This window comes from Lutjanus erythropterus, chromosome 9, assembly GCF_056507025.1.
Source record: "Lutjanus erythropterus isolate fLutEry1 chromosome 9, fLutEry1.hap2, whole genome shotgun sequence".
NCBI lineage: Eukaryota > Metazoa > Chordata > Actinopteri > Lutjaniformes > Lutjanidae > Lutjanus > Lutjanus erythropterus.
In genome coordinates this window covers 37,516,725-37,660,903 of record NC_139325.1, presented here as the reverse complement: position 1 = coordinate 37,660,903, position 144,179 = coordinate 37,516,725, and the positions used below count along the sequence as shown (strand labels likewise).

General features: G+C 39.8%; 4 protein-coding genes across 9 annotated transcripts; 2 read left to right on the top strand and 2 right to left on the bottom strand.

Annotated features, from left to right (window-relative positions):
• Window positions 1–55,599: 55,599 nt before the first annotated feature.
• Window positions 55,600–56,864, bottom strand: LOC146322118 (protein S100-A1-like). Its single transcript, XM_084725773.1, has 3 exons — window positions 56,814–56,864; window positions 55,982–56,140; window positions 55,600–55,905 (listed from the first exon to the last, which is right to left on the bottom strand). The coding sequence occupies exons 2-3, from the start codon at window positions 56,117–56,119 to the stop codon at window positions 55,738–55,740; spliced, it is 306 nt and encodes a 101-aa protein (XP_084581899.1). The 5' UTR covers window positions 56,120–56,140; window positions 56,814–56,864; the 3' UTR covers window positions 55,600–55,737.
• Window positions 56,865–60,137: 3,273 nt separating this feature from the next.
• Window positions 60,138–66,438, bottom strand: LOC146322117 (uncharacterized). Of its 2 annotated transcripts, none has more exons than XM_084727514.1 (5): window positions 66,319–66,438; window positions 65,056–65,183; window positions 62,675–62,909; window positions 61,942–62,117; window positions 60,138–61,839 (listed from the first exon to the last, which is right to left on the bottom strand). In XM_084727514.1, exons 3-5 carry the CDS (start codon window positions 62,876–62,878, stop codon window positions 61,338–61,340), a joined length of 882 nt encoding a protein of 293 aa, XP_084583640.1. In that variant the 5' UTR covers window positions 62,879–62,909; window positions 65,056–65,183; window positions 66,319–66,438; the 3' UTR covers window positions 60,138–61,337. The 2 variants fall into 2 exon arrangements, with proteins under 2 accessions (XP_084583640.1, XP_084583641.1); XM_084727515.1 differs by having other exon boundaries at window positions 62,675–62,893.
• A 65-nt stretch (window positions 66,439–66,503) lies between these two features.
• On the top strand, window positions 66,504–78,322 carry LOC146322116 (uncharacterized). 5 transcript variants are annotated; one of them, XM_084727517.1, is made up of 17 exons: window positions 66,504–66,600; window positions 66,717–66,782; window positions 66,981–67,160; window positions 67,495–67,653; window positions 67,904–68,001; window positions 68,180–68,329; window positions 68,744–68,992; window positions 69,082–69,189; window positions 69,341–69,875; window positions 73,071–73,104; window positions 73,189–73,238; window positions 73,404–73,529; window positions 75,343–75,435; window positions 76,376–76,600; window positions 77,169–77,320; window positions 77,520–77,638; window positions 77,844–78,322. In XM_084727517.1, the coding sequence occupies exons 12-17, from the start codon at window positions 73,457–73,459 to the stop codon at window positions 77,989–77,991; spliced, it is 810 nt and encodes a 269-aa protein (XP_084583643.1). In that variant the 5' UTR covers window positions 66,504–66,600; window positions 66,717–66,782; window positions 66,981–67,160; window positions 67,495–67,653; window positions 67,904–68,001; window positions 68,180–68,329; window positions 68,744–68,992; window positions 69,082–69,189; window positions 69,341–69,875; window positions 73,071–73,104; window positions 73,189–73,238; window positions 73,404–73,456; the 3' UTR covers window positions 77,992–78,322. The 5 variants fall into 5 exon arrangements, with proteins under 5 accessions (XP_084583643.1, XP_084583644.1, XP_084583642.1 ...); XM_084727518.1 differs by lacking the exon at window positions 73,189–73,238; XM_084727516.1 differs by lacking the exon at window positions 68,744–68,992 and having other exon boundaries at window positions 73,071–73,529.
• Window positions 78,323–88,626: 10,304 nt separating this feature from the next.
• On the top strand, window positions 88,627–142,628 carry sh3bp5b (SH3-domain binding protein 5b (BTK-associated)). Its single transcript, XM_084727513.1, has 9 exons — window positions 88,627–88,985; window positions 91,246–91,308; window positions 103,809–103,937; window positions 132,263–132,427; window positions 133,069–133,199; window positions 136,479–136,521; window positions 137,638–137,857; window positions 139,367–139,735; window positions 141,747–142,628. The coding sequence occupies exons 1-9, from the start codon at window positions 88,908–88,910 to the stop codon at window positions 141,968–141,970; spliced, it is 1,422 nt and encodes a 473-aa protein (XP_084583639.1). The 5' UTR covers window positions 88,627–88,907; the 3' UTR covers window positions 141,971–142,628.
• The last annotated feature ends 1,551 nt before the right edge of the window (window positions 142,629–144,179 follow it).

Genomic DNA, 144,179 nt, shown 5'->3' with positions numbered 1-144,179 from the left:
GACCCACTGTCAGTTTGGGCATATTTTTGACACCAGATAAATATTGCAGGGAAAGTTTTATTTTATTTATATATTTTTAAAATCTATTTTAACCACAGATTCCTTCAAATTAAGGCACTGTGTAATTCTGAAACAGGGGGTTTCCCTCTGCGGAGTGAGGCAGACTGTCTGTACATGATTCATACAACAGGTCTGGACCACTGGTGAATTTTGTTAGTGTTTAAAAGAAACTGCAAGCAGCATGCTGAGTGAAAAGGGTAAAATAAATATAGCATGAAGAAACAATTAATTAATATATTACAAAAGAAAAAAAGATGTAAGGAACCGAGTAAGAAGCGAGACAAAGAGACACCAGAAAGACATCAGACAGACAGACAGACAGACAGACAGACAGACAGACAGACAGGCTGTCAGGTTGGATGGGGGGGGGGGGATCAGTGCTGGGACTTTGTTTCCATGTGCCGTCGGTCCCGAGAGAGAAAAAACCCCTCTGTCTTGTTGTCTTTTATTTCAAACATGTTCACAAACAATAGAGGTCTGTCCGTCCACGAGGCCTGTTTTCATTCTCGGCTCATTCTGGACAAGAGCTGCACTTCAGAGAAGAGACAGAACTTCAGGAAGGAGGAAGAGACGAGTTGCAGGATCTCATTTATCCTCATGTGTGTCTCACATTATACAATACACACATTAAACGGAGGGCCACTTTGCGTTTTAGCGGTGCCCTCACTCCTCTGCTGCCACCTCAAATAAGCACAAGGACAGATAACTTTGCTTTTGTTTGCATTTTTCAGAACTCAATAATTCCAAAAAGCTTGGTAAGAGATTTTTTTTGTTTAGTTTTACAATTTCATGTTATGTGCATGTAATGATGTATTTGCATATCTTTTCAGCAATTTAGTGTCTTTGTCTGTGTGTGTGTGTTCATGTGTAGGTAAACTATCCGTGTCAGCTATGCAGGACTGTATATACAGTGAATATACACGACTATAGTCTCTGTATGTCTCTAAACTATATGTACTGTATGTGTATGTATATATGGGTGTATGTGGGTAGATGACAGAGTTTTGTGTTCACCACATCAGTGTCAGCAGTGTGTGTGTGTGGTTTCCTCCACTTCACCGCTGCCTCCTCCACTCAGCCTCACTGCTCCTCTGTTTTCTCTCCCTCTCACTGACATCGTTAACGTCGTTAAAGCTCTTTTTACAGGATGGATTTAATCACGTCGACTGATCACTTAAGTCTGAAGATGTTTCAGTCAAAACAGAGCTGTTAGAGCCTCAGGCAGCACATGAGTAGTAGCGTGTATGTACATGTATGTGTTGGTGTAGGGACATATTCAACCTCGACAGGTACGTCTTGATACACCTTTACTATTCTATCAATATTATGGATTCTGGGTGTGCTACAGACATTGATTGATAGACACTATGATGTTTGACTGTATTATTTTTATTTTTCTAGGGCGCCAGCCAGCGAGGGTGCCAAAAGTTATGAAGTTATTGAAGTGATGCCATGCCATTGTTCTGAATGCCTGTTTTCCCAAAACCCAAACTGTCTGAAAAATGGACTGAAAGCCCATTTTTTCAGTGGCCCGTTACCCTAAAGAGAAACACCCATTTCTCCAAAAGCTCACTGCTTTGAAAATATACACTTATGTTGCATTTGCTAATCCAAACTCAAACCCATGTAATCATGTGGGAGACGTGGGCGCACACCAACTGACAGGGCTTTAATTTACTAATCTATTTAACTGAATCGATAATTCCTTTGTCACCATCAAACTCTTTAAAGTTTATGCTGGCCACAGAACAGATGCATCCAGACACACACTTATACTGAGTCATCTCACAGGTACCTCTCACTGCAAAAACTGTTTTTTTTTTACGGTGGCCAACAAGGGCAAATGCGCAGCATATACAGAAATGCGCCGCAAATACAGAAGTGTGCTGCATAAGGGAAAACAAATGCAAAATGAAAAAGCTGCAAATAAGAAAACAAATACAAAAGGAAAATGCTGCATATCCAGTCATACAGCGGAAGTGCTCCAGGCCTCTAGGGGCAGTGCTGAGCTTCCACCCGAGAGACGGATGACGGCGGATCAATTTATGGTACGGTATACCATAAAAAGGTACGTATTGTTTTTTTTCTTTTTCTTTCTTTCTTTTTTTACATTTGGCCTTAATCTTTTACAGTATTATGAAATAGCAAAAAAAAGAAAAAAGAAAAAAGAAAGAAATGCCTGTTTCGGTCAATACCCCTGTTGTATCAGCACCATGGACAGGGCTGGCAGTCACTGAACTACTGCATATTTGGAGCAATGGGTGTGGTTTTTTTCCCCCAGGATAACAGTTTGTTGGACAATTGGGTTTGCAATCCAATGGGACATTTTTCAGATCAGGGTCTCAGAATAATGGCATGTTGGAATAATGGGCAATCCCCATTTAATTAATGGTCAACGGGCACAAAGAATTCGGTATTACGTCACTCATATGTCTAATAATTTATCAAATTAGAGAGAAAAAAAAAAAGCAAATCCAATTCTATTATTTGAACAGGGAAATTCACAATGTCAAAAATATGTATTAGGTGTAATATCTAGGTGGTGCTAAGATGCATTAAAATGGACAATCAGAGTTTTGACTTTTATTATGTGTCAACATGTGTGTTGACACATAACATCCCTTTACACGAGGGGATGGACCCGGTTTGTTTTGTTAACCAGTGACTAGTGAACCCACTTCTTTCCTTCCCCCACAGCTATATAGATTAGAAAATGTTGTGGATCCAAGACGAAACTGACCGAAAGGCGGGATTCAGTGAAAAGTTGCAATTACAAACGCGTCTGCTACTTCAGCACCACGGACAGGGTCATGCATTTATCAATACACAGCACATTCGGTTACTGATGTTTCAGAGCCAGGGTTGGGCACTAGGTCATTACTTGCACAAACCACATTCAGACAAAGGATCAATGAATCAGACTAGAGAAACAAATTCAACTAAACAAGCCCTCTGCCCTGCACTCCCTCTGACACTGATTTCAAATCGCCTACTGGTTTTACACGTTTGTTGTCGTCATTATAGTTCTTGTGTTTTGTGCTTAAAGGATAATACCTTGTTCCAGGCACTAACTATGAGAAGTAGCAAGGGAAAAAAGAAGAAAGGAAGTTTTGGCAAAAAGAAGGAAAAGAAAGATTGACGATGGAGAATGACTATCAATATCTACAGACTCAGGGGTACGTCTGAAACTGTCGATTTCTCAGGGGAATTCAAGGAAAAGCAGGGAACTGAACAAATGAGTCACAAAACAGGAATAAGGCGGAATGTGTTTAATAAACTTTTTTCATGCATTCATTTGGTTTGATTGTTTCCAGACGGAAAAAAATCAACACTGACTAACTTGAAAGAAATGATATTTTTAGACAATAAAAGCATGTCATGGAAAACTCTCAGCCTTCATCTCTATCTGTTAACACCTTCTTCTCCGAACTTTCCTCTCACTCTTTCCTAACTGACAGAAAAAACAGAAATACTGTTTTTGGGAGGAAAGGAGGAAGGAGTGAGGAGGAAGAGCAGAGGTGGAAAGTCCCTTCGTGGATTCAGGTCAGTTACTTCCACATGTCCATCTGTCTGACCGACTGACTCATATGGCTATCATACAGATGAGACAAAAGTCAGGTGATACACATGGCCAGTCAAATATATAAGTGAACAATAGATTTGAACTGAGAAAGGTTTGCATGTATTTACTAGAAATGGCTGAACAAGAATGAACGGACATCACGCTGAAATTTTTCATGATTCAACATGATCCAATGTGGATGATCCCGCTCACATGCATGTCTTTCCCTGGCGGATATCTGGACGCGTATGGCTCCTGTGATGCATGCAGTGTTCAAGAACTTTCTCTGCATGGGGTTGTGTGTGTTTTGGAAGCAGACATTGATATTCAGAGAAATCTGTGCTGCCAGTTTTCCACCTCAAGACCTAGTAACACAAAGGGAAAATACCGGCACAGCTGTGTTGCGAAGGAAAGCTGTAACACTGCAGAGACAAGCATGTAGAGAGTTACATCGCATCAAACCTTGCCCCTTCTTCTTTTTCTGTTGAGTTTTATAGTGGTTGGCATCCATAAGCGTTGCATTACTGCCAAGTGCTGGATTGCCCCATTTATTCCAGCATTGCCACAGAATGTGTGAAAAGGTGTAAGACGAAAATGTTCCTGAATGTAGCTGCATGTGTGAATAAACCAAATCACTAGCGGTGCCTGACAGGAACTATGTGAAAGAGGCTTATGTCAAGGCAGGTACATAAAGCTCAAGTTGGATGGATGCCTGTGCTGAGAGCTGTCCATCACAACTGATTACTGTTGATGCTGTTCCAAGCAACGAGTAGCTCGCTCCATAGGTTCCTTCTGTCCATCATCAGGACTATTTCGCTTGGGCGCTCATCCAGGCAACTGGTATCTCTGATATGGACAACTGCAACTCTCTCCTTGCTGGTGTCAGTGCATTTACCACCAGACTTCTGCAGCTAGTTTCTGTACCACTCTGCCTCTCCAGTGACTGCAAGCTCCATGTTGCAACTCACATCCAGTTCAAAACTCTGGTGCTGATCTACAGAGCAGTGACAGGAACTACAACTTCTTATTACCGCAAAAGAAATGAGACGCTTCTTTACAGTGCTCCCGGTTTGTTTTAGAATGGATCTCAAGACTTTATTGATGACTTTTAATGGTCTTCATGGCCTTGCTCCATCATATGTCACTGAAAATGAAGAGGGACAGAACTTTTGCAGTCAGGGCCCCGAGACACTGAGACAATCTGTCCAAGGAAATCAGGTCAGCAGAGTGAGTAATCTTTTTTAAATCCCTTTTGAAAACATACTTTTATCAGAGAGATTTTTATCAGAGAGTTTTAGCTGTTTTGAATGTTTTTATTTTCCCGTTCTTGCCTTGTTCATGTATGGTTTTTATGTACCGCATTGTTTTGTCTGTTTTATTTTAAAACCTGATGATTTTGCAACTTTTATTTTGCTGTCCACATGAAGCACATGATAACATGATATTTTATTTAGCTGTACTCTGTAGCGAGGATTTCAAAAAGTGCTCTATAAATAAAGATTATTATAAATAAAAGATTATTATTGCTTCAAAAACATGGTCAAACCCTAAGCCAGGACAGCTGTGTCACCGGGCATGAAAATCAGACCACATCTTGACACCACATGGTAGCACTTACATATCACTTCTCAATAAATTAATGAATTGTTGCACTGTAGCACTGAATTATTTTTTTGAATTTTGAATGCACTTCTTAGCACTAACTTTGGATTACAGCATCATTTCAGGTCACTGAAATACAAGCATATAATGCATATAATAATTTAATATAATGGCCTTGCAGCTATCAAAAGTGCCATTATGATTTAGGCAACAGATTCTTAAATATGGTTATAAACTCAAACACCTTGTTAGCTGGGTTTAGTTAAAATAGTCTGAAACTAAACCATTCTCTGCAGCTCTGCAAGAAAGCAGTGAAAAGCAGCAGAAGTAAGCTTTAGCTTTTTTTTTCCTCACAAATTTCTCCTTGAGGTAAGTTTTCAAGGTATTTTCAGGTAAGAAAAAATGACAGATACGTTCCAAATCAGTGTTTGATAGTTATGTGAAGTGGAAAAGATGATTCACTGCTGCTGTGACACATTTGGTTTGTTCACAACACGCCCACTGTGTGAAAAGGTGCAGAAGTTGTGATTGTATTGGCATTTATAGCCTGGGCCAATTTGTAATTCTCGTCTAGATGAGCTCTACAAAGATTTCCAGCTCTAGTAATGAAGAAGATGTTCCTGTTTGAAACTGTAGAAACATTTAGTGAAACAGGACCTCCTCCTGTAATATAACGTTTACCTGTAAGCAGAATAAACATTTTTACCGCTAACTGACTGAAACATCGGGTAGAAGTGATCAGCTGTGGTTTGGGGTTTTTCAGATTTCTTGTAAGTTGTGAGTTGTGTGTCAGTCGCACCCACACATTGTACTGTCTGAACTGTATGTTCAGTGCATATGTGCAGACTTGTTTTGTGATTATAGATACGTTATGTATGAGTTTCTGTGTGTAGATCAGGTTATGGGTGTGTTTCTCTGCTTCTGAGTGTGTGTGTGTGTGTGTGTGTGTGTGTGTGTGTGTGTGTGTGTGTGTGTGTGTGTGTGTGTGCAGACATGTGTTTGTCTGTGGTTTTCCTGACTGTGTGGGCTTCACTCTGCTGCAAGTGATTGTTGCACATGATCTATGACGGCAACTTCAACCTCGCCTCTCTCTCTTTCTCCCCCGTCCTCTTTCTCTCTCTCTCTCATTAAGGGTGCGTTTGTTTCAGGTAGTCTTTAATTTTGGTCACGCTTTTACTTACCAGCTCCGATCCGACCAGAATCTTTTCTCCTGTTTTCTCAACAATCTGCAATGAAAGTGTTTAATTCTGCCTTCATTGCTCCCAATACGCAGAAAAAAATGTGAGAATCAAAGATGGTGTAAAGAACATATTGTTTATTATTTTCTTCATTTTTCTTTTATTATAATCAAACTAACACAATACAGTCTGAATCAAGAAAGCTAACCAAATGAAAGTGGTCATGGAGATGAAAGAAGAGTCCATGACAACCAAAGACATGGTGGGACAAGAGATCATTATTAAAGACATGTAGACAGAAGAGGATGCGTCTGATCCTGATGGACAGAAGTGTGTGTGATAGAAGAGGAGAGACATGTGCATGTTAGTCCCACCATCATGTGGACATCTGTTGTGATTATTGTGACCCAGAATTAATTTGCATCAGCAAAAATGGAGAAATAAATCGTGTAAAGAACTTGCAATTGCTTCAACTGATCTTTACGTTTGATTTATCTATTTGTTGGATGAAGACACTGATCTCTTTAATCTCTTAAATCTTATTCTTCTAGGTGGTGTTTTCAAGATAAATAAGTACATTTTCCAGGTCAAAATATATCACACGTGTCAGAATCATTGGCACTGGTTGGTGATTCACTGCTGGTTTTTCTCCATAACCACAGCTCCTGTTGGAGTTCTGACCATATTAGTCATCTCTGTGAGTTTCCACCATTTTTAGGAACATATTAAACGAAGCTCCCAAAATAATAAAGTAGATCCACAGTGTTATAGTATCTGCATTTTATACTTATTTATGCCTCAAAAGAAAGAAAAAAAGACATCTTCATATTGACTGCTAAGTTTTTCTTTTGTAGATATTTGCATTTTAAATTGTTATTTTCCTCTTCATTTTTATCTCCACAGCTCTCTCAGGAGTTTATAAAACTGATTTTATGTAATCTATTAATTGTTTTGTGTGTAAGACATAATAATTTAATGTGAAGTCGCCCTCTGCTATTTGCCTTTGTGCTGCTGCAGCCTTTTTGTTAAAAGGTTAACGGCGTTTAGTTCAGATCATGTTGGAAGTGTTGCAGAGATGTTAGTAGATCTAGCAGGCAACTTTCATTGAAATTAATGAGGCATCACACCCAGTTCTCTTTGTAAATCCGTTGTGGCTTTCTTTCAGTTTGTGTTCCACTCCTAAACGAATTAAGTTCAATCAAGTGAGCATTTAGGAAGAGGTGGTTCAGTTTGGCGAGGTGGGAACTGGTGGAGATTCCTGACTACTGTACAGCCTGGGAAGACAACTTTGAGGGTAAGACAGACCCACAGGCATGAAGGTATTTGTTGGGTTCAGGCTACAAACTATCAACCTGATGGTACGTGACAGATGTAAGGTGTTTCATACACGTGTGCGGCTTGGCTTGAGTCTGTTTTGACCACATTTCCATTATGACAGGGATACCTTCTTGAAGGTGTGTCTTTTAACTGAAGATGAGTTTAGCTTGACATTAGGGTCATATTGTATATGTGAACGCAGCCTCCCACTGAAATTACTGGGTACAGTTTATTGCTGTATATTATTCTTGTCAGACATTTCAGCTGGGTTGTCTCATTTTATTTTATCTTCATCTGATATTGTTGTTATCATACATAGCACATTCTTATACCCCATATGGATGTGAACTCGGGGAAATGTGTCATTTCGTATAAATTCTCACAATAAAAGTCTTATCAGCAACACAGGAGAAAAATAACTGTCAAACCACAGAGATTCAGTTAGAAGCTACTAAAGAACTGAGAACTGAACACACAGACACAGACAGGTACGCACAAGTAAAGTCTCACAACACACGCTTGTTTGAGTGGACAAAATAGATACGTCAGAATTTTTTTTTCCGTCCCCAACAAATTCAGTGATATGTTGCAAATGTGGGCCGCTAGCATAGAACAGAGGATGTACTGTTACCTGTGTGTGTCAGCCTGTCTGTCTTTCAGCCTGTATCTGTTTTTCTCTCTGGTGTTTGTAACAGCAACACACACCTACTCAGGGTGTGTTACTGTGTGTGTTGTACTCTGTCTGTTCTTGCTCATTCCATTTCTATCTACTGTACGTGTGTGTTTCCCTGTAAGTGTGTGTGGAGGCTGGAGAGCAGGTTATTAGTGCTGAAATCCCTCTTGCTTTCGATTGTGTCTGTCTGAGCGTGACTCATCCTGCGGCTCTATACGTGGCTAATCACTGTGGCATTAACAGTGATTAGTCCCCATTGTTGCTCAGGTTGGGTAACAGACGGTGGTTTTGATAGGGAAAGGAGAGGCAGTGAGCCAGACAGTCGCTTAAGTCACAAAAAAATGCAATTTCTAACCTTGTCTGACTTGCATCTTAATGTTTCCAAATAAGACCGCAGACTCACTCTGTTGCCAAAATGTCACTGTGGTGATGGGTGTTGTTAATACAGCAAAGCAGGTGAAAAACTCAAAACCTAGCCCTAATGGAGAAATCTATTTTTACAGCCACAGTTACTCTTAATTGTTTTCTCTGCCTTCTACGTCTATCATCTTTCTTCCTGTGGTTATGTTTTGATGGAAGTTTAAAATATACCAAGCTTCTTGTCCCTCAGATCCTTTCAAGAGTTGATGTTTTGCACTGGCATTCATCATTTGGGTGAAATCCATCTTAGAAGATGCAGAGAGAGCAATGTTTGTATCCACAGTAGTAAAAAAAAAAAAATGTAGATTGCAATATATTTCAGCTTCAAGAAATCTGACCTTTTCCTCAGCCTTAAAAACTCTAATTCGCTCTAACTTTGTCTATAATAGGTGTTTGAAACTCAAGTCAAAGTGTCAAAAGCGTCAAAATCGATGTTTCATGTCAGGTTGGGCTTTGATTGGCTATTTGCAACACCGCAATGCACTCAAGGACATGAAAATGCAGTAAACAAGACACATAAATTCAACTCAAAATGGCTGATATTTTTAGAAATAAAATTTAAAAAATCAGTGACAATAAGAGGTTAACTTTTCCCTGCAGTTACGTACATCTTCAGACTCATCAAACAGGCTTAGAGGGCAGAGAAGTCAGACAGTATTGAAAAGATCGTGTTGCTTTTTCATGGAATTATAACAAAAAATATAGAATATAGTCAGGCTTATCTTTTAAATGTGAGAGTCAGATCTGTATTTGACATTGCAGAACAGTGGTTTCCTTCTGTGGGGAACACAGCATGTGGCCAGTTGCATTTCAGAAAAGAAAAATCAGCAACAGCTGACTTCAAAGCTGTGCTTCACCTAAAAGTAAGGAGCAACAACAACCTTCCTAGAAATGTGGTGGAGTCAAAAGTACAATATCTGTCTTTGAAATGTAGTGAAAGTCAGAAGTTTCCAAAAATCAAATACTCATAGAAAGTACAGACACTTTTTTTTAAACAAACATTTTCTCAAGTACAGTACTGAAGTAAAGGAACTTCATTACTGTCCACCAGTGGTAAACCATATGGTAAACTTTTAGAAGGAATTCTTTTGGTGACTTTAGTGATCAAAATGTGGGATTTTCCCCCCACTATGATTTTGAGATGATGGGCAGGATTTTAACCCGTGATCCCCCTGAGGAGCCAAGATCGCAGCCATTCATATGAAACTCCTGTATGAAAATGAGCAGTGATGCATGAGTTGCTCAGAGGTTTGTTTGTGTTCTCAGATGGATGCTGTTTAGTATCTTATAGCAACAGCAGGGATTTCGTTGTGCGGATGACGAAGGGAAAATCTACTTGTGAGGGAAGCCCGCAGCGTAGTCGGTGCCTCCAGAGGATTAACTCAACGGAGAAACTTCCACACCCAAATACAGAGCAGGGTCACCTTGACATTGCTCAGGATTGTGTGGAGGCGTGTTTCTGTCTGGTCTGTCTTTTTTTAAACTATGTCTGTTTGAATTATAAGTTAAATTGTCAGTCATACTACAGATCCATCTGTTTATTTTTTCATCTGTGTGTTACATCTCTAAGATTTTAACAAAAATTTACTCTAATGCAACAGGGTATTGAATGATTAGGACATGGGTGAAACATTACAGGTCACAACTAGATCTTAATCAATACTTAATAACAGACATAACTGCAGATTTGTACTTCACAACACAAAAAAATTCCAAGCTCAAAAATCTCAATAAAGACTAAAAATTATGAACCATCAATGGATTAATCCAGCGTTTCCCAGTCCTGGTTCTCCTGACTGATAAAGACCTGATCATTTGAACCAGGTGTGTTGGGGCAGGGAAACATCTAAAACATGCAGTGGGCCCTGAGGACCAGGATTGGGAAATGCTGGATTAACCCAACACATCCTCATCCTCATCACGTACTGATGATTATTCGCCCTCAGTGTCTGATACTGAAGCACAAAGTACCCTTTAGCGGTTGTATCTGACACCATGCGACATGAAAGTCACAAGGCTTTTATGCCTTTAATTGTGGCGGACTGCCGAAGATATGGCAGGAAAGGGGGAGAGAGATTGGGGGAATTGCATGCCACAAAGGGCCACAGGCAGGTGTCGAGCCCACGGCCGCTGCAGAGGACTCACGGCGAACGCTCTGCCAAATGAGCTACCAGAACACCACCTACCTTACAACTTGTAAGAACGTTTTGATTTCACATGGGACATGAACAGCGGCCTCCTGGGTGAAAGTTCTGTATTCGTTTGATTCATCCATCCATCCCACCTCCTACACGTGCAGACTTCTCCCTCTTTATACTACAAACAACAGATCAGGGTGTCTCATGCAGCTGCGGATGAGTTTACACTGACGTCACCTAAAAAGCCAAGTGCGTCGAATGGACACGTCCACATCAGTCTGAGTTGCTGAGGGAGTGAGTTGAGAGTCAGACCATACTGATAGTTCAGTTTAGTTTAGATTAGTTTCATGTTGCACAATTAAAAAAGGCAAAGATGACAAATATTTTATAGTGCAGGGAGAGGCAAAAAACCTAAAGGGCTTATTTGAACCGCCCACTTATATAAAAAGTTATTAACTAGTTAACTACACAATAACAGAGAAAATAATACAAGTGATGGCAAACTAGTAATAATAAAATATGTTTGATAGTAACAACAAAAAAACAACAGTGATAATATACATTTAAAAGCAGAAAATGTGAGTATATGAAGTGGAAGAGGGTGATATTTGTTCATACTGTATTGACCCCTGAGTAAAAGTAAAAATGCATCACAATGAGTAAAACAAATAAAACATGAGCAATCATACATGAGGGAAAAGCAGTTACAAACCAGCAGTTATCAGTACCAAATAATGTGAACTCAACATCCACTTACATGCTCCTTCTTTTTCTCTTCTTTTTCGTCTTTTATTTCTTTTAGGATTTATCTTTCAGTCTTCAGTGCTAAATGGAACCAGCTTGAGCAGATGTCACCGTAACTGTGGAACGCTGGGTCAACAAACAAAAATGATGCATGTGCTATTTCCCACGCAATAAACTGCTATTCACTCATCCCTAAGCCTATAGGTGATGGTGGGAAAACTGTGAAAACTGGTCACAGACAGAGTCTGATAATAGCTTGTTTGCCAAATTCATTTTATTTCCTTTCCCGTTGGATGTCCTTTATTTTTCTTTGTTTATGATATTTTCCTTTCTTGCTTGAAAACACTCGCACCAATTCGAAACACATTTACAGCGTAATAAAAGATATAATATATATAATACAAAAATACAACTGTACCAAATACAGACCATACAAATACAAATGTTTTCTGATACAAAATATTTGTTGCTCCTTTTAATTGATGGGTCTAAAGTGTGATATGCAAAATGTAGTTTAAAGCTGAAGTTCAGGAACTAGACCTCACCACCCCCAGCTGAACACTCTCACCTGCTTCACTAATTCAGAACACCTGAATCTCCCACAAATCCAGCCACCTGCGACACCTGCACCTTTTCGTTCCAATCACCTGTGCACACCTATACAAGCACATCCTACCCTCTCCTGTCCGTCTCAGTTCTCACGACCCTCCTCCCGAACCCTTTTTCTGTCTCAGCAGGTAACACACAGTTTGACAGCTAGTATGGTGTTCCTCTAATCAGTCAAGGGCAAGTTCAGCTCTCCCCAGATGATGATTGGCTACCATGAGCTGTGGTTCAAACCTCAGAAAAAGCTAGTTAAGTGGACTGAATTGAGATTATTTTGTCAAATGTCTTTTTCTTTCATTATTTATTCTTCAATTTGAACATACTTCGCCATTCACTTGCATTATTTCTATCCACCTGCAAGCACCTACTGCTTTGCCTTCTGTCCTAATGCTGTATTTCCTTTTTCTGTCCTCCCTCTCGTTTCTTTCGTTCCCAGCCCCCGATCCACTTCCCCCTCTCTCTGTCTGTCTGTCTGTGTTGTGTCTTCCTGGTTCGTCCTTTCATCCGTCAGAGGACGAGGAGGAGGAAGAGGACGAAGGCCTGTTTGAAGTTGGCGTCTGTCCCAAAATCAGTGGGCACACCTGGAGGCCAAATTGGTGGTGTTGTCCTCCGGTGACACGAACACACACTCTAATACACAGACATGCACACACACACACACACACACACACACACACACACAGAAAGTCCCCCACTCATTTTCTCACACACACACACACGCACACACATTTCCATCCTCACATCAAAGCGCCATGACTACAGGGCTCGGAAAGACTAAATACCGTTTACTTTCAACTATACTGACTGATCGGCTTCCTCTGCGCGCACACACACACACACACACACACACACACACACACACACACACACACACACAGTCAGCAGACAGATACTTCAACTTTTTTAAACTGACTGACCCCCTTCCAGCTATGAGAACCAGTTGCATCTTGTGTGTGTGTGTGGGAGTGTGTTTGTGTGTTTACACTCGTCTCTGCGTCATCTTAAACATATTCACAGTGAGGTGTCCAGTTCCTCTGGTTGGGGTCAGAAGTCACTGTGTAGGTGTTGTGTACTGCTATACCATGACTCCCCTAACTGTGCTCACCTTTCCTGTGTGGACATCTGTGTGTCTGTGTGTGTAATCCTCCTTTTTGCAAACAGAAACAGTGAGACACAGCAGCAAGACACAAATACAAATTTCCATCAAATGAGGACTTTTCAAAAGTTTGCAAAGTTTTCAAAAGTTTAAAATAGTAGAACGCAACACAGTAAGAGAGAAAACTAAATGTTTTCACTTTGATCACTTTCAAATAACTTTATAGCATTTCTGTTGTGTTATTCCTGTAATTCAAAGTACATCCATTATCTGCAATTTTTTTCTTAGAACTCAATATTAAATCTTTGGGCCTGGGAAGAAAGTTAACCAAAGGCCTAGTGCTGTTTTTTAAGTGCTTAAAAGTACCCATAAAGAAGACAGCTGGCTTGACAAAACTTAAAACCCTGATCAGAGATAACAGGCATCACAACCTTGTTGTCAACTTTCTTTGTTAACCCAGACTTTCTTCTTCAGACTCAGTGTGTCATTTGACTCTTCTTCCACATTCTTCAGTCAAAATGAACATATAATTTTAAAAAATATATATATAAAAAATTGTTACAATAAAAAGCAACACTGTTGCTACAAGTAAGACAAGAGGAACGTGAATAAATGATTGACTTAATGAGGTCTTAATGGTGCTGTTTAATTCTAATCTGACACCTTCACAAGGAATTAAGGAGGAGTTCAGCATAAGTTGCCATCATGATCTAACCAGGTTAAAAGAGAGCCACCTTTGTGATGTTGAAAACTCTGGCTTTAAACTCAGCAGACCTCACTAGCACATTATCTCACTTCATAGTATACCCCTCTGATTGTCTGTAATTATAGTGTTCACAGCTGCTGGAAGCGAGGCAGGGTGCAGATGGGTGCAGATGAAATGGATCTCTGGTTGGGCGTCACATGTCCGCCGGCACCTTTGTGTGGATGTCTGGATGGATCGCGCAGCCTCTGGCGTTTCGCAGCCGGGAGTTCTCTGACCTGTGCGCCAAACTTTAAGCAAGACTAGAATCAAAGTACACAGCCTAACGTGACAACGACTCGCTGTTAAGCAGTGACTATAAGTGGCTGGAGAAGTATAAAGACTGAGAAGGTGAGAGGCGTTCATGTCACACTGACTCATTTAAAGTTGAGTTATGTACATGACAGATCTCCTGACTTGTCACATGACTTACATAACGTATTTTAAGTCCAGTGCACCTCACTGGTACTCTCTACTAGTCTTTTTTTTTTCTGCAAGTCATTTGAAATCGACCTGCTCTGCTGGTTAGGTGTGAGGACGTGTTGACGATAACATACATAATCTAAGTTTAGGTTGCACATGTGATAACCACAGTTATTGTTGCTGCAGTGCAGGAACAATAGTCAGTCTGTAAATATTCACTATGTTTGTGTTTATGTCTGCTGTCATACAGTGAAGTCCTGTCTGCTCTTCTGTGTAGGAGAGATCCTGTTACAGTCCATCCTGCATCTACTGTATCAGCTCTCTTTTGTGTCACTCTTGAAATGTGTCAGCATGTCAGTCAGCTGTGTCACATGACATGGACCCAATGAACCTGCAGAAAGACTCTAGTTCAGGAATATATTTTTTAAACCTGAAAATGCGATAATAATAATGACAACAAATGACGCTGGGGAGGAAATGAAGTGGATAGAGCAGCTAGTGGCGTTCAGTGACTCAGCTGACAGCTGTCATTAGTGGGTTCTCAGGCTTTCACCACAACATCACAAGTTCAAAGTTAACTCATGACCTCTGTCACATGTCATCCCTCGCTCCGTTTCCCATCATCCCATTTCTCTCCACCATATAAAGACATGTTGCATGTACTAAAAAAACTACATCATAAACACCATCTGCCTCTTGTACTGGTAACCAGAATAATAATTATAACTTCATTTATCTGGCACGATTCAAAAACAATTTGCAATATTCTTTTTGTGAAAATTATGACTGTGTAGATCAGATGTAAATAATTCAAACATAATTTGTTTTTACATGGTAATATTCTGTATTTTTCTTACTGTCAGCATATACTCTAAAAACAGTTTTGTGTGTCTATCCAAGGCCTGATATGTTATTCTATTAGAGCTACATCAGTTATTGTCCAAAAATCCATTATAGACACATCAGTGAGCCGCACTGTTGCACTGGCTGACATGTTCATTTAGCACCATGAAGGTAAATACTTGCTGTAGCAGAAGTTCCTCAGCCCTCGTGTTTGACTGCCTGATCAGATTTGCAGAAGTATCCCTTGACGACACTCAGATGTGTTCATGTTAAAGCTTAGGCTTGTCTCTTTGATTACCTCTTTTTTTTTTTTTTTAAGGTTTGTAATTACAGTGGCAGAAGCTTGATATTTGATTATTTCGACTACTAAGTCATTTTCATGCATTTTCCAATGCAGTGCATGATGTTGAGGTGTTTTAAATGACTTGTGTTGATGGGTGGAATGTCCTCTACTCATTGCAGCTCCTATTTTGGGAGGAACTGAGCTACTTCACAATATTACCATGTACCTCCTGGCAACTGTAAAGGTGCCCTCTAAGCTGTGCATGTAATGTTGGTGTGCAACTTCTCAAAAAAGGGGTTTACAAGTAACCATGTGATAATGGCTCTAAAGCTCCATGAGTGCAGGTTATCAGGAGATATTCATCTGAATGTCCAGGTCCAGGTAGAAAGTAAATAATAAGAAGATAAAAACGTAACCATTTTAACCATAAACAAAAGACAATGAAATTAACAAGTGCTATAGCTATTAAACACAATAAAAACATGCAGTTAAAACACAACACAACATAAAAGTATGCACAAAATATACAAAGCAAATATAAACAGAATTCTGCTGTGCCACATACATCGAGTGTCAGTAATCACTAGAGCACCAAATGTATATTAATCCGCAGCAGAAAATAGTCCTCAGCAAACTCTCTATTTACTCTTATCTGAGAGCTGTGTGCTAAAAAATCTATGCCAAGCTTTTAATTAAAAAGTTCCCAACTCTTTCTTAAAAGTATGAAATTACTGAGCCTTTTCTGAAGAAATGAAACTGTATATTTGTGACCTTTATTTAAATATTTGTGATTAGTTTAGAATGAATAAGACGTTGTAGGGAAAGTACACAAACCAATTCAGTTGATGAGCAATTAAATGATTAGTTCAGTCAAAGCAGACAGATACTGACATCCAGCAAGGCTGCCAGAGGGGATGTTACCTCACAAGAAAGGAAAAAAGTAAAGTACTACTCTATTTTCTTTTTCGTGAAAAAATATCACGTGACAAAACTTGAGGTTTTGGTTCAAGTATCAGAGTGTGAATCCCAAACGGTGTCATGAGACAAACTGCTCTGACCTTACATGAGATGTTTGTGTCTGTCAGGTGTTTTCACTCACACACGCACGCACACACACGCAGACACACACACATGCAGACACAGAGCAGACAGAGCTTTAGGAAATGGTTGGCTAACTGCTTTTTGTTTTGTAAACATGTTGACATTCCACCAGCCAATCAGAGGACAGGTCTATCACACACAGACAAGTTGTTGCGTGCTGCAGACACACACACACACACACACGTGCACACACACACACACACACACACACACACACAGATGCACATAAAATACAGACACAAAAACTGCACATACAAGCTCAGCTGACCCAGACATTAATGCTTCCAACTCTCTCTCTTTCACACACACACACACACACACACACACACACACACACACACACACACACACACACACACACACACACTAATTTAAACAGTTAGTTACTGGTTGTTCCCAGAAATCAGATCCAATCACAAAGAGATGACAGGAGAGGCCCTCGGGACCCACAACAAATAATTGCTATAACTGTACCCACACAACAGACAAACTACTAGTTTCAGTGATACAACATAATTCATTTTACTGTAAATACATGTGTGTCACAGTTTGCCCTCACATGACTTTCTCAGGCTGCTAATTATCACATTTGATCGCTCTATTTTCCCTTTTTTCCATTAATCACTACAGTAATGTTCTTTTGCTGTCAGTGAAAAGACAAAAAAAGTTCAGAGCAGAAGAGAACTTCTAATAATTACCAATAACATCAGCTCCAGAGTTTTACTCATCTTTTTCAAATAGGTTTCAAAAACACCAAAACACAGCCGTGCACATCAAAACAGCCGCGCCTTTTTACCCACACACTGGTGGTGACACATGGCTGTATGGGTGAAAATGGAACACAGTCCTATTTTCCAGATACGCAACTAATTTTTCCAGTGCATGCCCTCATTTGACTTGAAAGCAAAACATGCAAGCTTCCAGTTTTTACCAGTTATTTAGTCTATACATTGAAAGGACCGGAAAAGAAATACAGTGGAGTGGAAAATGTTCAAACTTCTGCATTCAGAGACTTTAAAGACACAACTAAGCATCAGGCATGTACTAAAAGTGATGCATCCCAAACACTGTACTCACTCACAATTTTTTCTCTCACAGTGCAGGACAAAAAAAGGTAAAATAACCCTCATACAATCAAATAAATGATCAGACAAGCCCTCCATCAACTGTCAACCTGTGTCTGTGTGTGTGTGTTTGTGTGTATCCAACCACAACAAGGGATCGCCTACCTGTATTACCAGGAGCAGTGTGTGTCTCTGTCATAACAAACAGTACTTTGGTGTGTCATGTGACCTGCAATATATTATGTAAGTGTCTGGTGTTGTTGGCTCATGGCATCCTGAGCTCAGATCATCAGTGTCGTGCATGAATGCTGTAAAAGAGCAGCGTTCATTGAACATGCTCATATTTTTTATTCCAACAGTGAGCATCCTGACTGGAAATGTCAGATACTGCCTTGGGATGTGCACAGACCAGGAAACCGCCTAGAGCATCAGTGATATCGGGGAGAGAAAGTAACTGAGTAACTGAGCAGAGCCCAGAGGATACTAAGAGACAATACCCACAGCCACAGCTTGCTCAACCTGCTGCTGTTTGGCAGGAGATACAGAAGTATCTGCTGCTGTACTGCCACACTGAAGAGCAGCTTCTTCCCTCAGACTATGAGCGCGTGTGGATTATTTAACATGACATGTGTGTATGACTGTGTGTGTGCGAAATGTTGAGCTGTGTAGCAGCAGTGAGTTATGTCCATCTCTGCCGTGTGGTGTGTCAGCGTGTGTCCTTGGCAGGAGATGAGTTGTGTGAAAAGGGGGGATTTCAGCCCAATCCCGCTCCTGACTGGCAACCCTTAAATCACTCAGCACTTTTGGCCCCGGGGTCATGGCAAAATCAGCGCTGCCAGATTAGATGAAAACCCACTCTCTCTATCCGTCTCCCTTTATTAACGTCTGATTGGACACAGAGGGGTGAGTGAGGGACAGAGGGGTGGAAAATTAGAGAGAGAACAGAAAGAATAGAGAAAAAAGGGAAAGAAAGTAGAAGAAAGACAGAGAGAGAAAGAGTTAATGAAAGAGTGAGTGGAGAAAATAAAGGAGAGTGGGATGAGGAGGAAAAAATTGAAAACAAGTAAAGAAAGGGAGGTTGGTGAAGGGAAAAGGTGAGAGGATGATGGAGGAGGGAAGGGAGGAGAGAATAAATAAGAAACAGGGATGCTGAAAACATGACAGGGGTGAGGAGGGGAGAGGGAGTAATTTAAAAAAAAGGAAAAGGATGGAGTAAGGGAGGAAGAGGAGGTCTAAAGAAATATTGGAAGACTGATTATAGAACATACGTCTTATTCAATACCCGTCATCTCTGTTCATCTTTCTTCATATAGAGAGTAGGTTAAGTGTACAGAGATTTCGGCTCAGGGAAGTGAAGCCACTGCAGAAGTGCCTGCGTTCCTTATAAAGGCCTGCAGGGGGCGACTCCACTGGCTGCAATAAAAAGAAGTCAGATGCTTGGAGTCTTATGAGAAGATGAACCCACTTCTCATTCAATTTATAACCTCAGTGAACAGTTTCCTAATGAGGTTATGGTCTCAGTCACTACTATCAAGTCTTCTTACATATAGAATTATGCTAATTTTGTGCATTTTGATCCAATTTATAGCAATATAGATGATAAAACTAAATAATATTACTGAATTTTGTTGTATATTTAATATTTTTGGCCATTCTAGCCATGTGGCGTCGTCAGTCTGTTGGTCAGTTGGTTCACCATTTTGTTCTAGACTGAAATAAATCAACAACTGCTGGGTGAATTGCCCAGAGGACGAAGTCTGTTGATAAAGCAGGGTATTCTTTAGGGTGTGGCTACGTTGAGATTGAAGAAGTCATTCTCAGTGAGCCCTTCCAGTGCAACACGCAGGGCTCACCAAGCTCAGATCAAACTGTTAAACTAGTCAGTGCCGGATCAGAATTCTGTTACTTCACTGCCTTTTTGAAGCGTTTTTAGAAATATATTTTAGTGTACTGTTTAGTTGTGATGCAAGAAACCTTGTGGCACTAACAACAAAGTTCAGCTAAGAGGGACTAGAACGTCGCTGGGCTGGGTGGATATCTGAACTCACAGTCTTGACCAAAGTGGTGAACCAACTGACTGACAGACTGACAATGCCTTCCCTGTAGCCACATGGCTAGCAAGTACAATATTAACTAAGACTGGTCCTGCAGGACTTGTCAATCTTATGGCCTTGTAGAGAGGTTTTTTGTGGCCTGTTGGCTACAGAGATTCTGGTATCCACTATTCAAGGTGGTTTAAATAAATATATGGTCTCCTTATTTACTCCAGCCCTGTTTACTATGTGATAGCACCTCTTTTAATCTTCCTCTGATTCATATTTTTATGTTACTGGTGAATAGAATGATTAGCTCACATATATGCTGCAGTTCTACAGAAATCTTTAGCCTCTTTTACCTCATTGTTTTGATTTTATAAGATCTCATTTACCTCATTCCCTTCTCAGCATCAAACAGCAGACAGGCACAGAATATCCACTGTAGCTAAAGAGACAGATATGTTTTCAGGGTTAGATTTAGTCAGTTGTGTTTAGCTTCCACAGAAACAAGAGTAAATAAAGACGCTTTACTTTCTGTTTCATCTAATCAATGGTGTGTTGTCTTGACTTTCAGTCCTCCTGCTGGTGGCCTGCCTACATCTTTCCTCCCTGTGTCTCCAGGTGTGGCTATCAGGGAAAGCCCTGTTAATGCCAGTAGCCCATGGCTCTCCGAATCAGCTGTCAGACTGAGTGACTCACTCGATGCATGTCTGGCTATTAATGACTCACACAGACACACACACACATACACACACACAGAGGGATGTACAGTGCACACATAGCTGCACCCACACATGGGGAAATTATTTGCTAATTGCTGTAGGCCGGAGGACTCAAACACACACACACACACACACACACACAAACACACAAACACAGATCGAGGGCATTCCCATGTGTTGGTGACTCAGCGTCTGCGCACGACAGACACAGACTGAGGAATGTAAACAGCGGTGGTTGCTGGTTCAAATCCCTGCAAAGTTCGAGAGAACATGGCGTGGCTCTGTGGCTTTCACCCTGCATGCACACAACTGATACAGCTGCTGTTTACTGTTCAGGCTTTATTTACCAGTGGACGCCTTTACACATCGTCTTGCACTTCGACACCACCCTGCTGCACATTCTTCTTGTGCAATCTCGGTGTTTTAAGGATAGGACAGTTAAGGATAAGGATAGTTTGGGTTCACCAAAGTCACACAATAACACAAACAAGTTAACTAATTGAGGCAATAGTAGACCAGCATCTCCTGGGTTCTGCAAGGTAAAATCACTGATTTCATCAGTGGGGTCTGGTTGGTTTGGAGAAAGTGATATTCAACTTATATAACAGTGACTTTCCATCAGGAAAAGGCTGTCTGACGGCGAAGTAAAGAGGTGAAACTATTCTGAACATTACAAACCCAGTTCCAAAAAAGTTGGGATGTTGTGTAAAACGTAAGTAAAAACAGAATGCAAAGATTTGCAAATCCTTTTCAGCTGATATTCGATTGGATTCAGTGCACAGACAAGATGTGATAAACTATTCTTTTTTGTAGATGTACACTTATTCTTAATTTGATTCCTGCAACATGTTTCAAAAAACACAAGGGCAACACAGGACTGGGAAAGCTGTAGCATGCCCAAAAAACATCCTTGAAAGGTTCAGTCGTTCCCAAGCATGGATGGGGTCAGGTTCATTACTTTGTGAAAAACTGCGTGGGCAAGTAGTCCAAAGTTTTAAGAACAAGGTTTCTCTGTACGCAATTGCAAAGAATTCAGGGTTCACATCCATAATATCATTAAAAGATTCAGAGAAATCTCTGTATGTAAAAGGCAAAAGGTATTGAATGCCTGTAAACTCGCATTAAAAACCAAGTTAAGACTACCATGCAAAGCAAAAGCCACATATCAACAACATGTAGAAACACTGCAGACTTCTGTGAGACCTGAGGTCATCTGAGACGGAGAGGTGACAAGAGGGAGAGTGTGCTGTTGCCTGACGAGCCCACATTTCAGATTGTTTGTGGAAACCATGGACGCTGTGTACTCCAATCTAAAGAGGAAAAGGACCATCCAGTTTGTTAACAGTGCAAAGTTGAAAAGCCATTATCTGCGATCTGTGAAGGCACCATTAATGCTGAAAGGTACACTCAGTTTCTGGAGCGACACGTGTTGCCGTCCAGACGTCTTTTTCGGAGACATCCTTGCTTATTTCAACAAGACAATGCTGGGACACATTCTGCACGTCTTCACGCACTGGACCTGTCTCCCATTGAAAATGTGTGGTGCATAATGAAGTGCAAAATACAACAAGTGAAAATCCCCGGAGTGTTGAGCACCTGAAGTCGCATATCAAGAAAGAATTTCACCTTTCAAGCTTGAAAAGTTGGTGTGTTCATTTCACAAATGCTTACCGGGTGTTTTTAAAAGAAAAGTCAATGTGTCACAGTGGTAAACATGCTCCTGTTGCAGGTATTAAATTCAGAATGAGTGTATATTTACAAGAAACAATACAGTAGCTACTGAGAGCAATGGTTGTCATGTAGGGGGGAGTGTGTGAGAGTCAGGTTGATTTTCCAAGTTCCTGTGTGTGTGTGTTTGTATGTCCAAACACCTGTGTGTGTGTGTGTGTGTGTGTGTGTGTGTGTGTGCATGTGTGTATTCCCACTCATTCATTCATTCCCAGTCCTGCTGCTGCTGCTGCTGCAGGTGCCTCATTCAGCTCAGCGCTTCATTCATAAATACAGGCTGCAGCGGTGGAAAAACAAAAGGAAGGATGTTACACTTCAGCGGAGAGAAGAATGGACGCATTGTGTCGCCACAACGCCACATCCACCGCACATTTCTCACACTTTTCATTTTAAAGTGGACTTGAGGCTCAAGTTCACAATGTTGGGAAACGATTACCGAGTTCATTTCCACAGCCCACTCTGTTTCTGTTTCAGAAAGACACAAGTCCTGACCCACAGTTTGTCATCAGTCAGCAGCAGCTGGAAACATGTGGCACAGAGAGCTGAGTGTCTGCACGTTTTCACTCCCATACACTGACCTGTTGTTGTTGTTGTGGTGTCGTAGCTGTTGATCAATGACTTTCATCCAGGAGGTCATTTTGAGAACACTGGCATTGTTAGTCCTATTATGAGTAGGGGAATACTGATTTATCATGGTCTGACGTATTATTTATTTATTATCATTAATTAAATACTTATTATAATAAAGTGATATATGAAAATAAAGCAGAAAAATGCATCACAATATCAAGTAAATCCTATTATTTGGCTCCCAAACAGAGTACATGAATAGTGCGGCGTGAAAGATGAGCATCTTTTTGGAAAGTCAGAGGGTCGATGTTGCACTCAGTGTCTTTTGGTCACAAACAGCCAATGGACAAACACCGCAAGTGATGAATGTTTGCTGTGACAACAAGCAGCGACTGCCTTCCGCTCAGCTCAGACAGAATGGTTTCCAAACACCAGTTATACAATTACTTACATTTTCAAGTGAAGTTGGCGCACATACACTTAAGGTTATGAAACCAACAGTTGTGCAAATTCCTCAAGGCCCTTAATGCAATTTAATGGCACAATTGCTTCAGAAATCAAGTTCAGACAAGGATCATTATTTTCTAATCTAATTTGTATTTTTACATTGTTATTATCAGCTCAGTAAAATGAGCGCTGCAAAGCTTTGTTGCCTTCTCTTGTTGCCTTACTTTTAGCTTATTTGATGTGTTGCCACTGTCTTTGAGAACCCAGTTTAAAATCTTTCTTTTAACACAAAAGGCTTTACAGTGTCAGAGAACATCAGTGAACTTCTAACTCCCCACTGTCCTGAAATCCCTCTTAGGGCTTGTGTCCATATAGTGTTTTTTTCTGAGTTCTTGTTTCCAATGAAGAGAGAGAATAAGTGGCAGCATGCAGCCATCTGCAAAAGCATCATGCCCAGAATATATTTTCCTGATTGCTTAGACTTTTTTGTGCAGCTGCTCTTTTTTTTTTTTTTTTTTTTTTTTTTTTTTTACAGGGCAATCAGTCATATATCAGAACTTGTCACCCTGGTAACCGAGGAAATGGAGGAGAAGCTTGTCTCTATGCCAGACAGAAACTCACAACAGAGGCAGAAAAGCTCACTGCTGTGCTCCCTGTGTGGGAGCAGATCGGCTGGACTGACTGTTGGGCTTTTATCACCCAGCCGTCCGCTGCTGACGTAGCATTAAGTGAGCTACCTTGCTAATACAGCTGGCATTTCTCTGCCAGAAGAAAAGGTATAGACATGTGTCCTGAGAGCTGCTGGCAAACACCCTGTAGCTGCTCCTGAGCTCAGGTAAAAATCAAAGATGTTGTCGAGTTGCTTGTTGCTTTGGAACCAAAGTCTCAATGTTATTTCCTACATACACTTTATTCCAACTTCAGTATACCCCTATCAAATAAATGGTGAAACTTTTTGTATTGTTTTTTTTTTTTACACACATTTTACTAAGAAGCAACAAATCTTTATGGTCAAACTTTGTTGAAAACTAAGCTCTGACCTAAAAAACAAAAATCAAAGCTGCTGCTCGTGTTGGTCATGGTGGAGACCATTATGTAACCAGAAAGTCTCTGTGCTGTGTTCATCCACAGTCAGCTGTGTTTTAGAACATGTTCATAAAGTGCAGAGCCATGTGAAAGGCTGATGGGTAAACAGCTCCATGGATTTAAGTGCTGTAATGTGTCAATAATGACTCCGCATTGAGCCACACAGAGGCCATGACTGACTCACAGACAAACACGCATGAACAGTTACCTAACATCACCTGGACGTATATTTATTTTTGCCCCTCCATTCTGCAGAAGTGACTCATCGGTGTCCCAATCACAGCCCAGGTGACTTTGGCTAATCCCCCCGGTCTCCCTTTCTCCACGCCCTATGACACTCGCAACCACACTGCCTGCCCTTCAACCCCAGCCTGAAGTCACCTCACCCTGCGCCAACCGCAGCTGCAGCCCCCGGCTCAGCGGCCTCGGCCCACAGGACTGCCATTCCTTCAGCCGTGGGCATGCGAGCTTAAGCTACGCTAAGCTAACAATAGTCTTGAGGATTACCCTCTGATGAAACTGTGGTTTGGAGAGGTATTAGGGTATTTCTAATGTATTTGCACCACCTTTCTTTTTGATCCACGAGGATTGTTTCTGAAGGGTTTCAACTTGCTGACGTGCAGGCTGACTCGTGTGCGGTCAGACTCCACGGATAGCAACGCCACAAATTAACTAACCGGGGTTTTGTTGTCGCTGCATTGTTGATGGAGGTATGATTTCTCTTTAAGCAACTAGTGGACTGTCTCATGCACAAACACACAGACTGACTAACACCAACACACACAGATAAATAGAGAAACTGATTCATGGGGTAGGCCTAAAGCACCAGCTGCATGGAATCCCAAGACATCTGGTATAAGGTTTCAAAGATATTTGTTATTGGTTGCATTATCACGAATACCTTAACTGAAGACCATTTCAACCATCTCAAGAATGAAGATGTTGTTTTCACAGTGACCACAAGTTGCATAATATCAGCTGAAGAATTAATTCTTTCTCAATAGCTTCCTTGAGGCCTCTCCACAGGGCTGTAGTCGGCCAAAGGATATTTGAGTTGACTGAAACTCTACCTACTCTTCAACCAACGGACAGCAGGTAAACGGGGGGTCGGGGGGTCGGCACTATATCTCTAGATTAACTAAATCACTGAGGGCACTCGTCTGTCCCTTGCACTGAATAAAAACAGGATGCAATTTGTCTCTTATTTTCATGCACAGTCTATTTTACTTAGGTCTCAGGCAGGTTATCTGTCACTCATTGTTACAGAGACACTCTGGTTACAGAGACAAAGACACACTTCTTTTCTGCTTTTTTTATTGCTGACAAAAAACTTTAGCTCAAGTCCACTTGTAAAAAGAAAGAAACTGTCCAAATACAGATCTAAATGACCGGCGGGCCGCCAGTAGATCAGTCCTGTCAGTGCAAGTTCAACTGTCCAGTTTGTCATAAAGTATTTTCTGTCGCCTATTGGACCAACCCGGGACAAGAACAAGGACAGAGACCCAGAGAGGAGTTACAGTCCAAATATTTTGCCCAGTATCTATAATCTGATGTTTGAATCCTTAATATAACTGATGCCGCTGTGCTTTACTCTCATTGACTCTTTATTTCCTTTACAATCATGTTCAGATTTGCAGAAGACGTTAATTAAATTAAAATTACAAATTGGTGCATAGAAATTCACCAGAATACAGGACTGATGTGAAGTTATACCAGTTTTAATATCAGAAAATTGTTTACAGATACGGCCAAATGCAAATATAATGTGACTATGAGAGAAACCATGACTCAGACTTGTTTTTAAAATACTTCAAAAACATAGTGACTTGATTACTCCTGTATAGTTGCATTAGAATGAACCTAAATGCATGTCTACACCTTTTCTTCTGGCAGAGAAATGCCAGCTGTATTAGCAAGGTAGCTCACTTAATGCGTCACACTATTGTAACTGCCACAATCCAGCAACTGCCCGAATAGCGAAAACCAGACCTGATTTAGACAGAAGATTTACTTTGAAGGCTGTTTTTTAGGGTATGGTAGTTTCCTCTGTATTTGGAAATGAGTGTGTACAGTGTGTTAATATACTTAATTAAAAATTCATCCATAACTTTTTGGACTTGCTTAACAGCACACCAGTATGCCTCACCACACCGTTTGGGAACCACCGTTGCAGTGGCTAAATACCTTCAGTGCACGGATAATAAAAATCAGGGTGCATTCTGGGAGATGCAGTTCATGTAGACCGTATTTCCGTAATGCAAACTCTCCACAAGCTCTCGCTGGCCACATAAAAGGTGCCAGGCCAGATTTGGCCTAACTTCACAAGCGTTTTCACAAATACACACATCACACACTTGAGCCATTTGACCTAAGATGAAATATATCAAACAAGAACACAACCAGATGCATGACAGGATGGTAACAATAAACACACATGAACACACACACACACACACACACACACACACACACGAACACACACATACAAGCTGTGGGTCTGAGTCAAAGCTCAGGATGAAGGAGGACGCCTGGACAGAACGGATCCTGCCAACCGACCACTCTGTCATTACATTACCATAGATCTGATGAGTGTGTGTATGTGTGTGTTTCTGTCTTTTTTTTTTTTTTGAGGACCAGATTAAGTTTTGTAATGACATTTTTAGAAAGTGATGACATTTTGTCCGGTCCTGACTCCTTCAAAGAGCCGTTTGACTTGGTTATAGGGTTAAGGTTCGGTTTAGGTTAAGGTTTTTGTCAGTCAGTTTCCCCACAACTATAGAAGTACAGACGTGTTTCTGTGTGTGTGTGGTAGGATGTCTGAATATCCCTTTCTACTTTTTGCTTTGAAGTTTCAGCAAAATCATCCCACTTCTCTGCTGCACACAAACACAAATACAAACACACACGCACAGATGTTGTGAACATACTCATTCATCAGGCCGATCAAAAGACACACACACATGTGAACCCACACATGCACAAAATACATCCATCATGCAGCGGAAAGTGCACACAGACACACACAACAGAAACTGTGTGTGTGTGTGTGTGTGTGTGTGTGTGTGTGTGTGTGTGTGTGTGTGTGTGTGTGTGTGTGTGTCTAATAAACAGGCCTATAAATAACATGAGAGGAGGAGACACACAGCGTTTCTGTTGTGGTTTGATGTTTTGTCGCTGGAGGATCCTGCAGACACACAAACATCCCCAACAGTAATTACCGTCTCTGCGGACACTGACGACTGATGAGGCCCCTTCTCGGCCTGTGATTGGCCGAGAAGGGGCCTCATCAGGACGGTGACTTTCTGGCTCCTCCCTCTGGCTGTGAGTGTTCGTCACGCCATCCTGAACGGTCCGTGAGCCGGCAGCGAAAACAGGTGAAAGTGAGAAAGCAGGCCAAAATAATATGTTAATTTTTGTCAGCACACATAGAGATGCACAGTCATGAATGCATATCTGTGTCACATTACATCTGAAAAGTACTTTTATCACTTTTATCAGCCTAAAACTGTTGCTTCTTGTTGTCTCCAATGGCAAGTTCCAATCAGAGTTATTATAGTTTGTATTTTTATTATATTATATTATTTATTTTATTTTTAATTCAATTCAGTTTAGTTTCACTTGATTTCCAGAGTGGTTTCGCTCTTTTCAGTTCAAATTTTTTGTTTCTAAATGTTTTCAATATTTAAGAAGGTCAGAAATGGCTTACAATACAAACACAAAAGTCTCAATAAATATATATATTTATTTATTTATTTTAATATTTCCTTGTGATCAAATGTAGTTAGTTTTGTGAGTGCATAATATTGTTTCAGTTATTTTTATTTTTATTTCAGTGAACTAATATGTTTTTCACACCTAGTTTTAGCTTTTGGTTTAGTTTTAGTTAACTATAATAACCTTGATTCCACTCCCAGAGGTCTTTTCCAGTACAAATACTGAAAAATTACATTACAAACCCACTTAGCGGATCTCTCAATGAGAACTCCTTGCCATGGATTTTCTGTGTAAACTTCTCTCAGATTATCTCAACTGATCTATTATTTCATGTGTGTTTTTCCAGACCTCGGGTCTTCAGAGACCTGTTCAAAGAATAACAGACTGAACTAAAACAATAAAATAATATACAAAGTATTACGGTATTTTACTTTTGCTTTGGCTCAGTTTTTATAAATGATTCGACTTGTAAAACACAACACACAGTGGTATAACCAAGCAATATGTTTATCAGAGCATCATCATTGGACTTGGTTGCATTTAAAAATAAAATGGTTTTCATCAAATGATGCTTTCAGAAAGTAACTGAGACACTTTTGCTTATTGTTTTGCTTTAAATATATAGAATGTAGTCTTGAGTCTGACTTTAAACTGTTCTTACAAAATTAAAAAACAACTTCACTGCCTCACTTTACTTTTTCTGATCCGTATCAACCAAAAAGTTTGTTTTATTCAAGACACCAATTGTAAGTTTAACCATCTAAAATAATCAGCTGATGTGTCAGCAACATCTTGTTAGCAATCAAATGGAAAATTACATTTCTTTTTCCATATAATTCACATGTGTGGCAGGAGTTGTAAAGTAATGAGCAATTATGTAGCGACGCATGCGAGCTAGTTCAGGCAGTCAACTCGAGCTGCATCGCAATCGCACGTGACTCGCCTCACATTTTTTGGTACATACCAAACGCACCCTTCCGATCTGGCGGTCGATTTAAACCACTAAAACCTCCCATCTCTTCCTCTGTCCATCAAGACCATCGCTGCCCTGCATCAGCGTCTCTGCCTGCTCATTCAGCCCCACCACCACCCCAGCATCCACCTGCAGGCTCCGACAGGGGGTCCAAGATATTTGTTCATCACTCCTCAGTATCTCTGTGTAAACATAATCTGCAAGGAGTGATGAGGTCGGAGCCACATGTTGCATTGATTTAGCAATCTGTGCAGGAGTTTTTTTTTTACTTTAGATATAAGTTTAGCATTTTGTGTTAAAAGGTATGAATTTAGCAAGCCAGATGTATGCTAAGTGCTAAGGAAATAAGATTTTCATCTATATGATCCTTAAGAAATCAGCTGTTACAAGGCTGACAGTAATCTATAATAACCCCTTTCATATAAGAGACGCATACGATGCAGATCTACAAACACATGTTCATTTACTTAGAACCACTCAATAACACTACATAATTAACGAATAAAGTTTCAGTTTCATATCTCTCTTTTTCTCGCTCCTGCCCAGTTGCCCAAACTATTTCTCTCTTCCTCTATCTCTCTCTTTTTGGGGATGGTTAAATTCTGTTATCATTAAATGTACAGGGCACCTCATAGTACGACCAGTCAGGTTCCTAAATGGCTGACCACTTCAAGGAACCCGTTCATGTGAAACCTGACTAACATCAGGCCGGCATCCAACTCTGGTGGGCATAAAGGAGACCTGGCTGATGCAGACCGCCAACGCATTACTGTGTCGGTCTGAATGAGGTATGAGTAAGCTTAATGGAAGAGAGAGTGACGAGGGGATACGGTGACCTGAGGGAGCGGGACTTCTTTGTTTATGAAGGTAAACAGGAAACACACGCACACACACAATGAAAAGGATTCATTCCTTTGATTGTCAAGGCTGTGAGAAAAACTGGTCTTCACATTGTAGTAAGTGCTTCTGTTTGTGTTTGTGTATCTTTCAACTCAAAGAGACTTTTGAAGGGGGCATTAAAAGAGAGGAAAAACAGCAGGTGCCTCACAGCAACAATATCACACAAACACGTGGATGTCCGTACACATGTGCACATTAAGTATTGCAAAAGTAGCTGGGATAGTTTGTTCTGTAGCAATAATGTCCAATCATCCTCGCTGTCAGATTGAAATGTATTTGGGATCTTTGAAAGTGGATGCTGCTTGTTCTTATTGTCAGATAAAAACAGTATCTCACATATTTTACTGACGAGTTGTATTTCAGCTCAGCACAGTCATTCTTACCATCGTCACCACAGGTTTCTGTGTTTTGTTGACATTTTGTGCAGCAGTTTTCTTAAAATGCTCCACCGGCAACAAATGCAGAATAAAATTAAAGCTTGGCATCATTGGTCAGAAGTTTTATAATAACCGCTACACATAATAAAGTGGTCTGAAGAGATGACCGCAACCACACAAGGACAAAAGTGTTCTTACTAAATTGTTAAAGTGAAAGATATTTTGGGAATTCTGCTAAATCGTCAGATGAGAAGAGGGATGGTAGTTGCATCTCCGTGCATCCAGTGCAGAGATGTATTTAGCCTAGCTTAGCATTAAGACAGGCAGCAGGGGAAAACTGCTAGCCTACCACCATGAAAAACGATAACACCTGTCTTTCAACAAACTCAAAATTGTTGGATTTACACGTTGAATCTTGTTTGTTTACTATATGTATGATGAGAAAATATGGCATCCGATTCACGGTGCAAACATGAGGTACTGTTTATTATTTTCATTAAATTTGATGACATTTCCAACACATATAAACACACACATGTGCTCAAAACCCACTGACAGGCAACATTTATGAATATGGATGTATCAGCATAGACATATGAATGTACATATGTGTGTGTTTGTGTGTCAGTGTGTGTGCTCTGAGAATAGCTCTGAGCAGGAAATCTAAATCTAGCCTGGACCAGGAAGAAAAGTGTGTGAGAGGAACAAACAAATCAGGAAATCCTACCCCCCTACCCCCCACACACACATACACACACACACATCGTCTCATGGATGCAGTGAAGGGTAAAGCCACCTCCACTCACTTTTCATTTGAAAACTGGATACGTCCTGACATTAAATCTGTATTTAATCTATTTATTTATTTATAATTTTCTTGAGAAGGACACTAAACATGTGCAGAAGTACAACAAACATGACAAACACATAAGCAGAGCGTGTGTTACGCATCTGGCTGCATTACAGTTGTGTTGCACAGCTCAATGATGTGAAACAATAGGCTGCACCATGAAAAGTCTAGGTGGGTGAAAGGTGTTTATAGCTATTTTTTTTTTAGCTTTATTTTCCCTACTGTCAAGGACATGTTTAGCTCAAGGGAGTTTTTTTTTTCTTTAATCCATGGGCCTACAGGTGTGCTCAGACAGGCGAGGCAAAGTCTAGATGCAGTACAATTACATATAGTCGACAGAGAGATGCAATGGGTGCAATTAGACTTTGGGTTTGACCATAATCTCTCGAGTTAAAAATGTTTGAAGTGGAGTTAGGGTTAAGAAATCCTAGTGAATTCTGAGATCAGTCAGAGCCTGAGCTGTCACATAAATACACACGTGTGCACACGGTCGAGTGTTTAGGGAAAATCAGACTGAAATAATAGACTGTGCAAATTTGTGCAAATGACTTCAAGAGAAAAATTAGATCTACTCTCTGTCTGAATGCACCTTGAGGATGGGGGTGTAAGGAAAATGTGTGATTTGTAATTTCCAGTCAGCCTTTGGTTTCCTTTAACTTTCGTATGGGCAGGACATTAAATGACTGACTCTTGAAACATACTTGTGTTATTTAAGACGTTGTTCAGGCCAAATCCTGGACAGCAAATCACTCGCAATGTGACATAACAACACCACCATGCCCCAAGTGACGGAAGTGCATCAAGCATCACAGGGTGTACCAGTGTTCTGCACGGCGACTTCACATGATTGCTTGGATGGCGAGATGATGGATCTCCATTTCTCAAGCTTCCACATTGGAAAGCCGTGTCACCAACAGACAGAAAAAATGCATCCAGACATTTCAAACAAAATATATCATAATTAACAAAACTGTCAGATGTATATGTGATTTGTAATAAAAAGAATTAAATATGCAGTATAATAAAATAATGACCTGGTGAATGGGTTCATTCTGTGTATTTAAAAAAAACAAAACTATTTTCATAATGCAGAGGGCGGACCTACTTGCCAAGCAAGCTGATTGGTTGATTCACTTCCAGTCAGGAGTTCGAAATGGAAAAAAAAAAAAAAAAACATCTACACATGCACACAAAGTCTGTTAAGAATAAAAAAGAAACAACTTCAGAGGAGTCTGGAGAAGTGTGTTCTATTCTCCACTGATTTGTTTACATGTAAAAATGTTCACTTACATCCTGATACAGGTATGTTATGTAATGTTTTACACGTGTGAAAAAACTGCAATTATTATCCTTAACTGAGCCAAACTGTTAGCACACACCTGCCAACACACACACACACACACACACACACACACACACACACACACACACAGGAGGAAGTAGGATTCGTTTTTTTCCCTGAGGAAGTCTGCATGTGAGTGTGTGTGTGTGTGTGTGTGTGGGAGACAGGTTCTCAGGCTGGCCAGTACTTCCTCCTCCTCATCCTCCCCTCCTCTTCTTCTTCTTTTGTCGTTTGTTCCTCCTCCAGCTGGACTCCAGACAGGAAACAGATGCTCTCTCCCCCTCTCTTCCCTCTTTCTCCCTTTTCTCTTCCTCCTCTCCTTTTAAATCCCCCTTCCTCCCTTTCTCTCGCTCTTTCCCTCCGACTTCACTGCCATTTCTTTTTTCCTTCTCTCTTTCACTTGTGCCTCCCATCCCTACATCTTTTTCCTGTGTTTCATGTTGTCTCACCCTCTTCATCCCTACTTCTCCCTTACCCCCTCTCTTTCTTTTCCCCCTGTGCCTCTGCCTCTTGTTTTTTTCCTCATTTCAAAATAAAATCAGAGGGCTTAAAAGAAATTGTATGGTTTAAAGCAGGGTTTCCTCGAGTGGGGTACATGCACACCTTGGGGTGCACCAGCTGCCTCTGGAGTGTGTGAGAGGAAAAATGTTATGGTGGTATAATGGTGTAATGTTGGTATTCTTATTATCTCTGTATATTACTGGGCATACTCAGGTATCTCTCTGTCTGTCCTCAGTCAGTGGGAGAGTAAGCTGTATTTGATTTTGAGCTGATGTGTCAGTCTTTTTGCTTTTTATGTGGCAGATGCAAATTGATTCAAACTGTTGCAGTACCTTTAATACCATCTGAAATAAGCTATGTAGCGTTTTTCTTTGACGGTGAGGTACCTGGTCAGGATGTCGTAGGAGGTGCATGTCCTTAAAAGTTCAGGAAGCACTGGTTTAAAGAAATTTAAAAGATGCAGTGGACAGGAAAGATCTAAGTCTAAAGTCTGGGGGCAATGATGGACAATCCTTAATCACTAACTGTACACATATGCACTATATTATGAAATAATTTAGTGTAAGTTCCTACAATATTGTAGCTAATTACACTCATGATAATTAAGGAAATGTTTAATTTGATGAAGAGAAGACTGATAAGAATGAGCTGTATGAATAAAAAATGTCACTTAACTCGACCAATTTCAAATTCACCACAGGTTACTTTAGTTTTAATGTATTTGAGGGGCTTTATTGACTGTTTTTATTTTGCATCATTGCATACCACCTTTCCAAAATCAAGATGGATTTCAGTCTAAACGGACGGGAGGATAAAACAATGAAAAGACAATTCCTTGGTGTGTCAGTGAGGGAAGAGAAATCAGACGTAACAAAACACAAACCACATAAAAGAAGTAAGATGAAAAAGAAAAGAAGGGGAGACGCGACAGACAAGTTGAAGATCAGTAACTGCACAGAAACAGGAGAACAGAGGAAATGGCAACGTTTTACTTTAAAACTGTGAGTATATTTCAGAGATTGAACCATTTTACTTTTACTTGAGTAAAGAAGTTGAATGAGTACTTTTACTTCTACCAGTCTTTTTTTACACAAGTATCTGTATTTCTACTAGAATAATTAATGTGTGTACTTTTGATACCTCTGGTGACTGCAGAGGAAGCCTATCAGTGTGTGTGTGTGCGTTCGTGTGTGTTAGTGTGTGTGAACGAGAGAGGGGCTGTTTTTACGGCAGTGTGTGTCGCCACCTAGTGTTCATGCTGAGATTGCTCTGGTGTCCACTCTCTCTGTTTCAACTGTACTTTTTTCTTTAATGACCTATTTCACTGCAGACATTTTAGTTTTTTATAGCCGTAAAGCACAGGTGTAAATGACGAATGGTGTTGGTTTGGTCCCATTAGTGTCCAAATGGACCGTTTTAACAGCAAAACATTTGAAATAGTGGGTTAAATACAGCTGTTAGCAATGGTGCTAATTATGGTCTCATTCTATTTAGTGATGAAAAGAATTTCCTGTAAGCCAACATGCATAATAGCAGCACCCTGACTCTGTTTGACCTGAATGGAATGGAACCTTAATTATTATCATTGGTAGCACCTGTGTTTACTGTACTATTTTCATGCTAAAGTGGCTGAAAAAAAGGCCTATAAGTAGGTGAACTTGCATGTGCAATATCTGGACTCTGGATCTGTCGTCATAATTAGTGATGTTATTGTGAATTAATTTGTGTTGCCAAAGCATAAAAAGAAAATGGAAGAGAATATAGTAAATATAACAAAAATGCAAATGTTATTGGTTATGAAAGGAATTCTGAATACTGAACTTTGAAGGTAATGTTAATATATCTTTGTTACATTTCAAGTCAAAACTCCATATGTGCTGAATCCGTAAGAAATGATATTTTAGACACACGCAGATCAAGTTTGGTGTTACTGTAGTAGTGGTTACAGATGCATGACCCTCTGAGCTGACAGCATGCAGCAGGTTGTATTGACCTTCTTGTATTTGGTTTCTTTTTGTCATGTCATGACTTTACTGCCTGTAGAGAGCATCCAAACCAATGAAACTTCACTTAAACGCTAAGCTCTAAGATCTCAGATCATGTGAATAAGAGAGAGAGTGAAAAAGTTAACGAGCAAAAAGCAAACTCAGTTTCTATTTGGCTCTAAATGAAAATCGCACGCTGCTGCTTTCTGCTGCGTCAAAATGGCCAGAAAAACAAACTGTAATGACACGTGTCATTTATGCTGAAACAAGACAGAAAACTGCATGTAGAAAACTCGTACTTCAGTAAAGTTCAAGTATACTTAATGTAGTAAGTATACTACACGTACTACAAGTATACACACCTTTTCACCATTTTTACACTCTCAAGTTCACTCTCAGTACACTACTAGTTTAATAGTCTTTATACTGCAAGTACAATTGTAAGTTTTCTGTAAGTGAACTTCACATCATATAGTTTACTGTTTATATATTATTTTTGCACTTTCAAGTATACTATTTATCTATTATTTTTTATGCTTGAAGTATAACTTTAACTAAAGAGAGTGGATGTTCAGACGTGGGGGGGGGGGGATCAGTAACATGAATAAACAGAGTGTGTAAAATACACAGAATCTATTTAGGCTCTTTTTCAGAGTTTAGTAAGTACTACTGATGTGATTATTGTCACAGATCTGAATCCTCAGGCCATCAACTTCAGTCTGCTTGCTGACTTTTTCAGTTTTGCTTTGCGCTGGGTAGGGAGGCATCGGTTGCCTAACTAGCTGTAATCAGTGCCAGTGGACCTGTGACCTCCATCTGTGAGGATCTTCCTGCATTTGCTAATCTGGTCCAACACTGGCTTGAGATACAGCTTCCCTCACTGTCTTGCACAGCTGTGGTTAAGATTAGGAATCTATGTTGGTTGATCTGAAACTACAGACTCAGTTCAGTGAGTACTAGCTCTGTGCATGGAGCTAAAGGTTTTGCGCTTAGATAACTTTTCAAGTGTTGTCACGATCAAATTTTTTTGACGATTTCTTTGACGCAAAATTCGCTTGTGTTGGGATATTTTTCAGACTACTGGACTGTCAAAATAATTGCATAGCATAGACACCACATAAGACCATGCCTGCTAACTGTTACCGGTGGTGCTGCTCAGGCTATATCACTAAATGACACCAGCTGGCTAGCTCGCCATGACTTGCTAGCCTCATTTCCTCTAACTGTCCCAGGTTTTTGTCATCAGTCTGGAGGAGGATGCATGTAGCCCAGAACAGCCTGTCATAAGACTGGTATTAGATCCAGCTAACCACAGTTTTCTCACTCCTCACAACAGGCACAGTGAGTCTACTCTGCTCATTAGTGCCTGCACTTTTTAGACGAAATAATTATTTTCCTCGTTAATGATTTTTTTTCATCAACCCAAACCCACCCACCAATAACCAAATATATTAATTTTGTATGATCCGCCCCACCCAGTCTGCAGTTTATCCATGTGTTCACGGATCTAACTGCAGCCCATGCAACCCATACTTTACTTTACTTTACTTACTCAAAAAAACCTGGAACAGTGTTTCTTGCACACCCTGTACCAAGCAGTATTGAAACTCCTCCAGTCAACTGACACCTACATTCAAACCTTTTAGTACTTACTTCTAGAAAAACACGAGTATTTATATGGTTTTGCAAATTAAAGTAGTGTTCTTCATAAAGAAGTACCTTCAAAAAAAGGTGACAAATGAAGCACTCCATCAGAATTGGCATCACTTTAAGGTTACTGATATTGACAGTGGTAACATAATTTTTTAAATGACACCCAGCCATATTTACACAGACTTTGCAGTGGTCTAACAGTGTGCATGAATGTGTTTGCCAGTCTATAAGGTCAGTTAACTCAATGAATAGAACAGCTATTTAAGGATTTACACAAACTCTTTGATGCTAAAAGAAATTTAAAAGCAGTCACATGACATATATTTTTGATGTCAGTAGATTTCCTTGAAGTAAATTTTTGCCTCATGTTTGCAGCACAAATTTGACCGTTGCAGTTTTTGCAGCTTGTGTATATGCACCCCAAACAGCAATACTGACTGCAGATGTTAGCTTAAGCAAGCAAGTGATGGCTTTTAACTAGTGTCTACCAGGAACATCCTCCAGATCCCTTTCCTTTTTTTGTCTCTGTACATATTCAGCTCGTTCAGATGAGTCTTCACCTCAATATGAGCCTTCCAGTGCAAATAGGTTCTCACTCCCATCTTGGCATTGTCCTTAAAGTCCCGCTGGTTAGGTTTAGATATTGCCACAGATTTTAATAACTGATTTACATGCAAGACATTTTTGCAAATTTTATTGGTTATTGGTAACCCAATGTCAGTATAAAGTATATAGAAAGACTGAAGACTGAATTGTAGCAACATGTGCGAGTCATGAGTTTTTGCACTGTTATCAAAATTTGAATCTTCCAGATCCCGGTCTGCAGCGATGTGCTTTCCAGTCAAGCCTCTCTCTCTGACTCTGTGTTTGTTTACTGCTGTATGTTCCCTAAAGTGAACGTGGAACACAGAGTTCAGTGCTGTGAGTTGTGGGGGGTGTTTTCTAGTTTTATGATGCCGCGTAATCCTTCCAGTAAAACCAGTCCGGTGTAACAACTACAGCTAAACTCAATCTGAATGAATCAGAGTTTCCAAGTATCCCGCTCAAATGACCCCCCTCCTCTGCACACACACACACACACACACACACACACACACACACACACACACACACACACACACACACGTCCTCTCCTGAAGCCACCGCAGCAGTCAGAGGAAGCAGCCCGGAGCTCAAGGCTGCAGTGAATTATCATCCAGTGGTGGCTGCTCTCTGCTGGATGTTCTGCCGGGATGCTGCTCCACTTCTGTCTCTCCTTTAATTAACATTCTGCCTTCATTTCTATTTTTCTTCCCATCCTGTTATTCTTCATATCCTCTTCACCATACTATTTTCCATCTCCTTCTATCTTATTAAGTCATAATCACAGTATGAAAATGCTCACATCCAAGCAAACCCTCAGGCATAGAACTGCAACTGAACCTTTGTTGCATCAAAACTAATTTAAAAATATTCCGGTTTCCAGTTGGAAGTAAGTGTTCACTGTTAATGTTTTGTATGTTGCTTTCTCTCTCAGCCAAAAAAAGCAATTCTGCTGAACGACCTTGGATTGTCATATGGTCGGCAGACCATATCTGAGTGCAGCTAGTTTTCTTTGACAAAAGCATGGCACCGAGCTTTGCTCAGAAATGTCCTGGTGATCTGTCAACTCTGCTATGTTACTATAGTCACATTGTTATGTAGCCTAAAGCTGGATATACACTGTGTGATTTTGGGGTGTCCCAGATGAAAAATTAAAGAAACATGGCAAAAATCTTTGGCCATGGCTCCAAAACAGTGGCCCTGTGTCGCACTGTGAGAGAGATTTAAACGGATGTTCTCACAATCTTTCAACCAAAGATCATTTGGGCCAGAATTCTGACTGTGCCAGAAATACAGGATCTCACAATGTGACTGCTGCTGTCACCTATGTCCACTAAACAACCAACAGGAATGCACAAAGATACACGTATGCATGCTATTTTAGCATACTTAGCATACTACAGATACTTAACGTTACCTCAAGCTCTCTTTGCAAAATTGGCATCCCATTTAGGCCCCTTTTCCCTCACCACATTTGCCTCCTTCCCTCTTTGGATTTAAATACCATTATTCCAATAGCGTGGTTCTTGCTTTGTTTCATTGTTTACTGCTATGGCGGTGCAGATTGATGATGCGGGCTGATTATGTTTTCCTGTATGATGACTTGTGTCATAGCCTGATTCAGTAGATGTCGTCATCATATAGTCCACATTAATTAAGCTTGATGTCTTACCCAAATGTATTAGATCCATGTTGCATGGCAGGGCTGCAATAAACTCAGAAGCTCAATTCTCACAGTGTGTAGCGCCATAACACAAAACACTGTTGCAGATACAGAATCTCCCTGAGTATAAGAAGATTCCTGCTAAGAGCTCTGACACTTCAAAGTGTGAATCTTTACTAATGTGAAATGAAATCCTTTTAAGTCTCTCACTTTTTGCAAACTGAAGTTTTCATTAACTCTTTTTTCACTCACATTTTAGAAAAGGTTTCAATCTGCACGTCACCAGTTTTTGAGCATTTTTCTAAGATCTATTTAACTTTTATTTAATTTATTGCTAATCGATAAATTTGGCTTGAGTGGTGATGAGAATATAAAGGTTTTCTTTCTCTCTCTCCTCCTGGTGTCGGGGGTTACCTGCTGGTCATCTCAGGGGCCTATCACAGCACTCATACATCATGTCTTTATTAGGAGGAAGTCATTAGGTTTCTGCGGCGACCCAGCCTTGACCCTGCCGAAGCTGCATTAAAAACCCCGACCTGGGGGTCAGAGCACGGGGTGGAGCTTATGCCGGGCTTCAGCCAATCACAGATGACCTGGCCGCCCAGTCATCATGTATGCCTGTGTGTGTTCTTCTTGCTGCCCTGCTGTCTTAAAAGTTTAACTGTTTGCAGTTTTTCCACACACAAAGCTCTGCCACCAAAACCTGCCCATCACAACAGTCAGTCAGGGCGGCCAGAGCACAAAACCCAGTGACAGGAAATCTTCCCCAACCAGTACTTATTCTTTCCCTTTCTCTGCCCACAGCTCTGCTTTAACCACACAGTAAAACTCCCTGTGTTGAAATCTCTCTGCATGCATTCACTCTGTCACCCTTTGGCCCTTAACAGGATGTAAAAGAAACAAAAGGAAACATATATTAGCTGTTTTTCTGATTCACAAAGTGGAGTTGGTCAAACAAAAGTTTTGCACAGAACTAGTGTAACCTAGAAACCTCTTTCTAGTCATATGAGGTCCACTGGTAATAGTAGGTAATACTGTGTGAACAGGGCTTAGCAATCAGCATTTCAAGTGGAGTGTTTTCTAGCCTCATTATGTTAACTTGCTCAGGTTTTGAATATTTGGTCATTTACAGTTAAAATGCTAAGACGTTTATCTTGATCATTGTTTCATTTTAGCATGTTAACATGCTAACATTTGCTACATAGTCCTAAACACAAAGTGCAGCTGTGGCTGTTTGTGTATATTTTAAAGATACTATAAAGCAACAATAAACGTATGTTCTGACTTTGTCACACCATAAAAACATATGTTATTAATCACCCAGTCAAATTTGAATTGTTAAAAGTATAGAAATTTAGGTCTCAAATTCTGAAAAAAATAGTAGTTTTGGGGGCGTGTCCACTGCACTGTCTCAGCGTCAAACACTACAATGACCGGAAAATGACCTGAAACATGGACACTCTATTGAGCAGCTCCAGAGCCTCCAGAGCCAAAGGACGGTGACAGGATGGTATTCCTTTTTCTTCTGTGTCGGGTTGTTGGAACTGAAGCAAGCTGAAGTGAACTGCTGGGGAGAGACGTTGAAAGGAGGGAGAGGCGGTGTTGTTTGTGCGTTGGTTCATGGGTCTTATGTAGTGTCGGAGGACTATGATCACATCACTGAGCCATGTCTCAGGTCCGACCAAAAAAATCCTGAACAAAGAAATTGTGAAACAACAGTTTAACCTTCTAACTTCACAAGTCAGTAATACATAGTTCTGAGAGTTTTCACATGTATGATGTGTTCAGAAGAAAACCTCCCCTTTTTCTGTTACACAGACTTAAAGTGAATTGTGTTGAGGTGAACTGTGTTAAATCAGCTTTGTTACATACACAGTTTTACACAGAATAATGTACAGTGAGATGCTTTCTCTGCATTTGACCCATCATAAGTATTGAGAGCAAGAGCAAGTTCCCAATGTGCTCTGATATGTAGTGCTCTGTATTCATTGGTTATTTTTAGAAAGAAAATTAGACTTTTGTTTGCATATTTTTGCACACATACTGTTCAATAAACCACTAACTAACTAACATACCTGCCTCCTTAATATAACCCACCTTTGTGTCCGATCAATGTTGTAGTCAAACCTGCTCATTTCATATTTTTGCAATAGTCTAAATTATAGGTGAGCTGAGACTAACCAGCTCTGAACCTTGACCTTTGACCTCTGGGCTCCTTGTAGAAGTTCGGTTTGTCAGTGCAGCGTTTGGTGGTCACTTTCAGTGGATGATCCGATGCTTCGCCCACAGGTGGGGCAGCCTGGGGTGTCTGTTTGATTGAAAGGAGGCATAATGTGGCGCCGGGCGTCCCTTTACCCTCCATCTCCCCTCTTCACCTCTCCTCTCAACTTCCTCTGCCCGGATCCCCTTTCTGGGTGTCAAAGGTCATTCATTAGGATGCCCCTCCGTTCCTGATACTACACACATACACACGTGTCTAAACAGAGTGCGTGTGAGGGTTCGAACCGACACAGGACTCTGCCAGAGGTTGTGAGGGCTGGAGAGGGTTGACAGCTACCATCAGTCTTTAAACAACCCCCAAAACCATCTCTATCACACATACACTTCACCCCCAGGGGCATTAGCGTCCTCACTTTGCCCTGAAAGCGAGTTGCCCTGACCGGTCACAATGATGACAGAAAATGTGACGCTCCACCGGTTCAGTGCCACTACCTCAAACTGAACTTTTACACCACCATTAATGTTCCCACTAAAGTCAAAAGAAGGTTAGTCGGTATTCTCGGGTGTTTTCTCATTCAACATGACTCAGTTCTTGAAAGAGTTTTTTCAAAACAGTATGTTCAAATCACTGAACTATTCGTTTGTTGACCACAACAGATTGAAATTTCTTATTGTCCATCCAAGCAAACTGTGCATGTTTTGGCACAACAGAGTAAGTGTAATTGTCAGTGAGTTGCACAACAGCCATGTGCACATGGCTCACTGACCAAAACTGGGTTGACTCTCAATGAAACTGTGAAAGTATTCACAGCTTCTAAACATGACAACACGACAAGGCATGCTAAATTTGCAGCCAGGTGAAAGTAATGAACTAGGAATCACATTTCTGCCAATCTTTCTGACCACTGCATATGACTTTACATGATAGACCAAAGCTGAATTTTCTGTTTCAGTACATGAAACACATTGCTACACAAATAATTTTGCTGTATACACACGAATGTGCATCCTGTGTACTGCAGAATTGTGCACTATTGATGTTTCCCAGTAAACTTTTACCTGCTGTTGAAATCTGAATCTAAAAAGCTCAGTGCAATTCACTGTAGCATTCAGCTGGACAAAACTGTCTTGTATAGTATAGTAAGCAGGTAGTGTCAACGGAAAAGAAGAATAAAGATCGAAAGTAAGGGATTTGTGTAAATAAGAAAAATTTACAGGGTTTCATGTCATGGTGAAAAAACATCTGAACATTTTGACCAGTATGACTCTGAAAATAATTTGTTTTTCAAGCACGAATGAAATATTTTTGGTGAATTACTGTTACTATTTTGTAGGGGTGTAACGATGCACTCATGCATCCGATGCATCGGACTTTAATGTGTAAGATATGAATGCATCGGTTCAGACGGCCTGTATCGGTAAAAAGCTGAACACAAATTGGAAACAAATCAATGCAACACTAGCATATCGATAAACCTCATTAGGATGCGCATACTTTTCATTTTTGACATCAGGGAGCTGCCACTGTTAACTTTCCTCCGTCTTCTCTCTCCCGCTGTCTCTGCCTGCACCGCTCTCACTGGACACCTGCATCACAAAAACAAGTGCTCCCCCCACCCTCTCCTGTGTCTCCTCTTCATTTACTTAAAACAGACAGTGGTAAAAACAGCGACAGAAGTGATATTGTACCGCGTCGCACCACCAAACTTTCATAATGTGCAAGTGTAGAATAAGTCTGGGTTTTATAAGTAAGATGAGAAACGCTGCTACAGATCATTTATGCAAAATGCGTCTGACAGCAGAGTACAGAGCCACGAGTCTGACCCACAGAGACGTCATGTCACTGTGAGAGCAGGTAACACTTCACTGTTCCTCCACACTAATCAAAACCACAGCACTCTTCATATGAAACAGAGCAGCACATCATCTTACCACAGAAATACTCATATTTTAAACAGTTTTAAAGTTTGTTCACAGATTCTCATTTAGGCTACAGGATCTCATTTACACACGAGACACATAATAAGATGTTAACACCACTGTAATGTCTCCTTTCTGTCTCTACTGTTACTACATTTAGTAAAACTATCAGGATTTTTTTTGCAACTAAAAGCACTCTACAAATGTAGCATTAATTGAATCAAAATGTAAAGACTGACACACTGCATTGTCTTGTATTGCATCATATCGTATTGTATCGTGACAGAGCTGAATCGTATCGAACCGAATCGTTGGCCATTTAAAGATTTATAAGACATATCGTATCACTGAACATGTATCGAGATATGTATCGAATCGGTCTCAGTCAGTGAGATACACATCCCTACTCTTTTGCAGACATACCATAGAGCTGTGATGTCCCATCAAACTGTTGTGAAAATTTGCTTTCATTGGCAATTAAACAGTCGGGCTAATAACGTAGCGGAGCATGGAGGGAGAATACATCTCTTACCTAAGCGCTGTGCTAGCTGTTTCACAGGGACTATCACATTTCTGAGTAATACGCCACCCAAAAAACTCTTCAGAATTGAACAAGCCCTGTACAGGGAGCTGTAAAAAGGTTGTAGCTTTGTCCTTTGTGGACCACAAAGGCTGCAGTCAGCTTCTACTCACAGTAGCCACAATTGATGGACGGATGCTGACAGCAGTGCACTGGTAATACTGGGTGGCTCCCTGTAGGAATGCACTGAAACACGTTAATCAGGGAGTTGCTGCTGGACACAAGTTCACTGTTTGTCCTCAGTAAGTCTTTACTTGGTAAACACAAAGGCAAAAGTTTATTCATTTACAGAAGGAAACTGCACTTTTTTTTCCTCTTTAGATAAGACATGGTTTCAGTATGTTAGGAAACTTTTCGCCACCACTGGTCACCACCTGACTCCCTACCACCCACTCAGGATGTCCTTTCGATTCTGTTTCTTTAGAAATGGACACATCATTACTGTTCTGATCAGAGCATGAGGGTTTGGTCACAGGGGAGGAGAGGATGAATATTTAGTCAGTTATTTAAGTTGGCAGTCAAAGGCAACTTTGTGGTTTCTAATTTTAAGTGGAAAAATCTGTGAAGGCACAATATCAAACCTCCTGTGCAGACCATGAACTTTGTCTCACTGTTGCAATAATTTTAAATTTACTTTTATATGTCATTTTTGATGGTTGAGATCCCAAATAGATCACGTTATCCGCTGAACTCCAGAGTTGCATGCTTACTGTATTTGCTTTACTGCTGAGATTTACGCTTGAGTTCACACCTAAAGGTCCAGGTCCTGAATCCAATCAAAGCAAGGATGATATGTCATATCAGTTTTCCAGCTGGTCTGGTTTGCATTCATAAAGGCAAACCTCAAAAAATCATGTGGTGGAAATATCTTTTGGTTTTTGCTCAAGTGTGAAATGACAACAAACAGCCAGATTTCTATCTGGATATTGTTCATCATGGAGCAACGTCAGGTTCTGGTCATGTTGGTGTTGATCTGGAGCAGCAGACTTTAGAGGGCTGTGCAAATAAACATCTCATAAGGCAGCAGGTAGTAAATAAATTAATAATGCAGGTAGTTCTTAATTCGTCATGAGTCCAGGTTTGTCCCCTGACAGTCCACATTTTGGTGGCAAACGTGCAACTAGTTCAGCAGTCACCAAAACAGGAAGAGAAAACATTCTTCAACCAATGAAATTACACATAAAATGGTATGCTTCTGTGACTGGTTCGATTGGTGTTCACACCAGAAATTAACTGCTGCAGCGGTCCGAGACCACCCCTTGGAGACAACCCTGAAGTGGACCAGAGGGTTGTTTGGTCCACACTGGAGTTTGGGTCCACACCAGTTCACACCAACCCAAACAAACCGCATCATATCCTTCCAGTACATACGTGGCTGGAGTTTTTCGTCTGAGCTTACATTTCATTATTTCTTTGCCAGGATCAATGCCTTCAAAAATAGTACACATAATTCTCATAAAGACAAGATGTTGTTTTCATACTTTGGTTTTTGCACAGACAAGCAAACATACCAAAACAAGCAAGATATACTATTTTCATTAGTGAGATTAAGAGGTGGCCAGGCTAACTGTTTCCCCCTGGTGGCAGTCTTTATGTTCAGCTGCCTCAGCTACATCCTAAACAGAAAGACATGAGACTAGTATTGATATACTCATCCAACCTTAAACTCATCTGGGGAGGGTTTTTCTAATTAAAAGTCTCTGATGGCACCATAAACAATAAAAAATAAAAAGATCAAACAGATATCCCAATCTCAATGACATCAGGTGCTGTAAACCAGGGTTTCGCAAAATTTTGATGCCAATTTAGAGATCCACAATATGACTGAAGGCTGGAAAAAGGCAGGAAAAACTATGAACTTAAAGGATTTCAGGATGAGGTAGATCACTTTATTTGTCTCCCTGAGGTCAGATGAAGTAAGAGTCGATCCTGAAACCTTTTTTGCCGAAACCGCTCTTTCTTCTCAACAGTACAGCGTTTTTTCAGTGGTGGCTTTTCCATCTCACTCCCACATTGAGCTGCCAAGTTGTCTACTGATGTCACTAACTTCAGGCAACAGCACTAGGATTTATGATGCAAGTAATTCCTGTGACTGCAAGGTGCCAAATAGTTTCCACCATGCAATCAGGAGTTTTCTAAAAGATGTCTTTCCTGACCTGACAAACACCTGTTAATGGGGCTGCCATTGGCCTGCAGCCACACTTTGAGATCACCTGCTTTAAGCATTACTGAGGCCAACAACCAGAAACATCCCAGACATCCATACATAGTGATATTATTCATTAACATGATTACATTAATTAATCTAGCCTGCTTATATCTAGAATCTTCTAGTGTGTTGTTTCAAATTTTTCAGTTTTGATTTTAATATTTTGCATTTTTCAATTGTCTTTTACTTTCTTTTCTTCTTCATCTTTTGTACATTTCATGATATGGCCAAGTTTGGCACAGCCAAAAACAACAACAACAAAAACACTTGGGTCCTTGAATTACAAATAATAATCTTTATAACCATCATTGACATTCAGACCCAAACAAAGTGAATGTGTAATTATTTCTATATTTTTATGAAAACACAACACGGAGGAGATTCAGTTGACTGTAAACAATTTGAGTGGATTTCTCTGAAAACATCTGCGGTTGATGGAAACAGTCTGTTATAGACTGTTGATGCATACAGAGGTGATAAATAGTGGTTAAATTTGCCTCATTTATTCCAAGGAAACATCTAAACCAACACACACACACACACACACACACACACACACACACACACACACACACACACACACACACACACATACACACACATACACACACAAACCATTAAAGTATGTTGTCCAGATTTAAACTTTTTCTTTCTTTCCTTTGTCCTGCAAAACATACACACACCCACACACACATACAGCTGCTGGGAATTAGGAAGTACACTGGAATCAGTATTGACTCACTGTAAATTCTGGTAAAAATATGTCTACACCTCCTGTGGGAAGAGAAACATAAATAAACTTATGCCATGATAATAATAAATATTGTTCGTCAGTTAGCACAGAGCAGATCGAATGAGCAGGAAGCCAGGTACAGAAGAGGCAGGGAGAATCCAGTTAGTTTTCAAAATAAAATTCCCTGTGCAGACTGACAATCATTAAGACAGACAGAAAAAAAACTATTTAACCACATAGCCTGCTTATCCATGGTAGAAGCACAAAGAGCAAGGACAGAGGACTAAATCAATAAAATCTGAGCAAGTAAACACAATCAGGCGGGCAAAACGCTCCGCTGCTGAAATGTTTCTGAAACACTGCAGGTGAGGCTTGCAGCCTCATGGAGGACGGATCAGAACCGTGGTGCAGACGAGTCATGCTTGATGGAATCAGCCGGTAAGGGTGTTTCAGTTGGAGAAAAATGAATAGATATGATGAGCCTTATCATTGAAGCATACAGATCTTTTTAAAGACACTTTGATTCAGCAGGAAAAGCACAAATGGAGCTACTAACATTAGCTGTGGCTCCGTTCACAGGAAGTCCCTTTAGGGGCCAGCATGTACAATCCTAGAATTGGCTTGTGTAAATGGATACAACTCTCATTAATGCTATCAATTACACATGAAATTTACTGTGAAAAGGTATTTTGAGGAGTGCTTTTAGCCGCAGTTCCTCAAATGGCCACTGGATGCTCTAAATTTCTTGTATTACAGCAATAAATTACTAATTGATGCGCAGAAAGTAAAACAAATACTCTTGACGCCCGCTCGGCTCTGCACAGTTCAACTGAAAGAGTCCCAACTTCTCTCTGGAAAAACCAAGTTCGAAATTCAAGTGTAATTGTTATTTTATTAACCAGTCATTAATTGTAAATTTAATCATCAGTGTTGTATTTTGTGTGTATTATGAAGGAACTATAATGTTGTTGTACAACCCTGTGTTACATAATGAAAAATGTCGAGCCCATATTTGGTCTGTCATCATTTTGGGCTTCTGGAGAGATATGGCAGTGCAATACTGTGGACTCCATGAAAGAGGACCCACGTACTCTGTAAATATAAAAGGCACATTCTAAGGAAACAAAAACACAATGTTTCTTAATTTCAGGTGATAATACACTAATGAAAACATACTTATTCAATAGATCCCCTTAAATCTTACACACTGGACCTTTAAGCCGCAGTTCCTCAAATGGCCACTAGATGCACTACATCCCTAGAATTACAGTTAAAAATTACTAATTGATTCATCAAAATTAAAACAAACTAAACAGAAAGAAATGACAGCAGATGTTCTTGGCACCTGCTGGGTCCTGTACAATTCTACGGTCCCAGTTTCTGTCTCAAGTCCCAGTTTCTCTGTGGAAAAAACAAGTTCAAATTTCAAGTGTAATTGTCCTTTTATCCATGTAAAAAATACGTTAATGACATAAACTAGTTTAAAGCGAAACACAATGTTTGAATATTAGTAGTTAATTCATATTTATTATTCTATATCATATATTATTCTATATTATATATTATTATTATTGCCCTCCACAGAAATCTGTCAAGAAATGAAAATTGACAAAAAAAAAAAAATTGCTCAGCAAAGTTTAAAAACAGTGAGTATAAAACATTGTGACACATTACATTTTATGGATTTTGTTCCCCTTTTTTGGTTTATTAAGAAGATCTTATCAGTTCTTTTAAGATTCTAGATTCAAGAACTTTATTGTCATTGTACAGGCACATTGAAATTACAGCAGCGTCATCCTCAAACAGTGCTCATATTCACACATATATACATATTTAATACTCACACAAATTTATAAAGTATAATTAGAAAAAATGAAAAATCTCAGTGATAGTAAGTTGCAGAAAGCACAAAAAGAAACAATAAAGAATAACAACACAGTTAAAAATAAAAATAAAATAAAATAAAAGACTGTAGCAATTAAAGGGACAGTACAAAAATAAGTAATACAAAGTGTACACAAAAATATGGAATATTCCTAACTTTCTTATCAGCCAACTGTGGTCTTAGTGAAGACCAGAGCTGTGAGTAAACTTCCTCAATGATGAATAGTGCTTCAAAAAAACTCTTCCTCTGGTTATTTTATTAGCTTTTTTTTATCAGTCATTCACACTTTACTCATTCCAGCAGGACAGCCTGTATAGTTTGTGCATCTTGTTGAGAAATCCTGAGTGACATTCCACATCCGCCACTTTAAGTATAGTCTTTTCCTGCATCTCTGTGTCTTCTTCTTCTGTGGTTGCACAGCGCTGCGTGCATTGTCTGGGCTCAGTGTGACAGTTTGATGAGCCATTAGTCATCATAATTTATCTGTTCACTCTGCCTGCAGACTCTCTGTCTGCTGTGAGACGCTGTGCTTTCGTTCTGACTGCTGCAGGCGGCAGGCCCGGGGTTCATCACGCACACACACAGTTACATGTACACATACATACACACACACACGTACGCACAGTCATACACCTCTGAAGTAAAAAAAAAAACTTGATTAGAATGACATGGCATAATGTTACACAGTATAGAAATTCAAAGATTATGTAATGTGGTGATGAGGAGTCAGGTCAATTAAACATGCATCATTCTTCCACGTAAAGTCAGTTATATGACTAAAATGGCAATCACCTTTAATGCATTTCTGGTTTTCTTACGAAACTTGTGTGGTTTTGATAGCGTGGTTTAAGCCGTTTCCTGTCTGTGTTTTGGTTAAATATAAAATAAAGAAGAAAACAACAGGAAATAATAGAAGAACAGCAAAATAATGGATGACACAATTGCACAACAACACGAGGGATAGAAAATCAATGTTGCACAGTCTGAGAGGCATCTACTCTTTAAGTAATACATTCATTAAACAGAAAGATATATTCTTGTCACAGGAAATAAAATAGGTATATGGAAAGCAGGTCATGTGTAGTAATTATAAAGATGAATTATCTTTTATGTCTTTCTTCACCTCCTTTTAGTTTGGAGGTCCTAAATTACTCAGCTACCTGTTTACTATTGATGTTGTAGAGCTTCTGAAAATATCTGCACGTCACTTCTTCTTTTGGGAAGTTATCCATGAGAAGAAACATGAAAGAGAATGGAAATAACACAGATTATGTTGACAGTGTTTCAAGGTGGGTTTCTCCTTTTGAATGACTACACCTGCTCTGAAAGGAAAGAGAAGAGAAAAACAGGTGGAGCAGGACAGAGGGTAAACTCGTGAGATAAGAAGCATATAGACAATGTTAGTTACATTTAGGATAAGGGTTAACCTTTCTGAAAAAGGTTAATAGTCGACAGCACAGCTCTCTGTTTAGGGAGCTGAATTAAACACCATCTGTGTTTTGTGTTTCTGTGGTTTTGTCTCCCACAGCTCTCACTTTGTCAGTGTCGTAACCGGCCTGTTGCTCAACAGCCGAAGCCATGAAGACAAGCGAGGAAACACTGGGGGGTGAGGCAAAGGGGCTTTCTCTCTGGGCGGAGGGCAAACTCCCAGCTCGATAAGAAAGGTGAGAGGTAAACATTGACCTGGGTCCTATCGCTGCTTGTCCAAGTCCATCTTTCACTGGAGAAACTATGCAAACAGCAGGGATGCACTGATAACTCTCTTTCAGTCCGAGCAGCAAACCTCAAGTATCGTCTGATAAGGAGGACCAGACCCCAGGCGTCACAGTTTCTACCTTCATTTGAGGTTATCGTGAAAACTTGATCCATGTAATCCACTTCAGAATGATCTGCATGAAATAGTCCTTAATATTTTACCTTTTATGAGCATCATCTTAGCAAACTTTCTGATCTGTCATGGGTTATATTTATCTGAGCTTCTCAGATGCTGAATTTCCATGTCCCCTAACTTTTCATCTTGTATCAGTAAGCAGAATAAAATTACCTTTGGTCTCTATTTCTGTGTCAATATGTGCAATGCGAGTAGACTCACTATGAGCTGTCATTGCTCCGACGGCCCATTGTTCCAGAATTCCAATGGCCCATTGCATCAATAGCTATCCAACAGCCTCTTGTCCTGAAAATAAACACTTTCCATTGTCCCAAAAATAACCCTAACCCTGATTATCTAGTAAATAATATCAAACATGTTTGAATTTGTCGGAACAACCAAGATGCTAAAAATACTGTAACGCAGCTCCCGGTGAGTTTTGATCAGCCTACATCTAACGACTCGGGTTTGGCAACATGAAATGCGGTTTGGTGCAAGGCCAGAACACCAAACCAGAAAGCCAGCCAGAAAGATTGCCTACCAGGGGAACATTCATTTTTGCCTGACAGATTGGGTCTTTCTATTGGTTTGTCTTTGACCCATGACGACCTCTACTGAAAAACTCACTTGGCAAAGCAAAAAATTGGTCCTATAAAAAAAAAAAAAAATCTCACCTGTAATTGTACTTTGGTTTCTCCTAGTAAACAGCGAGCAGCCCCAGCAGGCAGATGATGATAATGATTGAGGGAGCTGGCAAAAGAAAATGGGAGGAGAAACAGTAAAAGTGCAGGAGAAGGTTTTACTTCAGTTCAAACAAAAGAAGGAAGGTAATACAAGATGACCCATCTGTTAATGGCTAACTGGATCAGTACACACACGCTGCCCTCTTACATGAGGCACTTGTACATAAATACACCAACGTAAGAGTGAAATCGCCACTTCACAATGTTATATTCCAATTACATTTGTTTAACAATCCTGGTTAAGATGAACGTCTTTGTGACTTTTGTTACTATTTTTTAGTAACTAAAAGTGAGCAGATAACTTTGTTCACATTTTCTAGCTGAAATCTGTACGAACAGCATCTCCTGGACCAAGACTGGATAGAATTGGGCATATGTTGGTAATGTTTACAACATCAAGACAAGCCACATGGTTGTCTTCACGTATATATGGCTCTTTAAATACAGCTTTATTACACTGTGATGTCAGAAAACACACATCCATTCATTCATGCATGCATGTTTGTGTGTGTGTAAACATTTTGCAATAACTGTCGCTCCAAACATGAAGTCAGGATATTGAATTTTTCTGTGACTCTCACTGTTAATAAGATTCATGTAGCACATTTCCGGTCCACCTCAGTCGTAAACACACCGACAGGCCTGCTAACATACGGCACCGTCATGTTTGACTAGGACTGTACATGATGCCAGCTACGTCCAATTTAATGATACGTGAAACAAACATGGACAAACGCTTGTCATTTTAAAATTGCTTGCAGGGATGTCTGCGTGGACGCACAGATACAGATCATTTCTCATCAGGGATAAAAAGGGTTGAATGCATCTGATTCATAGAGGTACAAGCAAAAAATGAGCAAGGCGATAAGGTTAATTTAGCAAAATGACACCTAAAGTGCAAAACGGAAAGAAAAGAAAAACGACTAATGCTCTTCAAGCAAACATGGAGGTTATATCCAAAATTTGAAATAAGTCTTTCATACAAAAGGGAAAAGAAAAATGCAGTTCGTGACCTAGATTATGTTATTGTAATAAAATTAGACTCAGGTTGACTGAGGTGCAGGGCTGAAAAAAATAAAGGGCACCAACTGTATGTGGTCCAGCATCAGCACGCTGAAGGTTGGGAAGCATTCATTGTGGAACAATTCCAAACCCTGGTTTAGATTAAAATTGTTTTATTATGTGACTTAAAACTACTGCACTTCTGCCATAAAAACACACAGGGAACTATTTACTATTTAACCATTTAGAGGCACTGAGATGCCAACAAGTTTTCAAACATGTAGGGCAGCCTTTATGGCACTCCATCACATTTTCACAATTCAAAGGGCACCATTGAGAGGACTCATGCATGTTTTGTTCACTGGGAGGGCACCGTAGAAGGCACTTTTGTTGCCTTTTTTTTTTTTTTTTTTAAGCATGGGTGCACCAAGAGGGGCAGTTTTCCCCTCTGAGTCCACCAGTGCCCACTGCTAATGGCTGATAAATATTAAAAATGTTTTAATGTCTTCTTTGGGTTTCCAACAGGGCATGTTTTTGATTGCTGGATGAAAACCAGTTACCATTTTCTGACTTGTAAATACAGTTCATGCCAACATCACCTTCAACTGAAAGTTCTGACATTTGGCTGTGTCTGAAAAGTCGACGTAGGCTTATATGAGCTTAAAACAGGTCATTCTTTTGCAGAACAGAAAAGCCAAGACAAGTTTGAAGCAATTTTAGCAGTGTCACATTACATAGTTTGTCCACCAGGGGGCCGTAGCACGTTTTGTTTTGTCAACAACAAAATTACATGATGAGCATGATATACAGTATTAAAACTGATATAATAAAACTGATGCATGTCACATGTTTTTTTGTGTTTATGTAAAAATGATCACTATTATTAGTATGGTGGCATTATTGCTGTTATCAGTGGATAGATGCCAGCTTTAGCTGTCAACATACAAGTTGTGGAAACCTTTCTCACTGTCAGCCCACCTTATAAATACACACACAATTACCTCTGTGTCTGCTTTCTAAAGTTTATTTTAAAAAAGAAAGCTTATATTGCAAAATGGCATGAAATTCAGAACATGCTGGTGTTGTTTTGTAGAAGTCTTTTTTGCCAAGATGTCCACTTTTCAGCTTGTGTTGGATTTTATCAAATGGATATTGTGTAATTACGTGAGGATTTCGGGAAAAAAATGAATGTGATCCATCAATGTAAACCACATCCATCAAAAAGGGGAAAAAATGGGAAGATAAAGTTCATGTTATGACCCACACACTCATAGTGATATCCAGCATAAGAGGTTTAGGTTGCACCGTGAGGACAGCTGGTCACCATGAAGTCTGTCTCCATCTGCTGGTCTGTCACTGTACTGCAATAAGGACACCAAGTTTTTTAATTATTGACATTTAAATATTTTAGCCATCTTGCTACCCCCTGTGAGTTCCCCCAGCACAGACGCACAGATTCAGCCCTCAGACTGTATGCAAAACTTTTACTGTGACACTAATGCCCAGAACACAGCAACAAAATCATCAATACACCACATGTGCTCTTTCAGCACGTCTTCCAGTCCGTTCAGGTTTAACCAAAAACTCGGGCAGAGTTCCTCGTCTTTGTCTGGGCAGCAGTCATCTGAAGGGCAGCATCCTACTGCATGAAAAAGGGGACAGATGCAATCAGGAAAAACCAGCAGCAGCTGTGCCAATCAACTCACCTGGTACTACTCTCATGAGCCGCTGCCCCCCCCCAACACACACACACACACACACCCCTCACTCTCCTGCAGCTAACTTTTTTTTTAGATAATATATATCTAATATATATATATCTAAAATCAATTACATTTTAGGTATTATTTCCCCAGCAATTTGAAAATGCCTTTTGTTCAAGGACAACAGTCCTCCATCACTGGTTGATGTGCAGGATTTTTTAACACTCTTCACATTAAAATAGGGTCTTTGCACCCAAATGAAAATAATATACTTTTGCTTTCACTTTAGGCATTTTAGGCATGTGATTTTGGTTTTATTTAGCAAAGTTTTAGTGTCGTACTTGACGGGCTTCATAGTCCTGTGTTGGACAACATGAGACATTACAGAGTAACAAATTAAAAGATGAGAGCTGTACCCAACTTTAAGTCTTTTTTTCTATCCAGGGATTATCCTAGTTCTTCTGTTCCTTATTTTCTAATTTATTGTGTGGCCAGTTCTCTCTTTAAGATTATTTTTGTCTCAAGCAACAATAGTCGACTAAAACCACACTGAGTAGCACAGTGAGGCTGAAATGCTTGAAGCTGCTTGACTTCAGTGCTAAAAGACCTCAGTTCCCTCTTTTCCTTTTCCTTTTTTTGTTTTCTTAGATGACACATGAAAGTTTTTTTGGAAGGATATTTTTTTCTGTTTCTTACCTGTTGCTGTTTGTTGTGTGCAATTTAATGTAAAGCATATTAGGTTTACCTGAAGTCTATGCTCAAGTCCTGGGACAACAGATACTTGGAAAGAGCCATGGACCCCAGGGGAACCTCTATTTGAGAACTTTCTGGAAGTTAACATGGTCTACAACAACTTTTAAATAGCCTCATTTTGCATATATTGATTCGAAGAAACAGTAGGGATAATGTAGATGTAGCTTTTTTTCTTGTATACGTGCTGCATTAATGATTTGTGCAGTGGTAGTTTTGTGTTGTTGTATGTTTAGCCGCAGCTAGGGTCATCGGGTTTCCCTTTTTATGTGGGTCTGCACAGCATATTTATCCTTTGTCCCATATCCTGCATATTAATACCCATGTGCCACATTTTGATTGGCTCGAGTTACTGCGAAGAAAGCAGGGAAGGCTGTCCCCACGGTGTGAGATGTCAATCAAACGTGGGTCAGGTGCTGGTTATACTGTTGCTGTCCTTGCTTCGCCACGCCCAACAGGGAAAACTGTAAGTCATCACAAAGCGGAATTTGATGGAAACTATCACAAAGAAAAGGTTCCCAGCAAAAAGTGAGTAGAGATGTTAATTCTTTTAATATGAAAGAATATTCTACCTCTCAGCATTAGTAAGGTGTCCCACACAAACATACTCTTTGTCCCATATTTGGTTTGTTGGAATGTAGTCAAACTAGTAGTCGCAGCACGCCATTCACAGATCAGGTCATTTTGCTATAGAGGCTAGTGTTGCAATGGTCCTATCTCACAATGTCACAGAAAGTGAAAAATGATTTGTGTATCCGCAGCCCATGCTACATAATTTTGCCAAGTTTCATCAGGAGTTTTCCCGTAATCCTGCTGACAAACAACAAACAAACCGAACCAAAAATATAGCTGAGGAAATAATAACTATAGAATAGTCACCTACTTTACCTAATAATGTTGGATACATAAAATTTCAGGGTAATGCAGATATTTTCAGGAGGAGGGGAAGTTTAATTAATCACATCCCTGATTTTTTCAGATCAATTTACCATGACAAAATGCATTTCAGAGAATTCATCTTTAATATTCAGAGTAAATTACTGACATTCTGAACAAGTCAGAAAGTTTAAAAACAGCATAGAACAAGTTTGTTTTGCAGGTGGAGCCTCTGTAGGTCTACTGACAATCACATCTTTAGATTTTATCTGCAACCACACACAAGTCTACAACTGACTCTTTCAAAGTAGGGGTGGCCGCACATAGTGAGCTTCACCACCATCATAGCGAACTCGTCAAAGCTCACTTGGTTGTCCTGATCCTTGTCCAGATCAGTAATGATCTCCACCACCTTTTGAGGGTCTCGACTTGCCTTTGAAAAAAAAAAAAGAAGAAAATGAAAAAACTGAAGTGAAGTCGAGGCGAGACGATGACAGCGAGGTTATTACCTTTATGAGTTGGCCGAGCTCTTCGTTAATCACATCCTTCATCTCCCTTCTAGACAGGTGTAAGTAGTTGTCATCCTTCAAAGCGTGCTTCATGAACACCTCGATGAGGAGGTCCATGGCCATGTCTAGTCTACTCATATTTAATCCTGAGCTGAATGTCTGAGGGGTTAAAAAAATATGCATATAAAGACAAAAAAAGATGTTACTAAAATCTCAGGTGACAGATTTCTCTTTCAGGATACAATAATGCTTTAAATATCAAAGAAACAACTGGCATTATCTCATTAGACTGGGACATTATTAATCACAGAGCTGTAAGAAGATGTTGCAGTAAATATATAACAAAGGTGTGTTTAAGGTCAGTCTGAAACAGTGTTGTCATTAAGCACTTCGTTAACCAGAGAGCACTGACAATTTTCAAGTGTAAAATACATATTTTGGTCACAGTAACCAAATTGAAATTTTAAGAAATTTGCTTCATTGATGATGTAGCCTAAAAAACAAATAAGCCTGTTGGTTGATAAATCATTATCTCATTTCTAAACTCTCAAATATTATTCGTGACCTCAAAAAATCACTCAAAAAATGTAGCTTAAGTATAATTTATATTGTGGTTTTGTTGGATAACAGGTGCAGATTTGTTTTGCATTTTGTCAGCTGACACAAATGTTTCCAGGGCTTCAGCCCAACTTCCTGGAATTATTCACAAACATGCAATAAATTATGCTATCTTATATCTACATGTACTTCATGATGAAATTAAAATATAGACTCTTTAATGTTCCTTCCTGAAAATGCAGTTCCAAATATTTCCTCAGAATCATGTACTCACCTCAGTGAAGCTGTTCAGGAAGATCTCAAGGTGGAGAAATGACGTTTCACCCTCATCTCATTACTTTTATAGTGCTGCCTGTCCTGATGAAATCTGGATCAGACTGCATTCTTTTCTAGACTTTCACGTAGCCATTGGCCTGCATTCATTCTCAGGCTGCTGCTGCAGATTTCCTGGAGTCCTCTGAGGTGACAGTGAGATGAGGTGGTTGATGCTAAAGCCTCAGAAGACAAAATATTTATCTCAATCTGTTAAAAGCACGATCACTCATGCTAGAATGGCGGTGCAGTATGTAGATAGCATCCATGATTACACACTCTTTAGTCAGAAAGATTTGTAGAGCCATCTGTCTTCTTGCAGGCTGCTTTTTATTGTAGCTGGTCTCCATTTTCAGACCTGCCTGATGCATCGCAGCCACTGTCTGCTGCAGTTAACACCAGAGAAAGCAACTTTTCAACAACAAGCTAACAGAAATCTGACTTTTAACACGTCACCCTCAGAGAAATTAAAATTGTGACGTGTTGAAAAGTTACAGGACCATCTAAGTAAATTATGAGGGGGACGAGCATGAACCAAACTCTGTCCCAATGCATCTCACATTATGTTGGTATATTTCATTAGTTCATCATTATCATTATCATTATCATTATTTTGAGGTGCTAACTCTTTCTTTTTTGATACTTTGTCATTGTTTTAAGATACTAAACTCATTATTTTAAATACCTACTTATTATGTTGAGGCACTAACTCGTTAATTTTTGATATTTATTCATAATTTTCTATCTTCCAGTCCTTAATGTGCATCACAAGTTCGACATTTGACTGAAAATGCTGAAGGTTCTTCCTTACACAGTACAAAACAACAAGCAAAAACACAACTGACACGTAAAAAGTTAATGAGTTACTATTTACTGTATTTGCACTTTGCTTTGAACAGTAAATCTTGCATAGCACCTTCACAGAAATTAATATTCCATCTTTATTACAGTTTGTAAAAAGTGCTCCCCCACTGAACAAATTTCCCAGTGAGATGATCATTACAGCATTCAATAAATAAATATTTAAGATTTCCCTGAGAGGGAAGTCAACAAACTTTAAACGATTAAAGATTTTGGTAAAAATAAAGAAAAGTTTATAAAAGTTTAATTTTTTTAAAGCAGAAGACTAACTGAGAAAAGATGAAGATGAATTTAACAATTAAAATTGTGAAAGAATTTTTATTCCACACTCAGCTCTTTTCAGGATAATTGTAAACTTGATTGTTACAGCGTCACCTTGAGGTCACCTTGAGTATATTTTTTGTTGCCAGGGTGATGGATGGAATTTGCAACCCACCTGCTATTTCAGATTTTAGCAAAGAAAAACAATAATAATGATAATACTAAGAAGAGGACAAGACCTGCAAGCAGGTTTTAATGGGGTCCAAGCAGGCTGCGAAAGGTTCAGGCGACTTGAGAGGTTAAAATGACAAAAGAATGTCAACTATAGGCCAAGGCGTGTTTGAGATAATACAGCCTCACCTTAAAGACGTCTTTCCAATTTAAAGTTCACTTTATGCTATAAACTTAAAATATATCTCACAGGATAAAGACGGTGCAGACCTGAACACTCTGATAAACAGCCTCATCCTGCACCAGAACAGTACAGTCAAAACAACCAGAGACGTAACTGAATAATGGCCAACCGTCATGGAGAAGAAAACACTACATTTGTCAAAGAAGATGCCTATTAAATATGTCTAATTGTTAAATCAAAAACAAAAAACAACAACAACAAAATTGCATCTGTATTATAAAACTGGAGAAAATCTATCAGGAAAACCAGATCTGATGCATATTCACTGTAAATAATCTGCTCAAAGTTCATCAGAATCTCTCATTTTAAACTTCCTGAAGTTATTGTGTTCTTTATTTGGGTTAACTGTAAAGGTTAGCAGTTGTTCTGTCTGTTATTGTTATGCACCGTGTGTATATCCATCTATTAAAGGTTTATTTGTGCCTATTTTTTATGTTTATACAGTAAGTATTCCTTAAAATAGGATTGTTCATCAGTGGTATCTTTGATTAGATATATATTTTGTGCATAAAATTGTTTCTACCAGGAGAGGGCGCTGTAGGACCATGTGTGCTGTGTTTTCTGCTGTCACTGGTTATAAGAACTGTCCAGACGGTACAAAAAAAGTCACCATGTCCACCTGGCTGTGGACCTTTAATGTTTTTGTTTTTGTTGTTTTTATAATTTTAAAAGTGCAGCAAAAACTGTTAGACAAAAATTCACCAAAATTGGCAGGTGGGTTGCAAATTCTTCCCACTGCTCAGGCAACAAAAATGACACTCATTGACCCCAGCGTTGCAAGTTTACGTTTCCACTATTATCTTTAAAATGATTTAGCCTAGACTCTAACTTTTTTTGCCATTTTAATTCATCTGTATTTTTTCTTCAGTAGTCCTCTACTTCAAAAATGTCAGCTTTCATTACTTTATCTCAATTTTGTCAAAATCCCATTTTGTAAACTCCTTCCAGACCATCAGGCTAATTGTTCTGAAAACAAATCAACGTCATCTATAGATTTCACTGATCTAAACTTATCAAAGCAGTTTTGTTTCATCAGTCCTTTTGGGTTTTATGAGCCAATCTTTTTTTTTTTTTTAACAAAATAGCTCATTTTCAAAAATCTGTAAAAACTCATGAACGCAATGAGATATCAGTGTGAAAATAGAGACACATCTTCAGAAACCTCCACTAAGGTAACACAATAAAGTGCATTGCATTTTCCCTGTAGGGGGCGCCAAAATTGCGAAAATATTTTAACCTCATAATTGGCTGCATGAATTTGAAAGACTTCTGTAAGTTTAAAACAGAAACAAGATGTTAACCAAACACTGGAAATGGGGCAGAAAGAATAAGAACTAAAGGATCAGTGTTTAAGATTTACAGGGATGTCTTGGCAGAAACTGGCGAACATCACGTCTAGTCACCTAACCTATGCAGATTTATACTTCTGAACACACACACACACACACGAGCGCACACACACACAAAGTTGTCATATGTGTGCTGATGGAGCCAAATCAGCCACTACTGCATAAACACCATCAAGACCGTTGATCTTTAAAATCCACAGCACAGACACACACCACAGTGTTTTATAGCAGCCATTGCAGCATCACCATCAGATCTTCATTCATGTCACTCAGCAACCAGATTGCACACACACACAACAAATGGCACAAAAACATTCGTCCACATTAATATAACAGTGTTCACCAGTTACCGGCACAAGTGTGATGACCAAACATTTGGAAAGAAAAAACTAAACTGAAAGATGGTTCACTGGTGTTTATGTTCATGTGGACAACAGGACTTTCTCAACCAGCAGAGATTTGATTGAACCTTTGTTTGTCAGGTTTTAATTGAGAGAGTTAGTCAAAGACAGACATTCACATTTTTGTTAAGAAACAGGTTTTTAATTGAATTTCCAGACAACAATCCCATATACATTTATAAATGTCCAAATAAAACTTATGTTAAAGCTACTACAGGAAGTTTTTAACTGGTTATGAAACAGTCTCAACTTATTACTGATGCCTTCATATGACTTATAAAAGCAAACAAGACCATCTATGAGAAGATTATATTTTCCTAAACTCTGCCACTGGAACCAATTGTCCTTAAATCAGATAAACTGAGTCTGTTCATATTTTCCCAGGCAAAAGTTACAGTGAATAATATATTGTTAGTTGGTTTGTTAGATAAAAATAAGCAGGTGTAGATTTTTATTTAATTAAATTTATTTGACTTTATATTTTGTGGTTATGACAGTGGAAATACTACTGCTTTTGTCCACGGGCAACAAAGTAGAAAAGTTTCTTGGAGTAGCTTTAAGAAAAGTTAAGAAGTTTCTTATTTGTACAAAATAGACACACAATAGTTAATACAGGAAAAAGTAAACAACTAAATTAAAATGTTCATGACAGATAACAGATAAGAAGTCCTAAAGACTTTCCTTTTCCTGTGTCGAATATTAATTTAAAGCTACTGCAAGGAGTTTTTAAATACATTACATTTTTCAAGGTGAATTTGCAGTGAGTAGAAATAAGATGATTTTTATTTAGATAATGTTATTTTAGATGTTATTTTGTGGTTATGACAGTGAAAACATTCCTACTTTTGTCCACAGGGGTCTCCAAAATCAACAAAACATGAAAGTTTCTTGTTGTATCTTTAAAAATAAAAAATAATCTTTTTGGTTTGGTGATTAAGCTAGCTTACAGCTAAAAACATAACATTATATTTTATTTTTATTATTTTATTTATATTTGTTGAAGCCATCACACTGAACCTGAACCAGGTTACCAAATTATTTCCCAGCAACCACTGCTCCCTCAGTGCTGTTTCATTAGACATCATGTCAGTAGATGGCAGGTTATCTTCTCTCTGTCCTCCCTGTTTATCTACATCTCTTCTTCTTTTTTATCTCCTTCCTCTCCTACATGATGCTGACTGTGTAAATGTTGCCATCATTCATACTGGTGAACTGCTGATATCACTGCTGTCCATTCTGCAACAACACACAGAGGACAAAAGCTTGTCTATGGTCCCTTTCTTCATGAAAAAATACAGAGTCAAGTCTGCAAGAGGACTCAGCCTAAGAAACATTTCAAACAGGATCCAGAGGGTGTTGTTATTTATGGATTCTTCTGCCAGGAGACAAATGGTAAAGGGCAGGAACAGCAGCATGTAAATAAACAGCAACAGAACCAAAATTCCCACAATTCTGCGTTTTTCATCAGAGGGGACACGGCTGGCAGACAGGGCTTTGAGGGTCCCACCCAGGAAGAATATGAACAGTGGGAAGGGTAGGAGGAGGAAGACGCTAAAGATGGTTAAAAGGTGCCGAATATCAACCCGTAAATTTAAAAGAACAAAGACAACAGCCAGGATACAGGCAGCGAAACAGACCACCACAGAGATCCCGAAGTTTCGTCTGGAGCTGTTCAACAGTGGGTAGGCGATGATCAAATACCTGTAATACAAGATATAATCTATGAGGAGCTTTATTGTTATTATATAGTAATGTAATGGTCAGACATGGAAAGAGCTACTGGACAGAAAAACATGTAGATACCTTTCCAGGGCGACGCACACCATGAAGCAAACGTTGGCCACCAGACTCCAGTTGTAAAAAAATTGTACAATTAGAGAAACAGGTCGTGCCACGTGAATTATTAAGCAGCAGAGGTGGATGAGGTTGGAAATGAGAAGGCTGATGACGTAGATCGGACCAACATGATAATTTCTTCTCTGCAGAAAAATATTGGTAAAAATAAACAAGCAGTTGTAAACATGTCCTGAACAAATATCACATTTTGTTCTGAACTGCAGTCAGAGTCATCTGTGTATTTTTCATATGTATATGTGTATGTGTGTGTGTGTGTGTGTGTGTGTGTATACACACACACACACACACACACACACACACACACACACACACACAGGGGTGGAAACAATTAATTACAAATACTCAAATTACTGTAATTAAGTAGTTAAAAGTAACTAATACTCTGTAGTAGTTTTTTTGGCAAATACAATTACTTTTACTTGTAATTGAGTAATATTTTAGCAATGTAATAGTACTTATATATATACATATATGTGTCTGTATGTTATGTTCAGAGATTCGGATTAAATCAGCTTTAAAATCCAGCCTGCCTTTCACTTAGCATTTTATTATTATTAACACAATTAATAATAAACTATATTCTTAACATTAACACTTCGTCAAGACAATCCAGATCAAGATCCCTGACTGACAGACAGACAGATAGTAAATGAATAAATCTTAGACTTAATGTACATACCAGACGATAAAGAGCGTAGATGGCCACGAGGGTCAAAGGAAGACTGACACAAATGATTATACATGTTGCCACAAACTGGATGAATAGAGGGGTGTTGTTGTGGTACATGTTGCCATAATAGTCGATATAGTCACCATCGTCGGTATTGTCGTCATAGGTGCTGTCATCATACAGTGTGAAGTTGTCGATGCTGTAATCTTCCATTCTTCAGAGTGAAACCTGTTGTTTGAGAGATCTGTTTACAGAAAGGGAGCAAGTTTTATAAAATCTACCAAACACTGTTCACTGATGTCATTGAAGTGTCATTAAGTACAAGTTCACACAAACACAGTATACTTACAGTATAGTATACCAACAATTATATCAAACCAAAAACTTTTGTCTTTTCAGTTATTGTCACTGTAAACATGGAAAATTTGAGAAAACTCAAACTTTCAAGGAAACTTTAGATTTAGTTTAGAGTTCAAAGTTTTGAGCTCAACTCAAACTCAAACTTTCAACAACTACTAATCTTCTTTGAATCTTTTACTTGTAGAAACCTCCCAAAAAATCATATTTCAAACAAAATTGAATAATGGTTACTATTCTATTTTTCTTTCTATTTAAAACCATTTAATTTTCAGGCACCTCAAAAATAACAAACATGATTCACTGTGACCAATTTTTGATTTTTTTTTTTCTTTTAGTTTCTCTGTAAACCAAAAATCACAGGCTGGAAAAAGTTGATTTAGTTTATTTTAAAACTTGTTTGAGTTGAAGCTCAAAATTCAAATCTATTGCAGTAAGTTGACTTGAAATATTAAGTTGTCTCAACGGTTTTTTACCTTGTATTAATATGCATGTAGGGGTGGGCGATATGGCAAAAATATCATATCACCATTTTTTTATTAGAAAATCACGATTTCGATTTTATCACGATCTTACATGTATTTATATTATGTATTATGCTATGTATTTAGATTTACATTTACTGTTTTTACTTTACTTTCTACTTTTTTTTTCAAGCACAAAGGTAAAAGTAAAGGTAGTAATGTCTGCAAAAACCACAAACAGAAGATGTTACTAACTCTTTTAACTGAAACAGTCACCAGAATGTTTTGTTAACATGTTAAAATCACAACATTTTTCTTCTGGAGCAGGACAGACGCTCCCAGACCCCCAACAGGGGACTGGTTTACCAACATGCCACCTTTTTCTCCTCTTATGAGTTTGCAGGTCTGTATTTAGTAATCAAAAAATACCAACAAGAATACCATTAAAGTACAACAACAGCAATAAAAATGTTGATTTTTCAAAAAAGGAAACAATAACATGCAAGGTTTTTAAATTGTAATTAAGTAAAAACACTAATACCACAATGTAAAAATGCCTAAGTAAAGAATCTGAGTATTTTTTTCATCACAGCAGGTCAGTGATCAGTGTTTCAGTGACTCTCTGTGGTTCAGTGAATAGTGTTTTATTTATGGCTGCCCGCCACATTAAAAACATCGACACCATGACATGATTTTCTATTTTTGGAGCTGCGCACCTTTTTCGCTCGTGTCTGCGCAACTCTCGCGAGATTTGTGTCCGTTATTTCTACTAAAATAATCAAACTCGCGCGATCTTTCGCAGGTCTAGGGTTCCCTTCTAGACACGACCCTCTGTCTCTAGCAATCTAATGACAGCAGACTGTCTTTAAACAGCACGGTGTTACACTCTGCAGTGTTTCACACAAAGACTTTATTTGTGTGGACATCCAGGTTTGGTTTGTCACCAACTTTGGCATTTTTATGTTTTTTAATCAGTCCGAGAGGACGACGGCATCCGCGATTGATTAGTGATCAGTCTGCCCTCCTCTCCTCCCTCACCTGTTCACTCTGCTGTGAGAAGATCTGAAAGTTTCTCACAGAGAAACACAGACTCTCCTGTTTTACGTATAGACAATTGTTTAATTTTATAAGAGCATCTGGTTGATGTCGATGTCATTAACCATCACGTTAGTTTCGACTGTTGTAATAAACTCCGTCATTAACAACAGTCTCCTCCACACGCAGCTTCTCTGCAGTTGGTCTGTGTGTTTCCTGATCAGATAAACCAGCGCCAGATAGACTAGAAAGGTTGCGCCAGTTAAAATAGAAGCGTCCCGTCAAAATTTAAAATCTCTTAATAGTTTATTGGTTATAGGTCCGGGTCCGTATAGGACGGCGTGTGGGTCCGCCTGTTAGGGACCCCTGAACGATCCATACGATCTCCTCACTTTGGCAGATCGTCTACACGTTCTAATCCTTCACGATCTAATATCGTCATATCGCACACCCCTATATGCATGTATATTAATTTCCATGATTGCAGTTCTCTTCATCTCTACACACAAAAAGAATAAAAGTCACAAGATTTACCTTTAAAAGCTGCAGGCAGAATGAGTTCCTTAAACCAGTGTCTGTTGGTTTGTCCTCTTCATCTAAACAGTTTTCAGTAAATGAAGTAATAACAGTCAGGAGGTGCCTGATAATCTGCATGTCCTCCTCTACGGAAGTGAGAAAAACATGGCGAGATCTGAACATGCCTTCCAAGAAAGTGAAACCAAAACAGATTGTTGTTCAGTGACCACAGAAACTGTCATGTGAATGTTCACTTGTTTTGATGAATTATTCTACAGAGTTTGTTCTGAAAATCAACAGGTGTGTTGAAGACTGACATTATCAGTGGTGGAATGTAACTATATTTACTCAAGTTCTGTACTTGAAGACAAATTCAAGGCACTTGAACTTTACTTGAGTATTTCCATTTCATGCAGATTTATACTTCTGTTCCATCTCAGAGGCAAATATTATACCTTTATTTCCACTACATTTGTCTGACAGCTTTAGTTACTAGTTACTGTACAGATTACAGTTTTGCATCCCCTTCCTGTCCAGTGAAAGCCACGTCCAAATGTGTCTATCTTGAATGTTTGTGATAAACTGAAGCATGAAGTAGATGCAACAGTGTAGCGTGTGGTTTCAGTCAGGGCCTTAAGTAACTAACTGAACACCCCCCCCCCACACACACACACACACACACACATACACTTACTTATGTCCTCTTTGGAGGCGCCCACCTAAACACCCTACTTTTGGGAACACTACTTTCTGAATGACAATCACGACACCAAAACATCTGAGAAGCAGCTTGTGGAAGTATTTTGGGTTCTACACCGTGGATGGCAAAGTCATGGACAAAGATAAGGCTGTTTGTCGACTTTGTAAAAAGCAGCTAATTGGTGTGGCTGTGCTGCATTACGGCTGCGCCGCGGCACACACACTTGCTACCCAAATCTAATTGGGGACGTTCGTCAGATGAAACCTTTAGGCACCAGTTTATCAGTCTAGCCATACTTTTGGTGTGGTAACTAACAGACAGAGTCCAACCCAACAGATGAAACATTTAGACACCAGTTTATCAGTCTAGCCATACTTGTGGTGTGGTAACTAACAGTCAGAGTCCATCCCAACAGCAGACATACAGACATGAGAAGTACTTACAGACACAGACTACTTGGGCTGCCGTAAGAGAAATGCTGGGAGGTAACTCATACTCACTGACCCACTATATACAACACAGATAACCAATACCGTCTAATCTCTGAGAGATTAAGTAGTGTGTTATAGTCTGGCTCCTACCTGAGGTCTGTCACTCTCATCCACAGTCTGCTCACTGATATCAGGTGTAACCAGTCGTTAAATGCCAAAATTTCAGTTTATATGCAAGACATAAAAACCACAGAAAATATAACTTTCTGTTTCAGCAGTACTGCTGTAGATATCGATGTTGGACAGCAGGGGGTGTAGTTTCCCCGTTTCTTTCTGAGTCATGTGCTTATTGAGGGGTGAAGATACTCCAGAAAACGAACAGAAGCAAAACACCACACACTGCGTTGCAGGGAAAAGCTACTGCTGTTGACGGTGAGAACGGTTAATAATAGTGTTTTGTTTAAATACTGAACACACTACTGCTATAATCAGGTTCACCAGTGTATGATATACTAATTGAAAACCACATTTTGTGAACTCGTTGATAGATTGCAGATTCTGGTGGAATGAAGTTTTGACATGTGGGCCACCAGAGCTGATTTCCCGTGAAATCGGTAGGTCAATGTTTATTGATACTGCTCAATATGCTAGTTAATACTTTTATTTTCCTTATGTATGTACCTGAATGGAGACAATTTGTTTAGTCTGTGAAATTTAGTAGTTTATCAGGTTGATATGTTATAGACAAGTACTTTAAGATGATTTTCTAAGGCAGTGTGGTGACCGTTTGTTTTGTTTTCTCTTTCCAATAGAGAGCCACTGCCGTATTTGTAAATGGAACCTGGCTGCAGGGAAGATGGCGGACAAGGGCGCCGCCATAGCTCTACCCCATACCGGAAGTCCAAACCGGAAGTCGGTCTTCTTCGTATATCTTGTCGCTTATAAGACGGAGCGTCCAGACGGTAGATACGAAGATACGAAGAGATAGAAAGGTAAGCGAAAGAGTGTTAATTATCCTCTATCTAAAAAGTATAGCGTGTGATCTAAGATACAAGTCTATGCTATCTACAAATGTAATGTATGTAATGAGTGACATGAGTTGGGAAGGCTGTTTCTCCGCTCGGCTCGATGGTCCGGGCTAACGTTAGCTTAGCTAAAGAAAGTGTGCAACATCGCCACCTGCGTTTATTGATAGCAGGACAGCGTGTAGTGAGAACGAGCGCTGAAGGAGAGGACATTATAAGCAAAAAGAAGCACATGTAGTGTTAACCTTATGATCTGTAAAGTTTTCTAGATATCGATGTTGTTTGACATCTCCTTTTTCAGACGCACCCCTCTATTTAACCAAAGAATCCAGTCTGGAGCGCACGGTCTTGTCGTCCTCTGAGTTTGGGTGTCCTCTCTGTCCCAAATTCATTACTAAAACTGACAGTGTGATCCAGAGGAACCTTGAAAACCACTCAGCAAATGCAGTGCATTTCCAGGGTATGATGATAAGTATCTGTCTGAGATCATATAATTTTACATGTAACAGTAATGTTGAATGATAATGTGTTTTTTGCATGTATAAGCTTGCCATAATTTAATCAGTGTTATATTGAGTTGCACTGCTTTAAAGTGCAGTTTAACACACGGTTGCCTTTAGAGTCTTTGATGCTAGATTATCTGGATTACAATTTTCATGACATATTTGCCAGATAGGCATGGATCTAATTCTACAAATTGACTTTCTCAGGCAACCATGGCAGAGACGGCCTCTGATAACGAACGACTGTGCATGGCTGACCTAAAGTTGTTCTGTGTTTTCCAGACATCACAAAACACAGGACAGAGGTGGGTTTAAAAGTTAATTTAAGAACTGAACACTTAAAGGCCTATTCACTGTTTTTAAGAAAGTGACTATCTTTTGTATTTGTGAAAATGCTTTCACATGCACTGTACAAGGATAACAGTTGGATAGTGTATGTGTTTAATTTCAAACATAAAATGTTAACGTCTTGTATGCCGTTAGATTGTTATACCCAGATGCTGCGTCTCTGGAATGGGTGCAGTGCCAAATGTGCAAGGTCTGGCTGCACAAAGATTGTGCTGGAAAGTGCCATAAACATCTCAATGATGACTCATTCAACTGTGGATGCACAGATATGAATGACAGACCAAGGTACTACTACTTAAATATCTGTATGTAGTGTCACACAAAAATAAAGATGAACACTGACATACTAAGCCTGCGCTTTTCAAAGAAAGGCTTAATGAACCTTTATTTAAACCCTATGAGAAAATGCCAGCTTGGGGAAAATTATTAACCCCAAATATTAGCTGTTTTCACAGGTAGTGTTAAAAAAAGTCTGCTCTCTAAAACCATGTCCTGTAAAGACAACATAATGTTCCAAAAAGAATTTAAAGTTTTCTAAAGAAGATAACAGTTTTGACCCACAAGCATTACAATATTTTTATCACAAAATGTCAGGTGAACTTCAGGTGGAGGTATCTTCCTGTCTATAATCTGGAGATGCTTACTGATAAATGATTTTGCAGTAGCTGCTGGAAGTCCTCTTTTTTTTCATCTTTGCAGGATAATGGATGCTGTTGAGCAAGGAGGGGGAGATCAAGGTAACTTTCAAATAGATTGTGTTCTTGGTAATTACATTCTCTATCAGTGATTACAGGTTCACCCTTTACCCTTTGGTTTCAGATCTTACACGATCATCTGATGAATGGAATGATCCGTTCCAATAGGATGTTCCTATGGCAGAACCCATCCACCTCAATTAATCTGAAACGGCACTTAAAACTGAGGACCTTGAACTTTAGTGACCAGCGGGTAAATGAAAATGTCATCAGTTGTGTGTTTTCTCATAGATGTAACATATAAAAGATGAATTTACTGATTTGTACTTTTCTTTTCAATAGATCCTTGAGCTACTGCGGGTCATTGAGGAGGTCACAGGTGTAGGAGCGCAAATAAAGAGAGAGGAGATAAGACTCCTGGATTTTGTCTTCGATGTTATGCTCCCAGAGGTAAGATGGTCAATCTAGCTTGCTTGCGAAATGAAATGGAAGTTTTGGGTTATTGTGGTCAATATTTTATTCCTTTGGAAAACATATAAACAAAACAGTGCACTCTCTAGAGCACCACAAGGTATGATTGGATCATTTAACTGTTTTTCAGAAGCTGATCAAAATCTTGGAAGAAGAAGGCATGACCCGACTGCAGGCAGAAATCATGATGGCCAGTGGGAGCTTGATTTAATTTTTGTTTTATTGTTCATTGTTTTGTCTTGTTTTTTCATTGTTTCATGTTCTGTTTCATTTGCTCATCTCCATTGTTGTTCGTACTTTTCCCCTGTTTTTGATTTTATTTCTTTGTATGTTTGTTTTTCTATTTTGGAAGATTTGGAGATGGAACGCAATCAAACTTTTATCACAAAAAAGAGAAGTCCAAGTCAAGTTCTTAATGTTGTCAGCATGATAATGTAATGTGTTTAACTGTATTTCAGAAATTAATTATTAATTATTAATAGAATTAATATAATACTGACAATCTGACAATAGGAAAATCTAATTATTGCATTCATTTAATAGTTAAACCTGGAAATGAACACATCTCCAGACCCAGGAACTCCCTGTTCTGTTGCAGTCACAGTTGTCTGGGGCCACTGTGTTGCTCATGATGCTCCTCTCTCATCCTGGAAGATCCCTAGTGGGCGAAGAAACGACCAGCAGGATTGAAATCATTTAGCTAAGCTTTTCTCCTATGCTTTTGAGCAAAGAATGTGTGGGGAGTGTGTCCTGTGTTATATCAAATCAAAAACTGCTGTCATCAGTTACAAAATGGAAAAGTTGAGAAAACTCAAACTTTCAAGGAAACTTACTGCAATAGATTTAGTTTAGAGATTAATGTTTTGGGCCCAAATGCAAAAGTTTCACCAACCACTAATCTTCATTTGCGATAATTTACCTCTCCTCTTTAGATAAACTTGAATCTTTTAGTTTTAGAAACCTCCCAAAAAATCATATTTCAAAAACGAGTAAAAAAAAATGTAATAGTTACTATTTTCAACATAGAATCTACAAGAAAATTATTTAAAAAAATTGGTCACAGTGAATGTTGTTTATTATCTGGGTAACTGAAAATTAAATGGTTTTATGTCAACTAAAGACTGTAGGTTGTAAAGGTTTATTATTTATTATTTGTCTCAACTGTTTTTTTTACCTTGTATTAATATGCATGTATATTAATTTATATGACTGCAGTTCTCGTCATCTCTACACATAAAAAGAATAAAAGTCACAAGATTTACCTTTTAAACACTGGAGGCAGAATGAGTTCCTTAAACCAGTGTCTGATGGTTTGACCTCTTCATCCAAAGAGTCTTCAGGAAATGAAGTTATAACAGTCAGGAGGTGCCTGATAATCTGCACATCCTCCTCTATGGAAATCTTGAATGGCTCCACCCGTTGAGTCTCATTTCCGTTTATCTTTTCCAGTGCTAGCATTTGTAGTTGTTTGTGGGTTAGGAAGGATGTTTTAATAGTCCAGCAGTGGGGAACAGCGGCAGAGTAGGAAGACGATAGGGGGGAAAAACTGGGGTGGACTCTCTCTTGTGTGTACTGAGGGTGAATTTGCCATGTTGGCGTGAGTTTCCAGTGGGTTTGCAGTGTAGTCTGCCGCGATTGCTGTGCACAGTTGAATCCTCCCTGAGAGAGGGTGCAGTTTAAATGCATGGTGTGCTTTCCTGAGGTGAAGCCCACAGTCGATCCAGCCCCGACGCCCAGTACTGCCCGGCTGTGTACGCACCCCCCTTGGATTTCCGTTTTAATTGTTGTCAATTGTTTAATAAAAATGAACTCATATTTTTCTAACGCCAGTGGTGTGGCTGTCATTTTCTCAGCCTCTTACCTGGTCGAACAGGTCCACTACTTTTGTTAAAAACCAACAACAGATTTATATTACAATATTAATAACGATCACACAGTTCCATGAAACATTCATCACTTCAGACTCTTCTGTCTGCTGATAACTCCTACCGGTCTTCACTCGGTGAGAACTGTGGTATCTGAAGTTCTATTTCACATGATTTTGTTTAGATAAGGGGAAAGAGGCCTCTGGCTCAACTCTCCAGGGGATGCTGGGAACATCTTATCTCTTGGCTTTGAGAGCCCCTCTTTACATTTTGACGAAGTGAGGTTCTCCCTTTAGACAACTTATGCGGAAGGTTCCCTTGACGAATATCACATGTGTGGATTAATGGACACCCAAATGTATATAAGCCAAGTTACATGACCTGTGGGCAGAGATTCATATTGGCTTCGAATCCTCTCACAGGCAAACCATGGTGCCTGATTATTACAAAGAAGTTCAGCATCAAACTTCTTAATATATAATCAAGTCGGTGTCAGCGGATGTTTCTTCATCATCTTCACATTGTTGCTACTCAATAAACAACAGAACCCTTAGGCTCGCTTTGGGTGCCAAATCCACAAAAGGAAACTCTCATGCATGTACACACGCACATTTTTGCAATAATCCCTCAAAATAATTAAGAAATAAGGATCGACTATACACAGAATGCACATAAGGGTTTAAAAATAATGCCAACCACAATAATATAAATTATTTTTAGAGATGTCTTATAACCTTGTTTCATTGTTTTAAAAATAGCCCACCTGTGACAGCTGCTGAAAGATTCTGCAGTGAGACGTTGGATTCCATGTTAGTGACGACAGTCTGCAGCACAGATCATCTGAAAAAATAGAAAATGTCAGTCAGTAGACTGGAATGATAAGAAAACATGTCTACAAAGATGGATGATAGCAACTACATTGAAAACTGTTGAATGAGGCCTAATCTATGAAAAGAGGTTTAGATGATGGTATTTGTCATTCATTACTTCCCCCTGCTCAACATTTTGTAAAAATCACTATGATGCACTGATCGTCAGCAAAATATTTCATCATAGTTTTTAATGGTGCAGCCAGAGTTCATCTCACAATTTCATGTTTGAAATTTTAATGGGTCTTTGAACCAGCAGAACAACGGCACACAAATAATCAGGATGACAATGCAGCACAAGTCAGTTCAGTATAAATCAATGTGAATGACGGGACGATGAAAAAACACATTTAACCAGAGACAGAAGAGAAAAGAGAGGAAGTCATTTTCAATCAAGTCCAAAATAAATATTCCCGGAAACTCTTCAGAGTTCAACATAAAAACACAATTTTTCAGGTCTTCATCAATAAACAGCAAAAAGAACTCAGTTTGTTCAGTTCAGGACCTCAAAATTTGGTCAGAGTAAACCCTCTTCACTGAAACAAATCAAATGAGGATCTTTGGGAAAGTTTTCGAAAAGTGGTCAGTGATTGGTTGTCAGTATGGACAGGTGACAGAGGGGTGTGGCCTTCATTCATTAACCTTAATTAATGTTCCGGGGACAGAACATATTATTAAACATTGCTATAAATATACCAGAATTAACCAAAAGGCCAGTTTTTATTGAACAGATGTAAAGTTTGAAACCTAAAATCAAGTTAAGCATTTTTCATTCTCACTTATGTAAAGTGCCTCTAATTTGTGGGATACTTAAGTACAAAAGTAAAGTATTTAGTTACATTTCATCACTGAAAAACGCATCACATCTACTTGGTTTGTTTAAGTGAACTCAACTCAAGTACACTGAGTTTGGTGGGTTTCTTTTCAATCTCAAAGTACAAGTAACTTATTTAAAATGATGGCCTGAGCTACTGCTGCCCCCAGAGATCGGAAGAGGTTGAAAGATTTAGCTAGGTAAGTATGGATGAACAACTGAAACATCCAGCGGGGGCATTTGCAGATTATTTGATCAGTGATCAATTGTCATTCAGCATGGAAGGTACTGAGTCATCTTTTTTTTTTCCAGGACTTCCTGTGAGGGAACCTGCTGAAGCTGAATAGTGAGTTCCTCTTGTTTTTCTTTTGTTTGTTACTCATAAATAGCACGACTTCCTGTATTTAATTTTCTTTTCTTTTTTCCGGAGAACGAGCTGCAATGTGCTCAAAGAGTTTTCACTTTAAAGCTCGGTTAAAGGTAAACACTTAGTTGGAAACAAATCTGCTGATGTTTTGCACAAACTCCTTTTTTTGTCATCTGTGGTTGGTGCTTCAAATGTTCCTGTTGCATTGCATCATAATCAGTGGGCATAAATAGAGAATGATGACTTTATACTCTATATATATTGCTGACAATTTATAGGACAAAGCAGTGTTGTCTTCATACACTGGTTCAAGACTGACGGGTTAAGAAGAATGGACGCAGGACACTATGTCAACTCACCAGCTGATGAAAGCAGCAACAGAGAGAAGCAAAACTGTCAGTCAGGTCAGAATATCTTAAATATATAATTTCTTTTGTTAAGATAAGATATAAAAATATATACTTTTTTGTCCTCAACAGATAATTTGGCTCAATAGTACTACACCCAGCTGCAATCAACTGAAATACAACATGTAGCCAACAAAACAGTAAACTTTATTAATTCAAGCTAACTAAACTTAAAATTTCTAGTATTTATTTTCAGAACACTCCATGTCTGAGAGGCTGAAAACAGCATTTTCTGCATTTTTGCATGAAAAGTGATCAACAATTCTCAAAATAGTTATTTTTTTACAACTTGCCTGGTTGGCTAAATTTACTGGCCTCGTTTACATTTCCTGGGCAAGCAGGCAGGTCTGATTGTTGAGCCCTGATTTATGATCAGAATATCTAAAAATGTGTTTATAAGCTTGACTGTAACACAGCTGTCACCTGTGCCGGGACACTGTGCTTCATGTTACCTTCAGAATCTGTAACATCTTTTCTGATCTGGTCACATTGCACAAGTTAAAACTCTCCTGAAAACTCTGGAAAAAAAATATTTATGGTAAAACTTTGCTTTGTGTCTCTAATACATAAGTCATGGGAGCTTTTTTCCTCCTCTATTGTTACAAAATTGCAAACCATGATAAAGGTTAGAAGTGATTTCAGTCCCTACGCCCTTACACTTAAAATCGTTGTGATTTTTTTGTTAAAGCTACTACAAGGAACTGTCATATTATGTTGATTTTTGGTGATAGTGGATTCACTGTAACAGCCACAAAATATAACATGATGTAGCATCAGGGGCTTCTTTCAAATGTTCAGTGTAAAATGTGAAGATAAGTTGCAGCCAAAAAAAAAGTAAGAGTAACTAAATACAAGGTGTTTACTTATTGCTTATATTACATCCATACAGTGTTGGAAAGAGTGCTGAAAATCTGTACTCAAGTACTATTACATTGCTAAAATATTACTCAATTGCAAGTAAAAGTACTGCTGTCAGAAATATACTTGAGTAAAAGTACAAAGTATTCATTGCAAAAACTATTCAGTGTGTTAGTAACTTTTAACTGTTGATGTCTCTCCAAACAAATTTTGTGCCTTTTCCTTAACCAAGAGTTGAGAACAGTCATTAATCATTAATAATTTATGAGATGCAACACATTTTTTAATCATTTTCTTGTTCTTTTTTTTTTCTTTTCGTCATTTTAAGTTTAAATTTAATTTTCTTTATGGTTAAATCGTTAACAGTAATTCATTGATTAATGATTAATCATGAACATCCTTGCTGCGGCGTTTTGTTTTGTTTTTTCTAAAACTAAATTCTAATTGTACTCAGTACTCAACTATGATTTTAAACGTAACTAAATAGACTACATCTTGTAAGGAATTCTTAAGTGCAAGTAAAAGTACAGACTTGAAAATCTGCTCATAAAAGTACAAGTACCCCCCCCAGAAAACTACTCAATTACAGCAATTTGAATATTTGTAATTAGTTACCTCCAGCTCTGCATCCATGACACCATTTCCATAGAAATCTTACATACAACCACTTCCTCTTAGTTTCTGAGGATGTCATCTCTTCTGCAAAACCACAGTTCAGTCTGTTCTCCATTACATCTCTGTTCATGGTTTATTGGAAAAATTGAGTCAAAAATGTAACGGTCTTAGTGAAACCATACCTCAAAAAAAGGTAAAAGAAAAAAGAAAAAACGAAGGGAAATTACAGGCAAAGCTAGGTTGGATCTATAAAAGTGATGTCAAGTACAGCTGCATTTTTCTGTGTGTCTATAACAGAATTATGGTGGGTTGTCTGTGTGTTTTTATCTACTTGCAGGCGGGTTCAAAATCGTCAAGTTAGTTGGAATCAGCTTTGGTCTGCTGTGCGTGATACAGGCCGTCCTCAATGTTTCGCTGCGGCTACAAGCTGGTGAGTAACAGCCCCCACCTTCCACATCGCACCGCAAAAAAAGAAAAAAAAACAATATACCCACAGATTTCAGGAAGTGAATCTTCCATCCATCATGAAAACCCGTTTATGTATGTATGTGTCTATTTTTATCATGTTGTTAGTGACAAAGCAGACGTAGCATAAAGACCTCCGCTAGAATGTGAAAGCAAACGACATTTTCAAACTAGAGGAGGTCACACAGTTGTCTGAAGATCTCTACCAGGTGACAGATGATGAAGCACCTCCTGCAGTGTCCCCTCAAGTGTCAGATGCAACCAGCAGAGATTTGCAAAGTTTTCAACTGTATAGTATAGTCTCAGTTTTCTCTAAAGCTGCTACAAGGAGTCTTTAATTTAATGCTGATGCCTCTGTATGATCTACACAAGCTAACAAGACCATCCACAAGAAGACCGACAGTTTCTATAGAATTATTCTTATTTATTCTGCTACCAGGTCGGATTCTTGGGTTCACCTAACTGCATAAACTTAGAAAGGAAACAATAACTGGGACCTTTTTCATGCAGTTTTTTGTATTTTATTTATTTAAAACATCACAAGAAACCAGATGGCTTTACAACAATATAATAAATATAAAAATCTGCCCTTTTGGAGAAGCTCTCACACAGCTTTCACGCTGGATTTGTGAGATCATGAGAGAATCCATCTTGCCAGGCTTCAAGTTATCCGCTTGTGTCCGCAGATGGTTCTGTGTAACAAACCACCTTTAGTCTCTAGTTTCTAGTTTCTCTAGTTTGTCAGTTGTGACTCATGAAACAACAGTGTCAAACCCACAGCTAGTGTAATCTATTACTTTACATACAGTCGTAAAGTAAATAAGTATATTTCCCACAACACTGAAGTATTTCTTTAAGTGTGAAACATCAGAAACCACAAGCGTCTTATCTCTTCCCCTTACTAGTTGGGTGGTCTGACAACATGTCAGCTATCAATTTCACCATGACATCAGCTGATGACATCAGAGACCTGATTTTAGAGAGAAACCAGCTGCTTCAAGATAAAGACCAACTGGTAAAGGAAAAGAAAAGGCTACAGCTCCACAACAGGCACCTGAATGGTGACAAGAAGATGCTGAATGACAAGGTCGCCAAACAGCAAAATAAGATACAGGAACTTGAGACAAAAGGTGGGGGACACAACAACTGTATACTTAGTCTTTGCTTAGACTTGTTGCATTTATATATTTTAGGCTGCAGCTGTCCTAAATTTCATATTTTAAATATCAAACAGCTCATGCTGTTCATTTGAGGATTATTTTTCATACTGTGCATGTAAGGGATAATGTACAATGAGCAGGTCATTACTGTGAAATAAATCCTGACCTTATGCTTATTACATGGTTACTTCCAAAAAATAAATAAATATTTGGCGCATGTTTGTGACACAAAATACTTTTAGCAATTGTGACCTGCTCACTGTATATTATCCTGCTTGTTACATGGTTTTGTACAATAATTTGACACAAAATATTGATTTTAAAATGATTTTACTGTTCCTCCATCTTGAGCTGTCCTTGCATATGCTGTTCTGTCTTGTCTTGTCCTGTACTTTCTTTGGTTTTGTCCTCTCCTGTCCTGTTTTGCTGTGTCTAATTGCCCTGTGTTGCACTTTCATGCCCCGTTTTTTCTATCCTGTTTTGTCTTTCCTTGTCCCGATTTGTCCCGTCCCATCTTGTCCCGATGTGACCCGTGCAGTGCAAAACACGCCAAGCTGTCCCCAGGGATGGTGGCGGTACATGTCCAGCTGCTACCTGACTTCCTCTAAGACAGACACCTGGGAGAATGCCAAACGTGACTGTGTGAGACACGGAGCTCATTTGGTGATTTTCAATGATGAAACTGAAGAGGTACTTGTGAATTTTCTAATATAAACCTAGTTATTATTATTATTATTATTAGCATTATTATTATCAGCATTATTATTATAATAATAATAATTATTATTATTATTATTATATACTGTATTACTCTGCAGCCAGTTCACTTATGGTTGACTCCACTAAATACAGTGGATAAAGTATTTTAACTGCACATCCTTCCCAACAGAGAGTTACCCGTAGTTTTGGAGGTTCTAGTAACATGTGGATGGGCTTACAAAGTCAATTAGATGAGTCAACCTACAGGAGGACATGGACATGGGCGGATGGAAGCCGACCGGTTTATACGTAAGGCTTTTTGAATGTTTAGGAACATGCTGATGATCCTGATTAATACCATGTCATATAACACTGTGATGTCCTAATGACACATTGAAATTAAGCCCCTGAAATTCTGTAGAAACAACAGTTGTATGTAACCTAGACATCTAAAAACCTGGAGAAACTGTCCTGCGCTGTTCCACCCTCACCAGAGTTTTGTGTCGTTCCATAGTAACTGGAATGATCTGCTGCCACGTAGGAACGGTTGCCCATATGTTGGCCTCACAACACCGTGGACGAATGCCTGGTTCCAGGGCGCCTGTGAGGCAGAACTTTACTGGATGTGTGAGAAGGAGCTGCACAGAAACTATCAGACCTGAATAAAACTCACACAACAACATCTGCAAAACACAGAGAAACATGTACCTTTTAATCACTGTGATTAATGACTGTTTTTTTTTTTTTTTTTTTTTTACTTTTTTAATAACTAAATCTAAATATCCCTAAGCCAACGTACGGCCACATGTTTTTATAATCTGTTCTTTGTGTCATTTTCTATGGTTATCACTGAGTCTGCACACTTCTAAAGTCATCAGCTGAAACGTTTGCTTACGTTTCTACATTACAGTCAATAGACTTAAGTTACAGGCAGCTTCACTGCTTGCTTTTTTAAAAAGCAATACCACTGAACTGCAGGACCCAAAGTCAGTTTGATCGTCTGCAGTAAAATTAACTTTAACGTCTGTGCAAATAATGACTTGTACCCGCCACGGGTCACCACTAGAGGGTGGTATTTTATTATTTTTTTCCCTCTATAGAGACCAGCGACAGAGCTGTGTTCTGTCTCTGAACCCTTTGTGTTAAATGTGAAGAATTAAACTCTCTGGAAATGCTTTTTTTTTTTTTCTCCAATCATTGACTTTCTTGTACACAAGTATTTTACTAAATTGAAATTGGGTGGCAACATGGCAATAAAGTTGGCTCTGACTTTTAAATCTCTCTGTCTCTGTGTAGTGGAAACCTGATCTTAAAATACAGATATTCAGATATTAAATTTAAGCTCTTTTTCTCTCAGTTTTTTTTAAGCATTGTTCATATGAATTCTGAGCAAGGGCAACTTTTCATTGATTACTCACAGCAAAATATTTCCCTAAGCTGAGGGGTTCATTCAGGAGTGTTGCATAAAGCCTCTCAGGTTGTCTCCTCGCTGAAGTGTTAAGACTAAAGCTGCGTCCAAAATTCTATGCTAACATTTTGCACAATGCTCAGACTGGGTTTTCTCTGTCCTGAGAAATGCATCTTGGTATCTCCTACTCTTAATCACCATATTTTCAGCCATTGCTGTTCAGTTCAGAAATTATGCAGTTTCTGAATTATGCAATTATTTTTTTTCTAAGGCATCTGTAAGCAGTTTTATGCACCTGTTCAGTGTCATGCATTTGTCTTCCACTTCCCTGTCACTCATTATAACTGCAGGTCAACAGGAATATTTCCAGGGTGCTGTGACCTCTGACCTCTCTAATTTGCTGTCAGTACAGCTGAGCTTGATCTCATGTTGCTCTCACTGTGCTGTAAGTTGCTCTGCATAGGTCGCTCCTGAAGCTAAATGACTAAAATACATGATGTAAAGGTAATGAGCTGCTGTTCGTGAGCTGTCCCTGCAAAGAACAGCACGTCCCAGTTCCTCGCCCTGTCGCCAGGAAGCAGCGAGGAAGCCAAAGAGACGGGGACAAAGAGGTCAGGTGCCCAGCCTTGTAGCAAGGTCTCCAGCCTCCATGATGTTATGTAACATCCAGAGCCACACACACCTTCATAATGTGCAATCTGCTGTGCACACTGCACCCCATCTCATCTCCTACCAGCACTAGATGTTGTTTTTTGTTAGCCATGGTTAGCCACAGTGTTTCCATGAGCTCAAAGAACAGGGCTGTAAAGATGTTACGTGTCTGCAGCATAAAGGGAGACTAGAACTTTCATTTCATTGTGCAACACTTGTGTTGTCTAATGACTAATAAAAGACCTTGATACCTTGAATAACCACAGCAAATGAATGGTGAATAGGTCTGTAGTTGGGGAATATCACTCAAATAACTACTGTTGAACAGATGTGAATTTAAGACCATTTTAACTGATTATGATGGAGTATTTATGTAACATATTTTGAAAAAAAAAAAAAAAAGGATTATTTTCTTGCTGTCAGAGTACAAACCCAATTCCAAAAACGTGGCAACATTAAGTAAATAAAACCAGAAGGCTATGATTTGCAAATCTTTTTTGACTTATATTCCAATGAATGCAGCGCAAAGACAAGATATTTAATCTTCAAACCGATAAACTTTTATTGTTTTTAGTAAATATAAACTCAGTCTGGACTTGATGCTAATAACACATTTGAAAAAAGTTGGGACAGGAGCAGGTAAACAGGTTAATAGGTAACATGAGTCAATATCATGATTGGGTTTAACGGGGGTCGCTCACAAGCATGGATGGGACGAGGTTTACCAGTTTGTGAAAGACTGCATGGGCAAATAGTCCAACAGTTTAACATTTTTCAACACAAAACTGCAAGGAATTCAACGATTTCACCAAAAACAATCCTTAAAAAAATTCAGAGAATCCGGACAAGTCTCTGCATGTAAGGGGCAGAGTGCAGTCTGTCAAAAAAACAAATTTCAGAGGCGGGGATGTTACGGAAATGGTTTTATACTGTAAAATAAATCACTAACCACAGTGGGCCTTATAGAATAATTATGAGCTTTAATAAAACAAGTTCAGAACATGAACTTAAACCACTGCTTTAGGAATATTTAATGAATCGTTAAAAATGTATTTCATCAAGTATTTTTACTCTCATGCTTTTGTCCGTTCCACATGCGAACACACCGGCTAAAAAAAAGGTTAAATGCCAATTTAGTATACCAAAATTGCAGTAAATTTCCTTTTCAGTAACATGGATAGCATCACTTATATGCTTCAGTATTTAATAGAAAATATTCTCAAAATGCAATAGCAGAACGTTCTGTCAACATAAAGATAAATAGGCTACAGTATATGCCAGAGTAAGAAAACAGTCTACAGTGACGATGGACTTCAGTCTTCTTTTTTCTCTGTGTTTCTGTGGCGGGGTCATCTGCAGCGTGTTGCCCCTCTTTCACCCACATTGCTACAAATACGCAGGCAGGGACGAAGACAGAGGGCAGTGTGGACGGAGAGAAAGCTCCTGTATTTGCACTACAGACTGTTCTTATGTTGCACTGCTTTACTTGGACTATTTTGAAAATATTTTTATTTTAGTAGCGTTAATAACTATGAGGGAGGAATACACTTTTTCCCCACCAGGGATAAAAACTAATCCCCCCCTCAACAAATCACACTCAGTGCAAGCGGCAAGGCCAAAAAAAACAACATGCTGTGACCTTTGACCCCTCAAGCAGCTGAGGGTCATTACACACCAACGATGATTCTATCTAACATGAAGTTTGTCTCTGCATCTACAAATGCAAGTTAAGACTCTACCACGCAAAGACAAAGACATATATCAACAACATCCAGAAACACTGCAGACTTCTCTGGACTCGAGCTCATCTGAGACGGACTGACGCAAAGTGGAAAAGTGTGCTGTGGTCTGACGAGTCCACGTTTCAGACTGTTTTCACAAATCGTGGATGTTGTGTCCTCCGGGCTAAAGAGGAAATGGACCATCCAGATTGTTACCAGCACTAACTTCAAGCTTCTGTGATGGTATGTTAGTGCCCATGGCATAGGAAACTTGTACATTTGTGAAGGCACATTAATGCTGAAAGGTACATACAGGTTTTGGAGTGACATATGCTGTCATCCAGATGTCTTTTTCAAAGATGTCCTGCCTGCCTGCAGTCCAGACAGACTGTTAAGCACCTGAAGTCGTATATCAAGCAAGGATGAGGAAGAATTTCACTTTCAAAACTTCAACAGTAGGTGTCCTCAGTCTCCAAATGCTCACTCAGCGTTGATAAAAGAAAATGTGATGTGTCACAGTGGTAAAGATGGACCTGTCCCAACTCAGATACAGGCTGAACAGAATTTGTAAATAATCCAGTGTCCCAGCTTTATGGGATTCAGGGTTAAAGAACTGTCTGCTGTGGAAGATAAAGTCAGCTTTCTGTGCAGCACCAGATGCTTTGGGGTCAAATTCTCCTCGTCTTTTCCTCCTCTGCTATCAAATTTGGCACCTTTCCCTCTCAACTATCCAGGCATTTAGCTGACAGAGCCTCTCACAACGAGCTCCTCGGGAGAGTAAGCTTAAATGAATTTAAACAGTTACAATCTGCTCGTCTCCTGCTGTGAATACAGCCACTGTCTGAATGAAACGTACAACACACAGCACACTGTTAACTGTCCACATTGAGTTACAGACACCGTTTGGCCACTTAGCTGACACTCTCGTGCAGAGTTACTCACTGTGAGGACAAGAGCAGGAGTAAGTTTCATGTCGTAGATCACTAACATTACAAGGCAGACGTCAGTGTGAGGAGACAAATCAAATGAGGAGACAGTGGAGACACTGCTGGGTACAAAGGTAACGTTCAGAGACAAGACAGGCAATGTTTTCTGTGAAAATGTGGTCTTTATCAGGACAAAACCTCCATGTTGTCACTGGGTATCAGGAATCTGCTGACAACGTTCTGTCCTGGCAAGTCCACACGAGAGCTGGAATATTTCAAATATTTGGAAAATGGTGTCTATGCATCTTATCTTGAGAAATAAAGAGTTTAAAGAGTTCATGATACGATGTTGAAGCTGTTAAAGGTGGATAACGTAATCTCTGATAAAACAGAAATGTTTTATCAGAGATTGATCTGTAAGTAACTATGGTAGTATCTGAATCAGTTTGAACACGGAGTACATAAAGAAGTACATAAGAAAATATTCCCATGCTGAGATGTAGAAGCTTAAAGTATCAGAAAATAAAATAGCAGCACTAAGCTTTAGGGGTTTTTTACCTGACATGAGAAGCACATGTTGAGTTTTACCACATCAGGACAAGAACAATACGTTCTTTCCATTCATTCGTTCCATCTTTGGTTTTTCAGAATTTATCTGCGTGGTGTTTCTGCATCATTCATTCATTTATTTTCTATTGTCTTTTGTTGAAGTTTGAGCTTTGGAGCTTCTCTCTGTTTTGTTCTGGTGCTGATCAATACTCACACCCCCAGTTTGGAGAAGCAGCAGGAGTCCTGGTGTAGGAAGCTAAGCAATGTACTGCTGTGGGAAGGGTCAGCAGCAAAACGTCGAATATCACTCTCTCCAAAGCCAACTGACACCTTTGGCAAAAGCAGTAATTTTACTAAAACAGCTCCCACCGACCTGAACTCTGCTCACTACGCTCTGCCAATGACAGGTGCCTGAAACAACCAGCACAACAGATCGTTTGCTAGACTCTTTGCTTTTGTAGTGATGGAACAAGTTACCAAACTCTGTTCAATCTGTAGAGTCCCTTTCAGTCTTTACTGAAAGACTGAAGGCTCAGCTTTTTCTTGAACACCTCTGCACTTGATAAAAAAATGGGGGGAAAAATCCAATGCATCCTATAAACTCCACACTTTGCCTCCTGCACTGCCTGTAGGCAAATGCAACTCAGACTTTACTTTATGGCAGTAATTCACGTTGTTTCCTCCTGACTATTTCAAACTGTCCATTTAAAGACACACTTGTGTCTGTTCCCCTTTTCACTTCAATTAAAACCAGTACAAGTGAAGAATTCAAAAATGTTTCTGTTTGTGCATGATCTTCAGCTGACAATGCTTTTCTTCAAAGAACAAAAATGTGCATCTCTTAATGTGCTGCTCAGTATTTTGCCTGTAAAGATCTACCAGACAGTGTGTGTTCAGCAAACAGAGTGACACAAGGAAAAGTTACCATGGACTTTCTATTCACATATTTAGAAATGAGCATGAATCTTCATTACAGTATGTTCCCGACAGCCTACCCCAAATTTATTTTCCATACATCAGTGCCAGTTTACTTTCTGAAGACAGATCCTCCTGTCTGGAGTAGCAATATATCACAATGACAGTAACACACACACACAGACTCAGGCAGTGGTCAGTAAGTCAAGGTTGTGACCGAGGTTTAGGATCAGCGAGAAGACACCGCAGGCTGTTTCTTCCTCCTTTTAAAGGGTTTGACGTATCCCGTTATTCAGACAAATCACCAGCAGCCCGAGGAGACAAAGGACATGCTGACACGACTCTGGGTAGCCTTCAGGGTCCACAGGACATCAACGGTCTTTTCCAGCAAAAAAATCGGGTTGCAGCTCTGCAGGGAGTGCTGAAAGTAGGCCTTGAAAAATGACTGCGCCTCCACCTTCAGTGTTACTATGAAGAGGTGGGACTCACCCTTTAGCAGCTGTTCTGAGTTCTAGATGTGCAGTAACTGATTCTGGAGAAAGATCGTCGATCGCCGACTCATTCCCTGGTTGTGAAATACTGAGGTTTTGAGAATGAGAAAGTCTCGGGGCAGAAGCTAGATTCTAAACTTTTCTGAAGCCTGAAAACAGAAGTCTAGTTTTCTCTCAGACCACTTGAATTTCATTATGCTTAAAGGTTATTATGGAACTTTTGTCCAGTGATGCCAAAATAATCTGCCTGCTCCAGCTTAATCGATGCAAAGCGATGACCTTTTAGTCAGGTTTAAATTTTATGCATAACACTTTGTTTTATTTGCTCTCTAGTTTGTTTCTGTGGCTGTATTCATGTTTTACACTGGGTTGACCCTAGGTGCTTTTGTTTGTTTGTTTGTTTGCTTGTTTGGTCAATATATGAAAAGAAAGTGACATGTGCAGGATGACAGAATTGAGCCAAACCAAAGTGCCTTTCGGTATCATTATGATCACCAACAATGATCCTGAGTTTTGTCATTGTGTACAGAAGACTTGCAGCTCATTGATATTTTACATTTGCAGTCTTTCCTGCTTTGTGCTGCAGCTGCTGCACAGCAATTTAACTCCTGTCTCATCTTATTTCTACACAGTTTATTATGCATGAAGGACAGGACTTCAGGGCAGCTTGGATTATGAAATGCAACAAGGCATCTCTCCCGCTTTCTTATAAAAGACCTGCTGGTGATGAATATGTTTAATATTCCTCACTGAAATAGTCTCCACCTTCGTCCTTGTGTGTTCTTTGGTAGAAGCAGTAGAAAACTCTGATGGCAAGTCTGCTAGAAGAATCATTTAAGGTATTTTCTTTTTTCCTGAGCTGATTGCCTCCCTTCCTTAGTACCTAAGCATCTAAATGGTTCCTGTCTGCGCAGGCACATTGTGTTAGTTATGCAACATGTGTGTAATGTCACCTCAGGCTTCTGTGCTTTCAGTCGGATACTTTCTCCTCTGGTGAGCAGGAGGAATGAAAACAAAAGATGCTATGTTTGATGCCAGTATCCTGAGAGAAAGTGTGCGTCTCTCTCTCTGCAAAAACACTGTGTTCTTCTGTATATCTGAAACATTTTGAGAGTTATATGAAGGTTCTGTTTCCCATTTGGCTGCAGATGAAAGACTGTCCTGAGGTCTCCAGTATACTGGAGTTCTAATTGGTAAGTTTGCAAAGGTTGTCAAATACGGTGCAGGACATAAATGTCTCTGTGTGTCTGCCAACATCAGAACTGTTGTATAGTCATGCACATAGTTTCAATTTCATGTCCCAGATTTTGTACTGTCATGTCCTTTAAGGCACTTTCTTTTTCCTTTCTTTGTTTGAATATTGCATTGATTAGGTTTCCTTATTTGTAGGAACTTTTTTTTTTTTAAATAATGAGAAATAAATAGTCCATAATGTAATCCAAGTATCACAATATTAAAGTAATGTAACTTGATTACTTTATGTTACTTTTGGATTTTCTTAACATAGAATATGGTGGAACTGTTTAATTATTTAACATAGTGTTTTTAGGACTGCAACTATTAATTTTCATCAGTGTTTAATTGGTCAATTATTTTCTCAATTAATAAATTAGTTGTTTTGTCCACTAAATGTCAGAAAATGGTGAAAAATGTTGTTCAAAGTCCAAGATGACGTCCTCCAATGTCTTGTTTTGTCCACAACTCAAAGATATTCAGTTTACTGTCAGAGAGGAGGAAAGAATCCAGAAAATATTCATATTTAAGAAGCTGAAATCAGAGAGTTTAGACTTTTCTTTCTTAAAAATGATTAACTGATCAAAATAAATGCTTTATATAAATGTTTTATGTTTGTTGTTATGTTTATTAGTTTGTTCAGCTGTTTTGTTTTTTTTTTGCTGTGTGTCATTTATTGACAGACTGACTGATTTAAAAACAGAAACAGTGAAATTTCCTCCCACTGAGGTCATGATAATGAATGGAAACTGTGCGGGCGCTGTGCATCGTAGTACAGCGTTCTTCATTTTAAAATTATAAACCTACCAATAATTCCCATTTTTACTAAATGTATCTGTAATTTGATTACGTCTTTTTTAAATCTGTAGCTGTAATGGAAAACAGTTACCTTTTTATATCCACATAATGTAATCATGTTACACGTAATCTGTTCAGCTCATGAAGCTCATGAAGTTACATTTGTCTCATGACTTTTGTATTGCAAGTTTCTTCGGTAACATCACATGACAAACGTTACATAAAATAGTTATTGTACCGCAAACATGGTCAAGTAATTTTTGTGCCTAAATCTAACCAACGGTGACAGTTTCACAGAGTTAATCACATGTTAAAAAAGCTTTCTGGTTGCGTCAGATACAGCCGCTAAAGGGAACCTTCAGCTATGCAATCAGATGTCGAAGGGTGGTGACAAATCTGGTGTCTGTATCTGCACAGACTCTGTCCTCTGCCTGTATTTTCCTGTTTTCTCATATTTTACTGTGTTCAGGACATTTCTGGGCTTCATCCTGTTCTGCAGTGTGTAGCAGCCATGAAAAGCTCGCAGGTTTTGAGGTCAGAACTCTCACAGGCAGAGCAGACTGAGGATCGCTTTGGCTGCATTCACACAAAATGCGGTGCTGTGTGGAGGTGTGGGCCTGTTAATTAGTGCAAACAAGTAAAACAATCAGAAAGTTATGTTTAATTTCTCTGGTTCACTGCTTTATTCTCAGTCTGTAGGTCTCTCTCTCTTGTTCTTTGAACTGGGGAGAACCTTGAATGGTGCATTTAACAACAATTTCTATATTTCACCTTTAAGATGAAGGAAATACTGTCATAATGACTCCTAAGCACTGGTAAACAAAGCTGCACAAAGATCATTTAATCAAGTTAGAAACCAAACAGCATTTAATATAATTATGGACAAAAATTTAATAATAGACTTTCAGAAGCATCTCATACCGCTCAGTTCTGTGCTTTAAGTAACAAATGATTTTATTTAATTTCATGTATGATGTAACTAATGGATGAAATATTTGATGAGTTCATGAGTGATGTTGATTTTCATCAAAACAACTTTTTGTGTTCACAAACACGATTAATTTTTGTCAAAATTAGATCCATATTTATGTAACTACTTTCTCTTCATGTCATTACTTTCTCTCTGCCAAGTAGCAGTAAATGTTGTTGACACAGTTTCTCAGAATAATTCATACTTCAACAAAAACCTTTCTGTTTATAAGAGTTTGCTGTTTCTCTGACCCGGGCATCTGCTTATAAACCCCACTTCTATAAACCTGTGAACATAACTATCATTTTTTCTTAACAAAATCACTGACCTCCAGGCTAAAATGTTGTTATTCTGCACTTGTTTTTTGTTTTAAAAGGTGGTTCCTCATTTTGAGGTCTGTTGATGTAACTTTAAGCACTGGTTCCCAACCTGGGGGTCTGAACCCCCACTAGAGGTCGTTAAAGCTTCGCAGGGAGTCACTGAAATGGTTGTGATCCTGTCCTGATCCTGTACAACTTGAGTCAACCAGTGGATTATTGATTCTGACCACTGTATGTGCAGCAACCAAACATTTTTGTGATTTCAGTGCTTGTAAACAGTCTAATGTTTGCAGTTTGATATCTGATCTGGATGACTGGGGGTGACCGCTACTTCAGTTACTGAAATACATGTGAAGCTTTTTGATGACGTCTGTAACGTCTGGCTGTAAAAGGGTCTATAGACCAAGATGCAAATGTTGAATTAAACGTTTTACCAGCACCGAAACCACCAAAATGTCTGCTCAGGTCAGAATCAATATTCCACCAGTCGATTTAAGTTGTACAGAACTCTGACGGGAGTTTCACAGGAAAACAGTGTTACAGAATCTCCCAAACAATGGAAATGAATGGTGACTAGTTTTCAAATGTAAAAAAAACAACTGGAAAAAAACACAGAAAATGCCTCCATAGTGCTCGTCTGGTCCAATCCAAGTCTCTTAAAGCTTCAACATGCCAAGTTGACTAAAAAAAAGTTATTTACATCATGTTTTTAGCCTGAATCTTCACTGTAGATCCTTAGCTTGGAGCCATATTCAGGTGTATACTGTCTGACCTGTGTGTGTGTGTGTGTGTGTTGTGACAGTGTGCAAACAACATGTCAGGACTTCAGGAGACGACAAGCAGCATGGAGGCATTTTATCATCTTTTTTCCAGTTTTTCCAGACCCTTAATCAGCATGAGGGTGAGTAGATAATGACTGGATTTTCATTTTGGGGTGAACTGTCCCTTACTTAACTTAACAGTGAACATAAGACATTGTATTAGGTGAAACAATTTGAACATATTTGGTATTGAGATAGCCCAAAACGAATGGAAATTAATCAGTTACATTACTTTAATATTGGTTTATTAGGTTACTGACTACATTTATTTTTTAAAAACAAGTAATTAGAATTTGTACATTTTTAAAATAACGTCTAAATGTCAACATGCCGGCATGTGAGGATACAGCTGAAAAAAATCGTCTCTGAACAGTTACATAATTAGATTTTTAACAACACACCTTATCTGGCCCGCCGCTAAGAGGCACTGATAACACCTCATACACACACGGCCTCTCAGGGGGGGGCGTTCACAGACTGAAGCAGAGCTCCGGTCATTTCAGCACCGGGTTCAGTGAGCAGAGGAGAGCAGAGCAGAGCTGAGCTTCGGTGGGGGACAGACAGAGACACGCTGCCGCTCGTCCCCGGTGCAGGACACAAGCCAGGATGTTCCTCTTCAAAAACACCTCGTTTTAAAACAAATCAATCCAAACTGGGGATATTAACAGGTGAATTTAACGCGCGGTGAGCGGCCGAGACGGATGAGTCTGCGGTTTCTGTGAGTCCTCCGGTTTTAACGTCCGTCTTTGTTCGACATCTGTCCTTCACCTCCGGTATGGATCATTCAGAGAAGGAGCACAGGTCGGACGACGAGACGGAGTACGAAGACGAGGAGGTGGACCCCAGAATCCAGGTGATCGATCCGTACAGCCGTACTGATCAGTGGTCTTTACGGGGTTCATTGTAGCGTGTGTCCACACCGCTGTGACGGTAGATAACAGAGAACAAAGTCCCGGCATGATGCTGCCTCATATCAGTGTTTTAAATATCAGAAAAACATCTTATATTATATCTAAAATAATTATCTGCAGCTGTGACGGTCTGCTGTTGGTTTACACGATGTGAAGAAACTGATAAATCTGATGATCTATAAAATGCGCACGTTTTTAAAAATATCTAACACAGTATTTTGAAATGCGTCTTTATGCAGAGCTTTTCAAAGTAAAGTTACAGTCTTTGATAACAATTAATCAAGTAACTGATTCTGGCAATCGATTAATGGGTTTGAGTACTGCTTTAAGAAAAAAGATCAAAATTCCAGTTTCTTAATTGTGAGTATTTTCTGGTTTGTTGACTCCTTTTGGTTTGTGGACAAAAAATAATCGTTAAATGAAAATAATCATTAAATGAAAATAATCATTAGTTGCAGCCTTATAATGGACCAGGTCGTATCTGTGATAGGCCAGTATCAGCTGATTGATATATCTGTCAGGCTCTATTGTCAGTCTATAATCTATCCATTGTATTGGCATTTATGTTGTCCTACATGAACGCTTTTAATGCAGATTGTTTTCATTTGTTAGCTTTTATAGGCAGCATTCTGTATATTTGATCATTTTTTCTTAATTCAGGTTTACATATTTTGCTCTGTTTGTATGTGTGTGTGAAAGTTGGCTGTTTCACTGCCCTGATATCATTTTGGACAATATAAAAATAATCTGCTGATTCACTGATGTTTGAATTTTGTGGACTCCCTAATATTGGTATTGGCATCGGCCCTTTGGGCCCTACAAGCAAACAAACAAAACAATATCTCCTTGTCCTCCCCGTCAAAGGGTTGGGTTTGTCCAACATGTATGATGAGTTAAAACATTTTTTTTAATTCTAAAGGCAGAATCATCCAGTAATTCACAAGGAAATTGAAAGCTAAGATCAGAGAAAGGTCTGAGAAAATATAAGTGGTGCAGATAAATGTTTTTGTTTCTACTCTTCCGGGTCCTTGTTGGGTCCAAATCACCAGTTAATTAATTTGTTAATTAAAAGTGGACTACATAATCATGATAAGTGTCCTTCATACTTTTTCGTAACCCAAAGCAACGTCTGCAGAGAGCTAATTTTGTTTAACCAACAATAAATGAACAAAACAAGTATGACAGCGATTTTGAAAAGGCAAACAGTCACTGGAGAAAACAGCGACTTGATTTTCAGGTTGATTCTGGCTTCATGAAATGGATTTGGGTGTTGGATAGATGTGACTGATCAACAATCAATGTCGTCATAAAATTCAGTGTCTCTGTTACCAAACAGCATTTAGAGCCCCAGCAGGATTCGTCTTACCTCTCATAAAAATGATAATGAGCTCTTTGCAGTGAAGCGAACACATTTTAAATTTGGGAAAATGAGATCTCTGGTATCAGAGTCTGATACCCTCGAAGTATCAGAATCTGTAATTAGGGTTTGAGCTAGTGATTGTTTTCATTATCAATTAATTTGTCAGTTTTTTTCTTGATGAATCGATTAGTTGTGTGGTCCATAAAATGTCAGAAAAATGTTGATCAAAGCCCAAAATGACGTCCTCAAATATCTTGTTTTGTTCACAACCCAAATATATTCATTTAGCTGCCATAAAGGAATAAAGAAGCCACAAAATAAGAAGCTGAAATCAGAGAATTTTGACTTTTTTTTTTAAAAACTTTTAAACTAAAATGGCTCAAAATGTTAATTGATTAATTAATCCCGACACAATCTCATCATAGTCTTTCCTGTAACAATTATTTTCATTATCGATTGATCTGTCAGTCATTTTCTCCATTGATCGATAAATTATTTGGTCTATAAATTGTCATGAAATGTTGATCAGTGGTTAAAGATGGCGTCCTGAAATGCCATTTTTGTTTTTGTCATGAAACTGTCAGGAGGAGTAGGAGACAAGAAACCAGAAAATACTGACAATTGACAAAAGTGTCTCTGAGGTGTTACCATAGTGATAAGCATAGGTCAGAGTTTATTTTATACTTTATGGACAAAGTAAACTTTAGATAGTTGCCTTAGTTTAGTATGAATATTTTCAGATTCCAGTGTGTCCTGCGTTATTCTTAATTCATTCCAGATGTTGCTCAGTCCTCCTCCTCCTCCTCCTCCTCTTCCTCACTCTGTTGCTCCATGTCTTCCAGGGGGAGCTGGAGAAACTCAACCAGTCCACCGACGACATCAACAGATGCGAGACGGAGCTGGAGGTCAGTCTGTTCACACACACACACACACACACACACACACACACACACACACACACACACACACACACACACTGAATGTGTTTGAGCAGCATGTCAGTTTTTACCCGTTTGACTGATGGCGCATGTAACAACTGTCATCAGATACGACTTCACGTCTTCTGTCCACCTCGGGTGTCGACTGACAGCGTGTCAGATCAACCTGTCACTTCACCTCCTCAGGAACATGTTTGTTTTGAAGGCATCACTGTGCGCACGCATCAGTTTTTTTTCTGAATTACAGCCGGACTTTTGCTCCTTCTCTGGGAAAAATTGTTTGCAAAGTTCACATTTTGCTCTGCGTCAGCAGCTTCAAACATACAAAGAACTGGCCTGTGTCTAGTTTTGTGAGACACACTGACATAATTGCGTTACAATAAACTAATTTGGGTATTTAAAGCTGTTTTACTGACAGCTGTATTCAGAGCAATTTGCAGAGTTCAGAGTCTCGCTAAATGACTTTAACATAAAGAAACGTACTCTAAGAATGGAGGATGAACCTGTGACCAGAGCAGCAGTAATGCACTGCACAGTCGAGGTTATTTGGGCCATTTAACTTGCATAACTGATCTTTGTATCCCATTAAAAACCCAGTAAAGTCTGATGGCTTACATTTATGTAGGTCAGCATATGAAGCGTTATAGAGGTGAAAGTCCAAAGTCTTGTCACGCTCAGTTGTATCAGTCAGGCAGCTGACAGGTTGCAGGGTTCAGTGTTAATATTTTTAATTTCACTTGCCCGAAGACCATTTTTACTTGCCCCTGTGCAAAGACTAAAGTTAATTGTCATGATTAATCTAGGGCTGCAACGTCTATAAAATGTCCATGCCGGTTGTCCATGATGCCTTTAAATGTCTCATTTTGTCAGACAAAAACTCAAAGATATTCAGTTTAATATGATAATAAATTAAGAAAATTGGGAAATCTCTGTAAGTGGAGGGGCTGAGAGGAGCATTTTCTGCCATATGATTTCTTTTAATTATATTTACATAAGGCAGGAATCAACATAAGAACGCACAACAACCAGCAAAGCGAGTAAAAACACAACAGCGTTCGGATTGTTTGCCCAGAATATATAATGTAATGTAAAGTAAAACACCTAAGAGTCTCACGTGACATCCAGAGGTGTATGACTGCAGGTAGAGGGAGGCAGAAGTGGGAAGGGGGAGGAGGGAAAACGGGCTCACGGGGTGACATGCTCAGAATAGAATGGAGACCAGGTCACATGAAAACATCCCACTTTTCCACGGAAAGTGAATTCAAGTTTTTCCAGGCAGCCTAATGAGTCTGTAACCCGATGATTGTAAGAGAGCAGAAAGGTTTCCAATTGAGCAAATTGACCCATGGAGCCAAAACAGACGCTAAAATATTTAAAAATAGATCCCCAGAAATCACACAGTTTCTTGTTTGACCAGAAAGGGTGAATAAAGTGGGTGGTTCTGAGAATTTTAACTTTTATAAAATTAAATATCCCATGAATCACATCTGGCTCCATAATAAGAATTTGCTCCAATTTCGCCTCGATATGTAACAACTTGGAAAGAAACAGAAACATGCCGGTTGTTTGGGTTTTAAAGCATTTCATCAAATCAAAAACCTTTTGAATCCCTCGTGAAATCTAGTTCAATCTAGCTTTGATTATTTGTAAGTAAATAAAGTTAGAAATGAGACACTCAGAGATTAAGTTTTGTAATGACATTCTGTCGGCCGGATGATGCCATCATCCATCGTCATGTTTGACAGTCATCGTTGTTACATCATGATTTAAAGTCCTTCTGTGTTTGATGTTGTTTGTCCTCTCAGAGTTGCCATAGAGACGTCGTTTAAGTTCCACTTTTTGACACACGGGAGAGGAAACAAAAAGAAGCTGCTGCTGATTTCACTGCAGCTCCATGTTCTGTTAATTATTTTCTTATTAAAACTGAAGTTGCAGACACGTTGCATGGAGACAAAGACCCAGCAATGATGTCATCTCTTCTGTGATGTTTCATCATCACATGTCAGTTTGGTAGACGTCCCCCAAACCTAACTGAGAAAGTAGAAGAAATTTGAGTTTGATAATGATTATTCTTACAGTTATTTTCTCAACTTAGTCTTTCTCACAGCTCAAGTTGGTATCTTCAGATCGCTTGTTTTATTTATTCAACCAACAGTCCAAATATATTCTGTTTAACAAAATATATGACAAAAGCCCAACTCACATGTGACCAGTATTACCTGGGACCTTGTGATCTTGATCCTGTGTGAATCTGCATGTCCTTAAAAATTACACCTTTCACATTAGCCTTAGCATCACGTGAATCATCACCTCAGTGATTTGGGATTGTGTATACATATTTTTTGCAAGTTTTTTCTGAACATAACCCTCCAGAAATATCTGAGTACAGAGTCTCCTCCATGTCAGTTAGTCAGTTGAACTAATTCCACCTCTCCTGCAGATGGATTCCACTCGGTGTTGATTGTTGAACCGTGACTGATTTTATGTTTCTGCCCTTTTATTTATGGATCCTGAGACCGCAAAATCAAGTCAACTTGTTTTCATGTCTGACAAAGAGGTCCAGTGTTCAGGACCATGACCTCCAAAATAGTCACGGCACAGTCGAAAACCAAACTTCCCCTGCTGGATGTTTTTTTTTTCGAGGAAACTCTCGAGATGGAGCACGATTGAGCGTTAAGGATCTGGACAGATAACTAAGAGAAATTGAAGTGACGCCAAACAGTCGAACAGCAGCAGCACCAAGAAACGCCCTTTAACAAATTCTTCTGTTCTGTGCTTACAGAAGGATTTGTTCCATCATGTAAAGAACCACTGGAAACAAAAAGAAAAACACTGATCCTAAAATAAACATCTGCCGCACTTCTGTGTTTTAGAGCTGAAACAATCCACGGATAATTTTGGAAATGCTTGAGGCATTTTTTTTAAACAAAAATGGCAAAGAAATTACTGGTTCCAGTTTCTGAAATGTGAACCTTTGGGGGTTTTCTGTCCCTCTCTATGAGCACACTTTACATTGTAAAAAGATTTTGGACTGTTGGTTTGACAAAACAAGACATTTGAAAACTTTTTTTCACTGTTTGGTCAACAAACTGATTAATTGAGACACTGTAGACTTATGAACAATGAAAATATTCATTCGTTCTTGGCACTTTTTTGTATCAATTTCAGCCTCAACACAACCCTGACTAACTTGTTCTGAATTGATTAATATGATATGATACCTTGTCAGTATGAGATTTTAATTGGGCCTCCTTTAAAGAAAAAGCTATTAGTTAATTAATTGTTTAGTCAACTGATAGCAACTATTTTGGGAATCGATTAATTGTTTTAAATCACTTTTAACTGTGTCACTCAGCTGAGAAAACTCGAAGGCAGCAGGCAGATCAACTCTCACGTCCCTGTAGTGGGTTTAAAAGGGTCTTCATCTCCGCATCACATGTCTGTAAGTTAGTTTTGTTCAGCCTCTGAAGCTTGAAATAAAGTTACCTGACTAGGAGGCCTGAGGAAGCTAAGATAAGAAAACAACAGTGCAAGTAACAACGACATGATTGAAAGAAAGCGGCCCACAGAAAAGACAAATCGTCTTGAGTTGGCAGAAAAATGGGCAGCTTCAACAAGAAAATAATAAACAGGACATAGACGTTGACTGCAGTGACCACCAGCAGCATCAAAAGAAGATATTTGAAGACATCACCTTTATAGTAGTAGTCAACCTAAGGAATCTTGGTTGAATTAAAATGTACCTGCTCGCCAACCATTGGTCAAAAATACGGCACGTTATCTGTAATTAACCAAGTAAATGTTCATTAGAGTTAATCACTGTAAAATAGAAAACATCAGAGCTTCTCTTCAGGGCTGCAACTAATGATTATTTTCATCATCGATTAATCTGTCGATTAGTGGTTTGGAGCCTTAGTTTTTTGCAGCCTTAGCTTCCTCAGCCTTTAGAAGGAGGTCAAAGATTTGAGTGTTTTGCTCTGGACGCTGAAGAAAGACAGATGCCTGTAATCACTTAAACTCAGATGTTCTTGTTATTTTACCCGTCAGCTGCCCTCATAAACATGCAGACTGCTTGAATCCTTGCTGATTCCCTGCCAGGATTAATATTATCCCTCCAAAATCTTTCCAGATTTTCCAGTTTTTCCCCTGACTTTTGACAGAGCTTCTTGTAGTTTTGTCCATGGATTGAAATCGCCTGCAGCAGCAGCAGCTTTAGGGTGAGATCATCGTATCATTTGACCCTAAGGAGGGGTTCGATGTGAAGCCTTCTCGCTGCTGAGGAGAGGACCGGGTAGGATGACTGGACTAGTAATCAGCCGAGTGTCATGGGAACCTCTGCGATGTGCAGGAGCTAATGCACTTTCATAGCGGTGATGCAAATTGTATTTAATTTAGCGGAAATTCTCACCATTAATGCCTCGGGGTGCTAACCTGTTGACAAGGTGAAGTGCGTCACAGTTTTGAGCATCCGAGGCCTGAGTGGGAGGACGGAGTCTCTGCACTGCAGTCTCCATCGACATCAGCATCATCACAGAGACAGTGAGACTCAGTGGAGGGGACGGAGAGGGGAAGAGGACGAGGATATGTGTTCATGACTCATTTGTTATAAGCTTTTTTTGTCAGAATTGTTGGCTGCGTAGCTTCATAACCTTTGCTGCATTTCGTGTGTTATTTCAAGTGCAGTATTTTGACAGTCTTGTGTTGGGTTTGAACTGAAACAATGATGTTGGAGTTAAACTGCTGACTTTCAGCTTAAATTTGTGGGCGTTTACATCCACATTTGACTCACGCGAGTGGAAACAGTCACCAAGAGTTTAAAGGGTCACGATACCTTCCTTCCTTTAAAGCTGAAAGTCAGAGCTTTAACCCCAGTAGTCATTGTTTCACTTGGTGTGCTGGACTACAGAGACAGAAAAACTGTAGTCGATTAGTTTGATAATGGACTAATCCTTTTATTCTTCACTCAAGCAAAATGCAAAACCTTTGCAGATTATTATTTTTATTCACTTTGTGATTCATTGTTTAACGGCATTCAGAGTGGAAGGCAAAGGAAGAATTTCACTGTGCTTTTAACTGTGCATATGACACTAAACACTTTGACTTGACTATAGTTTCTAAAGTAAGATGATTAAGTCATAATAAATGGACAAAACCAGACATTGGGGCCAGACTGTGGACTCTGGGAAAACTGTAATGGGCATTTCTTTAATAGTTTATAGACTGACGATTAATCAAAAAACTAAGCAATGAGGAAAACAACCATTAGAAATTCCCCTTGTGTCTATTACTGATACTGATATATTAGGGAGTAAAACAATTTGAAGAAAATTCATGGAACTGAATGTCCTGACAATCCATCTACTAGCTGCCATGATATTTTCCTCAAAATCACACATCTCATGGTGCTGCAAACGGAAATGTCAGTGGATCATCAAAGCAAGTTAGTCATTTTCTGGGCAGCATGAATATTTAGGTTGCTCATATATTTTCCAGGATTTCAACACAGTCCGGCCAACAGCTGCTGGGACATTTTGGTGCAAATGGATGTTTGTGCCAAGTTAAAAGAAATTCCCTCAAGGTGTTCTTGAGATATTGCGTTCAGAAGAATGGGACAGAATTAGGGTCACAGTCATGTTGACCTTTGCCCTTCAGCTGCCAAAATCTAATCAGTTCATCCTTGAGTCCAAGTTGAACTTTGTGTCTTTTTTGAAGAAATTTCCTCAAGGCATTCTTAAGACTTTGTGTCCACAAGAATGGGACAGACAACCCAAAAACATAACTCATCCGGCCACGGCTGCTGCTGCTGGTGCAAAGGCATTTAAATGCAATGACTTTACATCAGTGTAGCAAAGAACAAACGTCTTTGTCGATCCAGTATTACTGCATCAGTTGGTGTCACTTGGTGTAGAAATGGAGGCCGTGCTGAGGGACGTGAAGGTTAAGAGAAGATGAGTGGATGGAACAAAGGGTCTTTTTGAAGAAGCGATGGAGATAAAAAGGTTGGATGAGGGATTGATAGATCAGTTTGAGCGAACAGCCACGGGCTAAAAGTCAAATTGGAGCGGACTGACTGATGTCCATGAGCCTGGATAGGACCAGGCACGATCAAAGTGGAGATCAAAAACTCAGGACATCAGTGAAAGCAAACTGTACAGAAACGCTGCCTGTGTAGATCTAACGCCTCGGACTGCCACGGCTCCTCGGTCTCAGGCCTTCTGGGTAATCTAACCACAATGACAGTGTTGTGTTTGAAGCCGCAGTGTGATAAAGACAGCCTTTATACCTCCTTTCCTCCGTGTAGTCTCTGTGTTGTGTTTTCTTGTTTGAGAGTTCCAGCTTGTTGTTAACTTGACAAAACACTAATACCATTTTCACTAAGTGGGTTTTGGCAGCGGTCTCCACTAGGATAATTAAGGCTGAACTTTCTTTTGGAACTTTGTCATCAAGTTTCTTTTTTTAGACTATGCTTAGAGCTCAACAAATTAATAGTGAAAATTGTTTTTGAGCAGTTGAAATTGAATTCAGCCTTTGATCTGATCCAAATGACGTTTGCGTGTCCACATCAGTGTCACAGTAATTTGACTTTCACCCAACAGACGCTTCACTAAGCCAACCCTCCTTATGAAATCAATAAGCTGCACGGTATGGCTCAAAGTGCTCTTCTTTTGGTTTTCTGCTGTGAAAAGGTCTGGATGGTGTCACCTCGATGACGTGAAAACACTGCAGACCACTGATTGGTCAGAAATGTCGCTAGATTTTTCACTTACACAATTTGGAGCAACCAGAGTCATCTTGACTTGACTTGACTTGACGTTTTGTTTTTTCAGCAGTCTTTTGTCTTGCTTCATTCTGCTTTTCCTGTAACAAAGTTTGTCTTCTTCCTGTGACAAACAGCCATCCTTTTGATATCCTCCGCTGGCCCTGTGTCTGTGTTGCACTGAAGATTATGTCACAGCCATTTCCTGCTGCAGTAGGTCAGTTAAGGACATTAAGGGGAACTATTTGCAGTGGAAGACAAAATCAAGAAAAGTACCTAAAATTGAGAAGAGTTGAGTAGAGCTGAGCCGTTGTCATGCTGGTATCGGTATTAATAAGTGCACATGTCTTTGCACAGATCTGATACCACATGATGCACCTTTTTTTCTCCCAGGATGGTGACGTAATGTTCTATGGCGTTTAGTCTCTCTATTTATGACATGGCTTTGTAAATTACTTGAGTCTTACCCCGAGCCAGAACATGCAACAATAATAGCAATCATATTACATCATACCTGGGTTAGTAGTGAACAGCTGTTTATAATAATATTAATAATAATAATGATGGATATTATATGGAATGAATATTGGATCAGTACTCGGTATCAGCTGATATGCAAAGTTCAGGTCTTCAGCTGACTTTTAATGTCTCCATCTGAGTCATGAAAAGAAAATAAATCCCCAGAGTAAAATTCCCTGATGACTGATGCCTGGTTGGGGGTTGGCTATTTCTGTTGCTGGACAGATTTTATCAGCTGTAGCGAGGTGGCAAATTCATGGTAGCTCTGCAAACTGGTTGAAGTCTTGAGTCAGTATTCAGCTAACTTTGTAATGTTTCCGGCTGACTAATGTGAAAAGGAGAAACGGGCAAAGAAATCATAAATATGCTTTTGATTGCTACATACATGATATCCTGCTAATTCAATGCTGATGCAAAGACGACTTAGGATAAAACTCACAGGTTATTTTGATCTAAGCTTTCGGATGTTTACTTTAAAAGTTAGATATATACTTGATAGTTCATCATTTCAAGTTTGGTTTCACTTTTAAATGAGCAAAGGGAAGTTCATCTCAGGTAAACTTTCCCAAATTCAATCAAGACCAAAGTAAAGCTCCTAATGTTAGCTTAAACTCTGTTAGTACCACCTGGAACCTTAATGTAGTCAGCTAATGATGTATGCTAACTCTTAGCCTTGATGCAAGTTTACTACTGCAGGTTATTAGTTAGTTTGTTCCATTTGCTTCACCTTCTGATCCTGTTTGTCATTTTGAATGGGCTAAAAATGCACAATCCTCCAAACCTCATGCACACCTTCTTCAATATGTTGAAAAACCCAGAGCCTGCCGTGCCTAGTTACTGTTGCTAAGCTTTAATGAGACTGTCTATGTCTGGGGTTTAGCAAACAGTCGGATAAGGCAATTCTTCTGCTCAGAAATGACATCAATTAGTCAAACATAAGTGGCTGCAAGGGAACGTGCATATAGGAGAGCAGAACACATTCATTCAACTGTGTTTATTATAGTATCACTCCGTGTCTGGAATCTCTTCTATCCTCCATGACGTTTTATGTGGATAAACTGCAAATTCCAGATGTAATCAGACCCACTAACCCAGATGTTTTATTGAAAACGTGGCACAATACGTTACGAAAGTTATTTACTGCTCTACTGAGAAGCATCTACACAAACTGTAATAGAAATTTGTCTCTATGCCGATTGTGCCCAGTGATCTGATGTTTCATTATTCACATGCACAGACAAGAATCTCTTGGGACACTGCTTCCGCTGAATGGGTTTAGTTTGATCCCGTAAAATTACTTGTTGTTTTGCAAGTCTGTAAACTAATTAACACCCACAGTTAGTCCATAATCCTAATTCTGGAAACTAATCACTAGTAATTACATACACCCTATTTAATATTAATCATAAATCGCTGTAAATCTTATTTACTTTGATTCACGACCGCATACATAATTTTTTACCCATCAGAAAACATTGTTCACCTTCTCCAAACGCAGTGCAGTTTGTGTTCACCGGTTGTTCTAATGAGATCCCCGGTCGCTGGCCTCAGCGGGGTTCTCTGCTCCGAGTTTCAAAGTTCACCAAAAGGTTATTTTTTATTAGCGGGAGAACAGCTGTCTCTCAGCCACCTCTTATGTCCGCAGAATTTCTAATGAACATAGAACAATAAACAAACATCTTGTGCTCTGGATGAATGTAAAATACCACGGCTGAGAAGTCTGGTCTCGTTGTTCTCCTTCTTCTACACCACGGACCCTTGTGTCTTTGCCATACACTCGCCAGCCACGTTATTAGGTAAACTTCTTCAACTGCTTGTTAATGCAAATAACTTCTCAGCCAATGACATGGCAGCAACTCAAAGGATTTAGGCATGTAGATATGGTCAAGACGACCTGCTGAAGTTCAAACCGAGCATCAGAATGAGGAAGAAAGGTGGTTTAAGTGACTTTGAACGCTGCATGGTTGTCGGTGCCAGATGGGCTGGTCTGAGTCTTTTCAGAAACTTTTTCAGAAGCTGCTGCTGGTGGTGTAATGGTGTGGGGAATATTTTCTTGGCACACGTTGGGCTCCTTTGTACAAACTGAGCATCAAAAAGCCCCAGCCCAGCAAGGTGTGTGCAGAACTCCTCAGAACTCTTCACGAAACTTTTAACAAGTGGCCAAGATTGCAAGAAGCTTAAAAATATATCCGCAGGCTCAGTCGGGGGTCAGCTCAGGCCTGGTGGCTTGCAATACATTAGAGGGAAACCCTGCTCCTAATTAATTAAGGGGAGATTGTCACAGAATAGTTTAGTTCAAAGGAAGTCTGTCTTTGATGGGAGCAGATGGTGCAGAGCAGTTAAATATATTCATTCATTGCAAGAATTCCTCAAGTGCTCATCCATAAACAACATCAGAAATAGACTACATGATGAAAACCAACTTGGTACTCAGCAGTCTTAAGCTCTTTGTGTGCGAGGCGGCACTGCCCTGATAACCAGGGCTGCTTTCACCAAATTTGCAATGCATGACAGATGAATGTGATAGCGCTGAAGCTCATCCATGCTTATCGCCATTTTTCTGGTATCATTTCAGCTTGTTAGCGATGTAGGAAGACGGTCCTCATTGATTGATCCTGCGTACAGAGTTGGTTTCTGTTGGATAGAAATGTCCTCAGAGGTCCAGCGATAACATCAGTCCCGAACGACTCGTCATCTTAGCGGTTTCAGATCATAATTTTTGCTCTCTGTTGCCAGACAACAGGACAAGTATGAAATTTCCTCACAGTTCATAACATGTTGAACAGCAGTCAACAGCTGTGCTGCGTCAGCGGCTGTATTGATGTTTAAAATAAGTGATGATGACAGAAATGGTGAGCTGCAAATTCCAAACAGGTCACTAAATGCTGCACAATATCTTGGAGGCAATACTTAACTGGCTTTGTACATGAATAAAATATTGATGAATAGTTTAACCGACTAGTATTTGTGGTGCCAACTAGCAAGAGTGGTCATGTTTAGTCATATAGTCGACTAATCGCGCACGTCTCTAGTTTTAGGCCACACATGACTTCAAGAAGTCCAGAAATGGGTAGATTAAAAAAAAAGCATTCACTCCTGGTGTCCTTCAGTTGTCTGAGCACAGGTGGATGCATGAGAGGGTCCCGTCCAACTGGGGACCCCGGACCTGCACAATTATTTTAACCCAAACCATCATCTGTCTCTAACCCTGAGCATGTGTTTTCTGTACCACAGATATGTACCATCACATAAAGTGCATGATGAAAAAAACAGAGCCCAGTGCTCTTGATCCTTGATACTGATTGGTCAAACATATCAAGAGAGGGAGAGCGGCACAGAGAGAGAGAGAGAGAGAGTACGCACTGAAGAACAGAACAGAAGCTCCCGTTCTGAAACACTGATATCTGTGGAATGATGTCAGTAAATTCAAGTAAAACACAGACTTTATTTATCCCTTGCGAATGTGCCACATGAAACACAGACGTAGGAGAGTTCCCCTGCTCATACTAGTCCTACGGAAACAGGGCTTTAGATATGAACCATGGTGTAAAAACTGACCTTGGCGAATTTTTCTGCTGTTTTTCTCACACTTAGCTTGTTTCCCAGATACTGTTTCATAATCTTTCAAGCCATAGGTTTTGAAATTTTATGGCTAGGGAGGAATTTGACCTCCTGTTCTGACATGTCAACAACTATCTCCTGAAACCTGCAACCCAAGAGATTAAGACGTCTGCAGCTCCTCGCCAGGCTGAAGTGCGGAAGAAGCTTCTTGAATGTGAAACTGCTGCAATTGCCATAGATATCCGATGACAGTGATGCACCTGAGAATCTTAATAGACCCCTTAAACCTATTAAACTTTGTCTAAAAGGGTTGTTTCCTCCTGCCTGCCTTTCGTGTTAGGACAAACAAGAGTCCTCATCTTTGCAGTTGCACAGATGTTTTCCTTGCCCTGCTCTTCTTCTTTTTCAGCTTTCCAAATAAAGACAGACTGTTTCAGGTTTTTAATTAAACATTAGATATGGTTGGAGCTCAAAGTGGCTCTTGTCTTTTAACAGGAGGATGTTGGATCGGGCCGAGTGCCACCAAAACTCATTTCTAAAAGATCCCTCTTGCATAACTGACCCTGGCGAAGGAGGCGGGGTTAAAGACAGAATTTCTTTGGAGGGACTCCTGACTTGTTTTTTCTGTTCTTTGTCTTATAAAGTTCTGTGCCCGTCACGCCCATTAGACAACCACGATGCTGCTCGATCAGCCTGAAAAATTCCCCTTGACTCGTACCAATGAACAAGCAAATCTCTCAAAGATGGAACAAGCAGTTTGCATCAAGACAGTTAATAAAATTATATCAGACATTAGTGTTTCACGGGTTTCTGTCAACAGATTGGTTTGGGTCAGTGTTTATTGGGATCTGGAAGACTGTCTCAGCTTTATCTGGTACATGGTGTGAATACTTTGACCAGATTAGATTTAATGGTTGGGAGTTCATTTCTCTTATCCATTATTTAGACCTACTTTTTCGTGGTTTTATCTCTGAACCCTTCTGATGCTCAAGATCTCACCAGTCGTGACTGATAGCAGAGGCAGTAATAGAACGAGTTTCATTTCCTTGACTATCAAGTTTGCAAGCAGCTGCTGAGATGAAGGTGAAGGGTCAAGAGCTACAACGGTCTGTCAAGAGACATGTCTTCATTTAGAAGTAGAGGGTGGAATAAAGCAGGCCGAACAGGAGCGTTTTCATTGACAAGAGACACAACATCAGATTTAATCCAATGCTGAACTCTGCAAAATCAAGTGCTGTCTGGTACCTGTTCTTATGTGAAACCCTGCACTGCTTTCTTTCTGTTAAAACAAAGAAACACTAATGCGATTTTTCATGAAATGGGGTTTTGGCAGACGTCTAAAGTTGCTCAATTTAGGTTAAGCTTTTATTAGGTGTGTTTGGTGCAGAGTTTAGAGGAATAACGGTATTATTGTTTGATTTTAGGCTGAAAAAAGCCATCAAATCCCGGAACGGTTTACTTGACCAATTGCAATTAAGGGCACACATTTTGTAGTTTTGTAGTTTTGTAAAAGTGCAGTCGAGTCCTCAAACTTTCAACAAGTTACGTTGGTGTCCTCCTTTTGCAGAATGCTTCATAAATTGTGCCGACTCGAGTTACTAAATCCTTTCTTTCTCTTGCTCTCCGCCAGGATGCGAGGCAGAAGTTCCGCTCCGTTCTGGTCGAGGCCACGGTGAAGCTGGATGAACTGGTGAAGAAGATCGGCAAGGCTGTGGAGGAGTCCAAGCCCTACTGGGAGGCCCGCCGGTTGGCCAGACAGGTCAGTCGACGGTGCTTGGAAGGAGGGGGGCGGGACAGAGGGAGGGTAGATGGATTCGGAAACGTTTTTAAATCCAAAAGTCCAAATCAAGTCCCGGACTGAGAACTTAACAGGGACCTAAATTGGACCAGGTCTAGATTATACTGATCGGGTTTTGTTTTATTGCCACAGATCTTGATTCTGTGCGTCAACATGTCTAATACCTGAGTGGATCTGATTGATCTGAGTCCGGGTGTATTTATTATCAGCTCTGATCACATGGAAGGTCATAATCATTGTGGGATTGATAAAATATTTTACAAATCAGTGGACTGTGTAAAAAAAAAGTGCTATTAAATGATGATTACAATAAATTATTTAGCTATATTCTGTTCATCTATTCCCTGGCTGGTTACAGTCTGCTTTATTTTTGATGTAGGAGGTGAAAATAGGACTTGTGATTTATTTTTTTCAGTAATCTTCATTCTTAAACCATTATTGTTAGTACTGCTCATTTTGACTGTCTGCTTGTTAATTGATGGATCAACATGCTTTTGCAGATGTCTGTGTTCTTTGGGTCGGGTTCTGAAAAATGTTTGGTTTTGTCCAGTTTGCCACAAGTCAGTTTTGGACAGGGTACAACTTTTTAAACCCGTGAAGGTCTCAAGTCTTCATAAGCACTTTGCAAATCTTTTGGGTCTCTGAATGCTGACAGTTAGAATAACTGTGGCATTTTGATCATTTTCCTTTTAAAGTTTTGTTACGATTGTTTTTACAGAGCTGAGAACAAGTCCTCTCATGCACACACACACACACACACACACACACACACATATTCAGAGTATTTAAAGTAGCATTGCCTGGTTGTTTTTTTCATTTATTTTTAGTAGTTTTCAGGTCAAATGTTTAGACTTGATTGATCATCAAGGCATGTCAAATCTCAAATCTAGTCAAGCAGGGCTGCAACGAATGGATTATTTTCATCATCAAATAATTTGTTGATAATTTTCTCGATTAACTGATTAGTTATTTGGTCTGTAAAATGTCAGCAAATGGTGAAAAATCTTGACCAAACTGACGTCCTCAAATGTCGTCTTTGGTCCAAGACACAAAGATGTTCAGTTTGCTGTCATAGAGGACTAAATAAACCAGACAACTTTCACATTTGAGAGGCTGAAATAAGAGAATTTTGAGGATTTTAAGTTAAAGAATTACTGAAAAGGATTATAACAAAAAATAGCTGGTGATTAATTCAATAATCGATTAATAATCGTTGCGGCTCTAAAGTCAATTTCAGCTTTTTTGAGACTTAAGTCTGACTCAAGTCTGGAAACATTCGCTCAGAAAAGTTAAAGATGGACGGGAGTTATAATGGAGCAGGTGGGTGAACTGTTAGTGAATGTAATTTCTTCTGTATGAATGGATGATGATGATGATGATGACGATGATGATGAGTCTTGCTCTTCTGCTGATCATCAACCTGAGTTGCACTGTTAGTTTTCTGTTTCCCTGCGGGTGTTTGGTCTGGTTCAGCCTCCGCCTCTCTACATATTACACCTCACTGATCGCTCTTGTCCAGGTTTTAGAAGAGAGAACCGTCATCCGTGAACTGACATCGCTTTCAGTCCAGCTGATGAGTAAAATGCAGAAATTGTCCACAGCTTAAAATTGGTGTGGAGGGGGAACTACACACATTTCAAAGCGTGATCTCAGTTCCCTTTTCAGCTTAACCTCAACTCTCTCTGTGTGTTTGTGTGCTGGTGTGTGTGAGTGTGTGTTGTAAATAAAGGGGGAAGCAGCCACCTGCACATCTCGATAAGAGCCCACACAGTTGTACGTTCTCAGTCAGGAAGCGCAGGGACGGACTGAGACTCTGAAAGGCTTCATTGTGTCGTCTGTCTTGCCTCCCCAGCTTCTCATAATGCTCGTGTAGAAAAGCTGTCGGTGGTATTCATGTTTTTACGGGGAGATAAATAATTGCTCTAAACATGAAGGGTAATTTTCCACGATGTGCTGAAATACAGGCAGTGGTGAAATAGTTTCTGTGAAGTGACACTGCAGCTCGACTTCCCCTTTTTCAGCTTCGTGTCCTTTTTTAACCCAAGTTCTTTGAAGCTGCTGCTGCTATTATTCTGATCAAGGATCACATGGGAACAACAACAGCAGAAATCAATGACTTTCAGAGCAGCAAACACTGAACTATAGTTTTATTTTAAATTGTTTTGACCTGCTGTTTTTGAATTTTGACACAAAACCTAAAATTCAATCAACCAACTTATCAAGAGATAAATTAATCGCCAACTATTTTGATAATCACTTAATGGCTTTGGGTCATTTTTTAATTAAAAAAATATCCAAATTCTCTGATTTCAGCTTCTTAAATGTGTGTTTTTTTGATTTCTTTACTCTTCTCTGACAGTAAACTGAATATCTTTGATTTGTGAACAAAATATTTGACATTTGAGGACGTCATCATGAGAAAATGATCAACAGATTGATCAATAATGAAGTCTTACCTCCGACAACTGGCAAGATTGTGACAGGATTGATTAATCGATTAATAAAGAATCGACAAGTTTCAGCTAGAGTTGCAACTATTAATCAATGAATCAATTATTAATCGATTATTAAATTAATTGGCCAGTACTTTGATAATAAATTATTCTATTTGAGTAATTTTTTAAGAATAAAATGCTCAATTTCTCTAATTCCAGCTTCTTAAATGTCATTATTTTCTGGTTTCTTTATCTCTTTTCTGACAGTAAACTGAATATGTTTGATTTGTGGACAACTCAAGACATTTGAGGACGTCGTCTTGGACTTTGAGAAACAGTCATCAGTGTTTTTCACCATTTTATGGACCAAACAACTAATTGATTAATGAAGAAAATGATCAACAGATTGATTGATAATGAAAATAATGGTTACAGAGACTATTTGAAAAATTGGTCCAAACGTGGACATCTCAACATGTTTGGAACTGTTTTACAACTGACAAGACTGTGACAGGATTAATTAACTGATTATTTGAGAAAATGATCAACAGATTAATCAATTATGAAAATAATCGTCAGTTGCAGCTCTACTGAGGTCATCTGACTATCTGTTAGTTCATCCCTCTTTCATTTATGTCAAACCTTTCATGGAAGAAATGCTGCTGAAACAAAAACTCTACAAATCATAAATGGGAGAAATGCATAACTGAAGTGTCTGTAAAAGTATAATAAGACAGATCTGTCCTCTGTTGTTGTCCGCTGAGAGTCTTGATTGCGATGGTCCTCGGGGAACTGAGACCAGGATGTGCAGCACGTGATCGTTCCAGTTCCTTTTACCTGCCAGCTCACCTGCTGGCCTGATTTATTTCTGTCTCCTTGCAACATTTACTTTCACTTCTTAAGCACGTATCTGGAACAGCTTTAGTTAAACTTGAAAATATACTGCAAGTCCTCGACTGAGCATCTTGTGCAGAGATGGCTGCAGCGCTCAGACAGCAGAGGCTCCATATTTATTATGGATGTTTTTCCTGCGTTTCTCATAAATGTTATGCATGATGGAGAGGTGCAGAAATACTGAATGTTGAGGTGTTAAAGCTCCCACAAGATGGGAAAGGACAAAGGGAGAGAGGTGGTAGATTTTAAATCTGGAGAAAGAAGAAGACGAACGTGAGGGAGAGGAGGATTAGAAACGCAGAGGATCAAGGTTGAGGCAGAGTTCGTGCTTTCCTCCAGGGAGGCAAAACATTTTTACCCACCATCGCTCTTTTACTCTGGAAGGAAAAACATTTGGATAAGTTCTTCGTGAGCGCAGTTTGGACGTGGCTGTCAGTTACACTGCAGCGATCTTTCCTGCATGAGCAGAAAGACTAATTTAGCTTGACATCAGTCTGACAAAAATAATCAGTTAAAGTTTAGCAGAAGATTTTAGTTTGTCTCCTCGTGCAGACGACCCACTTTTGCTATCTTTGATAAGTTAGAGAGAGACGGTCCTGGACCTTGAATGAATGACATGAGGAAAGTTGCCCTCGTGTTGTGAAGAATATTCCTGTTAAAGTGCCTTTCGAAAGAAGGACTCCTTCCAGCTCCAAAAATGTTGCTCTGAAGTTCATCTTGACCCTCATTATCATCGCTCTTGATAAGTTTGGGTATCACTTTTGTGTCGTATCTGTCAAAATGAATACCAGTGAATAGAGGTGAGAGAAAAGTGATTCTCTGAAGTGTCGTGATTCTTTTTTTTCATGATTTCTGAATCGTTTTTTGGATTCCTGAATCGGTCTTTGAAAATTATATAGATAGCTAGCACTTTGTCTGTCAGCTCAATGCTGACGGAAATTATCATTGTGGTAATATTAACATAAAAAACTCATTGTCAGTTGCCACATTACTACTATTGTTGTTAAGATGTTTAAATATTACTACTTACTCACAACTTTATGATGCATGTGTCTCTTCTATATTAAATGATGCTTCAGGGATTTTAAAGGGCTTTAAATAATGTAAAGCAGCAGACTCCATACAGAACAGAGCTGCCTGCAGTTTTTTAGGCGTTAATAAGTTTGCATTTTTTGTCTGTTCAGGGTGATCTGGGTTGGATTCCTGGTTCAATAAAGCAAAACTGTGAAATCATCGGACTGTGGAATCGTGTGATTAATATGTCAAAAAACAGGGTCAATAAGAAGGTTTTTCTTTGGAGTAAGTTGCACAATTCTCCACAGGTTAAAGAGATTCATTATATCTTTGAAGAGGCTGACTTACAATATATGTATAATGATAATTTAACATGCGACATAAAAGCACATAGAAGAAAGTTACTTGTTAGATTTGAGACAAAATGCTTAAATTATATTTTGCTAAAATCAGAATTATGAATGTATATTCAAATCAAACACAATTGTGGCCCTGAATCTGATGTTACAGCAAATTTAATGATGAGTTCGAGGTCTTTCGTTGCACAGCTCAGAGCAGGAATCCTCCCTCTAAACCCTGAAGCTGGCGGATTTAAAAACATCCAGGAGAACGACAGGTTGCGTGAATTGTGTGATTTTAGGACAAGTTGAGAATGAATCACATTTTCTTCTGTATTGTCCTTTTTATGATGAGTTCAGGATTCAATGAAATGTCTGTTCAAAATCCAGGAATGTTATGGTGGTCTGATGATAACAGACTGGAATGGTTGTTTAATTTTAATGTTTATAAGGTGGATAATTTTCTCTCTAAAGCTTGTAAAAAGCGTCAGGACGGGTTATTTATTTAACATTAATAGTCATTTATGTTGCTACTCTGGTTTCTGGACTGTTTTGCTTAATAATGTTGTCTTCTGAGCCTGTTTGGGCTGGGCACGTTGCTTGTGCGTGGCACAATAATAAAAATGATTCATTCATTCATTCATTCACTATGATACGCACCAGACTGTTTTTTGTCCAATTTTCTCTGGGCCACAGATCAAGAATCTATTAAGCTGAGCCCTTGTCTGTTTCTAGTCCGACGACTGTTGGCTCAGTTGATAATTAATTGAAATTTACTTGGCAAAGACAGAAGCAGACTCTCTGTATGAATATTACACCCGTCTTCATGTTGTCCACTGACGCGGTCTGCTAATGTTTTTACCCTCTCGTACATTTTTTATTGCATCTTTTTCAAGGACACTTTGCTAATTTATCTCCTTCATCCAGGTTTTCTCAGCAGATTTTAAACCGGTCGCTTTAAAATCACAGCCAGCTTTTCTAAACTCACCATAACTGGATCTGTTGGCCTACAGAAACCTTTTCCATCTGGTGTATTTATCTGTGTTTGCTCTCCAAATGCCTCCAAGGGCAGATTCAGCGCTCGTCATGTTTTATATCAATCGAGACGGATAAACGTCAGTTTTGGTAAGCCGGTCTTGTTCTGCTCTCAGATCTTTTCATCACTCATCCCTCGTACTCAGATGTTCTCTTTGTCTTTCCCCGTCTCTCTGATGGCTGCAGACCGAAGCGGAGCTTTTATCAGATCTTTGCACTAATTCACTGCTTCACCGCCACCAGAGCCTTTAAAGCCGACGCTTTCCGTAAAATAAGTCCAGGAAGGAACATTCTGCATGAGACGCTTTGGCTCATTGTTCAATACAAAGTTAAGTCTGTTGTTAGTTAATTGATTAATCTTGTGATTCATTGTTTGGTCTGTAAAATGTAGGAAGATAGTGGAAAATCCCATCATCAGGAGGCCAAGGCCATGTGTTCAAATCCCAATACGGTTTACACTGATATGAAATTGTTTGGTGTTATTGCTCAATAAACCACCGACTAATTAATCGACTAATCATTTCACCACTAGTTCTTGCGACACCTTTTACTCGGGTGACCAGATGAGAACAGGTGAGGTTCAGGACAGAATGAAACTAGAATAATTCAGAATAACATTAGACTCTAACTCTGATAATTTGTTATTAATGTTATGAAGATCATTTACAGATTCTGAGAATGAACCATTACGCACAGATGAGAGGTGCATTAGAGTCACTTTAAACATTTTTTAAGGAGAAAAGATTGTCATTAACCTGTAGGAGCCTGCATTTGTTTTTGTATTTTTCATTACCGATTCCTCCCGCAGGCCCCCTGCAGTCTCCATCATCTGGTTTAAAACTGGTCAAATGACATCAACAATCCATCATTTATAAAATCCTTATCAGGGCAATAGATAAATGAAAACACCAGGGCTGCAACAGACAGTTATTTTCATTGTCGACCGTTCTGTCAGTTTTTATCTTGATTAATCGGTTTGTTTGTTCTGTAAAATATCAGAAAATGGGTAAAAACGTCAGTCCGTGTTTCCCAAATTCAAGATGACGTCCTCAAATGTCTTACATTGTCCACAACCCAAAGATATTCAGTTTACTGTCAAAGGGGTAAAGAAACCAGACAATAATCACATTTAATAAGCTGGAATTAGAGAATGTTGGTCCTTTTTTCTTTAAAAATTACTCAGAGCGATCAATCAATTATCAAAACAATTGGCACTTAATTTAATAATTGATTAATCATTGCAGCTCTACAAAACAGAAGAATATTTTACAAAACAAAGAGGATGTTTTTAAAGCCTACATAAGTGATTTTGGTCATAATCTAAAAAATAAAATCCTGAACACAGAGATTGTGATCAACAGTCGTAACTCCACACAGTTCTCAGCCTTTTTGCATGTTTTCAGAAACTAAAATAAAACTTTAATCGTATTAGTAAACCACTTTTTTGTGCAGTTAACCCTGTATTTGTGTGAAGGCGCCTCATTCTGAAATTAAGGTGGACTGTTGCCCATTTTCTATTTAATACAGACGTCTGTAGGTCTGATTTAGAGGACAGAGCGGGATCTTTTCGTGCAGATGGATTGTGGGCTCTCCGTCTTGCTCATCTTGAACAAATTGGCTCCAATTTTCTCTCAGGGATTTAGTATCCGTCCATCTTGTCTCATTTTCCATGGCATTCATGTCTAATCTATCTCCAAATGAGCTGCTGGCCCCTGAAGGCATCCTTATCTTTAACAAGACGGCGCAGGGCACCGCGCACGTTCACGAGGAGTACTTCGATGCAATGATACAGATTTTGTTTTTCTGAGCAGATGGTGAAAAAGGCATTCGGAGCCAAACACAAAGAGCTGAAGTCGAGTAAAAACAGTTGCTTTTTGGCTGTGAATGTTTTGTTCTTCCCACTGAGGGTGTCTGATGTCTCTCATAAAGCTGTTATCAGCTTTAGAGAATCTTGTAAATGGCCCCTGACAAAATTTGGCAGAACTCACACAAATTGCATTCATGTCATTTGCTTTTACTGATTTGCCGGCTAAAAATAATCTCAAATTAAAGACACACTGGGCCCTTTGTCGCTGTGTTTGTACAGCGTTGGGCCAAGTTCACAACACCGTCAAGTCTCGTGTTTGGATTTTATTTGTTAGCTCTCGGCTTGACTCCAGCAGAAGTTTGATTATGTAATTGGGGTTTTAATTTTGTCACGCTTTTGTTATTGACTGTTGAATGTGTTTTGGAAGGAGATATGGAAATCTTGGCAACTTGGCAACTCTTTCTTTGTTTTCTTTTGCTTGTTCCCTCCTTTTTCTGACCTTTTATTTGTTCCTTTCCTTGATATCTTAATTCCACCCTTTCTTCTTTCTTTCTTGGTACATTTGATGACTTTTCATCCCCCCATTCTCTTTGCTTTTTACTTTTCTTCATTACTTCCTTCAACATTTCCTTTGGTTCTTTTCCTCACCATCTTGGAATTCCACTTTCCTGCCTTTATCATCTATCTATCTTAATTTTGTAAATTGGTTTGTCTTTGATTTCTGTCTTCTTCACCTTTCTTTTTCTTTTCCTCCTCCTCTGCATGTCTTGATCCCGGTTCAGCTTTTTCCGTCTCCGTCGTCACCGCATGCACACAATATTTAGCTTGACTCACTGTTTTGTTTGCCCATTCAGAAAATCCTTCTCTGTCTGCTCCCTCAATCACTCTCCCACTCACTTTGATAAGAAACACATTATTTGCGGCTGCAGATAAGCGTCAGGCAGCGCCCAGGGAGTGGCGGCAGCGGCGGGTGGAGACAAACGATTTTGTTTGACCTTAACACCAGATTGGAGATAAAATGTTACAGACCTGTAACTCGGAGAATGCTGGATAATCTGCATTTGCATATCAGGCCTCACGCTGGCAGCTAATAATTCATGAGTCAGTCATCATGAAGTTGTACTACAAGGGTTTCCGACTTTTTAAAATTAAATCGATGGCCTTGAAAGTATTTTTAATTTGCCCATAGTGCACCTTAGCTGCTCTTGATTTGACAGATTGTGAGTCAAGAAAAGCCTCTGCTTTAATTTTGACCATTTTCATGTTATAACCACAAATCATCTGGAGAGTCGCCACAGCATCCTCACATTTAATGTCCACATGAGTGTGGGAACCCTGCCTCGAGTCTCAGACCTCAGCTGTAGGTTCAATCCAGATAGAGAAATATGAAAAGAAATGAAGAAATGTTCTAGAGTTCCGATCTGCTAGTTGGTAACCTGAAGAAAACCAAGAGGAGTTTTCAGTGACTGAAGAATTTTATTGTCTCTGGATGTTTGGCGACATTCTGTCTCCTCTATTTCTGACTCTCATGGTCTCTGTTGCCTCAACGATCAGCGCTGTTTTCGGTTTGAAATTTTGCTGCTTGTGAGTCTGAGAGTTTTGCTCACGGACACACAGTAAAAGTCACATGAATCAAGTTTGCGACCTCTCTGTGTCCCTGAACATCATCTTAAACAGCTTTAAGCTTTGATCTCTCTGCTGGAGGTTTGTCAGGTGGTCCAAAAAGAAAAAAGCAAAAAGCACTTACAGCTGACCTGAACACCAGTCGAGGAAGTGGGGCAGGGTGACGAAGCAAAAAAGTTTGTGGAGTGTTTGCTTGAGTGCACATCGCTTCAACGACGCACGTTTTTTGAGTGCTGACTCCGGTGGGACGGAGCGGGGCTGCCGTACGTGAACTTGAACCTTCAGCAGAAGTGTTTTATTTATTATTTTTTAAATGTAATGAAATATGCATCGGGCTCATTTTTTATTCCATTTCACCCCCTAAGACTCAAGGCTGGAGATGGAAATAAGGCACAGCTGCTTCCAAGGTGCGTAGAGAAGAGAAAAAGTGCTCAGAGAGGTAAAACTCCAGCGACACTCATAGTATGTTTAGAACAAAGTTGTTCTTCATATGGCAAGTGTTGATAGAAATAAGGCAGTCGGGTTCTGTGGGTTTGTTTTTTTATGTTTGCGTCTGACTGCCAGCAGTATGGAGTTCTGTAGTGTTTGGATTTATTTTTGCTAAGCACAAATGTTAAAAAAGTCACAAACATTTGAAAACCTTGCCTTGAATCCAGTTTCTGAAAGTGGTGTTATTTTATTATACGTAGGTAGTCTCCCTTTTCTATGTAGTGGATTTTATATTTTGGAGCAAACTCACTTGTTCTTGCTGGTTATTCTGTCGGTATGAGGGTCGGTCGATTGGGCAGCGAGACGGTGAACGCTCTGGATTTACTGGCTCTGTGTTATGATGGAGCATTAAACTCTCGGAAAGTGGATGACTCAGTGCCTCAACTGCAGAAGCTGATTGAAACCAGCAGCCCACTCAGCCTGCAGCACCACGCTGTGTGTCTGCAGCTTCACTGATGTCTGCTGAGAGGGAGAGAGAGGAGAGACGGAGTTGGAGCTTGAAAGACAGTTAAGGCAGATTGAGTTGAAGATTGGACTGCACATGATTTGGATGAGGGATGAAGCGAGCGTGGAGGAAATTTTCAGATTGGAGGATGATTTCTGTTCAGACGTTTCTTGTGATAAAGGCTGATGCGGTGATGCAAGACGAGCCTCCGTCCCCCGAGGCGGAAGAAAAATGCAAGCAAGTACAGAAGTACAAGTCTGCTAAAGTCACACGACTGTCTTTGTGAGTTTCAGACCAAGGCCTCATTTCAATGCCGCCCCAAAAGCCTGAAGCCCTGAACCCTCATGGACTTAGTCGACGTAACCTTGCAACAGCTTGAATGTTAGCGGTTATGTTGATGATGCCAAAACGTGTTAAGTGCAATTGAGGGTTTACCGTGATCGCCACCACAGACGATCTCAACTCAGAGAATCTATACAAAGTTCATGCAATAACTCAGATTCCCACTGTCGTCTTTCAGAGACCCTGGACCAGCCCCCAAATTTTTATGCTCGCCAGTACGACTCCAGGGAGACGAGGGGAGAAAAGCCCTATGACACAGAGCGGGGTCTTTTTATTTAACTTTTTTCACAGCCGAGGTGTTTAAGGGACTGCCTGCCCGATTTGAACATGTTTCAGACTCTTGCCTTACAGAGTAGATGAGAGGTTACTGTCAAATAATCAATTTACTCCTTCACGTACGTGTAGAGGCCGACCAGTACTGGATTTGTTGAGGCAAATACTGAATTTAGGAAGTTAAAAAAATCCAATATTGCTTTATTAAGTGGTATTCTTTATACAGAATATAATATACACAGTAAAATATATACATAAACACACATTTTTAAAAAATATTTCATGGAATATTTTACTGTTTATAAATGAACTTCATTGTCAAAAATGAAATCAGGGCACTGACACTTCTTCTTGTTCATGTTTGCTGGCTTCCCCTGGTAAAGCCGTGTTTAATGTCACAACAGGAAAAGTCTGCAGACTTGTAGAAAGTGTGGATGAATGGCTCAAAATGTCTGTGATTAAGCCCTCATGGACTATTGGACAGTTTGACAGTGGGACAGCCCTGAGGCGTCACAGACTCGGCGGGAATGCGCCACTAAGTCCTTGAGTGTGGACATCGGGATTGGCTCCAAGAAAACTTAACTCAGTAAACACTGTGGCCTTGGTAAAATGGTCGACTTGAATGTTGAAAATAATGTCTTCCTGTGTCGTTTCATTATAAATATATGATACCCATAAATCTGAATGAGTCAGCATCAATAGAATTGTGATTTAAGTTCTTGTTTTAAAGCTTTTTCTGCCGTTTTTTAAACTCACAGGGATCATATATCCTAAGCTAATTAAATATTTCTGTAGCAGAGGATATTGGGACAAATATGTGCTCTTTTGGGTCGACATTATACTTGACCACCTCCTGCTTGTGATCCTTGGATGTTAGATGTGAGGCTGTTCTGAGTGACCGTGACGGCGGCCTGAGTTTGAACAGATGTCAGGGGATTAGCGAGGAGATGAGGGGCGAGAGGGGGGCAAACGATGAGCACAGTCCCGGCCGCTCGGACGATGATACGGCAGATTTGGAGAGGAAGATTTCACGCAGCTGAAAGAGAAAGCTGAGAGGAGGGGAAGGAAAGGATAGAGAGAGAGAGAGAGAGAGAGAGAGAGAGAGAGAGATGGCGAGGAAGAGCAACAAAGACATGCTTCACTTAATGGACGTGATTGTTTTGGCTCTGTGTCAGTACTGAAAGCCAAAACCTGTGCAGTCTCTCATCCTCCCCAGTAGACAGATGGGACTCTGAGAGAGACTCTGCGGTTGAGTGGAGGGGTGAGGCTCGGGTGGCGTGATGCTAAGCTGGTGAGGAGATGGGGGTGAGGTTTAGGTGTGGCAGTATGAGTGCTGGGCCAACAAATTCAATACAAGACAAACATCCAGTAACTTAATATTTTCAACTCAAACACCTTTGCAGGCACGGCATGCCAAATGTCATCTTCACCTCATTTGGCGAAGGATCAGCTGCACCATTATCATGGATTTTATCTGGGTGTCCCCACAAAAATAGCTAACAGCTAACATGCTAGCAAGTAAGGTTGTTCTTATTAAATTATAAATTTTATCGAATTTTAAATCGCACGAGGAGCAACGTGTTAAACACAAAATGTGTGTCAAACTCTGGTTGCTGTAAATGGTGCTGCAGAAAACATCTTTGTTTGGTACAGATCATTGCAAGAATCACACTATAATGATACGTTTTAAATGAGAATAATAGTGTAAAAATTAGCATTCCTTTTAATATTTCAAATAATATCAAAATTGCATAATCGGTTGGGTATCAGTGAGTCTGCAAGACTATGCACCGATCTGATGCCACATAATTCATTAGCCTTACCTTTTGCCTCTTTTGGTCGGTGGAGGAGAAACGCAGCAGCTTCACCTCAGCGTCAGATCAGGAGGAGTCTGTGTCAGGAGGAGGAAATTCAGGAGTTGTGAATGTTTTAGCAGAGCAGAGCGGGAAGGAAAAATCGTTACCAGAACGTCTCTGTAAGTAAACTTGTAATGTGCTGGCAGCCGTCTGCCACAGTAGCTCTGTAAGCTAATTTCTATTTTCCTTTGTACTGCGCTGTTTGCTCCCCGCTGACATTTTGTTCTCGGGATTGAACATTTACTCGTTTAATTAAGTTACTGAAGAGGGGAAAAAACTCTCCAAGCCTGTAAGTTTGCCAAATGTCAGTTAGCAAACTAATTAGCTTGGTGTCTAGTGGCACAATAAGTTCATACAGTTTATTGAAAAGATGTATTTGTATCATCGGCTCTTATCTCATAACCGCCTGCAGACTGTACCTCTTTTGTGCAGCAATTTATACTCTGACAGGAGAGGATAAACAAAAGTAAATGTTTCAGCTAATGAGCACTTTTATTCTGAACCCTCTGGATTTCAAAGGTCAGCGTCATTTGCTACTAAGATTCACCAGAACTGTACGTGGAAAATGACTTTCCCCTCATCAGTGAATCAAGTGAAAGTCACGTCAAAGTGTTTATTGTCATACGCACAATTAAAAACCAGTTTTTCTTTGTCGACCACTCTGAACACCATTGAACAATGAAACACACACACTCCGAGATACAATATTAGTATTTGAGACTGTATTTTTTTTTAAAGAAAATCCACTGATAGCAGCAATTCTGTTGAAATGAGTTGATTCCGATGCAAATTTTTGCCTTTTTTTTGCCTCAACTTTTCACATCACACTATACATGGATATCAACAACAAATTAAAAACCTGTCTTGTCTTCATTTGGGTCTTTTCTTTCTTTTAGTTTTTCAAATTAAAAGCAAAAAACGGTACACGATTTAGCTCAGAATGCCTCCAAAGGCCTTAAAATATATAAATAATATACAAAATAAACTTTTCTAGTGTATATTTTAGTGTTAAATAAAAGAGTTGGACGTGTTGGTCTCTGGAAGGGTTTTGTCAGTTACTTTACTGCGAGATTGGATGATATTTGCATATTCTCCTTCTGTCAATCAAACTTTCTTCCTCTGTTTTTTTTTTTTTAGTTTTCTCTCCTTCTGGGTTGTTGTTTATCTCTTTCAAGCTGTTTTTCTCTCCCTCTGTTTATCTCCCTCCCTCCCCCGCTGGAGTTGAAGTGGTTTTGGCAGGCAGTGCACGTCACATCAGACATTAGCCACGGGGAACGGCGCTGATGGATGGATTGAAATGGATGGATGGAGGAACGATGGAGGGATTTGGAGATTTATGGGAGGGAGGCAGAGGAAGCGGCTGCAAGGTCAAAGCCATCTGGTTTTGCCTCGACCACCTGGGACGCCGTTTGTGTGTGTGATCGTTGTATTGTGTGGTGTGATGCTGCTGGCCGGTCAGTCGTTGCATAATATCTCCAGCAGGCGTGTCACTGAAGCTTTTTTACTTTTGACAATGACTCAGTAAGAACATTCTTCTTCTCTGGCAACACTCAAGCTTTTAGCCATTTCGTGGCTTAGAGGTATAACATGGAAAAAAAGCATAATTAATACAAAAATGTTGTCATGTTTGTTGAAATGCAGCGAAGTGGCTTTTAGGATGCTGATGTTGGTTGGCTGCTCAGGTCATACCGCTTTGGTCACATGGGTTTAAAGGAGCGGCAGGTTGACAGGGGATGTCAGATGCCTGAGCAGAAAAATACTGGACCTCAAATTCAAAAGGAGCTGTGATGCTCATAAGTTTAATAACTAATCACTGTCAACCCTTCACTGAACTGGACAATCAGACTTAAACTGGTTATGACATGCAGTTATTCCATCACTCGTATGCAGGTGAGATGATCACTGGCGGTTTATTTTTGCATCAGTGTGGGGGGAAAGAAAATATCATTCGTCATTTTTCTGCCGACTGAAATTAACTGCAAACAGTCTTAAATGTCAGTTTTAGCCATTTCTGACTCCTACGTGGCTGATAAGAGAAACAGAAAGTACAAAGCGGCAGAATGACACTGTTCGATGACTCATGGTGTAAAGTGAACAGCAGCAGTGCAGACATCATTTTTAATATGAAGGTGATGGAGAAACTTCTAGATGAATCCGTGCTCTCATAGCAGCTCATAGCGACGTGTCGATGCACGATGTGCAAATTGACGTACCTTTGTAATCGATTACATTACTATGAACTAGTTCTTTTTTCTTGACAAATTTGTATCTAAAAAAACACAGGAATGTTGGTCATTATGTCAGACTGTTTAACTCTCGAATATCAGTATTTCATCAGCGTCAAATAATCCAGAAGTAGTCGGGTCTTCCATGCAGTAAGAAAGTGTTTTTATTGTGCCTAAAGTAAAGATGTATGTGAATTATCTTCGTGCAGCAACTCAAGAAAGAAACTCGAGCTGCAATGATTAGTTGATTAATCGATTAGTTGTCAACTTTTAAATAAATCACCAACTTTTTTGCTAATTAATTCATGGTTTTGTCAGAAAGAATGATTTCAGCTTCTCAAGTGTGAATATTTTCTGGTTTCTTTACTCCTCTCTGACAGTAAATTGAAAACCTTTAGGGTGGGGACAAAACAAGACATTTGAGGACGTCACCAAACAACTCACCAATCAACTGATTAAAAAGGTCGACAGATTACTTTAACTTTCACTGAGTAACACCATCCTTAAAGGCCGATTCTAAGGAACTGAGCATGTGTGAGTGGTTTATTTCACTGACAGTCAAAAATGTAAGAAATTCAAATGTGAATTGAGCTTTGTGTTAAAAAGTTTTGTCTGTCTTCATTAAAATGATCACATTTTTCTTGAAACACCACCCAGCAGGCTGAACCTGTGTAAAACGTGAGTTCTCGCTGTAACTTTTCCTTTGAACTCACAACCGCAGCAGTCCGGCCTCTAAGACTGGACGTATCTGGGTTAATTTCCTCATTAAAGACCGTGACGCCGACATCAGAGGCCGAGGCTTCTTCCCTGCTGTCGAAGTCATCTGCGGTTCGTTCAACCTTGAAGCTCCCTCGTGTATCTAGGCCAGTCGCGGTTTGTTCACCTCTCTCCTGCAATAAAACCGGCGACAGCAAATGTAGGTCTGCTGATGTCTGGGGTTAGTCGAGCATGCTGGGACAGCAAGGACGCCGTGTTTACAGCGCCGGCATGGCCTCCCACCGCTGCCTGTAATAGACATTACTGTCCCAGTTCGTGCTTCCTCTTAAGAGGAAATTAATTGCCTGACTTGATCGAGGATCTGAGATAAGAATAATTGAATTTCCTGGAAAATTGGCTAATTCAGGTCACTTTGGATGCAGATACCGTCTCCTCCAACCCCCCCTTCACTTTCTCTTGTGTAAAATGTGGCAGACAAACAGATTTAGGTTTGGTCTGAATCCCTGGACTCACTGGACAGATGGTCTCCTACCTCTGAGCACCTCAGTTACTGGATGTCAAGACAGGTTTTCAAGCCATTCTTCCCTGATTGAATGAAGAAGAAACGTGTGTACATGACAGCGTCTTTCAAAATGTGTGAGATGCAAACTTTGAAGTCTGAGCGTGTCTTGTTTTTATCGTCACGGGGACGATGTGAAGGTCAATGGAAAGTCTTTTATGACCTGAAGGCTCATTTCACCGGAGCGTCTTTCCTCGGCAGCTCTGACTGATGACGAGTCTTCTAGCTGTCCTCTCTGTTTGTCCTCCAATCTCTCTTCCTTTATGTCCTCATCCCTCTGCCAAGGTTTGACCGATAAAAGGTTTTGAAGGCCATTATGGGTGTTTGACTGCAGTCGCACATAAGTTTTTTACAGCCATAAAGCTACTTTATACTTCAGCACGTACTTCTACTTCATGTGAAACACTTTGAGTTTACTTGAAATTAGAGCTTCAGTCATTATTATTATAAATCGCCAACTACGTTGATAATTGATTTATCAGTTTGAGTAATTTTTTAAGAAAGAAAGTCAAAATTCTCTGATTTCAGCTTCTTAAATGTGAATATTTTCTGGTTTCTTTACCTTTCTATGACAGTAAACTGAATATCTTTGGGTTGTGAGTAAAACAAGACATTTGAGGACGTCACCTTGGTCTTTGGGAAACACTGACATTTTTTCACCATTTTCTGACATTTTAAAGCAAACAACTATTAATCGATTGAGAAAATAATTGGTCGATTCATCGAGTATGAAAATAATCATTAGTTGCAGCTCGACATGAAATTAAATTTTATAGATCAATTGTTTTGCATTGGGAATTGAACGGTTTTCATGTTAAAGCAAAACAAGCGCTGAGTCTTTCCTCCAACATTTTACTTTGCAGACGAGCCATTTGGAAGCATAAACCCCAATTTTGGACGGGAGTCATTTCTGTAGAGGAGTTTAGTTGATTTTAATCGGGGATATGCAAAATGAGCACTGGCATGAAGGCTGAACAATTATTCCAAATTTTATTGAGATCTCAAAATTGTCTACTGTAATACCATTTCAAATTAAATGTTGTGGTGTTGCAGAGGTGTCCTGGCCAGCACATCATTCTCTACTCTTCTTTGATCCACATCTCTGAACAAAATAACACCATGATCATTTCAATGTGTTTTTCAGTATAATAATATTGCAAATCATATCGCAATTGCAATATCAGTCAAAATAATTGAAATGAGATATTTCTTTAAAACCGTTCAGTCCTAACTGACACACTGACCTGGTTAACTTTGTCGGTGTCGTTATAAACTTCACTGTTTTCACCATCAGTTGTGTTCAGTCAGACACAGCAGGCCACTGACTGACAGCCTCATGTAAAAATAACTGCAGAGCATTTTACACAGTTAAATTTAGGAAAACTGGTGTTGGTGCTCAGAACTGGCAGATGAAATGAGGTGTGAGGGAGAGACTTTTTGGATCGATGCATCACTGGTCTCACTTATACAAATGCTGGTCCGTAGTTTTTCTGGAGTGCGTATGTGTTTGCTCTCCTCCTACACGAGTGATAATTATAGCATCGTCTGCTGCCAGTATCACTCGGCACAGATATCTGTGTTTACTATTCTGCATCAGCTCAGCCCACAGTTTGAGCTCCTGGTGATTTCTTTTATTCAACGAAGACGACTGAAGGAGGTACGTGAAGATGTAAAAAAAAACTAGAGAAACAGCCCATGAAGTAAGGCTTTTCATTACTGATCAATCTGCCGATTATTTATACAATTAATGGATTAATCATTTAGACTGTAAAGAGCCAACAAGTACGTTCTAGTGAATATTAAGTTGTTACTTAAGCAGCCACGATTATTTTAACAGTGTTAAATGAAATTCGGTAAAATAAAAATTGGTTTTTATTTGAGTTTGTGAAGAAAGTCGTGTGAATTCAGGCGTCTTTGTTTTAAATTCTGTCCTAGCTGATGAGTTTGGTTACCAAAAAGTAGGACAAATATTTATTTCATCACCCACCTGTGCTGTAATATTGATTCTCTCGAAAACTGAGCTCAAACAGACTGAAATAAAGATGATTTTTCATTTCAACATATCCTCTAGTTTCATCTCAAATATTTCAACAATAATTGTTATGACTTGTCAGATGAAGTGGCTGATATCCATTCATTGCTAAAATCAAAACGACTGTGTGTTTATTCCATTCTTCTCCCTGCTTTCATTCGTCCTTTGCCACTCGTCTCTCTCAGTTAACAAGTTAACAAAGGATGTTTTCTCTCTTTAAGGGTCTCTTGAATAATTGAAGCGCCTGTGCAGCCGAATTGCCTTTTTCTTCCAGGGACAGAGAGCGAATCGCGGCTCAGTTTCTGAAGTTCTGCATTACTTACACATTGGCTTCCCTCTGGAGGATCGTCTCTTTGAAAATTTCATGGGCTGCGTGCGGAGTGATTAAAATATGAAGTCGCTGAGCAAATGAGAGGAAGAACGAGGGAGCAACGGGGAGATGATGCTGAGAACCAGGAAGAGGGAAAGATTAAGCAAGAAATGGAGGGAAATGAATGCAAAAGAGGCAGACAGAGGCAGAAATGCAGCAAGCAAGAGAGATTAAGAGGGATATAGAAAGTGACAAATGTGGCGAGAGGAGAGAAAGAAATGAAAGAGTGAGACAGATGAAGAGGGGAGAGAAAAACAGCACAGAAGAGAGAGAATGTGATGGAGGGAGAGATGGGAGCGAGCGACGGAGATGGATGGAAGGAGACAGGTAGATAAAGATAGAAACGGAGCGGGAGAAAGACAAAGTTGAAGAGACGGGGTGAGAGATGAAATGGCACAAAGAGAAACTGACGGATAAAGGCTGGAGAAATGGGCAGAAAATCAGTCGATCCTAAACTAAAGAGAGGATTTGGAGAGGGAGAGGGATAAATGGAAACGGCCGAAAGAGACAAAAGACATCAAAAATAGAGAAATGAGAAACTTGAAGGTATTTTTTCTTGTCGTGCGCGCTCAAAGTGTGATGCAGCGCAGCATTCACACTCTGTTAAAAGCAGAACTGATGTGCTGTGGTTCTGACAACTTTCTTAATTCAGACCAGAGGGAAGCAGCAGCTGTGAGCTGTGAAGCCACACACAGATTAAAGGAACATGCCAAATTGTCCTGTCCACACACTTTTGTCCGCTCTCGTGGAGCTTCTCCATCAGCGCTTTTGGCCACGCCGAGTCAAACTTTGCCGAGCTGATTTGCATTTCCATTACCACTTTTAATGCGTCAAGCTGTGCCGAGTCGCAGCAGAGACGGACCTTCTCCAGAGCGGAGCCAAAGCGTGACTGACCCGCTTCCAAGACGGTTGCTGTGAGGTCTTGCCGTTTGCAGCCAACCCGTGACGACCTCCCTTTCTCTACCTCAGAGCGTGTGTTCTGAGGCTGAGCTCATGTCTGTGCAAGACAGCAGAGAAAAACAATGTTTAAAAAGTTTCTGTGTGTTCAGCTTTCAGTAATTTTAAAACTTCTTCAGTTGAAAGACACATCCCGCTGTAATGGACATGCAGGACTGGACTGATGTACCAAGTCAGACCAAGCCAGCACGTGTGTATGGAAGACCGGTATCGGTCTGGGTTGGGGTCCATAAAATATCAGAAAAGAATGAAAAATGTTGATCACTTTTTCCCAGAGCCCAGGGCGACGTCCTCAAATGTCTTGTTTTGTCCACAACCCAAACCTAATCAGTTTACTGTCATAGAACTACTGTCTACAGAAACCTGAAAATAGTCCCATTTCAGAGGCTGAAATCACCGAATTTGGACTCAAAATAGTTGATGATTTCTTTAGTGATTGACAACTAATCAATTAATCAACTAATTGCCACAGCTCTAATTGCTGTTTTACATAACTTAAGACCAGCCTAAACCAAATGCATTAAAATCTGTTATTAGTTTCTGACTTGGAAATGCTGTACCTCTGAACTGTCCCTTAAATCAGATCACACACATTAAGGCTACTCTGTGTGATATCATTTTCATAAGATGTAATAACTAATGTAATATTTTTTCACTTCCATTTACCGAGCCTCCCCTGAAACTGTTTGGAACACCCCCGGAGAGTCCCGCCTTCCACTCTGACAACCTTTTATACAATAGTGTCTGTCAGTTTAGGGACGTTTTGTTCCTGTTTCAATGTGACAATGACGCCATGCACATGAGACACACAAAAGGAGACATACAAGAGGTTCAGTCGGTGTTAAATGATGAGGCTTGTTGTTTTTATGTTGATTATTTTCAAGGATACGTTCATGAAGTCTGTCTTAAACCAGTAGTCAGATTCTTGTATGAGCAATGAAACAGTTTCTGCAGTCTGTAATCATCCCTCCTGTTTATACTGGTCATTTAGATTCTGCTCTGAACATTGACTGTATATAAAAATGGATGAAAGCGAAGCCAAAACATCTGGATCGCCTCCTGGTGGCTGGCTGCAGTATAGGTCATAAACCTTGCCCCCTCCATCTTAGCAGATGGGACATTGACCAAACTAAAAAAAAATCAAATTAGACATCAAATAAATTTTCCCAAAGATCTTGTTCAGGTTCAGGTTAACATTTTTTTTTAATCAGTTTGGTTTTATTTGGTAAATTAGTGACTTTGGCTCCAAATGACATCATCAACGCAAGATGGCAGTTCTGATATTTGGGATATTTTGACTTCAGTTTTGCACAGTGGGAGGAAGTGGAGATCTTTTTACAGTCAGTGGCTTTGAACAGGAGCGATGGGGAACAAAATCTACAGTCCTCGCTCTGTGTGAAGTTGTATTCTTAACTTTACCTGAAGCTTTTATGACAGGCTTAAGCGGCCTGTCTAGTCAAGTGGGTTTTTTTTTTTTTCAAACTATTTTTAGTACAAAAGTCCCTCTATTCCCTCTGTATTTACTCAGATGTTTGATGTGTCCCTCTGGCAGCCAAGACTGAAAAATAATCTGTATATTTTGGTGGAAACAGTCGTTATTTGTGGACTGTCTGGTCTTTGTAGGCTTCAATAGGGTCATTCAAACACCAGGTGTAAAGACTGAAACCAGAAGAGTGGCAGCTGTTAAGGAAACACATTAATATCTGTGGCTTTGGAATCACATGATTAATTATATCACACATAGGTGTAATGTTTGCTCAGTCATCAGAACATGGACTTCAGAATCATGCAAACTAACAACAACAATCTTTTATTTTATCTTTTTCTTACATTATGCACCTTTTACTTCATTTCATCCATTTCAAAGGTGTATTTGGTCGCCAGTTAAAGCTAAGTTAGTCAGTAAACAAACTGATAAGTTCATGAAGTCTGGCAAACAACAGAATTTTAAACTGGAAAACACAGACTCCTTATGAGAACAAGTACGGGCGCTCTGCTCGGTCTGCTTCAGTTAAGAAGGAAAATATAGCAGCGTGTTTAATGTTTGTGTTGACAGAATGAGGGAGGCAGGAGGCGGGAGGAGGGATGGATGAAGAGGGAGCGAGCACGTGTAGGATGGGTTTCTCATGGGAAACGTGACAAGAGACGAGGAGGAGGAGGAGGAGGAGGAGGAGGAGGAGGAGGAGGAGGTAGAGAAGGAAAACAAGACTAAAATTTAGCAGCACAGGCGGCCCTGTGAGGCTGTTATCATTAGTGAGATGACAAATGGAGAAACAACTTCAGTAATCCCCACTGAGGCAAAAATGTAAAGTTTGGTTTGAGGATGGTGCCAATTAAGCAAGGATGTGGTTCTGCATAGATGAAAAGAGTATCCTCTGTATAGCAGACATATTCAGGACAAGCTGGACTCATTGTTTCAGCTTTAATCTGGTGCTGTCTGGTGCTCGGGCTCCGAAAACTAAGTGAGAGTTACCCTAAACTCCTAAACTATTAGCAACTTGGACCTGCAGTGTATGGTACAGGTTGTTGTTACGATTAGGTGCAGTCCTTAGCTTAGTCCATTAGTATACTAATATGTACATACTTAGCATGATGCTTATCTTTAGCATGTCAGTGTTAGCATCAGACTTCATCGTCCACAATGAGCTCCCCTCAGTTTGCCTATTAGCATACAAATCAGCATTAATCCTAAAGTACAGCTGGAGCTGCCAGGAATTAATTTTGCAGTTATCCTCTCAAGAACTGAAGAGTTAGATGAGTTGAAAGTTTGAAGAGTTGGTGATGCTGGATGAAAAGTGAGGGAGTTACAAGAGGATTAATTCCTGGGGAGAATGAAGGTCTGAAAAAGATTTCATGGCAATCTGTCCAGTAGCTGTTAGTTACTTAGTTCAACTTTCATCAGTCTAAGCTTTACTTTATCACATTTCAGCAGTGCTGTGCTAACTTGACGTGCTAACATCAGCTTGCCTAATCAGTTCAGTTAACACCAGAGCAGCAAAACACCTCTGGACCTCTGAGCCTCCTGCACACCGTGATCAGCACGTTGTCAGAGAGCTTAAACATGTGATGGGTCGAGATCTGTTGCTCAGGGACACTTTGACAGCACAAGGAGATGTTTGTCGACACATGTTGGCTGCAGCAGCACCTTCATGTCGGACCGCAGGAGACAGTTCTGTAGGTAACACATGTTTCTCTGTAGCGTTTGCTCAGCATGTGGATCCAGGCAGCGTGGAATACAAAACCGAACACATGACGACAACAAGGCAGAGGTTGTTTGCGTCTTGCTGTGCTGGCATGTTGATGGGCGTCGATAATGAAATTACAGCGAGCATGCAGTGATGTCAGCGCGTCTAGACTGGAGGCTGACCAGGAGAACTGATGGAAGACTGATACTGGATCTGTCGATTGAAACTGCTGATGAATGACAAGTTTTTACAGATATTCAGTGCATGTTGCCTTGACTAAATCAGTATAAAGTGAATAAAATAGAGCTGCACATTTCATAGAGATATAATGGTAATGCAAATATGGTCAAGTTGCTTATACAAATTGCGGAAGCTGCAATTTTTTTGTTAAATGAAGAATGTGTAACAAAACAGCATTATAATAAAGTGCTTAAGTACCGTAAAAATGACCTGACCTTATCAGAAAACATGTTTGTTTGGTCCACAGACTCAAAGAAACGTCACATTATCTTGACTTTAATCTTGAAAATTTTCATTTCCACTAATTGTGAATCAGTCTGCCAGTTTTTTTTTTTTTACCATATCGTGCAGCCCTAAAACAATAATCAGTATTAATTAAATAAACCAGTGGAATCAGTTCAGGTTAAGTTGCTAAGATCCCAAAGTTGCACGATTTGGTAAAAAAGTCATGTTGTGATTATTTGACTGAAATTGCAATATGTGATATGAATAACGGAAATCAGTTTTGCATTACAATTTTCACGTTCACTGAAAACATGTTTTCTTTCATCTGGAGAACAAGATTTTTAGGCCAGGTCATCTCTGCAGCACTGCAGTACCTCAGTATAATGCTGTTTTCTCACGCAGTTTTCCTTGATCAAAATTTGTGATTTGGATGCTGCACTACCAAAGACACAGCGTTTTCCCTACCATCGTCTACAGTCTCTGTTCTCTGTGACTGAGATGGAGACTGACACAGACACAGAGAGCAAAGTTTCTACAGTAACTCACTTGGCATAAACTGGGTCAGTGGAATCAACTTCTGATTTAATATTCAGTAAACTCTCTTCACCTGCTTCAGATTTTTCTCTCAGTACAGTTTCCTACAGTCTGCGTCAGTTTATTTCTTTCTCCTCTTCTTGTCGAGCCGTTTGCTTCAAAACATCAAAAAAACTCAAAGTGCTTGTCAAGCTTTGACACACACACACACACACACACACACACACACACACACACACACACACACACACACACACACACACACACAGAGAGAGGTGAGCTGGAATTCACTGCAGCACATCAGTGATGATTTATCACATTCATACTGTACGTTATATTTGCATACACACCGTTCTCTCACTCTCTCTCTCACACACACACAGACACACACACACACACACACACACACACACACACACACACACACACACACACACACACATCCTCCCTCACTCATTCAGTCACAGAAAAACTCCTTATTCTGGGTTAAAGTCGGTGCTGCCAGCTCCAGCTTACACATCAGAACAGGGAAGGAAAGGATTAGCTTAATGCTGCTGACACCATTACACACACACACACACACGCACACACACACACACACACACACGTGCTCTTTGGTTTCAGAGCCTATGAAGTTGTGGCCTTAGTACTAAAAGCTCGTAAATAAGATGCCACACACTGCATTCGTTCTTTGGAAGATTTTTCTATGTGTTGACTGATTTTACCTCAAAGGTTTTGACTGGCGGTTATTTTCTCGAATGATTGATCAGTTGTTTGGTCCATAAAATGTCAGAAAATATTGAAAAAAGTTGATCAGTGTTTCCTAAAACCCAAGATGACGTCCTCAGACATCAACCCAAAGACATTCAGCTTACTGCCTGAGAGGAGTGAAGAAACCAGAGAGAATTTTGACTTCATTCTTTAAAAATCACTCAAAACGATTAATCGGTTGTCAGAAATAATTGCTGATTAATTTAATAATTGATTAAGCAGTTATCCGTTGCTCGGTTGTTTTACTCTAAAGATGGTTTCACCACGCTCTGTATCGTTTTCAAAAAGAGCAACAGAGCGGTGAGTTTTCGTCACAGGAGAGACTTGAAAAACGGAGGACTTATTTTCTGTCTGACTCTGATGAAGACACGTCTGATGTCGAAACGTTAAACAGAACAGAGACTCACATTTTCCTGTAATTAGACACTTACTCAGCACAGATGTAGATGAGTTTCTGTCTCCATAAACAATCTGCTGCTAATGTCACATTATTTTGGGTAATTATTGTAGCGATAATCAGCAGCTTGTGGATCATCTTCGTATCTTTGTTTAAAGCAAATCACCATAAAAGCTGTGCAGAGGGAGCTGAGTTTAGTTTGTGATGCTAACGCTAACTCCAGCTAAAGCACAGAGCTGTCAACTGTATCAATATGGCCGTCAGATTTTTACTCAGCAATACAAAGACTGGTGCACAACTGTATGTCCTTCAGACGTGGTCACAACTTAGCTGTCATCGTCACGCTGCCATGTTGCCCCTGAAATGGGACACAGTTTGTGTGTTTGTGTGAACAGAGAAAGGACAGGGACGCAGACAGCAGGACCTTCACTGTGCTGCTGTGCTGGAGTGATGCAGACCGCAGGATGCTGCAGCACCGAGCTCTTACAGTCTCTCTGTAGTTTTTTTTTTTTTTTTTTATCGGCCTGCAGCATTTTGCAGCAAGAAGAGCAGCACGCTGACAGAGAAAATGGGTTTTTTACCGTCTCTGTCATCATCTTTTTACACCCACCTCATCCATCACAGCCCACAGTGGAGACAAACACTTCAGAATACTTTACAGCAAGAATAATACATGACACAGGGTCGGGATGATTTTGTACTGCGAGATAATAGATATCAAAATGATGGAGATTTTACTGTTTTCTTTCTACCGAGGTGTCTGTTCCCTTGACATCTCTGTTGTCATAAGAACAGGACTGCTTTGTTGTAACACTGGATTAGACAGACATTCCTGTCTTGTTATTTTACTTAGAGGTGAAACAATTAGTTAATTATTCTGCAGCTATTATGATAATTGTTTGATGAGTTGCTTGGTCAAGTCTTCTGGTGTCTGTTTGTTTCTGCTTTGACTGTGTTGGTCAGCCACAACAAGTGATCTGAATATGTCAGTAATTATATGGATATTTTTCATTGTTTTCAGAAAGAAATCAAGAAAAAAATCAACAGAATAATAATTAGTGATAATTAACATTTGTTGCAGCTGCTTGATTTTTAAATAAACTCAGTATGCAGAGGTTTGATCCTTCCCGTAACAACACGTCAGAATAAACATTTGGTTAAACAATCCTAGTTTGTTAGAAATCTTGTTTCTCTTTAGAGCGTCCTTGTATGAACCGTGACATTTCCTGCTGATAAATCCACAAATTAAGGTGCATACCAGAGAAAATCTTTGCAATTTCTGCACCGTCAACAGGAGAAAAATAAAATCACGGCTGTTTTCAGGTTGTGAAACAAATCACTTCACCTTGAAAAGTCTCCTGAAGCGACCCTTTCTTCTGTGAAATTATGCAAGGCAGGCATAGTTTGGTTCTATTAGTAGGCAAATGTTACTTTATTTATTGTTAGAAAATCTAATCTACTCATTTAAGTGACATGTTTTCTGTGTTCTGAGATACTCGGAGAAATTCAGTGAAAGTATTTCTTCATCAAAAGATTCTGAAAATGTAGGAGAACATTATTAATACATTGGTCCTGTGCAGCTATACTACTGGCATGCAGTAAATTGATTCACACACACACACACACACACACACACTCAAACACACACACCATATCAAAACTCTTTTGTCCGTGTATCCACGCTCTGAACACGACAACAGTCTTATCTTCAGTCAGACAGATGACGTCAGTGAAGTCTTTTGTTGTGCGGCGCTCGACTGTGACAACAAAGATCTTTGTGAGCTGGTCTTTAAAGTTTCACTTTAATACACTTAAATATCTGATCTGGGGTTTTTTTGCCCTGTTTGTTTGTGTCATGGGGCATTTTTCATTTTTTTCTGACATTTTATCAACTTACAGACTGAAAAAAAACAATCGACAGATTAATTCAGGAAAACGTGTGTTAGTTGCAGCCCTGAAATATTTTGGAAAAATAACCAAATGCAGATGCATGCAGACACAGAATTACAATAAATATTGAATCTTCTTAAAGCTGCTGTAGACAAAAACTTCCTCGTATCATTCCGCCAAGTCCCTCCCATCAAACCCGCGAGTTTGAATGGCAGCAGGAGTCGTCAACCAATAGGAAGGCCCGCTCTCCAAAGTGACCTATAATTGGCCAGAGTCTTTCATCGTGGGCTAGATTTTCTAAAGCCTGAACATGTAGTCAAGAGGAGGAGCAGAGGTCTAGTTTTCCCTCAGACCTTTGAATTTTAACATCCTGAAAGGTTTTTGTCCAGAGAGGTAAAAAATAAACTGCTGATCCCAGGTTTAAACAATCAAAGTTCATGTTAGGATCTTACTGGACAGCTTGTATAAACTAGATTCTCCAGATTTTTTCAGACTTTTTTTATTTTTACCTCAGAGCAGGGTTTGGTGAAGGACAACAGTTTCTCATGAGAGAAAAACAAGAGAACGGGAACCACGTTTAACATAAAAAAAACAAAATGCATTCTTGTATTCTGCAGAACCACTTTGTGGATGATAAGTGCTTATTGAGTGCAGTCCCACGGTGGATTCGTGGAGATGTTGTGGAGTTCATGTCTGAATACGAGAGGAGGCTTGTGGGAGTCAATCAGCAGCTGAAGTGTGAAGATTAAAGCCGCTTTCACAGCTAACTGATGTTTGTTTATTAGCTGAATCACTGCTCCACGAGGAACAGATGCAACACAGAGAAAGTAATTTCTCCAGAGCTCCTCGGATCAACTTTAACCCCTGACTCACAGACCTGCATCGGCTTTTTGTTGACCACATGTGCATAAATATGATCCACATACTGACTGTAGATAGGAGCTTGACCATCCGGTCTGCGTGCGTGTTGTGGACGAGGGCAGCCAGAGTAAAGTCAAACACATTCTCAGTGTGTCCACCAGGGCCGCCTCTTGTCTCTGATCATGTTTGTGATATTCATGGACAGAATCTCAGAGTGTGAGGCGGCCAGGATGAGGGTCGGCACCTCCAAGTCTGAGGCCATGGGCCTCTGCTGGAAAACAGTGGATTTCTCCCTCTGGGTGGGGAGTCGGTGCCCCAAACAAAGAAATTCAAGTGTCTCGAGATCTTGTTCACAAGTGACGGGAAGGTGGAGCGTGAGGTCAACAGGTGTTTTGCTGTAGCATCAGCAGTGATGTGACCACTGTGGTGAAGAGCGAACCGAGACATAAGGCAAAACTTTTGATTTGCAAGTTGATGACATCCCAAGACATTTGAGTAGTGACTGAAAGAATGAGATTGTGGATACAAGCAGCTGAAGTGAGTTTCCTTCGTGGGCTGATTGAGCTCAGCCTCAGAGATACGGTCAGACATCCAGAGGGAGCTCGGGAAAGTGTTGCTGTGGAGAGGGATGACTGGACTGATCTGCTCAGCCTGCAGCCACTGCAACCCGACCCTGAACAGGCGGAGGGAAATGGAAGAATAGACGGAATCAGCTGACATCAGATTAATCAGCAGCAGTTCTGATAATGGACGATGTCTCTGTGTCTTCCAGGCCCAGCTGGAGGCCCAGAAGGCCACCCAGGACTTCCAGAGAGCCACTGAGGTCCTGCGGGCGGCGAAGGAGACCATCTCCCTGGCTGAGCAGAGGCTCCTGGAGGAGGACAACCGGCAGTTTGACTCGGCCTGGCAGGAGATGCTGAACCACGCCACCCAGCGGGTGAGAAAGGGGTACAGGGCTTGAGGGGGCTTCGCTGAATCTTTTAGTTTTCGAGCTGTCTTTTTCTTTACACCTTTCTAAATGTATTTTGTGGCATTTTATTCTTCTTTCTTCCTTGCTTTCATCATCAGAGGTGCTGGTTGACAGTAGTAACTATGTTTGCAGTCAGGGCTTGTGTCCATATAGCATTTTTCTTTGGCAGAAAAGTGCTGGTGGGCCCCATCTAATATATGATTGGTTGCCAGACTTTTATGAAAAGTTCCAAGATTTTTAGCTTGAAGCGCTCAGAGCGGCCACACAAAAGTCCCAGCGCTCTGAAAAAGATTCTGGGTGCAGCACTTTTTATCTAGGCGCCCACTCCTTATTGAAAAAGATGCTGGTGCTCAGAAAAGATAAACTCCATATGGACGCAAGCCCTTAAGCTGACATTTTAACTTGTGACGAGGAGAGTGTGTGTGTGTGTGTGTGTGTGTGTGTGTGTGTGTGTGTGTGTGTGTGTGTGTGTGTGTGTGTGTGTGTGTAGCTGCTTGCTTCTTCCTGCTTAAATTTTTCCACAAACTCAACTTGAAGTGCTATTAAAGCTATTTAACTTCAAAGCGTGGCTGATGTGTCTGACACTGAGCTCTGATTGGATGTTACAGGTGATGGAGGCGGAGCACACCAAGACAAGGAGCGAGCTGGTGCACAAGGAGACGGCGGCCAAATACACGGCAGCCATCAGCCGCATGAAGCAGCTGGAGAAAAAACTCAAACGCACCATCAACAAGTCAAAGTAAGTCTGCTGTTACACTCGGAAGGTCAAATCTAAAAACTGCTTATTAATGTTGTGACAGAGGAGCAGAGACAGGATGGTCACGTGCACTTCGGCAGCCATACTGGAGCTCAGCAGCTTTAAAAAACTGTTCACATTTTTACTTGTAAAACCTGCTGGTTTTAGTTTTAGAGCCATACATACAAGAACATACTTTGAGAACAAAGTGGAAAGAGTTTAGAAAAACTTTCCTTCATTTGGCAGTTTGACAGTCTGCTTCAGCAAGACTGTACTGTGAGTGTTAACAAGTTATGTCATATTTTTCTTCTTATTTCTGCTAGAAATCAATTTTAATGCTAATGGAAGATGAGCACAAATTAAAATCCTGGCAAAACCTTTTTGTCCTCCTGTTCTTAAGTCAGAAACACGGGAGAAAACAATCTAGACTTAGAAAATGGACGGGCGGTAGCTGCACACATCCAGATAACATTTCATTCTGGTGCTGGACCAATAGAAAACAGCCATGACGCTCCCTTCAGTGCAGTTAATTGGCTAATCCACAAGTGAAATTTCGAACTGATGCTCATGGGAGCTGCAGAGTGTGGACCTTCTCTCATGTGATGAATCACCAGATTTGTTTTTGCCACTCTTGCCTCTCAGGGTTTCTGTAGAAATCGATCTAATGAAGTGAAACCGTTTGCTTTACCGGACGATGCGGTTTCTGGTTTCCCAGTCAGGTTAAACCAGATCCACCCATTCAGCCCTGATGTGGTCTGACGTCTTTATCTTTTAATGTTGCATCTCGGCAGTTTTTATAAGTCAGGTTGCTCTTCTCTGTTCTGCGGAAAGTGGTTTCTCTGTGAAGCAGTGAAACTTCTCAGTCAGAACCATATCTGTTTATTTCAGTCAGGTGTTAAAGGGGAAGTCTGAGTAAATGTGGTGCTGTCACGAGGCCATAGTTTAAGGAAATAATGTGGCTGCCACACAGAAACCTCAGAATTAGTCATGATCCAGGTGACATATTTGAAATGAAAATATGATAAATAAAAAGTCCAGGACGCAGAATTCCCTCAATATTTCTGTGGTATTTCTCAGAGATCATGTGCCAATCCTTTAATTTTAAGCCACATTTGTCATGTAAAAATGTGTCGTTTATAAATGTTTTCAACAGGATGACTAAGCTAAGAGTTATAGTTCAGAGCTCCAAACCAACTTTTTCACATCCTTCCCCACAAAATCTCACATGGGGGAGTACGGACATTGTTGCACAGCAGCCACTCTGACACAGCTGCCTGCAGATGTGTCTGCAGACAATTTTTTTTATTGTCCTCATGAGTGCAGGCATCAGCTGATGAGGAATATCTCAAAATGCCACAAAGGCAGCTCAGTTAATAGGCCAGTCTATCACAGGCGTTGGCAACCTGCGGCTCCTGCTTTTGCCTCTGGGGCTTTGTAGGTCCAAAGAGATTCTTACATACTCCGGTTGTCCTCCAGTTTGTCAGAGAAGCTGCGAAGAGCAGCTTTTTGGCTCTGGGTGCAGAGGAAGGACAAGTGCTGGAGTAACAGCTAGCATGAGGACTGGCTGCAGGGGGTGGCAGGGTGCCCCGCCACGAGGAGACGTTCTGGGTTTAAAGGATGAAATGTTGGAGATCGGTGGTACCTGGGTGACGAGTATAGCCACAGCAATACTTCATCTACCTGTATGATTAAAGTAGCCTCTGTGTAGTCTATATAGCAAATGAAGAAATGTTTTAACATTTTGTCAACTAGAATATGTGTTTACGTCTACATCGTGAGTCTTGCTTGGCTAGTTATGGATGCCAAAACCACAAAAAGAAAAGTCTCAGAGGAAAATATATAACTTAACAATTGCATCTCCAGACAGATTTTCTTTTTTGGACAAAAAATGGCTCTTATTACTGTACTGTACACACTGTTTGCACAGCAGGGTTTCAGGTTTCCGACGCCAGTTATCATTGAAAACTAAAAACTGTAAATCCTCTGCCCTATATTTAGGCCCACAAACTCTTAAAGCATGCATACCTCAAAATCCGCCTGCAGACAGATGGAAGCAGTGTGAGCCTCGTGTTGGTTAATGAAGGTGCAGATCAGCACTGAAAATTACATCATGTCTTAATGCCTTTCTCTCACACTTTTCATTAACAGGCTGTCAAGACCTTCACAGTTAATTTCCCTGTTGAGTAAACACTGAATGTTTGGAGCTCAGGGTTATGTTTCTTCAGTAAAACTTAAGTTGAAGTGCTGTGTTAATTTAAATTACATAAGACCCTCCCTCAATCCTCGTGTCTCCATCTTATCGCCTTTGGAAGGCCGTGTCAGCCTCCCGCTGTTACTAATGCTCTCCAGACGCAGAGGTACAGTCAATGTACAGGCGGTGATATATGAACAGTTAACTAAGAAGTCAGAAAAAAGTCACTTCACACATGTTTATCCAATCAGGAATGAAACCCTAAAATCCCTGTGTGTCGGTTGGAAACATCAGATTTGATGCAGCCCAGTTTGAGAACCAGCAAACACCAAAGATTACACACCAAAAACAGTCTAGATGGATAAATAACACTACAGGCCAGAGGGAAAATAGTTGATTTAACAGATTTTGGGGTAAACTTTTCTTTTAAAATGTCTTAAATACGATTATGACCGAAGTTAATGTTACTTTTATAAGTTGTATTAACTGCAGTCTCACTTTTAAATGTGTTTCTGGAAGAAATTTGTCAGGATCACGCTGTAACAATTAGAAAATAAAAACTCCCACAAAGCTGATTCAAACTATGTTCCCTCATTCTGATATCGCTTAAACTTTTGTACCTTTCAATTTGTTGATTCTGTACTTGAAGCATCACTGAAAACAGGCGTGGTGCCATATTTTTATAAACTGAAGTATAAAACATGGATTTCTTAACTGAAACTTCACAATCTCAAGCAGGTGAAAAAAAACAAATCAGCGTTCTGGATCTTCACTTCAGTCGCAGCTGTTTTAATTTGCAGCACTTGTTTCTGTGTGTTACTTTTCTTATTGAATTATCAGCTGCAGCGTTGCTGTGTGTCGCCTCAGCGGGGTGTTAATCCGCTCTGCATCGTTCACTCATCCAGCATCACAACCCCTTTATCTCCCTCTCCTCCTCCGGGTTGCCATGGTGATGATGTGGGTACTGCTCTTTTTCTGGGTTACTCTGTATTTTTCCCCTCTGATCTAATCTTCTCCTCTCTTCTCTCCCTCCCTCCTCTCTCCTGACCTCTCCCTCCCCTCCTCCTCCTCCTCCTCCTCCTCCTCCGCAGGCCCTACTTCGAGATGAAGGCGAAGTACTATCTGCAGCTGGAGGTACGTGACGGCTGCTCGGCTGTAATTTACTTCTCTCACGACCCCGCCGATCCCCTCTGAAGGTTACGAGGACGCCGTCCTTGTTGGCAGTGTTTATGGAGTCGTATTAGAGCTCGATAAAGGGTTAAATACCTTGACCATAAAACTCCAAACATTCAGAATCTGTTGACTCACTGCGTTGATGCTGCAGTGTTGATGCTGTAGTTAAGTCTTTGTGCTTTAGGCTGTGATCAGACTGGAGCTGTTTTTCTCTGATTCAAACACAAAGAACAGCTGTTTGCATTGTTCGGAACAAAGAGCATCATGACTCTTAACACAGTGTGAGTGCTCTGCAACACAAAGCTTCAATTTTTGATCCATTTTTCTATTGACTTGAGGAGAACTCTTCCAAAAATCTGTCTTTGTTCATTTGCAGCAGTTACAGTGGATTCCAGTGGAGACTCAAACATATCAAAACATCTTTGCAGAATTATCCACTGCTCTTCTCTTGATCTGGATGTTTGGCACGTTCCAGAAAGTTCTCCACAACCGAGCTTAATATACGGCTTCCATGTCAGAAAGTAGCATGTCAAATAGGGACACTCTCTAATCATCTAATTATCATTTATCAAAACCTGTTTTCTCCACCTTTGTCTCTACCGCTCCGATGCTCTCAGTTCCTGTGCTAAATGCGAGCTAAGCCAGATAAATTATCTGCTTTTTCTACAAAGAAAAAATCTATAAATAAGAAAAAGCAGGAATATATAAACCTGTATCACTGTTGGCCCAATGTGGCGATCCTGAGTCGCCGTTTCTGTGGACAATTTGAAGCTTTGTTGTCTACTGTGAATTCAAGTTTTCAACAGGTGTGGTCCTTCAAAGGGAGGAGGTATATGTGATGACAAAATGAGGAGAACGTTTGATTACTTTATTTATTTATAAATGTTCAAATTCTCAAATCAACTCATCCACCAACATCAAAACCCCAAACCCTTTTGGAAGAAAGTTCTACCTCTCCAAAGTTCAGAGACTAAGAATCTGTGAAATGATGTAAGGAAGTCTAATCACAGTCACTGTGTGAGTGTGATTTCTTCATCGTCACCCTCCTCTCCCTCCCTCTGATCGTCTCCCCTCCAGAACCTGAAGAAGAATGTGGACGAGCGGCAGGCCAAACTGTCCCAGGCCAAAGGAGAGTACAAGACGGCCCTCAGGAACCTGGAGATGATCTCCGACGAGATTCACGAGCGCCGACGGAGCTCCGCCATGGGACCCCGGGGCCGCGGCGTGGGCGCCGAGGGCGACAGCGTCTCCAGTGACGACATCTCCAACTTTAAGATGGAGTCCGACGGGATTTCCAGTGAGTACAGTATGACGTGTCTGAAAGAGAACCACGGTCACTGTTCCCTCTGTTGTCTCAGAGTCTCTCTTTACTGTGTCAGTCTGATGGTGATGTTTATAACACAGCAATATGTGTTACAAGCTATTCCATCAATCTGTTTGTAGTCCAGCCCTCTGGTGACTCTTTAAACATCAGGTGTAACTGGAACGAGATTTATTTGCCAATCTGTTGTCATTTAGCTTCCCTTTCATGTTAAATTGGTTCAGTAAAGTAACTTTTCAAATAGCCCAGACAGAAAATGTTATGTGTTAGAGGGAAAAACTGATCCGGCAAACACATTCCTTGGGCAGAAATTGGTTTTTGAAAGGGTCTGTCGGCTCTCTGGCTCTTGTATAGCTGCTGTTCCACCTGGAAGCACTTGTGGAGGCGAGACGGACTCTTCAGGAGAGATGCTCACGTCAGTATACTTGGTCGAGGAAACGCAGACTGAATGAGCTCTCATCTGTCCCCTTGAATTCCTGGTTTGTGATTCTTGGAAAGCCTGATAAGGGCCAGAGAGTTAAAGGACTTCAGAGAAAACAGAAACCACCGGAGGACGGCAGACAGCTGATGACATAAACACGTTAACTGAATTTACTTCACATATGCTGTGAAGAGAGGAGAGTCTGTCTGATGAGTCTGAACTCAAACACACACATAACCCCTAAAAAACACCCGGAAATAAACAGACAACTACACACCTAACCCCGACCTTTACCCTAAATTAATCCTAAACCTAATTCTAACCTCCATCACCTGAACTCTAAGTCTTAACCCACATTTTCGATATGAAAATCTGAAAAAAATGAAGCATTTTTAATCTCTAAAAGGCAGAGGCTGAGTGAGAAAAAAAATTACTAATTACAGAAAGAAAAGAAACAGCTGAAGTTGAAATTAAATGGAAATGTGCCCTGTGCATCACGTTGGTCTTGACTTCGGAATAAATAGCCTGGCGTTACCATGGTAACCACCACAGCAGCAGCAGCGGCGTCCAATCCCAAAGTGGACACTGCGATTACAAAGTTAACCTGTGCGAAGAAAAGGAATCTGTGGCCGATTGATACAGCGACAGACGCTGACGGTGTGTTCATGTGCTTCAGTTAACGTCAGGGAAAATGAGTCACGCTCGTCTGGAAAGTGAGGTGACGGTTTAGAGTCCTCTCAGTTCTTTTTATATCTGTCTGATCATACTCACACTTTTCTTCTTCTCCACATCTTTCCCTTTTTCTTCTCACTCCTCTCTTCCTTCTCCCTTTGTCCATCATTCCTTCATCTTTTTGTCCTCTGCTCCCTCTTCCCTTTCTCATTTGTTCCTCCCCTTCCCTTCCCTCCATGTTTTCCTTCCTTTTTCTTTCCTCTCTCTTCACTCTTTGTCTCCTTTTCTTCCCCCTTTTACATTTTGCTTTCCTCTCCCTCTTCACTGCCAATTCTTGCTCTTTGCCTCTGTTTCTATCTCTTCCCATCTTCCCTCCTCTTTCTTTCCTGCAGTGGCGTCGGTGTGCTTCGACGACGAGGCTTGCGGCGGCAGCAGCATCATGTCGGAGGAAGACTCTGAGACTCGCTCCACCTGCAGCCTGGGCTCGTCCCCCTGCAGCCCTCAGGAGCTCCTGTCACCCTGCCCATTCGCCAGCTCCAGCTCCTCCTCCTCCTCCTCCTCCTCCTCCTGCGCATCCTCCTCTGCCTCTTCATCACCCACTCCTTCCTCCTCCTCCTCCTCACCGTCTCCTCTGTCCAGACCCTGCAGCCTGGACCTGCCCAGCACCGTGTCGCTGTCGGACTTCGGCCTCATCTCGCCGGTGCTCGGGCCTCGCAGCGAGTGCAGCGGAGCGTCGTCACCAGAGTGCGACCTGGAGAGAGGTCGGTGATTTCTCTGTGTGTGTTTCAAGATTTAGGAAATAAGTTCACTTTTGCACCCTCTAAAAAGTTTCTTTTTACATGCTGCATGATTTACTATACTTCTGTTATATGAGCCAAATATCTTTCTCTCCAAACCAACCAAACTCCATTAGCAAAATCAGTCATTTTACCTTGCAGAACAGAGGAATTGCTGGTCTACTGCTGCCTCAATCTATGAGTTGTTCGTGTTATTGTGTGGCTTTGGTGACTCCGAACTAACCATTTAAAACACAGAAGTCACACAATAACACAAACAAACTAACAGATGGAGGCAGCAGTAGACCAGCGACTCCTGTGTTCTGCGAGGTAAAAACAGTGTTTTTGTGAATGGAGTCTGGTTTGTTTGTAGAGAGCAATATCTGGCTGGAATAGTGGTGGTTTCCTGTCTGAAAAGGTCATCTGATAGTAAGGTAAAGCTGTGAAAATATTAAGTAAAATATTGTATTACCCAGTGTACTATTCTAGGTAATACAGTGACTATGGATACGTACCACATACAGTCCCTCTTCAAAAAAAAAAAAAAATCCCTTCAAGTGTTTAAAATGAAATAAATCTTTAACTTTGAACCTTAAACGCCACTAAAAAGTATGTTATAAAATATTGTGCACAATAAGTCACATGGAAATGACACTGATGGTCAAAAATGCACAAAACAATTGATTGCTGCAATTTACTACACAGTCACCAGTTTATTAGGTTGATAAATAATGACATAATGTAAGTTGCAGCTCTGCTGTATTCTAGATGTAAAGATAATGAACACAGAGTTTTAAGAGATAAGAAAGAACTATGTTGGGTGTATTAATCTGTTTCTATGAGTCAGTGTTGACTGTTCAGGTGCACGTGAGAGCTGCTCACCATCAGCTGTAAATTGGTCCATTTGTGTGCAGCACGTGCCACGCAGCAGAGAGACAAACAGAAAAAGACACAGGGAGGTGAGATGGATGATGTTTGAGAGAATCTATTCTGGGTGAGACGCACCGTCTCGTGCTACCTGCTCGACTCGCACCTGCTCCGCCGCAGGAGCCGATTAGTCAAAGTGGCAGCGAGCCGAGTGCATCACCTGCAGACACGAAACACATCTGCAAGAGTTCAGCACACCTTTGCACTTAATGAACCCCCGCTGTGCGTTTGTGCTCACCTCTTAGTTCACATGAATGAGATATCTCAGCTTACTTTGTATGTTGTTGAAATGATGTCTTTCTCTGGCAGATGTGGTTTCACTTTTTCTTATTCTGTCTCACTCCTTGAAACATTTCACAAGCTGTGCTCCCACCAAACATTTTGATATTCAGCTTGTCTAAGCACAGCAGTTTACTTTGACAATCTTGGGAAATCTGCTACAACCAAACACATCCAGTTTAAATTGATTGGTGAATTGTAGGTTAAAAAAATAATAGGACCAAAACGCTACTGAGACTTTTGAGGCTGATGCTGATGTCGCTCTCACACAGATTAATCATGATAAAAATCATAACCATCCTTTTTAATTTGATTTTCTGAGTAGGATATTTTTCAGTTGACCTAAGTTAAGATTTTAGATGTGTAGGTTACATATGCATTACATATATATTTCAGTGTGAAGCAGGTTTGAAATAGTCATTTAAATATCGCTGAAAAACAGGATGGAAATCAGACATTTCTTTTAGTTTCATGTGTTAATGTGTAGAAGGTGAGGATTTAAATGGTTGCTATGTCAGAACTTAGTCAGAAAAGTGAGTGTAAAAAGTTTTATGGGAAACTGAGGAATTTTTTTCCATTAACCTTTTGTAATGCCATACTTCAAAATGTGCATAAAAATAATTTGATGGATGCACAGCTTCTGTCTGCTGCCTCCATCACTTTTAGAAGAAGACTTCTCTTCAAAAGGAAGAGGAACTCAGAATCTACCAAAGTTTGAAAAACTTGAATAATTAACGCCGGTCATGCTCACATCTCGTTAACCGTTCACTGACCTCCTCCTGTGCTGCAGGTGACCGGGCTGAAGGCGCAGAGGGGGATCTGGACAACGCTCCGACCGCCAACAACAACAACAGCAGCAGCTCCGTTTCCAGCACCAAGAAGAGCTTCAGCCTGGAGGCACGCTTCAGCTTTCTGAACCTGCGCCGCCCGCGCGCCGACAACGCCAAAAACACAGACAACTGTTCCCAGAAGGCCGACGCCGGGCAGACTGTGGTCTTGGTCAAAGGAGTCTGAGAACCAAAAAGAAAGAGAGAAATAAAAAACTTGTTGGAGAGATTTTGGCTCTGCTTTGACTCACTCTGACAAAAAAAACTGTCTGAGAAACTGTTCTGAGCTGTTTATAAGCTACCTGCCTCACCTGCACTCCATTTCCAAACTCCACGGTCAAAGAGAGACTCTGAATGTCATAGTTGGTGTAAATTAAGTGTCCTGTACATCTCAGCAGCGTTGTTACTCCCATTTTCCCCTCATGAAGGACACTGCACCTTAGGACTCTCATGCTGAGAAATTAAGAGCACTGTTATAGCTGAAAATGTTAGTTTAAGGGCGATGGAAGAAAAAGATGGTTAGAAATTATTCATGTTATTTTTCCACTGAGAGCAGAAGTACACAAGCGCCCTGCGACTTGGGGATCATCTTAAATGTCTGTCTGTTAAATAATTGGTATAACTGTTTATCAAAATTGAGAATTTATTACTGTTAAATGTTCTGCTTACGTCAACAGTTAAATGAATTAAATTAAAGATGTTCAATAAATAACTGGTCTCTTAACCTTCTGCTATATACTCCTGTATTTGATATATGTTGTATCTTCAGTTATGGATGTAAAGTGTTCAGGTTCACTGTTTATTTTCCACATAAGCCACTTAAAGTATAATTCTGGTTAATTTAAGTTTTTGCTTTTCACGCCTGGTTTTTGCCACAATGATGACTGTTTTCAAATCTGCATTTTTCTGGTGCACATTCAGTAAAGTTACTGATATTTAAAGACGAATCCTGCAAAGTACTGGAAGTAAACAAGCTGTTGTAAGAATTGTACAATTTTCTACTTTTGCATGTAGTTTTTTTGTTATAAGTCGGGAAGAGCGTGTGCAGTTCGGTAACAAAGAGTAACAAACTAAAACTCTGGGGACAAAAAAAAGGAAATGCACAACACACAAGTCCACTTTACATACTGTAGATTCACCGGACGTTTGCCAGAAGTGGATCAAGAATATGAATGAAAAGGACTTTGTCTAAAAATATTTAAGACCTGAACATCTACAGAAATATGAATTCGAAGTAGTTGTAGTTCATCACTTTAGTGTGGTGGAAGAGGTCTGTTTATCTCCACTATTACTAACTAAACTGTAAAATTTGAAGAACGTTAAAATTGCCATCCAAAAGGTTCCTTCATCGGTCACTGAGGGTCACTGTGTAACCTTGACACAGCGTCTAGAGGGGAACCACAGAGGAGCGAAAGATCCCGCAAGATTGATCATTTTAACCCAAACCATGAGAAAATCACGCAAGAGTTTCACAAATCTTAGGTTCCCTTCCAGACAAGACCAACAGATACAGAGTAACGCCGCACAACGTGCAACTGCAGTAAAAGTGGCGCCGCCAGATCGCGAAACACACAAAGCGGATGCCGGATTCGTCTATACCAAAATACAATAACAGTCACATTACAAATAAACTTAAATAGCTGCATGCAATTACTCATGACAATATTTTAAGAGTGACTTTTTAGTTAAGTTAATGAGTATCAGGGACCATGTACAAAATACATTAATCTCAAAGATGCTTTGTAACAGATTTAGCTTACAAGCTAATTTCTATCTGCAGTCCCTGAACAGGTGACTGAATTTGGTTTGAAGCGAGGACAAAGATAAAATAAGTAGGATAATGTTGGATTTTTACTGATATCAGATATATTTTCCAACTCATTTTTGGCCGATCAGGATGACGGCTCGTATAGGAACAGTGTGTAGGATTTAGCAACATCTAGTGGTGAAATAGCAGATTGCAACCAACTCAAACGCCAAGCCTGAGGGAGATGTAGACAAAAAGGTCTTGTTCTAAGGTTACGAAAAGCACAAGGATATTTTCAGGTGATCATATGTTAATGAAAACATTTATATCAAAATTATTTTCCACTTCAGCCAATAGATCCTTCTAAATGTTTACACGCTTAACTTTTAAGATGGGCAGTTAAATTTGTAGTGTTGACTGTGATCTGGTTCCTCCTTGCGTGGCCGATACTGAGCAATCACTGCAAATAGTAACCTTGCTATCTGTTTTGAACACGAGTCTCCACACTGCAGACATACTGATGATGTGCTGATATGATCATGTTTTCCCTTGAAATAACAGTTATCGCTTATAAATGAAGCAGTAAGTTTAAATGGTCCTGCTGAATTCTCTGGTATTTGGTTGCCACAGTCTTACTTGGTCTAGAATG

What these genes read in the sequence shown, in the direction of transcription:
- LOC146322118 (XM_084725773.1), bottom strand. Translation starts at nt 56,119, where the DNA reads ATGAGTAGACTAGACATGGCCATGGACCTCCTCATCGAGGTGTTCATG. An exon ending in AGCTCGGCCAACTCATAAAG is followed by an intron (nt 55,906 to 55,981) that starts GTAATAACCTCG and finishes TTTTTTTCAAAG; the next exon opens with GCAAGTCGAGACCCTCAAAA.
- LOC146322117 (XM_084727514.1), bottom strand. Translation starts at nt 62,878, where the DNA reads ATGGAAGATTACAGCATCGACAACTTCACACTGTATGATGACAGCACC. An exon ending in TCTACGCTCTTTATCGTCTG is followed by an intron (nt 62,118 to 62,674) that starts GTATGTACATTA and finishes ATTTTTCTGCAG; the next exon opens with AGAAGAAATTATCATGTTGG. An exon ending in GTGTGCGTCGCCCTGGAAAG is followed by an intron (nt 61,840 to 61,941) that starts GTATCTACATGT and finishes CTTGTATTACAG; the next exon opens with GTATTTGATCATCGCCTACC.
- LOC146322116 (XM_084727520.1), top strand. Translation starts at nt 73,457, where the DNA reads ATGGACGCAGGACACTATGTCAACTCACCAGCTGATGAAAGCAGCAAC. An exon ending in GAAGCAAAACTGTCAGTCAG is followed by an intron (nt 73,530 to 75,342) that starts GTCAGAATATCT and finishes ATCTACTTGCAG; the next exon opens with GCGGGTTCAAAATCGTCAAG. An exon ending in ACAGGAACTTGAGACAAAAG is followed by an intron (nt 76,601 to 77,168) that starts GTGGGGGACACA and finishes TGACCCGTGCAG; the next exon opens with TGCAAAACACGCCAAGCTGT.
- sh3bp5b (XM_084727513.1), top strand. Translation starts at nt 88,908, where the DNA reads ATGGATCATTCAGAGAAGGAGCACAGGTCGGACGACGAGACGGAGTAC. An exon ending in AGGTGGACCCCAGAATCCAG is followed by an intron (nt 88,986 to 91,245) that starts GTGATCGATCCG and finishes CATGTCTTCCAG; the next exon opens with GGGGAGCTGGAGAAACTCAA. An exon ending in GATGCGAGACGGAGCTGGAG is followed by an intron (nt 91,309 to 103,808) that starts GTCAGTCTGTTC and finishes GCTCTCCGCCAG; the next exon opens with GATGCGAGGCAGAAGTTCCG.